Source organism: Mobula hypostoma, chromosome 1 (assembly GCF_963921235.1).
Source record: "Mobula hypostoma chromosome 1, sMobHyp1.1, whole genome shotgun sequence".
NCBI lineage: Eukaryota > Metazoa > Chordata > Chondrichthyes > Myliobatiformes > Myliobatidae > Mobula > Mobula hypostoma.
Genome location: NC_086097.1, coordinates 124,190,877 through 124,335,055, shown reverse-complemented (window position 1 = coordinate 124,335,055; position 144,179 = coordinate 124,190,877). Strand labels below are relative to the sequence as shown.

At 40.9% G+C, this 144,179-nt stretch overlaps 1 protein-coding gene across 3 annotated transcripts; it reads left to right on the top strand.

The window, feature by feature from the left end:
* The first annotated feature begins 58,528 nt into the window (after nucleotides 1-58,528).
* rnf19a (ring finger protein 19A, RBR E3 ubiquitin protein ligase) lies at nucleotides 58,529-143,871 on the top strand. 3 transcript variants are annotated; one of them, XM_063055267.1, is made up of 11 exons: nucleotides 58,563-58,626; nucleotides 87,066-87,239; nucleotides 103,753-104,498; nucleotides 113,241-113,563; nucleotides 116,446-116,590; nucleotides 120,081-120,243; nucleotides 127,925-128,039; nucleotides 132,977-133,135; nucleotides 136,040-136,253; nucleotides 138,377-138,520; nucleotides 142,018-143,871. In XM_063055267.1, the coding sequence occupies exons 3-11, from the start codon at nucleotides 103,912-103,914 to the stop codon at nucleotides 142,670-142,672; spliced, it is 2,505 nt and encodes an 834-aa protein (XP_062911337.1). In that variant the 5' UTR covers nucleotides 58,563-58,626; nucleotides 87,066-87,239; nucleotides 103,753-103,911; the 3' UTR covers nucleotides 142,673-143,871. The 3 variants fall into 3 exon arrangements, with proteins under 3 accessions (XP_062911344.1, XP_062911337.1, XP_062911353.1); XM_063055274.1 differs by lacking the exon at nucleotides 87,066-87,239 and having other exon boundaries at nucleotides 58,529-58,626; nucleotides 142,018-143,870; XM_063055283.1 differs by lacking the exons at nucleotides 58,563-58,626; nucleotides 87,066-87,239 and adding an exon at nucleotides 78,261-78,280.
* Nucleotides 143,872-144,179: the final 308 nt, after the last annotated feature.

Sequence of the window (144,179 nt, the reverse complement as noted above, 5' to 3'; positions counted from 1 at the left end):
GCCAAAAAACACCCCCCCGCATCAGAACTACATCCAAATGAGCCACTCTTCACCACAGCTCCTCGGCACCCTTCACCCTCCCATTACACTGCCACTTTACACTTACACTCCACACCTCATACCCACACGGTCACAGTCCTACTGTGTTTCATAGCTCTGTTGGTACCTGGAAGAGTTCCTCTTGCCAATAATCACTTTGGTACTTTAACATGTCCTGTCAGAGCCACCTTATGTTCAGATACTCCTGGAACATTGACGCCCTGATTAATCAGGAATGCAAAGATTACTACCCTGGAGATCCTACTTTTCAGCTTATTGCCTAATTCCCTATGTTCTCTCTTCAGGGCCAACTCCCTTTTCCTGCCTATGTCATTGGTTCCAATATGTACAACAATATTCAGCTTTTTACCCTCCCCCTTTAGAATGCTGTGGACCCTTGCTGAAAAATTCCTGGCCCTGGGTCCTGGGATACAACATGCCATCCAGGTGTCTCCTTCACATCCACAGAATCTGCTTTCTGTTTGTCTAATTATGGCATCTCCGATCACTGCTGCGGTCCCCTTCTCCCCACTTCCCTTCTGAGCCACAGGGCCAGACTCAATGCCAGATCTGGTTATCCCTCCCTCCCCCTACAGTATCCAAAGTGATACACTTGTTATTGAGGGGAACGGCCACAGGAGTACTCTGCATTGGCTGCCTCTCCTGACACTCACCCAGGTGACTGTATCCATGTAGCTCCTATCTATCACCTCCTCATTTTCCCACATGAGCTGGAGGTCCTCTATCTACAGCTTCATTTCCTTAACACGGTCTCTAAGGAGCTGCACTTCATGCAGATGTAGTTTCCAGGGAGACTCGAGTTCACCCAGAGTTCCCACATCTCACACAAGAAACATGACACAAAATCTGGACCTATTCTCAGCACATTAGCTATGTAATACCAAAAAAAAACTTACTAGAAACTTACTTAATTACTTAGAACCTCCACCTGTGCTCGCCCAAATCTGTTAAGACTGCTAAGCCAAAGCCTGGCCACTCTATCACTGTCCACTCACACAGTGACCACTCCGCTTACACCTCCCTTTTTCTTATTGGCCCCCTGCTAATTGTAGGCTGCCGAAAAGTGCTGAAAGTTCTGGAGCTCCTTTTAAACCTCACACTGCATCACCAACGAACCATCTCTCGCTCTGATTGCAGCCTGCTGAAAAGAGCCAAAAACACCAGAGCATTTAAAGTCACACACAGTATCACCAACAAATGACCTCCCTTCCCGTTTGCAGCCCGCTGAAGAGAGCAGAAAACAGCACGGCTCTTCTTAAACCTTGCGCTATGTCATACTGATTGCAGCCCCCCAACAATCAGTCTACGTATATAAGGCAATCTTATGTATATACACCCACACTCAAACAGTTAATTATACAGGATGTTTTATAAAATTACTCTTACATTTTATGTTTATTGAGAACAATATAAATATAATTATATGCAAAGACAGCTCCAGCAGACTAGGCAGATGAGATCAACAGTGAGGTCCAAGAAGGTTGGTTCTGCAGAGAGCGAAGGGCACAACTAGGCGCAGAAGAAGACATAGACATCCACTACAACCAAGGAAGACCCCAGTTGTGACAACTACTCATTCTACTGCACCCGGACATTCAAGGTCGAGAGAGTGGAAATGCTCCAGTGAAACAGCTTTTCCACTTTAAAAACTCTTCTGCAGAGATTTCCTGTCATTGTTGAATTTGACAAACAACTAATCAATCATCTTGTGACTCATTAGTATAATGTTCTCCTAACCAAACTCCCTTTCTTCCATACTCTGTCCTGCTTGTGTCTATTCAAGACTGAGTTTTGTTCACGTATCATCTTTTTCCTTGCTCATCAATGCTGGCTTATGATTCCTTTTTAAAATTCTCATCTCTTTATTTAATATCTTACATATTTACACTCCAAATCCGTGTAAATTCCTTCACAACCACAATCTATCCCGCTAACTCTCCATTAACCTGACAGCCCTTGACATCACTTTTCACCTAAGCCTCATTATTAGTAACCATGCCTTCTGTTACCTAGGTTTGAACAGTAGCTTCCAAAACTTAATGGGTTTGAGGCAATTTTGAAGGGTAAATTGCTAAAATTGTTGAAATAGGAACTGAATTGAATTCAGGGAGGTTTTAATTAAAATGAGGCAAGGGTTAGGAGAGGATAAAGATGATCTATGCGGAGGAAGCAGGCAGCCTGCTTTTATTTTGATATTCGGTTTATCATAAAAACTCCATGCCGCATTGCACTGTAGCGCTGTAAGCACTCTATCACTGTAGCACTGTTACCCTGTAGCACTCTATCACTGTAGCACTGTTACCCTGTAGCACTCTATCACTGTAGCACTGTTACCCTGTAGCACTGTATGCACTGTAGCACTGCATGAACTGAATACACTATGCACTGTATGACTGTATTACTGGACCCCCTGTAGCACTGTAGTACTGTATCTATGTATGCAGTGCATACTGTAGTGCTGTGTGCAATATAGAACTGTGCACTGTAGTATTGTATGCACTGTAACATTGTAAGCACTGTAGCACTGTATTACTGTCGTGCTGCAGTACTGTGTGAATTGTATTACTGTTGTACTGTATGCACTGTAATACTATAAGCATCATTGCACCGTAACACTGTATACACTTTATGCACTAGAACACTCTATGAACTATCGCACTGTATACATGGCAGCACTGCTTATACATCAGGGTTTGGTGATTGCTTCCTTTAGGCCTGAACAGCATACGAACAGTCACCCCATCTGACCACGCGATATAAACGCTGTTCATTTCAACAGTGAAAACTCCTGTTAATTAATTGGCGTTATCATATCAGAGGATCGTTCCTGGGTCCAGCACATAAGTGCCACACCACAAAGAAGGCACAGCAGTCCATCTACTTCCTTTGAAGTTTATGTCGATTCCACACGTGACCTTCAAGCTGTCGCTCCACCAGCCTGTCACCTGGATTCCTGCAGCGCAAGTTCCACTAGACTTTAATTCTCTATGACATTCAGAAAACACGTTCTGCTAAAACATAAAACATGTCCTACCTCCAAAGAGGCAGAATTCACCTTCTCAATCCTTAAGGGGAAATCTTGCCTGACAGATCTTTTGGAATTCTTTGAGGAATTGACAGGCTGGATAGACAAAGGATCCCAGTGGATTTTGTTTACTTGGACTTTCAGAAGGCCTTTGTCAAGATACCACAGATGAGGCTGAAAACAAGATAGGAGCCCATAACATTACCGGAAGGATACAAGCAGTGGCTGACTGGCAGGAGGCAAAGAGTGGGAATAAAGGATGCCTTTTCTGTTGCCTGCCAGTGACTAGTGCTGTTCTACAAGGGTCTGTGTTGAGACCACTTACATTCATTCCATGTGTCAATGATTTGAATGAAGGAATTGATGGCTTTGTGGTCAAATGCAGATTATACAAAGACAAGTGGGGGGGGAGGGGGGAGATAGTGTTGAGAAAGCAGGGAGTCTGCAGAAGTACTTCGTCACATTAGGAGAATGGGCAAAGAAGTGGCAGATGGATGATAGTGTAGGGACGTGCATGGTCATGGACTTTGGTAGAAGGAATAAAGGCGTAGACTCTTTTCTAAATGAAGAGAAAATTCAGAAATCAGTGGTGTAAAGAGACTTGGGCGTCCTTGTGCAGGATTCCCTGAAGGTTAACCTGCAGGTTGGGTCGGTGGTAAGGAAGGCAAATGCAATGTTAGCAGTCATTTCAAAAGGACTAGAATATAAAAGCAAGAATATAATACTGATGCTTTATAAAGCATTGATCAGGCCAAACTTGAAGTGTTGTGAGAAGTTTTGGACCCCTTATCTAATGAGCTGAATGGCCTAATTCTGATCCTATGCTTTATGGTTTCATGGTCATTTGGACCATCTGAAATTCTTTCTAAGTCCCACTGCCTTTCCAACCCAACCTATTTCTGACCTCAATCTGAGAATGGAGAAGACCACACGAATTAGGATCAGAATTAGGCCACTTTGGCCCATTGGGTTTGCTCCACCATTCCATCAAGGCTGATTTATTATCCCCCATTATCCTTCCACCTCCCTGTAACCTTTGATGTCCTGACTAATCAACAGCCACTTTAAATATACTGAATGACTTTGCCTCCACAGGCATCTGTGTCAATGAATTCCACAATTCCACCTTCTGGCTAAACAAATTCCTCCTCATCTCTGTTCTAAATGGACATCTTCCTATTCTGAGGCTGTGCTCTCTGGTCCTAGACTCCCCATTATAGGAGACTCCTCTACATAGCCACTATGTCTAGTTCTTTCAATGTTTGATAAGTTTCAATGAGATCTCCCCTCATTCTTCTAATCTCCAGTGAGTACAAAATCAGAATCAGGTTTAATATCATCGGCATATGTCATGAACTTGGTTATTTTGAGGCAGCAGTACGTTGCAATACATAATAAAAAAACTATAAATTACAATAAGATATATAAAAATTAAATAAAATAAGAAGTTCAAAAAGAGAGCAAAAAAGAGAAAGAAGTATTGGGTTCATTTTCCATTCAGAAATCTGATCACAGAGGGGAAGAAGTTGTTCCTAAAACACTGAGTGTGTGTGTCTATGAAGGTCCTCGGTCATCCAGGTCATTGTATATCAAGCTGTAGTAAATCAAGGCAACTGGACCTATTGTGTTGTCTGGAAGACATTTCACCACTCATCTGAGAGGCTTCTTCAGTTCTGACCCATGGTGGGTAGTTTTCTGGTTTGTAAACCCTGTGAGTTGTTTAAAGGTAGAGCAATCACATGAAGGTCTTTAAGAGTTGTAGAGGTAATGAGAGGGTCATTAGTCTTATCTTTGCATGAATGGAGCTGTGAACTGTTGTGGAGGCGCCAGGATAGAGAGGTTCAGACTGCATTGTAAGTAACTGATAGGTGTGTCATATATTGGCGAGAGAAAACAACCACTTCACAAACGGATTGCCCAACATAGGAGGGCTAACACCTCTGGTCAAGTCTCGGCTGTATATCTACACCTAGAGGACAAAGGACACGCCTTTGATGATAACAATGTGCACATTTTGGACAGGGAGGACAGGTGGTTTGAAAGAGAGGTTAAAGAAACCATCTTTGTCAAACTGGAAAACCCATCCCTGAACAGAGGGGGTGGGTACGACATCACCTATCAGTTACTTACAATACTGTCCTAACATCTTTACCCCGGTGTCTCTACAACAGTTCACACTTCTGGCAAAGACGAGACTAATAACCCTCTCATTGCCTCTATGACTGTTAACAACCCAATATATTTAAGACAAGGTTAGATATATTTTTGTATAGTAGGGGAATTAAGGGTTCTGGGGAAAAGGCAGGCAGGTGGAGATGAATCAATGGCCAGGTCAGCCATGATCTTATTGAATGGCAGAGCAGGCTCGATGGGCTACTGTTCTTATGTTCTAATGTGATTGCTATACAACTCACAGAGTTTATAAGCCAGAAAACTACACACCATGGATTACAACTGAAGAAGCCTCTTGGATGAGAGGCGAAAGATTTTCCAGACAACACAGAAAATCCAGTTGCCTTGATTTGCTACTGCCTAATATACTGAGTGTGTGTCTTCTCCTGTGCCTCCTTGCTGCTGGTAGCAATAAGAAGAGAGCATGTCTTAGGTGACGAGGATCCTTAATAACGGAGGCCAGCTTTTTGAGGCATCGCCTCTTGAAACTGTCCTTGATGGTAGGGAGGCTAGTGCCCATGTAGCTGGACTTTTGCAACTTTCTGCAGCTTTTTCCGATCCTGTGCAGTGGACCCTCCATACCAGACGTTGATGCAGCCAGTTAGAATACTCCCCGCAGTACGTCTGCACAAATTTGTGAGCGTCTTTGATGACAGATCGAGCCTCCTCAGACTCCTGATGAAATATAGCCACTGTGATGCCTTCTTTGTCATTGCTTCAGTATGTTAGGCCCAGGATAGATCTTCAGAGATGCTGAAGCTCAGGACTTGAAACTGCTCACACTTTCTTCTGCTGATCTCTCGATAAGGAACAGTGTGTTCCCTTTCCTGAAGTCCACAATCAATTCCTTGGTCTTACTGACGTTGACAGCAAGGTTGTTGTTGCGACACCACTCAACCAGCTGATGTACCTCGCTCCTGTGTGACTCCTCATCACTGTCTGAAATTCTGCCAACAATAGTCCTGTCATCAGAAATTTATAGGTGGCGTTTGAGGTGCCTAGCCACACAGTCGGGGGTGTAGAGTGAATAGATTAGTGGGCTAAGCACGTATCCTTGAGGTGCACCAGTGCTGAGTGTCAGTGAGGAGGAGATATTATTCCCGATCTGCACTGACTGTGGTCTCCCGATGAGGAAGTCAAGTATCCATTTGCAGAGTGAGGTACAGAGCCACAGGGTTTGGAGCTTATAGTTTAGAACTGAGGGTATGATGGTGTTAAACACCAAGCTCCTCAGGTAGACCTGAGGAGAGCTAAGGTACTGGTGACCCCTGTTTCCATCCAGGGGGTCAGTGTGGACATGGTGAAGGATTACAAATACCTGGGGATACGAATTGACAATAAACTGGACTGGTCAAAGAACACTGAGGCTGTCTACAAGAAGGGTCAGAGCCGTCTCTATTTCCTGAGGAGACTGAGGTCCTTTAACATCTGTCGGATGATGCTGAGGATGTTCTACGAGTCTGTGGTGGCCAGTGCTATCATGTTTGCTGTTGTGCGCTGGGGCAGCAGGCTGAGGGTAGCAGACACCAACGGAATCAACAAACTCATTCGTAAGGCCAGTGATGTTGTGGGGATGGAACTGGACTCTCTCACAGTGGTGTCTGAAAAGAGGATGCTGTCCAAGTTGATTGCCATCTTGGACAATGTCTCCCATCCACTACATATTGTACTGGTTGGGCACAGGAGTACATTCAGCCAGAGACTCATCCCACCGAGATGCAACACAGAGCGTCATAGGAAGTCATTCCTGCCTGTGACCATCAAACTTTACAACTCCTCCCTTGGAGGGTCAGACACCCTGAGCCAATAGGCTGGTCCTGGACTTATTTCCTGGCATAATTTACATATTGCTATTTAACTATTTATGGTTTTATTGCTATTTCATTAATTATGGCGCAATTGTAACAAAAACCAATTTCCCCAGGATCAATAAAGTATGACTATGACTATGACTACTATAATCAACAAACAGCAGCCTGTGGCGTGTTTTACTACTGTCCAGGTGATTCAAGGCCGAGTGGAGAGCCAATCAGATAGCATCCGTTGTAGACCTATTGTGTAATAGGTAAATTGCAGCAGGTCTACGTTCTTGCTGAGGCAGGAATTGGCCCTGGCCATGACCAACCTTTCAAAGCACTTCACCACAGTAGCTGTGAGTGCCACAGAGTGATCGTCATTGAGGCAGCTCACCTATTCTTTTTGGGAACTGGCATGATTGTCGCCCTTTTGAAGCAGGTGAGAACCTCCACCCACAGCAGTGAGTTATTGAAGATGTTTTTGCTCACTCCCTCCATCTGCCTGGCACAAATTTTCCATGCCCAGCCAGGTACACCATAAGGGCCTGACGCCTTGCGAGGGTTCACCCTCGTGAAAGCTGTTCTGACATCGGCCTCTGAATCGTACCTGGAATCATTCTCGAAAACCTCCTCTGGACCCTCTCTAAAGATGATTAAAATGTAATTAAATGTCCAAGCACGGGAAATCATAGCTGTATTGCTACATCTTTATCCAGGAAGGAGGCTGATTGGACCACTATGATCAAACAAATTTTATTTCTTTGTGAGTAACGGTGTAATACTGAGCTCCACATGTTAACATGATTTGCCAATTTATTCTGCATTTGACATTGAAAGATCAGTCTCCTGACATTTTCTTGATGTACCACTCTTTGTTGAACAGCCACGCAGCCGTTTACCAATTGAGAACATAGAGAACATGTGCTTGAAATTCCTCAATGTGGAGAGGATGTTGCCTAGAGTCAAGGAGTCTACAGCTAGAGGGCACAGCCTCAGAATAAAAGGACGTCCCTTTAGAGCAGAGGCGAGGAGGCATTTCTTTATCCAAGAGGATGGTGAATCTGGTGAATTTATTACCACAGATAGCTGTGGAGACCAAGTCATTGGATATGTTTAAAGCATAGGATGTTGGACTCTTGATTAGTAAGGGTTTCAAAGGTTACATGGAGGATGGGGTTGAGAGGGATAATAAATTGGCTACAATGGAAAGGTGAGGCTAACTTAATGGGCCAAATGACCTAATTCTGTTCCTATGTCTTATGGTCTAAAGACATACTTTTCCACTGAAAGCAGATCTGCAGCGTGCAACTCTCAAAGCTTCAATGGAACATGCTAGAGTTTAGACCATCTCAACTAAATTGCATGCCACATCCGAGCAACACATATGAAATGCTGAAGGAACTCAGCAAGTCAGGCAGTACCATGGGAGAGGAATAAGCAGTTAACATTTTGGGCCAAGACCCTTCATCAGGATCACAATCCTATATGAGGATCACTTGCTTCACCATCTGAGTGAAGATGTTCCCCCTCTGGTTCCCCTTAGATATTTCACTTTTCACCCTTAACCTATGATCTCTAGTTCTCGTTTTACCCGACCTCTGTGGTAAAAGTCTGCTTGCTTTTACCCTATGTATATTCCACTAAAGGGTGAAGGCAGGCAGTTATGATTTCAAATTACAATTGGAACTTAGACATAATTCAACAATTTATGTCTGCAGTGCAGATACACAATTTGAATTGCGGGCCCATGCGCTGCCAGAGCATCAAGGATGGACTTGCAAACCCAAACTGAGACAAGTTCGGTTAACATCGTATTTTTAGTCTTTTTGAAAATTTGCATAGCATCTAGGAGATGGGCAATGGAGTAAAAGCCTCAGCTTCACTGAAGTACCAACAGATTTTTCTTAAACACAAGAGATTATGCAAATACTGGGAATCCAGAGAAACTCACAGAAAACGCTATAGGTTCTCAGTAGGCCAGGTAGTATCTCTGGAGAGGAATAAACAGTCGATGTTTCGGGGCAGAGACCCTTCATCATGACACAGCAGATGCTATCTCTCTGGCCCTACATTCCTCCTTAGAACACCTGGAGAATAAAGATGCATACATAATACAGCTCTGCCTTTAATACCATCATTCCAAATAAACTGATTCCAAAGCTCCAGAACCTGGGCCTTAGCACACAGATCTGCAGCTGGATCTTCAACTTCCTCACAGACAGGACCCAGGCTGTGAAAATAGGGAACAGGCTCTCCTCTACAATCACTCTGAGCACCAGTGCCCCACAAGGCTGTGTACTCAGCCCCCTGCTGTACTCACTGTACACCCATGATTGTGTAGCCAAGTTTCCATCCAACTCAATATATAAGTTTGCTGATGACACAACAATTGTAGGCCGTACCTCGGGTAATGATGAGTTTGAGTACAGAGAGGAAATTAAGAACCTGGTGGCATGGTGCGAGGACAATAACCTATCCCTCAACGTCAGCAAGACGAGGGAATTGGTTGTTGACTTCAGAAGGAGTAGCGGACCGCAGAACCCAATTTACATCGGTGGTGCGCAAGTGGAACAGGTCAGAAGTTTTAAGTTCCTCGGGGTCAATATCACAAATGACCTGACTTGGTCCAACCAAGCAGAGTTCACTGCCAAAAAGGCCCACCAGCACCTTTACTGCCTGAGAAAACTAAAGAAATTTGGCCTGTCCCCTAAAACCCTCACTAATTTTTATAGATGCACCGTAGAAAGCATTCTTCCAGGGTGCATCACAACCTGGTATGGAAGTTGTCCTGTCCAAGACCGAAAGAAGCTGCAGAAGATCATGAACACGGCGCAGCACATCACACAAACCAATCTTCCGTCCTTGGACTCACTTTACACCGCACGCTGTCAGAACAGTGCTGCCAGGATAATCAAGGACACGACCTACCCAACCAACACACTTTTCGTCCCTCTTCCCTCCAGGAGAAGGCTCAGGAGCTTGAAGACTCATACGGCCAGATTTGGGAACAGCTTCTTTCCAACTGTGATAAGACTGCTGAATGGATCCTGACCTGGATCTGGACCATACCCTCCAAATATCCGGACCTGCCTCTCGATTTTTTTGCACTACCTTACTTTCCATTTTTCTATTTTCTATTTATGATTTATAATTTAAATGTTTAATATTTACTAATTGTTACTATTTTAATATTTTTAATTTTTAATGTTTGTAATCCAGGGAGTGGGAAGCACAGAATCAAATATCGCTGTGATGATTGTACATTCTAGTACCAATTGTTTGGTGACAATAAAGTATAAAGTATAAGTATCAGAATTTTTTTAATGTGTTCCAAGCAGGGTTTGGAGATCAAGACAGATGGGTTTCAGGTCTGACAACCAAGTTAAATACAAGAGGTCCAGATATGATCTCTGGAAAGCCACCTCATGCGAGAAGTGGCAATTCCTGACCAAACTTGAATCACTAAAGGATGCTCGACCGCTGTGGCAAGGTTTGAATGCTATCACCTCCTACAAAGTGAAACCAAGTGACAAAGGTGCCAACATGGCTTCGCTCCCAGATGAGCTCAAAAAATGGAGGCACTTTCATGAACTCTCACAGCTGCCAATGAACCTGTGATTACAGTTTCTGAAACTGACGTGAGAGCATCCTTCAGGATGGCGAACCTGGTGTGTATTCTTTGTTGGTTAAATAACTCATTACGAGTTATATGTAAAAGTACGGGAATGGCATATGTCATCACACCACCATGTCATACGTGTGTGCCTCGCTTAAAGTGAAAACAAAGCTAAGACATGCATCTCTCAAACGCCCTTGTTTTTACTTTGGTTAGTTTTATGTTTTGGAGTTACTAGACATAACAGTGGCAACGAGGAAGTTTTAAACAAACCTGAAGCAACTATGTACTTGTTGGGGTGCAGCAAGATGTTCGAATTTTTGAAAAAGCACAGTGAGATGTTCAAGTTAAAAAAAAGCAGCACAGTATGTGCTTTTTCAGGAAGGGCTAGTCAAGTTAAAAAATAAGGCAGAAAACAGACAAATTCGCGGATTCATTAACAGTGAGTACTGGCTGATAATAATTATCAATTTATTTAAAAAGCAGTAATGGCTGGCTACATCAAATAGATGTGTTTGAGTGCACAGGAAATAACTAAAATATGTGTACTGAGCAAATTGAGCTGTATTTTGAAGCAAATGAAATAGCCAATGACAAGTGCGTGCCAGTTTTTCAGTGCATTAGGTGAAAGAGCATATAGATTGCGTAGAAGTTTAATTGCTCTAACCAAACCAGCCAAAAATGAGCTTTGCTGATATCATGAAAATAATGTAGAATCATTTAGAACCAAAACCATTGATAATTACAGGATACTTTAGATTTCATAAGCAGAATCAAAAGGAAGGGGAGTCCATTTCAGCATATATGACTGAATTTAAAAGATTGAGCATTGCCAATTCAATGATGGGCATAATGACAAACTGCAAGATTTTTTAGCTTGTGGAATTTTACAAGAAAGCATTCAGAAATAATTCCTAACTGAAGAATGGCCTATGTGTAAAAGAGCAGTTGAAGTAGCTGTATCAATGGAAACAACAGACTGAGAAGCAATTAAGTTGCAGTCAGAAATGAAAGTGAGCATGAACAAAAGTAAGCATCTAAACAGAAACCGGCCTGACAGGAGTTCACGTACATCATCACAGCACCACATCGTACATAGGTGCTTCGCTTAAAGTAAAACTAAAACTAAGACATGCATCTCTTGGGCTCCCTTGTTTTGGAGCTACAAAACAAATACAGAGTCCACAGAAAGCATCCGCCCAGACTGGGTACCTGGTCGAGTACTAAAGACCTGTGCTGATCAGTTGGCTGGAGTGTTCACCGATATCTTTAACTTCTTGCTTCAGCAATCAGAGGTAGCCCCCCCACCACCACACCTCCACTTCAAGCAGGCTTCAATTATACCGGTGCCCAAGAAGAATGTTGTAACCTACCTTAATGACTACCATGCAGTAGTCCACAATGATAAAGAGCTTTGAGAGGTTGGTGCTGAAACATATCAACTCCTGCCTGAAAGCGACGTGAATCTGCTCCAAATTGCCTATCATCACAAAAGGTCAAAAGCAGATGCTGTTTCATCAGCTTGTCACTCAATCCTGGAGCACCTGGACAGTGAAGCATTGATGCATCCTGACCACAACCCAGTGTTCAATACTATTGTTCAAGCTTCAAATCCTGGGCCTCAATACCTCTATGCAACTGGATCCACAATTTTCTCACTTGCAAACCCCAGTCGGTTTGGATTGGCAACAACATCTCCTCCACAATCTCCATCAGCACAGGTGCATGGCATGGCTGTGTGCCTAGCCCCCTGCTCTAGTCACTTATGACTGTGAGGTTAAGCACAGTTCCAACGTTATATTTAAGTTTGCTGACCATATCACTTTTGTAGGCCGAATCAAGGGTGGTGATGAATTACTATATAGGAGGGAGACTGAAAGTTTGACTGAGTGGTGCCATTAAACAACCTCTTACTCAATGTCAGCAAGACCAAGGAGCTGATTATTGACTTCAGGAGGAAAGAACCAGAGGTCCATGGGCCAGTCCTCATTGGATGATCAGAGGTGGATAGGGTCACCGACTTTAACTTCCTCAGTGTCATCTTTTCCGAGGATCTATCCTGGATCCAGCAAGTAAGTGCCATTAAGAAGAAAGCAAGGCAGCATCTGTACTTGCCAAGAAGTTTGTGAAGATTCTACGTGTCATCTAAAACTTTGGCAATCTTCTACAGAAGTGTGGCGGAGAGTATATTGACTGGTTCCATCACAGCCTGGTAAGGAAATACCAATGCCCTTTTACAGGAAAGCCTACAAAAAGTAGTGGATACAGACAAGTCCATCATGGGTAAAGTCCTGCCCACCACTAAGCACATCTACAGGGAGCACTGTCGCAGGAAAGCAGCATCCATCATCAAGGACCCCACTATCCAGGCCATGCTGTCTTCTCATTGCTGCCATCAGGAAGAAGATAATGAAACCTGAAGACCCACACCATCAGGTTCAAGTACAGTTAATACCTCTCAACGATCAAGCTCTTAAACCAGATGGGATAACTTCACTCAACCTCACTCGCCACATCACTGAACTGTTCCCACAACCTATGGACTCACTCTCAAGGACTCTTCAATTCATGTTCTTGATAATTATTGCTTATTTATTTATTACAATTATTATACTTTTCTCTTTCTTTTTTGTATTTGCACAGTTTGTTGTTTTTTTTCACATTGGTTGTTGCCCGTCTTGTTGGGTGCGGTCTTTCATTGATTCGATTGTACTTATTGTCATTGCCCACAAGAAAATGAATCTCAGGTTTGTATATAGTGACATATATGTACTTTGATAATAAATTTCCTTTGAAGTCTGAACTTTAAACTTTGAAATAGTCTGTGGTTGGAGGGTAATTTGGGTCAGAAGGGAAGGGTCAGGTCAGCTATTGGAGATCTATTCAGGGTTTGGGAATGGGAAGGGAGAGTTGGTGGTGGTGTGATCTGGAACGCTCATTCAGTGCAAAGACAGTTAGAGTCTCTATTGAAGGTACCACAGGGAAGGCCATCCAAGCTCTAGGATTCTGGAGAGTTTGGTCCAGCAGTTTCAGAAAATGGGAGTGTCAAAATTCAAAGATTCAAAGTAAATTTATTATCAAAATACATATGTCACCATATAAAAACCCTGAGATCTATTTTCTTGCAGACATTCTCAGTAGACCAAAGTATATTATCAATGAAAAACCAGACATAAACAAAAACTGACAATCATGTGCAAAAGAAGGCAATCTGTACAAATACAAAAAATACAGTACATAAATAAATAAACAAACATAAATAAATATTGTTTCCATCCAGGGGGTCAGTGTGGACATGGTGAAGGATTACAAATACCTGGGGATACGAATTGACAATAAACTGGACTGGTCAAAGAACACTGAGGCTGTCTACAAGAAGGGTCAGAGCCGTCTCTATTTCTTGAGGAGACTGAGGTCCTTTAACATCTGCCGGACGATGCTGAGGATGTTCTACGAGTCTGTGGTGGCCAGTGCTATCATGTTTGCTGTTGTGTGCTGGGGCAGCAGGCTGAGGGTAGCAGACACCAACAGAATCAACAAACTCATTCATAAGGCCAGTGATGTTGTGGGGATGGAACTGGACTCTCTCACGGTGGTGTCTGAAAAGAGGATGCTGTCCAAGTTGCATGTCATCTTGGACAATGTCTCCCATCCACTACATAATGTACTGGCTGGGCACAGGAGTACATTCAGCCAGAGACTCATTCCACCGAGATGCAACACAGAGCGTCATAGGAAGTCATTCCTGCCTGTGGCCATCAAACTTTACAACTCCTCCCTTGGAGGGTCATACACCCTGAGCCAATAGGCTGGTCCTGGATTTATTTCCTGGCATAATTTATATATTACTATTTAACTATTTATGGTTTTATTACTATTTAATCATTTATGGTGCAACTGTAATGAAAACCAATTTCCCCCAGGATCAATAAAGTATGACTATGACTATGACTAAACAATACTGAGAACATGAGTCATAAAATCCTTGGAAGTATGCCTGTAGGTTGTGGAATCAGTGCAGTGTTGAGGTGAGTGGAGTTATCCACACTAGTTTGGGAGCCTGGTGGTTGTAGAGTAGTAACTGTTGCTGAATCTGTCAGTGTAGGACCTAATCTCCTGCCCAATGATAGCAGGGAGGAGAGTGTATGGTCTAGATAATGGGGATCTTTGACGATGAATGCTGCTTTTTTTGTAGCAGCACACCTTGTAGATCTGCCCAGTGGTGGGGAGGGCTCTGCTGGTGATGGACTGGGCTGCATCCAATACTGTTTGTCAAGGCCATCAAAGTATCAGAGAGTCAATAGAGTCTTGGGGATGGGGTGGTGGTGGATGAGAGTTAAGGCCATCTGGAAGCTGGGAAATGATTGTTGGGGGTCAAATGCAGTCCAGGACAGAGAATGATAAGAATAATCTCTAGGGTTAACGTCTCCCAAAGGTAGAAAGTTACTAGTACTAACCTTAACAGGGTCCCAAATGGCACTTTGTTGTGAAAATATGTGTGTCTCAGGGGTGACTAAAGATGAATGCTCTCAGATAATTGTGAGATAGTTTTCTCTACAATGCTTCAAAGGAAAATTACTTCAGATGTACAACATAATTTATTCCAGGAAGAGCTTAATCAGATCTCCAGACCATTCTTCTTTGATGGGTCAAAATAAAAGCACCTGTTAGCACTTAATTTAATTTGATTGGTGATGGTACTCCAGACCTATGATGAGAAAGAATTCCCTAATGCTGGCAAAAGTCCATCATATTAAAAATAATAGTTATTTAATTTTTAAAGCTTTCCAGAAAATCTTTTTAGATACTGGTCACAGTGACTTCATGATCATGCTGGTACAAGCAGAAAGTAACCCTCTGGAAACTGGATGAATGATATGGTTATAAAGAAGGAATATGAAATTTGTTAAAAATTACTGAGAAGCAATGAAGTAAGTAATTTTTAACAGGTTTCTGGGAATTCAAAGTACTTTCCTCATTCAGCTTCACACATAACAGTGAAATAAATAGATGCCTCTGCACCTTCTGTGGTTTTTTCAGAATATGCAGGTTATTTAATGTTTTTCTTCATGAGAAATATAAAATCTGAGATTATTTCCATCTGACGTACAAAATGCTGGAGGATTTCAGCAGTTCAGGCAGCATCTATGGTGAGAGGAAAATAGTCGACATTTCAGCCCGAGATCCTTCATCAGTCCTGAAACGTCGACTGTTTATTCTTTTCCATAGATGCTGCCTGATCTGCTGAATTCCTCCAGTATTTTATGTGTGGGTTGCTCTGCATTTCCAGCATCGCCAGAATTGTTGTTGTTCCTCTCTGCATCTTGTGGCACATCGTGTGGCAACCTTACTGTTCCTTTAGCATTTTTGTCTGCCTTTTAAGAGGCCGAGTTGCTAGCTCGACGCTCAACCCGGCACGGACAGAAAGCATACAAGGAGCCTGCTGGATTCGAACCCAACACCACGTGCTTTGAAGTTTGGTGCAGATGCCACTACACCACCAGCTGGCTAAAATCTCTTGTGTTTATTCCCATTTCATCTGCTTTGTGAAATTATCAGTACAACAATGATTTGGGTTGTTAGAATGCTTCACTTGCAGTAGCCTATTTGGGGAGAGTTAACTGGTTACAGAATTGGCTTGATGGTAGGAAGGAAAGAGTAATTCAGATTTATTCATCACATGTACGTTGAAATATGCGGTGAAATCTGTCATTTATGTTAACAGCAAACACACTTAAAGATGCGCTGGAGGGCTGGGGGGCAGCCCCATTTGTTGTCACACATTCCGGCGCCAACATGGCACGCCCACAATGCTCAGCAGAAGAACACAGAGCACAACAAGTGACAAACCAACAGCAGCAGATCAAGATCCATTCCTCCCTACTGCCCGTCCACCCATTCACACACATGTTCCTCTAACCCCAGGACTGGCTGTCTTCACGCTCCAGCTCAGAGGTTCTCAATGTAGGCCATATGACCTCACAGGGGCCTTGCCGGATTTCACGGGGGCCACAAGTTAACAACAAGAAACTGGGGGCCACGGGAGTTTCTAATGGCCATGATAAGTTTACTGTTTTAATGAACTATCACTTAAATAAATAAATAAATAAATAAATGTTATATATGTATTTTAATTGGAACCCTGAATGAAATGAGTGGAAAAATATGCTATATGATGCAAATGAGGCAGCAAAATCTCTACCGCTAATTGACGCGGTCTGTGGATTGGTCTCCGTACTTCACGTTATGAAATGCTTCTGGTTCCGGTTGTTCTTTTTTTGTGTTGTGATTTTGGGCAATTTTGAATTGGAGCAGCCTGCAGGTAATGAACACTGAGCTGAACTGAATGTGCCTGGACTCTTTCAATTTTGTGTTTTATATTCTGTTTTCCACTCTTTTTTTTGTTGCCATTTGCTTGATTTGTTTTGTTTTGCCTGTGGAGGGGGAGAGTTGAAGTTTTTCTTTGAATGGGTTCCATAGTTTTTCTCTGTGGCTGTGGGAAAGATGAATCTCAAGATTGTATTCTGCATACATACTTTGAATCTTTCATCTAGTGATATTCAAAATAAAATTGCACAGCTCTGGGAGAAAGCAAAGTTGTTTTGCATTTGATTTCCCACCTCTTATCTAGTTGAAGGTAGTTGTAGTCAAGCTCTTCAACTGCTATTTAAAAACTCCTAACTGTCTTGATGTTGTGAAATGAGGTGATCTTCGATTATCTTTAACCAAGTGGCAGCCAGATATTCAAAAGCTCACTAGTTTGCATCAGTTGCAAGGGTCACACTGAGTAACCAAAGCAAAAATATTAAACACCTTTTCATTGCTGGTTTGCAGAATATTATATATATTATAAATAAAGTATCCCATTCAGAGCTTTGAAATAGTTTAATTGCTCATATACACATGTAACATTATATCTAACATATAATACCGATCTTCTTCTTCTTCATGCGCCTTGTGCATTACACACCTGGGCGATCATCGCTCTCCACATTGAACAATCCCTCGCAGCGTCAATGATATCTCGCACACTTAGATCTATTAGTTCTTTCACAGTGTCCATATATTTTCTTCTTTGCCTTCCTCTTCTGCGTTTCCCAGGCATACGGCCTTGTAATGCAAGGCACTCCATTTCTCCCTTTCTGATTACATGGCCCAGGAATTTAAGTTTCCTCTCATTTAATGTTCTCATTAAGGATCTTTTTGTATGGGCATGTTGGAGTACTGTCTCATTAGTTACCCTATCTCTATATGATATTTTCAGCATTCTTCTAAGAAACCACAAGTTTCTTTGGAGTTCTGGTGTTATAGTCCATGTTTCAGAAGCATACAGCAAGATTGACCAGATATAACATTTTAGTAGCCTAAGCCTTGTTGTCATAGAAATGTGTCTGTTGGTAAAAATGGGTTTCATTTTTTGGAAGTTGGTTTTGGCAATGGCAATTCTTCTTTTCATTTCTACTTTACTTCTAGCATCTTGTGATATAAAGATACCAAGGTAATTAAAGCTGGCCTTTTGTTCAATCTCTTGGTTACTGATGTACAATTGGCAGTTGGGAGTATCCTGCTGTTTTGATATTACCATACATTTGCTTTTTTTACAGTTGACGGTTAGACCAAAATCTGCGCTTGTTTGTACTACTTTGTCTAGGAGGATTTGTAGGTCTTCTGCAGCACTTGCTATTGGGGTGGTATCGTCTGCATATCTTATATTGTTGATGTTAACACCTCCAATTTTTATCCCATCTAGGTCTTCTATTTCTCTGAAAATCATTTCACTATCGATATTAAATAATTCCGGTGAGGCAACACACCCTTGTCTAACTCCTCTTTGAATTTTAGTCCAACTGCTTATATTATCATCAATTTTTACTGCCGCCGTTTGGTTCAAATATAAATTTTGAAGCAGTTGTTCATCCCTTCCATCAATGTTTAGTTTAGCGAGAATTAGAAATAATTTTTCATGTTGCACTTTGTCGAACTTTGTTGTGTTGCACTTTAACCTATAACCTATAACCTGTTAAAAACATAAATATTGACTGTATATTAGAATAATTAGTACAGTTGACCCAAAAAACTTTTGCAACTAACGGAGACTATGGAGGGTGGGGGCCACAGATGTAAATGAAGGTCACACGGGGGCCACAGATGTAAATGAAGGTCACGTGGGGGCCACAGATGTAAATGAAGGTCACATGAGGGGCCACAGATGTAAATGAAGGTCACATGGGGGCCACAGATGTAAATGAAGGTCACATGAGGGGCCACAGATGTAAATGAAGGTCACATGGGGGCCACAGATGTAAATGAAGGTCACGTGGGGGCCACAAACAGAAAGTAGCTGAGAACCACTGCTCCAGCAGATTCAGACTCTCAGACTCACGTACCGTGATGGTGGAAGCTTGTTTTTCAGACAGAGGAATGTGACTAGTGATGGTGCTGTGCCCATTGTTATTTGTCAGCTCTGAACAATTTGGGTGAGGATGTACAAGGCATGGTTAACAAGTTTGCAGAGGACAGTAAACTCGGTGACGTTGTAAACAATGAAGAAGGTTATCAATAATTACAGAGGAATTTTGATCAGCTGGGTAAGTGGGCTGAGGAATGGCAAACAGGGTTCAGATAAATGTGAAGTGCTGCATTTGGGAAGTCAACCCTGGGTAGAGAATACACAGTGAGTGTTAGGGCTCTGGAAGTGTCGTAGAAAGGAGGTAACTAGGAACTGTTACATGCCTCAAGGAGATCTGTGTTTTTTTTTGTGAGAATGATGTAATGGTCTTTTGGAGGTCACCTGATGTAATTTTCCCCGCCAAGGTGAGGTCACATGATGACATGTGCACCACGGGTATATAAGGGTAGACCCCAGATGACGCAGTTAGTTTTTAGTTTTCAGATTTCCAGATAGAACGTACTGTGTCTCCATTTCTGTTGCGTGTTTGTTTTTATGACGCAGTTTCATTTTTTTAAACAGTTGTTACGTTCTGTTGCAAGGAATAACATTGCTGGACCAAAACTTCTGCTAGATGTGTTGATATACCTTATTCTAGCAGTAGTACGGGGGAGTGAAGACTTTATTGAAGTACAGGACCCGAAGGATTGAGAGGAGTCAGTATCGTTCGGCGGTTTAACAAAGGATCGACCTTATTGAGACTTCGTTGAAGGAGTAGCAACCTGCATCGAGGATAACTCTTGCCAAAAGAGAAAAGAGTTCATGCAAAGGTTTGCTCTCTCTAAAAGAAATTAAGGTCAGTTGTTTCACACTGTTTATTTACTGCATTGTGAATCCTTTGGACAGAACCAGCAGGGAAGTTGCGTCTATGAAGAAATCCTTCTCCAGAGAAGTCTCTCCCAAGTAAACATATAAATCTGTTGGACTTTCGAATTTACCATTTTAAGAACTATATCTGACTTTATCGCTTTAAGAATTGTTTTCGCATTTAACGCTTTGAGAACCAGTGCCGAGTGACGATTTGTTGAATGACTGCATAGCGGTTAACTTCCAGTTAAGGTTTTCGTTTTTTTTATCGTTTATCCGTGTTTAATAAATGCTTGGTTGTTTTTATATAACCTGTCTCGATTGATATTCATTGTTGCCAGTTATGTAACAGAACACAATCATACAATTACTGAAAGCGGCAACACAGGTAAACGGGGAGGTGAAGAAGGATTTTGGCATGCTGGCCTTCATCAGTCAGGGCACTGAGCAAAGAATTTGGATGTTATGTTACTGATGTTCAACATGTTGATGAGACATCATGTGAAATATTGTGTTCAGTTCTGGTCACCCTGCTATAGGAAGGTTACCCCCAAGCTGGAAAAAATGCGGAAGAAATTTAGAAGTTTTTACCAATACTTGAGGGACTGGGTTATAGGGAAATGTTGAATAGGCTAGTCCTTTATTCTTTGGAGCATAAAATATTGAGAGGTGATCTTAGGTGCAGAAAATCATGAAGGATAAAATCAAGGTGAGGTGAATACACACAGTCTTTATTCCCAGGACTGGGTCATCAAGAAGTCGAGTGCGGAAGTTTAAGGTGAGGGGTGCTTCATGATGGCCAAAGTCTGGAGACTGGAGGCCTAGGAGCCTGTTCAGAAGTTGAGGGACTGTCCATATGTGTGGGTGAGTGGGAGCAAGGAAAGAGGCTTGTTTTGCTGTTGTTGTTTTCTCACTGGTTGTGTCCTGCGTTATTCTGCCGAGCATTATGGGCATGTTGTGTTGGCGATGGAATGAGTGGCGACACTTGCGAGCTGCCCCCAGCACAACCTGAGGTTTCAAAGTAGATTTAATATGAGAGTATGTATCCAATACACAACCTGAAATTCGACCTCTTAAGTGTGTTGGTTTTTGACATAAACAATGCATTTCACTGTAAGTTTCCATGTACCTGTAGAAAATTGACATGCAGCTTTTAAACCCAGAGGGTGTGGTATGTACAGAACATGGAATGAGATACAGGAAGAAGAGGAAGAGGTAGAGCTAGGTACAGTGACAACATTTAAATGACATTTGGATGAACACATGGAGACAGGGAGGCAAATGGGACAAGCCTAGGTGGGCATTTGTTCAGCATGGACAATTTGGGCTGAAGTGCCTGTTTCTGTGCTGTATGACCTTTTAATCTGTAACTCCATGACTTTATATTCTGAAGCTAATTCTAATTTACTTATACAGAATTTTAATTATTGGTAGCTGATTGCTTTTGAATTCTTTTTGAGATTAACAAGAATAGAAAACTTGGACGATGTTTGATAAAAAACACTCATAACACACAGCAAAATATAAGGCTTTAATAATGACTTTCAAATTAGATGGATATAACAAATCTCAGATTGCTCTTCAAAGAGGACCATAAGAGGCAGAAGCAGAATTAGGCCATTCGGTCCAAGAGTCTGCTCTGTCATTTGATCACAGCTGATTCAAAGTCAAAGTCAAAGTAAATTTATCACCGAAGCACATGTCAGGCCTGCACAGGCAGGCACCTGCCAGTTTCCACCCAGCTAACAGGACTCACCTACCACACACTTGTAGCTCATCACCTGCAGCCTATCTGAACCCAGCTCTCATCCACAGTCCTTTGTTCACCCATCAAACCAGCCAGCCACGACCAGTTGCTCCTAGCCTTCAGTTATCTTGTTTTCTGTTGTGTTTAATATCTATTCTCTCTTGTTCTATGGCCCCTTGTGGTTTGTGTTATTTTTGCAGTCTAATTTTAAAGTTATTGTTCATCGCTGATTCATCTCTGCTGCTCTGCTTTTTGGTTAAGCCTCTTCTACATTTCCTGACAGGATGGGTGACCCAGAAGAGTTTTCTTACCTAAAGGAAGTCATCCACTGATACAAGCACAAGAGCTAGAAGCAGCAGGAAGCCATCTACTCCCACTCTCAACCAACTCTTCCTCTCAATTTGGCAACCCTGTGCCAGTCAACCCCCTCCCTCAGAGCCCCAGATTCTGATACCTCAACGCTTCTGTGGATTCCCAACATGATGCCACAACTTCCTGTCTCAGTGTGCCGTACACTTCGAGCTCAACCTTCTCTGTAGTCTATAGACTGAGCCAGAATTACCTTCATCATCTCTCTTCCGACCGGGGAGGCTCTGACCCCGGCCACTGATATCAATGACAATAAAACCACCACTTGCAAAAAATACGTTGAAATGCATCAGGTTTTTGAGCACCTGGGAAGTGGGTCGGATACTTCAGCTGCCTCAAGGCTCATGCTTGGTGCTGGATTGCATTGTAGAATCCAGGGCCCCTGTGCCGGAGTGTGGCTGGAATGCAGGAGTGCGGCTAGCCCCTTACTATCACGGCCTCTCAAAGCGCTTGATAAACGACCTGCCTACCCGGGAGATGCCCACCGACCTTGAAAGCTTCATCTCTCTGGCCCTCCGAATTGGCAAGTGTCTTATGAACCAACCTTCCAGATCATCAGCCACAGCCCCAATTCAATTCCCAGAACCACTTCAGGCTGCACGACCTTCATCATCAACACCTCCATAACCCATGCTGCCAGGGAGAGCTTCCTTAACATCCCCCCCCCCCCAAGAGCATGAGCATCAGTGGAGAAATAACTTGTGTGCTTACTGCAGAGTAGCTGATCACTCACTCAGTAAATGCCTTCTGTGTCTGGGGAAAAGCTGACACCAAGTAGAGATGAAGAGCTTTCCATTTGGTAGGCTTTCCTTCAGCCTCTCGTTCCAACATCACAGCCCGATTCACTCTCTCTGTCTTCCTCCGGTTACATACCTTGTGGGTATCTTGTGACTGTCTTATGGCCATGATGTAATTGAGTATCTTGTGAGCATGATGTGATTGTCTTGTGATGGTGGGATGATGTAATTTTCCCGCCAGTGTGAGGTCACATGATGTAATTTTCCCACCAGTGTGAGGTCACGTGATGCCATGTTCCAACAGGTATATAAAGGGATACCCCTGTTGTCACACAGTTTTAGTTCGTCAGTTAATTCATTATGCTGTGTATTCGTTTCATGATGCAGTTTCGTTTTAAAGTGGAGTTTTACTTTCTACTTTAAGGTAAAAACGTTGCGCTGGCAGTTTCGCCAATCGCTGCCGGTTCTTGTTTGTTGCACCTTTGTTTTACCTTTACAGTCTAGTATTAGAGAGTGAAGTCCTTACTAAAGTACAGGAACCTGAAGGATTGGGTAAAATTGGTGTCATTCAGCAGTTTTGTAAAGGATCGACCTTATTGAATCAGGAATATTGGCCTGCATCTGAGATAACCCCTGCAAGATCAGGAAGGTTTGTGCAGTGTTCACCCTCCAGGAAAAAGTCAGTTCCTTTAAGCCGTTTATTTCCTTCATCTGAATTCTTTGGACAAGGCACTTCTTGGCTGTGATTAACAGTAATGTCATGTCTTCAAAGAAATCAGATTTCAGGGAAGTCTCTCCTTACTGACTGTATAAATCACTTGGACTTTCGAATTTACCACTTTAAGACTGTGTTCGAATTTACCACTTTAAGAACTATTCCAGAGTTTGGCTGTTTGTTAAATTGCCGTGTAGCAGTTAACTTCCGGTTAAATTAGTCATTTGTTTACTTTTCACTATTATTGAGCGGAGTTTAATAAATGTTTATGTTTGTTTATAAAACCTGACTCAATTCTATGTTTCATTGTTGCCGACCACGTAACACTCCACACCCTGAAGGATCTACGTACACTGGAAGTGCCAATGCATTCTGGCACAGCAGACAACTTTCTAGACTGGACTCTGTGGGTGCAGCTTGGACTCCATACTAAGACTATCTCTCATCCCTTCAACATCACGGCCAGTGACAGCTGTCCTTGGGGTCTGGGATGGTCAGAGCATGCATGTGGCCTGTACAATAAGCATTGGAGATCACCAGGAATCCATCCAATTCCTCTTGATTGACTCATCCAACACTCCTCTCATCTTGAGTTATCCTTCGATCTCCACTCACAGCCTTACTTCACCTGTTCATCTAGTTCACCGCTGAGTTGGGCACCTACCTGCCTACAATCTCAGGTGACCTCATCCTGTAAATCCATGGTGATAGGGGAAACTCTCAACCTCACCAAACTCTTACGACTTAGCCATTGCCTTCAGTAAAAGGTAAGCCAGCGTCCTGCTGCCTCAGAGACCACACAACTATGGAATTGACCTCCTCCCGGGCACCACCCCTCCACGAGGTTGTCTGTTCTCCCTCTGGCCTCCTGAGAACCAAGCTATGAATGAATACATTGCCAAAGTGCAGTAGTGCAGCTTAATTCAACCTTTCCAGTCCTCAGCCGATGCAGGATTCTTCTTTGCCAAAAAGTAAGGTAGAGGCCTTCACATCATTGACTACCATGGACTCAACAAAATCACTGCTACCCTCTTCTTTTGATGGATAGTGCAGTGGAAATTCTCCGTGAGACACTGATCTTCACCAAACTGGATCTATGCAGCACGTACAACCTGAGCAGCATCTGCCAGGGAGATGAGTGGAAGATGGCATTCATAGTACCCACTGGCCATTACTAATACTCGGTGATGCCTTTTGGACTTCCCTACAACACAGCTATCTTCCAAGCCTTCGTTCATGAGATTGTCCATGACAATGCTACACAAGTATGTGTTTGACTACCTCTACGACTTCCTTATCTTTTCCAAGGCCACAAGACCACATCTGTCACATCTGATCAGTCCGGCAGCACCTCCTTGAAAAGCAACTCTGCTGTAGGTTTAAAAGTTGCCAGTTCCACAGCCCTGTCTTTTCCTTTATGGGTATGTCCTTTCACCCCAAGGCATAACCATGGACCCAGACGAAGTATGTGCCATTGTTAGATGGCCCCCACCGCGCTCATTCAACAGCTGCAGTGCTTTTTGGGCTTCTCCAAATTCTACCACTGTTTCATTAGAAACTACAGACAAATTGCTGCTCCTCTCATCTCCCTCACCATCACTTACCTCACAGATATGTTGGGCTGCTGCTGTGAACCATGCTTTTGAAGAACTGAAGAGATGCTTCACCACGGCTCCCATTTTCTGCCATCCAAACCCCTCCAGACCTTTGGTGCTAGAGGTGGATGCATTTGACATGGGCATCGAGGCCATCCTCTCCCAACGAGGACTGGATGGGAAGACACACCCTTGTGTCTTCTTCTCATGCAAGTTCATCTCTACGCAGCACCGTTATGAAGTAGGAGACAGGGAGCTACTTGCCATCAAATGGACTTTAGAGGAATAGAGACAGTAGCTGATGAGAGCCACTAGCCCTTCCAGATCTGGGCTGACCACCAGAACCTTATCTCCATTCAACAGACCTGCCAACTCAATCCATGCCTGGCTTTCTGGGCACTTAAACTTATTAAGCCCATTACCGAACTGACTACACCCAGACAATCTCTTCAGTTCAGCTCATGAAACCTAAAGTGTTCTGCAATCAACAATAGCTTTGGTTTTAAATGTTCCTGCATCACTTTCACAATAGTAGCAATGCTAATTTCTGATGGTTTGGTTGGGACAGGTAAATTTCAAAGCAAACTGTTTCCCTATAAATCTAATGCCCTTAGCAAAGTGTGTTGCTGACTTTTGTCAGTAAGACGAAAGAACTGATTGTGGACTTCAGGAAGGGCAAGACGATGGAACACATACCAGTCCTCATAGAGGAATCCGAAGTGGTGAGAGTGAGTAGTTTCAAGTTCCTGGGTGTCAAAATCTCTGAGGACCTAACCTGGTCCCAACATATCGATGCAGTTATAAAGAAGGCAAGACAGCAACTATACTTCATTAGGTGTTTGAAGAGATTTGGTATGTCAACAAAAACACTCAAAAATTTCTACAGATGTACTGTGGAGAACATTCTGACAGGCTGCATCACTGTCTGGTATGCGATGGGAGGGGGTGCTACTGCACAGGTCCAAAAGAAGCTGCAGAGGGTCGTAAATTTAGTCAGTTCCATCTTGGTTACTAGCCTACAGAGTACCCAGAACTTCTTCAAGGAGCAGCGTCTATTATTACGGACCTCCAGCACCCAGGGCATGCCCTTTTCTCATTGTTACCATCAGGTGGGAGGTATAGAAGCCTGAAGACACACACTTAGCGATTCAGGAACAACTTTTTCCCCTTTGCCATCCGATTCTGAAATGGACATTGATCCCATGAACCCTACCTCACTTTTTTAACATATATTATTTCTGTTTTTGCACAATTTTTAATCTATTCAATATACATATAGTGTAATTGATTTACTTATTTATTTTGTTATTTATCCCTCTATATCATGTATTGCATTGAACTGCTGCTGCTAAGTTAACAAATTTCACAACACATGCCAGTGATAATAACCCTGACTTTAATTCTGAAAATTGGTACACATTTCCATTATCTATTTCATTTGCTTCAAAATATTGTTGAATTTGGTCGGTATACATCTTCCCGCTATCTTCTGTGTAATCAAGTGCATCAATTTTTCCGACACAGCCAGCTATTTCTGCTCTTTTTTTAATGACCATTATCAGCCACTACTCACTCTTTATGAACCTGTGAATTGTTCATTTTCTGGCTGTTTCAAAGCTCATCTGTGTCTTCCCTTCTGAAGAACACGTGCTGCTCTGTTTCGCCGTTCCTCAATGTACCTTTAGTTTTTTACTTGAATGGATTGATAACCATCTCAGGTTTGTTTTAAAAAATGCCTTGTCACCAATGTTAAGTTTTGTAACTTCAGAAATTAAACTAATTCAAAGGAAGGCACGGGAGTCCGGGAATATGGGTCTAACTTCATATTTACTTTAAGCCAAGCACGCACATATCCCATACTGCATGTTGATGTAACAACATGTAATGCATTATTTAAATGAACAGGGATGTTTAATCAAACAATATATATACAAGATTATTCAAATATTACTGAAATATTAAATACATAATAACCCCCATTTTTCTACCATCCATGTGCCTATCTAAGAGTTTCTTAAATGCCCCTAGTGTATCTGCCTCTACCATTACCCCAGGCAGGGCTTTCCATGCCCTCACCGCTCTCTGTATAAAGAACTTACTTCTGACATCCCACCATACTTTCCTCCAATCACCCTAAAATTATGTCCCCTGGTATTAGCCTTAGAGTGCAATTATTAGCCATAGACATACACAAAAATGTGTTGTTTGTTTTAACAACCAACACAACCTAAGGATGTTCGGGGGGGGGCTGCCCACAAGTGTGGTCACACATTCCGGCACCAACATAACATGGCCACCACATTCACAGAACACAGAAACAACGACAATAACAAGAACAGAACAAGCTCCTTACCTCCATCCCACCCAGTTCCCCTTCCTCCCGCACACAGAGATCTCTAACCCCAGGACAGATTGAATCCAGGCCTCCAGCCTCCAGCGGACTCATGGAGTCACAGTCATTGGGCTTTTAACTTCCCCAGTGGACCCTCAGGCTCACAGACTGTAAAGACTAGAACTGGAATTTGAGAAGGATCTTTGATAATATTTATATCCCAGACGATACTACATGTGCTTGTTGCTTTGTTATTATTTATCATGTATGGAAACTTGCTATGCACAACTTGAAGAAGTTTCAAGTTCCTGGATGTCAAATCTCTGCAGATCTCTCCTGAACCCAACATAGTGATGCAATGACAAAGAAGGCTATGTTCCTTTGGGAGGTTGAGGAAATTTTGTGCGTTTGAGGAAATTTTCTACTGAAGTACCATGGAGAGCATTCTGACTGGTTGCATCACCATCTGGTATGGAGGAGCCAATGCACAGGGTCGCTACAGAGGGTCGTAAACTCAGCCAATAACATTATGGGTACTAGCCTCCCCAGCATTGAGGACATTTTCAACCGGCTTCAGAAAGGAAGCATCCATCATTAAGACCCCATCACCCTGGATATGCCCTCTTCATATTACTACCATCAGAAAGGGGGTATAGGAGCTTGGAAACGCGCAGTCGACATTTTAAGAACAGCTTCTTCCCCCCCGCCATTAGATTTCTGAACAGGCAATGAACCAACACATGAAGACAGCTTTTACTCTCTTTTTGCACTACGTATTATATATGTATGCTTTATTGTAATTCATAGTTTTTTTTGTGTATTACGCTGTACTGCTGCAATAAAACTACAAAATTAAACCTGATTCTGACAACATGGCTACCGGACTTCCTACAACTTAACAGTGATCAAACTTGAACTATAAATCAGTGCTTGCAATACAATTTGCATATACCGAGGTCATGAAACACTTTATATAAATTTGAGTAGTCCTCTCCTAAAAAATCCTTTTTTGCATCCACATGAAGAAAAATATTACTGCTACCGTTGAGACAAAGTTCATAGCCATTGCATCTTCCAAAGATGTATCAACATCACTAAAGCAACACACACAAAATGCTCGGGGAGCTCTGTGGGTCAGGCAGCATTCTATGGAGGAAAATGAACAGTCAACGTTTTGTGCCAAGACCCTTCACCAGGAATATCACTAATACTCTGGATATCACTAAATCACAGGATATCACTAATTGTAGTAGAATGAAGCAGCATTTAATAACTTTTCCAATATACAGTAGCAAGCAGACTAAGATTCTTTGCACCATAATATCATAAGACATAGGAGTAGAATTAGGCCATTCGGCCTATTGAGTCTGCTCCTCCATTCGATCATGGCTCAATCATTATCCCTCTCAATCTCATTCTCCTGCCTTCTCCCATAACCTTTGACACCCATACTAATCAAAAACCTATCAATCTCCACTTTAAATAAGCCCAAAGAATTGGCCTCCACAGCCATCTGTGACAATGCATTCCACAGATTCACCACCCTCTGGCTAAAGAAATTCCTCCTCAGCTCTGTTCTAAAAGGTGTCCTTGTATTCTGAGGCTGTGCCCTTTGACCCTAAACTCCCCCACAATAGGAAACATACACTTCCCACCCACTCTATCTCAACCTTTCAATATTCGATAGTTTTCTGCAAGATTCCACCCACATTCTTCTAAACTCCAGTGAGCATAGACCCTGAGCCATCAAACACTCCTCGTATATTAATCCTTTCATTCCTGGCGTCATTCTTGTCAACCTCCTCTAGACCCTTTCCAATGCCAGCGTGTCCTTTCTTAGATAATTGATCCAAAACTGCACACAATACTCCAAATGTGTTCAGGAAAGCTTCCTTAACCAGTACATTGAAGTCCCAACTAGAGAGTGTGTGATACTAGATCTTCTGTGAGAGAATGAGGCAGGGCAGTTTACTGAAGTTTGTGTGAGGTAACACTTTGCATTGAGTCACAAACGAAAGAAAATTTGCAGATGCTGGAAATCCAAGGAACGCACACAAAATGCTGGAGGAACTCAGCAGGCCAGGCGGCATCTAGGAAAAGAGTACAGTTGATGCTTTGGGCCAAAACTCTTCAGCAGGAGTGGAGGAAAAAGCTGAGAAGTAGATTTAAAAGGTTGGGGTGGCGGGGGGAGGGGAGAGAGAGGGAAAAGGGGGTGAGAAATGGTGAAGATGGGGGTAGTGGGCATGCCAGAAGTTTGAGAAATCAATGTTCATGCCATCAGGCTGGAAGCTACCAAAATGGAATATAAGGTGTTGTTCCTCCAACCTAAATGTGGCCTCATCATGATAGTGGAGGAGGCCAAGGATGGACATATCGGAATGGGAATGGGAAGTGAAATTAAAATGGATGGCCACCGTGAGATGTTGTTTTTTCTGGTGGATGGAGCATAGGTGTTTGGCGAAGCGGTCTCCCAATCTACGTCAGGTCTCACCGATATACAGGAGACCACACCGGGAGCACCGGGCACAGTATATGACCCCCAACAGACTCACAGGTGAAGTGTCACCTCACCTGGAAGGACTGTTTAGGGCCTTGAATGGTAGTGAGGGAGGAGGCGTAGTGCCAGGAGGGAGATCAGTGGGGAGGGACAAATGGACAAAAAAATCACATAGGGTGCAATCCTTGGTCTCCTCCACTGTCATGATGGATCTCCTTCACTATTTCCCATCCCCTTTTCCCATTCTCACCTTATCTCCTTGCCCGCCCATCACCTCCCTCTGGTGCTCCTCCCCCCTTTTCTTTCTTCCACGGCCTTATGTCTCTTTCACCAATCACCTTCCCAGCTCTATACTTAATCCTTCCCCCTCCAGGTTTCACCTATTACCTTGTGTTTTTCTCTCTTCCCTCCCCCCACCTTTTAAATCTGCCCCTCAGCTTTCTCTCCTGTCCTGCCGAAGTGTTTCGGCCTGAAATGTCGACTGTACTCTTTTTCTAGATGCTGCCTGGCCTGCTGAGTTTCTCCAGCATTTTGTATAACTTTGTGTCTAGTGATCACATTGCCTTTAGCACCCCTCTCATTCTTCTAAACTCTAGCGAGTACAGGGCTGGAACTATCAAACGTTCCTCATACGTTAACCATTTCATTCACGGGATCATTCTAGATCCTCTCAAATGCCAGTACGTCTTTTCTTATATAAGGGATCCAAAACTGCTCACAATGCTCTAAGAATGGTCTGATCAATGCCTTACAGAGCCTAAGCTTTTATATTCTAGTCCTCTCAAAATGAATGCTAACACTGCATTTGCCTTTCTTACCATCAATTCAACCTGCATGTTAACCTTTAAGGAATCTTGCACAAGGACTCACAAGTTGCTCTGCACATCTGATTTTTTTGAATGTTCTCCCCATTTGGAAAATAGTCCATGCCCTTTCTCCTTCTACCAAAGTGCATGACCATGCACTTCCCTACACTAAATTCCATCTGCCACTTCTTCGCTCATTCCCCCAATCTGTCTAAGTCCTTCTGCAGGCACCCTGTTTCCTTAGCACTAACTGCCCCTCGACCTGTCTTCACAATGTCCACGAACTTGGCCACAATGCCATCAATTCCCTCATCCAAATAATTGACATACTACATGAAAAATACAGTCCCAACACCAACCCTTGTGGCACACAGCTAGTCACTGGCAGCCAACCAGAAAGGGTCCCCATTATATCCACTCTTTGCCTCCTGCCAGCCAGCAACCTTTTATCCTTTCTAGTACCTTTCCTGTGATACTACGGGCTCTTATCTTGTTAAGTAGCTTCATGTGTGGCACATTATCAAAGACCTTCTGAAAATCCACATAAACAACATCCACTGACTCTCCTTTGTCTATCCTGCTTGTTATTTCAAAGAATTCCAACAGATTTGTCAGACTAGATTTCTCTTTAGAAAAACATGCTGACTTTGGCCTATTTTATCATGTGCACCAAAGCTTCATTCTCAAAAGTAGACTCCAACATCTTTCCATCCACTGTCAAGTCAAGCTAACTGGCCTATAATTTCCTTTCTTCTGCCTGCCTCCCTTCTTAAAGGTTGGAGTGACATTTGCAATGTTCCAGTCCTTAGGACCATTCCAGGATCTAGTGATTCTCAAAAGGTCTATAGTAATGCCTCCACACTCATTTCAGCTACATCTTTCAGAACCTTGGAGTGTAATCCATCTGATCCAGGTCTCTTTTCTACCTTCAGGCTTTGCAGCCTCTCAAGTACCTTCTCCTTAGTAATAGCAATGACATTTACTTCTGCCCCCTGACATTCACGCATTTCTGGCATTTTGTTAGTATCTTCCACAGTAAAGACTAACGCAAAATACTTGTTAAATTGTCTGCTATTTCTTTGTCCCCCATTACTAACTCTCCAGCATCATTTTCCAATGGTTCAATATCCACTCTCACCTCTCTTTTACACATTGTATATCTGAGAAAACTTTTTTTGTATTTTTTTATATTACTAGCAAGCTTCCCTTCATATTTCATCTTTTCTCTCTTTTTGGGTTTTTAGTTGCCTTCTGCTAATTTTTAAAAGCTTCCCAATACTCTATCTTCCCACTAATTTTTGCAATATTATATGTCCTTTCTTATGCTTTCATGCTCTCTTTGATTTCCCCTTTCAGCCTCAGTTGCCTCATCTTTCCTTTAGCATAACTCTTCATCTTTGGGATGTATCTTTCCTGCGTCTTCGGAATTTCGCCCAGAAACTCCAGCCATTGCTGTTCTGCTATCATCCCGGCTCATGTCCCCTTCCAAACAACTTTAGCCAGCTCCACCCTCAGGCCTCTGTAATTCCCTTTATTCTACTTTAATACTGTTACATCCAATTTTAGATTCTCTTTCTCAAACTGCAAGGTAAATTCTATAATATTATGATCACTGCCTCCTAAAGGTTCCCTTACTTTAAGCTTCCTAAGCAAATCTAGGTCATTACATAACACCTAGTCCAGAATTTCTGTTCCACTGGTGGACTGAACCACAAGCTACTCTAAAAAGCCACCTTGAAGGCATGCTACGAATTCCCTCTCTTAGGATCCAGCACCAACCTGATTTTCACAATCTACCTGCATATTGAAATCCCCAATGATTATCTCAACATTGCCCTTTTTACATGCCCTTTCTATCTCCCATTGTAATTTGCAGCTCACATCCAGGCTACTGTTCTATTTATAATTTCCATCAGGGTCTTACAGTTTCTTAACTCTACGCACAAGAATACTACATCTTCCGATCCTATGTCACCTCTTTCTAAGGATATGATCTCATTTTTTATCAACAGAACCACCCCACTTCCTCTGCCTACCTGTCTATACAATGTGTATCCTTGGATGTTAAGCTCCCAACTATGATCTTCTCTCAACCACAACTCAGAGATGCCCCTGATGTCATACCTGCCAATCTCTAACAGCGCCACAAGATCATCTACCTTATTCTGTATACTATGTGCATTCAAATATAACAGCTTCAGTCCTGTATTGATCACCCTTTTTGATTTTGACCCCCATTGCACTTTAACTAATCCCACTGACTGCAATTTTGTCCTACCATTTGATTTTGCTTCCTTACAGTTTCACTACACTTTGCATCTGCTTGGGCACTAACTGCCCCATTCTCAGCCCTATCACTCCAGTTCCAATTCCACTATCAAATTAGTTTAAACCCACCCCAACAGCTCTTGCAAACCTGTCCACGAGGATATTAGTTCCCCTCATATTCAGGTGTAACCTATACTTTTTGTACAGGTCATTCCTTACTCAGAAAGGATCCCAATGATCTAGAAATCTGAAACCCTGCCCTCTGCACTGATTCCTCAGCCACACATTCATCTGCTATTCTTACCCTCACTGGCACGTGGCACAGGCAGCGATGCAGAGATTACTACTCTGGAGGTCCTGCTTTTCAGCTCTCTGCCCAACTCCCTCTATTCCTTCTTTGAGACCTCCTCCCTTTTCCTGTTTATGTCATTGGTACCAATATGCACCATGATTTCTGACTGTCCACCCTCCCCCCTTAGAATGCTATGAATCCTTTCCAAGAGAACCCTGACCCTGGCACCTGGGAAGTAACATACCATCTGGGTGTCTCTTTCACATCCACAGATTCTACTTTCTGATCCTCTAATTATGGAATCCCCATCACTACTGACCTCCTTTTCACCCCACTTCCTTTCTGAGCCACAGAGGCAGACTCTGTGCCAGAGTCCTGGTCGCTGTGGCTTCCCCGGTAGGTAATCCCCCCCAACAGTATCCAAAGCACTGTACTTATTATTGAGGGGAATGGCCACAGGTGTACTCTGTACTGGCTGTCTATTCCCTTTCCCTCTCTTGCCTCCTGCAACTTAGGGATGACTACCTCCTTCTAGGTCCTATCCATCAGCTCCTCATTCTCCCGTATGAGCCGAAGGTCATCCAGCTGCAGCTCCATATCCTTCACACGATCTCTCAGGAGCTGCAGCTCAACGTGCTTTGTGCAGACAAAGTTATCAGGGAGGCTGGAGATCTCTGAAATTTCCCACATCGCACCCAAGAAACAAACCATTATCTCCAGACCCATTCTCAGTGCACTGGTTATGAACTAACAAGTAAAAGAAAATTACTAGAAGCTTTCTTACTCAGTTTGAACCACCGTCTGTTCTTGCCCAAGCCTGCTGAGCCAAAGCTGAATCATTCTAACAATGCCCCACTCCAACAATGAGTACTCCTCTTATACTCCTTCTTTTATATTGTCCCCTCATTGAAACCTATGAAATATTGAAAGGTCTGGATGTGGAGAGGATGTTTCCTATAGCGGAGGAGTCCAGGAACAGAAGGTACAGCTTCAGAACTGACAGACATCCATTTGGAACAGTGATGACGAAAACTTTCTTAGGACATAGGTGGTGAACCTGTGGAAGTCTTTGCTACAGATGGCTGTGCAGGCCAAGTCATTGGGTATATTTAAAGTGGAGTTTGATAGGTTCCTGATTAATCAGGGTGTCAAAGGTTCTGGGAGAAGACAGGAGAATGGAGTTGAGAGGGATGGTGGTTCAGTCATGATGGACGAACAGATTAGGTGGGCTAATTCTGCCTTTATGTCATGGTCTTATTAGTTTCAATGTAATTAGGGAAAAGGATTGTTCTGGTGCTCAGGTTGAGATTCTAAATTGGAGAAAGATCAATTTTGATGGTATCAGAAAGGATGTGGGGATAGGTTGTTTTATGGCAAAGGTGTACTTGATAAATGGAAGGCCTTCAAAAGTGAAATTTTGAGAGCAGAGAGTAACAGGTTTATGGAACCTTGGTTTTCGAGAGATATTGAAGCCCTGGTTAAGAAAAAGAAGGAGGTGCATAGCAGGTGAAGGCTGCAGGAACAAAGTAGGTACTTTAGGAGAAAAGAAACTCTGAAGAAGGAAATCAGAAGGGCTACAGGTAGACATGAAGTTGCTCTAGCCGACAGGGAGAAGGAGAATCCTAGGGACTCCTACAGATATATTAAGTGCAAAAGGATAGCAAGGAACAAAATTCGTCCTCTGGAAGATCAGAGTGGTCATCTATGCATGGACCTGAAAGAAAGGGGGGAAATCTTAATTGGATTCTTTGCATCTGTATTTACTTGAGAGACAGACTCAGAGTCTATAGACGTGAGGGAAAGCAGCATTGAGGCCGTGGACTCTATACAGATTACAGAGGAGGAGGCTTTGCTGTCTTGTACCAAATTAGGGTGGATAAATCCCCAGAGCCTGACCGAGTGTTCCCTCTAACCTTGTGGGAAGCTAATGCAGAAATTGCAGAGATATTTAAAACATCCTTGGTCACAGGTGAGGTGCCAGGGAGGATTGGAGGATAGCTAATGTTGTTCCGTTGTTTAAGAAAGTCTCCAAGAGTAAGCCAGGAAATTATGGGCCATTGAGCCTGGCTTCAGTAGTAGGAAAGGGAATGGAAGTAAACGTATTTATTTGGACAGGCGGACTGATTAGAGATAGTCAACATGGCTTTGTACACGGTAAATCGTGTCTGACCAATCTTGTAGAGTTTTTTGAGTAAGTTACCAGGAAAGTTGATGAAGGCAAGCCAGTGGATGTTGTCTACATGGATTTTAGGAAGGCTTTTGACAAGGTCCCGCATGGGAGGGTAGTCAAGAAGGTTCAGTTGTTTGTCATTCAAGATAAGATGGTAAACTGGATTAGACATAAGCTTCGCGGAAAAGCCGAAGAGTAGTTTGACGTGGTTGCGTCTCTGACTGGACGCTTATGACTAGTGGTTTGCCATAGGGGCCAGTGCTGGGTCCATTGTTGTTTGTCATCTATATTAACAAAATGGATGATACTCTGGCAAACTGAATCAGCAAATTTGTGGATGACACCAAGATCGGGGGTGATATGGACAGTAAGAAAAACTATCTAAGCCTGCAACGGGATCTGGACCAGCTGGAAAAATGGTCTGAGAAAAGGCAGATGTAATTTAGTGCAGACAAGTGTGCAAGTGTGCGATGTTGTACTTTGGTAGGGCAAACCAGGGTAGGTCTTACCTAGTGAGTGGTAAGGCACTGAGGAATGTGGTAGAACTGGGGGATCTGGGAATACAGATCCATAATTCCTTAAGAGTAGTGTCACAGGTAGATAGGGTCATAAAGAAAGCTTTTGAATATTAGCCTTCATAAGTCAATGTAATCTGTACAGGAGTTGGGATTGTTGAATTTGTATAAGACGTTGGTAAGGCCTAATTTGGAATTTGGTGTGCAGTTTTGGTCACCTGCCTTCAGGAAGGATGTAAATAAGGCTGAAAGTGTGCAGAGAAAATGTGCACAGAGGTTGCTAGGACTTGAGGGTCTGAGTTATAGGGAAAGGTTGAATAGGTTAGCACTTGATTCCCTAGAACGTAGAAGATTGAGGGGAGATTTGATAGAGGTATACTTAATTATGAAGGGTATACATGGGGTAAATACAAGCAGGCTTTTTCCACTGAGGCAGGGTAGGCCTACGACTAGAGGTCATGGGCGAAGGGTGAAAGGTGAAATGCTTAAGGGATCATGAGAGTGAATTTCTTCACTCAGAGGGTGGTGAGAGTGTGGAACGAGCTGCCAGCACAAGTGGTGAATGCGAGGTTGGTTTCAACATTTAAGAGAAATTTGGATATGTACATGGATGAGAGGGCTATGGTCCTGATGGAGATTGATGGGACTAGGCAGATTAATGTTTCAGCACAGACTAGATGGGCTGAATGGCTTTTTTGTGCTGTAGTGTTCTGTTACTTCTACGACTCTAAGTGTGGTCTGACTGACCAATGCCTTACAAAGCCTCACCATTACATCCTTGCTTTTGTATTTTAGTCCTATCAAAACGAGTGCAAGCATTCTATTTGCTTTCCTTACTACCTTGCGTGAGCATTATCAGACAAAATGAGATACTGTGAGGGAAGGAGATGTTAGGGCAGCTTGGTAAAAGAAGATGGTTTTAAGGAACTTCCGAGAAAGAGAGCATGGTAAAGGCAGAGAATTAATTTTGTTAGATAGCTCCAATAAGTACCTTGGGACATTGAAACCATTTGTTCACTTCTTTTTTTAGGTCTCCAAGAGACGTCCAATTAAAATGTCTGTTCTTTCTCGAAGTGCTTATTGTGAGAAAAGAAACAGAAACACTTTAAGGACAGCCAACTGTGTTTTTGTAGCTAAGGGCACCAATGATTCCAGCCACTTTTCTCTGAGACAGAATATCAGTTCAAAAAGGTTTCTGTTTACGCCTGTAGATCTGGGAAAAAAAAAGCTGAGACCAACTGAGCTCAAGATGTTCTGGGGGCAGCCTCTCACATCTTTTGTTTAAAGCATTCTCTTGTGAAATCTCATGGAAAAAGAAAGCAGCACGTTTTTACTGTTGCCTAGGAAATAATGCTTTGGCAAAGGAAACAGAACAACTGAATGGAGGCTGGTATGGATAATCCAAACAAACATTTCAACTGAAAGTTGGAAAAGCATTTGGCTGCCTCGTTTGATTACATTTTTAAAGTACTGGATTTGTTGTGAAGCACTCTTGGGTATGATGAAGGTATCATGTTGTTCCATGGGATCATAGAATTACAGAACACGACAGCACAGAAAAAGGCCCTTTGCCCGCTGAACTATTAATCTGCCTAGTGCCATCGATCTGCACCTAGATCATAGCCCTCCATACACCTCCTATCCATTAACTCTCCAAATTTCTCTGAAAGGTTGGAATTGAACCCTAATCCACCACTTCTGCTGGCAGCTCGTTCCACACCCTCACTGCCCTCTGAATGCAGAGGTCCCCCCTCATGTTCCTCTCATTCTCCTACCCTCTAGGAAATGAGGTCCTAACCTATTCAACATTTCCCTATAACTCAGGTCCTCAAGTCCTGGCAACCTCCTTATAAATTTTCTCCACATTCTTTCTATCTGATTGATACCTTTCCCTAAGGGAGGTGACCAAAACTGCACTCAGTTCTTTGATTTTTGAAGGCTAATATGCCAAATGCTCTCTTTACGATTTTATCTACTTATGATATCACTTTCAAGGAATTATGCTTCCGTATTAGACCATAAGACAAAGGAGCAGAAGTCGGCCATTCGGCCCATCGAGTCTGCTCCGCCATTTTATCATGAGCTGATCCATTCTCCCATTTAGTCCCACTCCCCTGCTCTCTCACCATAACCTTTGATGCCCTGGCTACTCAGATACCTATCAATCTTTGCCTTAAATACACCCAATGACTTGGCCTCCACTGCTGCCCGTGGCAACAAATTCCATAGATTCACCACCTTCTGGCTAAAAAAATTTCTTTGTATCTCTGTTCTGAATGGGTGCCCTTCAATCCTTAAGTCATGCCCTCTCATACTAGACTCCCCCATCATGGGAAACAACTTTGCCACATCCACTCTGTCCATGCCTTTCAACATTCAAAATGTTTCTATGAGGTCCCCCCTCATTCTTCTAAACTCCAAGGAATACAGTCCAAGAGTGGACAAATGTTCCTCATATGTTAAACCTCTCATTCCCGGAATCATTCTAGTGAATCTTCTCTGTACCCTCTCCAACATCAGCACATCCTTTCTTAAATAAGGAGACCAAAACTACCCACAGTACTCCAAGTGAGGTCTTACCAGCGCCTCATAGAGCCACAACATCACATCCCTGCTCCTATACTCCATTCCTCTAGAAATGAACGCCAACATTGCATTCACCTTCTTCACCACCAACTCAAACTGGAGGTTAACTTTAAGGGTATCCTGTACAAGGACTCCCAAGTCCTGTTGCATCTCAGAACTTTGAATTCTCTCCCCATTTAAATAATAGTCTGCCCATTTATTTCTTCTGCCAAAGTGCATAATCATACACTTTCCAACATTGTATTTCATTTACCACTTCTTTGCCCATTCTTCCAATCTATCCAAGTTTCTCTGCAGACTCTCTGTTTCCTCAGGACTACCGGCCCCTCCACCTATCTTCGTATCATCAACAAACTTAGCCACAAAACCGTCTATTCCATAATCCAAATCGTTGTTGTACAACGTAAAAAGAAGTGGCCCCAACAAGGACCCCTGTGGAACACCACTGGTAACCGGCAGCCAACCAGAATAGGATCCCTTTATTCCCACTCTTTGTTTCCTGCCAATCAGCCAACGCTCTATCCATGTATGTAACTTTCCCGTAATTCCATGGGCTCCTATCTTGTTAAGTAGCCTCATGTGTGGCACCTTGTCAAAGGCCTTCTGAAAATCCAAATATACAACATCCACTGCATCTCCCTTGTCTAGCCTACTTGTAATTTCCTCAAAAAATTGTACTAGTTTTGTCAGGCAGGATTTTCTTTTAAGGAATCCATGCTGAGTTCTGCCTATCTTGTCATATGCCTCCAGGTACTCTGTAACCTCATCCTTGATAATCGACTCCAACAACTTCCCAACCACCGATGTCAAGCTAACAGGTCTATAATTTCCTTTTTGCTTCCTTGCCCCCTTCTTAAATAGCAGAGTGACATTTGCAATCTTCCAGTCCTCCGGAACCATGCCTAAATCTATTGACTTTTGAAAGATCATCGCTAATGCCTCCGCAATCTCCACAGCTACTTCCTTCAGAACACGAGGGTGCATTCTATCTGGTCCAGGAGATTTATCTACCTTTAGACTATTCAGCTTCCTGAGTACTTTCTCTGTCGAAATTGTGACTGCGCACACTTCTCTTCCCTGCCACCCTTGGGTGTCTGGTATATTGCTGATGTCTTCCTCAGTGAAGACTGATGCAAAAATACTCATTCAGTTCCTCTGCCATCTCCTTGTCTCCCATTACAATTTCTCCAGCAACATTTTCTATCAGTCCTATATCTACTCTCACCTGTCTTTTACTCTTTATATACTTAAAAAAGCTTTTAGTATCCTCTTTGATATTATTTGCTAGCTTCCTTTCATAGTTAATCATAGCATTCCCCGATTCCCTCTGTTCTACCACACTCCTGAGTGTCATAGTGCTCATATAAAGATATTTTTTCCTACTCATTTTCAAATGAGTTTTTCTCTTGGTACAGAACAAATATGAATCTAAGAAGCACCCACTCTAACCCCTCATCACTCCTGAGAGAGGAAGATAAAATGATATTCTGCTTATTTAACAAGCTTCAAGCAATAATCTGATATTGAAAGTCAAAACTGTACATCTGCTAGAAATTTTGTCAAAGCAAAAAATGCTAGAAATACTTCATTTCCAGTTGGATAAGTGTGAAAACTGAAATGTTTAAGAGGAACCTGAGGGGGAACTTCTTCACTCAGAGGGTGGTGAGAGTGTGGAACGAACTGCCAGCAGAAGTGATGGATGTGCATTCGATTTCAGCATTTAAGAGAAATTTGGATAGGTTACATGGATGGGAGGAGTATGGAGGGCTATGGTCCGGGTGCAGGTCAATAGGACAAGGCAGAACAATAGTTTGGCATGGACTAGATGGGCTGAAGGGCCTGTTTCTGTGCCATAATTCTCTTTCACTCTGTGACTCTGTGACTACTTTGTAGGTCAGGAGGAACCAGCGGAGGAGAAACAGTGTTAATAGCTCAAGTCATTGACCTTGCACCAGAACTAAGAAAGGGCAAGGAAGAAGATACAGATTGATCAATAGCATTGTCTGTTCGCCTGTGAGGGACAGAAGATCATGACATAAATGACGGTAGTGCCGGTTGAGACCTCCTAGTGAAGGTTTACTAATCCCTTTCATTAGAATCATAGATCCCTGGGGATCCAGCTTGGTAACAGGCTCTTCAGCCCAAATGAGTTTACCTGACAATGCACACAAGGATGTGCTGGGGGCAGCCCGCAAGTGTCAACACATGTAGCACGTCCACCATGCTTGGCAGAGTAAGGCAGAGCACAATAAAACAGAAGTGACAAAGCAACAACAGTAAAACAAGCCTCGTTCCTCCCTATCACCCACCTACCCATCTGCGCCCGTATACAGTCCTCTAACCCCAAGACAGGCCATCCTCAGGCTCAGCCTCCAGTGCACTCGTGGATCTGCAAACATTCAACCTTCAATTTCCCCAGCGGGACTCGCAGAGATTCACAGACTTAGGGCTCGGCCATCAGGCCTCAACTTCTGGAATTTTGATGGACCTTCAAGCTTCAATTTTCAGTATCGACCCAAGACTCGCCAATGATAATGAATGTGAACCCTGGATGAGGACCCGAACACCAGGCCTGGTATTTCGGAATCACTGATGAGAGGATCCCAAAAATTAGGCCTCGAACTCCAGTCTTGCTGACTAGGAGCACCCCCCCCACCATCCTTGTGGGACTGTTGGCCCGATATCCAAACACATCCATATCACTGGCCTTCGAAAGCTGAGCATTCCCTCACCTTCAATGAACGCTGAATCCATCCCACAATGCATTAATTAACCCCCAGATTTTATCACTCATCCGGAGGCAAATTATACAAATGTGTACAATTTTCCGATGTGCCAGGTACCTATGCACCCAAACAAAAGCCATGTTGCCATAGGAAGAACATGCGAACTCCATGTAGAAGTTACCAGAGTCAGGATTGAACCCCGGTCACTGAAGCTGTGAAGCAACAGGCGTACTAGTTGCTCCCATTCTCTCCTTCCCACTGTCCAGTATCCATCTGAGAGGAAGAATTCATCCTCGTGCTGTTTCAGGGCTCAAATTTTGTTTCTTCTAAACTGAATTAGCCAAAGGCAAATTGGGAGTTTGTTTTGCAGAACGTTACTATTCTGTCCTCAGGAATTCTGAAGTTCTTATGTTCGGTGATCGGCGGTTCCTGGGGTGGGTGCTGAGGATCAAGACCCAAGGGTCAAATCAGAAGTCTGGACGTCAAGGTCTGGTGGCTGGTGCCCTGGGAACATGAATCTCCACAATCCACTGGGGTAGTCAAAAGCCCAGTACTTGAGTGCCCAAGTTTGAATCTGAGTTCTGCTGGAGGCCGAAGAACACTTGGGGTTGGAGGACTGTGCATGGGCGGGTTTTGCTGATGTTGTTCTGTTGCTTGTTGTGTTCTGCTTTGTTGTATTCTGCGTTGTTCTGACAAGCATTGTGGGCATGCTATGTTGGAGGCAGAATGTGTGGTGACACTTGTGAACTGCCCCCAGCATATCCTTGGGTTTGTTGGTTGTTACTGCAAATGACTGAATATGTTTTCAATCTACACATGGTAAATAAAACTTGAATCTTGAATTTTGAGTACCCTGGAGTTTTCAGTCACCTATCAATGCAATTCTCCATTCTACTCCCACTCTAACCTCTCTGTCTTTGGAGTTTATGCTGTTTCAATGAAGTCTCATGAAACAGCATCTCATTTTCTGACTACCCACACTATAACCTTTGGCATTTAATGTTTTCAGATAACCATCTTTTCCAGTTCGTATCAGAACCTGACCAATTCTGATAAAAGATCACCTGTCTGTAACGCTGACTTTTCCTTACTGCCTGATCTGCTATTTTGTGTCTTCTTTCTGATTTCAGATTACCATCAGCTGTAGTGTTTTAATTCTCACAGTTCCAGCAATGTTCCTTATTCCTTCCACCATAATTTTCATTTCCCTTCTCCTACCTGCATCTTCTTTCATGCAAGTTAGCTGTGATCAGAATCAGGTTTATTTTCACTAACTGGTGTTTGGAAATTTGGCAGCAGTCCAATAAATAAAATATACTATAAATTATAATAGGAAACATTTTTAAAAATTAAATAAGTAGTGCAAAAGCGAGCAAAAAATAGGTAGAGTTCATGGGTTCAACGTACATCCAGAAATCTGATGCCAGAGAGTCAGAAGGTGCTCCTAAATCATTGTGTGTGTGTCTTCTGGCTCCTGTACCTCCTCCCTGTTGGTCGCAATGAGAAGAGGGCATCTCCTGGGTGGTGGGCATTCTTAACGATGGATGCCACCTTTTTGAGGAATTGCCTTTTGAAGATGTCCTTGATGGTAGGGAGGCTAGTGCCCATGCAACCCTGTAGCTTTTTCTGATCCTGTGCATTGTCCCCTCCATACCAGAGAGTGATGCAACCAGTTAGAATGCCCTCCATGCATATATTATAATAATTATAACAGAATAATTATATTCTTTTCAGCTTATACCAGTCCGGCCATTCTTCTTTGACCTCTATCATTAACAAGGGATTTTTGTCCACAGAACTGTTGCTCACTAGATGTTTTGTGTTTTTCGGACCATTCTCTGTGGACTCTAGAGATTGTTGTGTATGAAAATCCCAGGAAATCAGCAGTTTTTGAGATACTCAAACCACCCCACTGGCACGAATGATCATTCCATGGTCAAAATCATTTACATCACATTTCTTCCCCATTCTGATGTTTGACCTGAACAACAACTGATCATGTCTCCATGATTTATACATTGAGTTTTCTAGTTCTGTTGAGCCAGATTGACTTAAAATATTTTAATTTTCTCTCTCGTTGAATGCCGCCTGAGCTATTGAATATTTCCAGCATTTTCTGTTTTTCCTTTGGTATTCAAGTATCTCCTGATTTACGCAAAGTGAACCTAATGCGGAATTCCATAGAATTGCTCTCGAGCCATTGATAATATTTCCCAGAATAACTCTCTTGGAAGCAGGAAAAAATCAAAAGATACAGTATGGGAGTTTTGTGCTGGGCTTTTGAGGTCTTCATAGAGTACATACTAAACAAAGAGGAGGAAAATCGCAGGAATGTAGGAAATGAAGATTAATGGTTCACTGGTACCAGGCAAAATAACAGTTCAGCATAGACTAGAATGGTTGAAGAACCTGCTTCTGTGCTGTGTTTATTTTCTTTTTATTTAGAGACACAGCATGGAAAGACCGTTTTATCCCAACACGTCCATGTCGCCCTATTACACCAATGCACCCAATTAACCTACTAACCCATACATCTTCGAAATGTGGGAGGAAATCAGAGCACCCAGGGGAAACGAATGCAGTCATAGGGGAGAACATACAAACTCCTTGCAGACAGCAATGGGAATTGAACCCCAGTCACTAGTGCTGTAATGTGTTATACTAACCACTAAGTACACTATGATTCTCTGACTCTGATTGCTTAAAGAGTATAGCACTGAATTTTTAAACTTAGACTTGAAAATCAATTTTTAATTTTCATATTCAAGATCACATTGTGTTCTCCAAGTGCAGGTGCCTTGTGAAACTGTTGGAGGAATTTCTCCTTGAATGACAACAGTCCTCGTAGTGATTGCAATTCTACCGAGAAGGGACTTTCAGATATTTTATTGCGTGATAAAAAGAACAATAAATGTACAATTTAGAATGGACTGTGCTTCCAAAGAGCAAGCTGTGATATAATGAATTCCCCACATTTCTGCAACTCTTCATTCTCATTTGCAGAATGTCACGGCTAGAGAATGGTGTCAAAATAGATTTGGTGAGTAGCTGCAGTACATAGAACGTGGAACATTTCAGCACAGTATAGACTCTTTCAGGTTTCTTAGGAAGAGTGATAAATAATGATTTTTTTCATCTCTTCTGGTATTATTCCAGTCTCATAAATGTCTTTGATTAAATCAGCAAGTTTTTTAATTCCATAATCTTCAAGGGCAATAATTTGTTCTATTACTAATTCATCAGGACCTGCTGCCTTTCCTTTTCACTCTTCCTAAGAAACCTGGAGCAATAGAATGTGAATTACATAGGACCATAAACTTAATGAGTCATGGCACCAAGATACTTCTAAGAATTTTGATGACAAGAGCTAAAAGTAAGATATAAGCTAAAATAGGTAAAGAACAATGTGGTTTTGTGAAAGACAAAGGTACAAGAAATGCAATATTGATGTTAAGGATACTATCAGAATGAACTATTCAAGTGCAAAAAGATTTGTTTGTTGTTTTATCGACTACACAAAAGCATTTGATAAAGTGAAGCACAATAAGTTATCTGAAATATTACAGAAAACTCTAGATCTAGATTCCAAAGACCTCCGCCTAATCAGAAATCTGTACTGGGAACAAACTGCCACTGTGAGAATAGATGGAGAAGTGAGTCAGTTTACAAAAATCAAGAGAAGCATTAGACAAGGGTGTGTTTTCTCCCCTGATTTATTTAATGCATACAGTGAAACAATATTACAAAAAATAAGAGACATCTTGGGAATCAAAGTTGGTGGTGAAAACATCAATAGTTTCAGATACGCAGATGACACTGTGTTAATTGCAAATACGGAGGAAGAACTAAAAAACTTAATTGATATAATTGTTGAAGAAAGTGCAAAAATGGGTCTACCTATCAATTGCAAAAAGACAGAATGTATGGTGATATCCTATCTGCAGGCTGAGAAGAAATGGGGAAGACATAAAACAAGTACAGAACTTTTGCTACTTAGGAAGCTGGGTGACATCAGACGGCAGGTGCGACATGGACATCAAAAGAAGAATAGGGATGGCAAAAGAGACCTTTAGGAGAATGAAGGGTATACTGACCAATACTAAACCAGGCATGACAACCCACCTCAGAGTACTAAAATATTACGTTAATCCAGTTATGGTATATGGCTCAGAATGTTGGACAATATCTAGTAACATGAGGAAACGAATTGTAGTAGCAGAGATGTGGTTTTAGAGAAGGATGCAAAGAATATCATGGACAAGACAAATATCTAATGAGGATGTCATGAACAGAGCAAATACAAAAAGTGAAATAACGTATGAGATCATGAAAAGGCAACGTAACTTCATTGGACATGTGATTAGGAAAGAGGAGTTAGAATGCATGGTAATTATGGGAAAGATTGAAGGGAAGAAAGCAAGAGGAAAACAAAGACAAATGATGATGGAGACAGCAGCTAGAGAACTGGAAATGAATACCAATGAATTGATCCACTTGACCCGAAACAGGAGTGTGTGGGCCATGGCAGTCAAAGCTCAAAATGGGCATGGGACCTGCTGGTGATGATAGACTCTTCAGTGCATGATGTTGTGCCAGTACTTAACCTACTCTAAGATCAACCCAACCCTTCCCTCCTATATATTTCTTGATTTTTCTATCATCTATGTGCTCATCTAAGAGTTTCTTAGTTACCCATTATGTACCTGCCTCTACCACCACCCGAATGTTCCATGCACCTAGGATTCTCTGTGTAAAAATACGTACCTCTGATCTCCCCACTATGTTTCCTTCCAATCATATTAAAATTATGCCCCAGAACGGAATACAATATTCCAAGTGCTCTTGTTATGCTGTGGTAGCAGGAGTAATAGAAGTGTGATCACTCGAGTTGAGCATGAGGTTCCCCTAAGTGGTTATTCCCTTCATAGGGACTAACTATGCATGGCTTTGTTTAACATTGAGAGGCTGATGCACAGACAGCCTACCACATGGAATGCCAGACAACTGGGAGGCCCTTCACCTGCTGTTGTGATGTGTTATTGTCTTTTGCCAGGTCTTGGTTGGATTGCTTTTTGTCTGGAAAACTTCTCCTTGAGCTTATCACCGTGGGTGACCTTACGAGGAGCTAAGCTCCAGATAGCATCGCTCTTGGGATCTCAGGAACTCACAGACCTCAGACCACAGACAAGGTGACGATCCACAGAGCAGACTATGGTGTACAGTCACATTTGGAGGTAATGTATATTTCCTGTAAAGCATAATCAGTGGGCTATGGCGGGGACCGATTTTGTAGCTGATTTCAAATATCTACAAGTTAGATATTTTGCAACTGTTTTGAGTTCCCTCTGAAAACCAGGAAATCAAGAACACTTCTTATTCGACTGTATCAGATAAATACTTTTGAAACCTGCTGGGTCATTTTGAGAGTAATTGAGGGATTTGATTGGTTCACCGCTGGTTGCTTTCTCATTATTTGCTTGACCACTGATTCATGGGTTCTTGTTTCACAAGTTGAGATACTTGACTAGTAGTTTAAGGAATTTACATTTATCCTCCAAGCATGATATTTTGGAAGTGTGATGCTATAGATATGCCTTATACGTCTTCCCCAGGTTATGAACATCTGACTATTTAGAAGAATGAGGGAAATCTCATTGAAACCTATTGAATATTGAAGGGCCACGATAGAGTAGTAGTGGAGAGGATGTTTCCATAGTTGAGAAGTGTAGGCCCAGAGGGCATAAACTTGAAATATAAGGACATCTCCTTAGAACACAAATGAGGAGGAATTTCTTTAGCCAGAGGGTGTTGAATCTATAGAATTCATTGCCACAGACAGCACAAACATACACTCAGTGGTCACTTGATTAGGTATAGGAGGTACCTAATATAGTGACCTCTGAGTGTATATAAAAAGCAAGAAAGTAAGTATGATGATCTTGAGATTTACTGTCATTCTTTGAGATCTTGAGTTTACTGTCATTCTTCAATACCTACAGTACAGTGCAAAAGTCTTAAGTACATGTAAAAATTCTGTAAAGCAAAGATACTTTCAAAAATAATTTGAAGTTTCTAAATACCAAAAATACTATGAACAGCAGTAAACAGTGAAAACCTAGATCAAATCAATATTTAGTGTGACCACCCTTTGCCTTTAAAACCTCATCAGTTCTCTTAGGTACACGGTCATAAATCAGCTGGTAGACTGTTCCAGGCATCTTGAAGAACTTGTCACAGTTCCTCAGCAGACTTTGGCTGTTTCACTTGCTCTGTCTCTCCAGGTAATCCCAGACAGCTTTGATGATGTTGAGATCAGGGCTCTGTGGAGGCCATATCATCTGAAACCGAAAACAAAAACTAGAGTCCCTGAGACTTTTGCACAGTACTGTCAGTTTAAAGAACAAGATGTTTGGTACTCTGGATCCGATACAGCATAAAAATTCACAATAATAGTAATGAACACAATTTAAAAAAGTAAAAATCACAATAAATATAAAAAGCAATACAATATACAGCACTAGGTACAAGTAACTGTTACATACGTAGACTGATGGTATGTACCTAAAGTGACACTTGGTGATGTGTGGTGGGGGAGATGGAGTGGGTTAATGGGTGGAGGGTTGATCAGCCCGTGTTTATTTGTCAGCAGTGTTGAGCATTGGCACCATCATTCATTCTTTGGGGAACTCCTCCGTTTTCATGGATGCTTGGGAAGAAAAAGAATTTCAGGACGTATAGTGTATGTATTTCTCTGACATTAAATGTACCTTTTAAACTATAACAGTTATCCTCCAGTATTCTAATAAGTCCTTGGTGTCCGTTACAATTATTGTCAGGGATTCATGTATTTCTTCCTAATCCCTTCAGCACTCTGGGAAAAATAAATTTATTCCACTGGATTTATTTAGAATAAATCCAATAAGACTGAGTTGAAGCTAAATATTGCATTGTTTGAAATTCAAAATGTAAATATAACACTGCAGAAAACAGACTAGCAACACATCCCCAGAATAAACAGAATTGTGAGTATCAGTTTAATGACCTTTCTTTAAATGACTCTTTTGTACAAGGCCATCGATCTGAAACCTTAATACACATCCTATCTTTACCAATGCGGTCTAACCTACAAAGTGTTTCAAGCTTTTGCTATTTTTATCCTGCCTAAAAAATGCAGATAATTTTTTGACAGTCATCATTTCATTTTATGACATACTGTACTTTTGTTTGGAAAGATCATTTTGATCACGTTTTACAGTGAAGCTCACTTTCTCCTTTTAAGGAAGTTTGGCCTCTTTTCTGGCGCTGTGGTATGGAGCTAAAGTGCTCATTTTAATGCTTAGCCTAAACATTTTTAAAAAAGTTTTTCCAGGTTTTACATTGATTCCAAAATTTCCTTTTTGATGCTATATATTTTATTGTATTCATCTGACTATCTCCTTTCCATTTTACTGTAAAGGACATATTGTTTTTCTTTTCTCTTAGAGCTACTATTTTTATTGCATCTTAGAGTCATTGAGCATTACTGCACAGAAACAGACCTTTTGGCCCATCTAGTCTGTGCCAGATGATTATTCCGCCTCGTCCCCTTGACCCATATCCGGAGCATAGCCCTCCATACCCCTCCTATCCATGTACATCCAAATTTCTCTTAGAAGTTTAAATCAAACCCACATCCACCACTTCTGCTGGCAGCTTGTTCCACACTCTCACCACACTCTGAGTGATGAAGTTCCACCTCACTTTCCCCTTAAACATTTAACCTTCCACTCTTAACCTATGACCTCTAGTTCTAGTCTCACCCAACTTCAGTGGAATCTTGTTGGTCTACAGATCTTGTTGGTCTTTAAATGCTCAGCAATACATCTTTAAAGATGTTCGAATAAGGTTCTATTGAGTAAACCTCATGGATCATAAACACAGAAGATTCTGCAGATACTGGAAGTCCAAAGCACACACACAAAATGCTGGAGGAACTCAGCAGATCAGGCAGCACCCATGGAAAGGAATAAACAGTCAATGTTCCAGACTGAGACCTTCCATCAGGACTGGAAAGGGAGGGGGAAGACGCCAGAATAAAAAGGTGGAGGGAGGGGGAGGAGAACAAGCTATAGGGTGATCGGTGAAGCCAGGTGGATGGACAAGTAAAGGGTCGTGGAAGTAGGAAGTTGATATGACAGTAGAGTAGACCATGGGATAAAGGGGAGGAAAAGGGACACCTGGAGGAGTTGATATGCAAGTGAGGCAAAGAGATAAGAGGCCAGAGTTGAGAATAAAATAAGAGGGAATGGGAAAGAGAAAAAAAGATACTGGAAGGAGAAATTGATGTTCATGCCATCAGATAGGTGGAATATGAGGTATTGCTCCTTCAGCCTGAAAGTGACCTTATAGTGGCAGAAAAGGAAGCCATGAACCAACATGTTGGAACAAGAATGAGGATAGGAATGATGTGTTTTATGTGGAGGCTCATGGTGTCATAAATGAGCCAAGTGAATCATAGATCATAATTGTTTTAGTTGTTTTCTCATTTCACTGAATTGTTTATTTTAATGTTATGATTTCTAGGTGCAATGAATAATGTAAAAGCTATTATTTTCCAATTGTTGCCACAACTTCCAATTTTTTGACATCTCCTGGGTCATTTAAAAGTATTGGGTCAAATGGATATTTCCTTTGGTTCTTTCTTTAATATTTGTACGGACAGTTTGGTGATTGAGGTTTCCCATTAAAATAACTTACTGTTTTCACGTACCCTTCCTATAACTTCATTGACAACTTGTCTTTGTCAGCAACAACACACTCCATTTATATAACATCAATAGCACAGGAAAAACAGATCAGGGAAATGTTCGCAAGCAAAAATTGATTGCTAACTTCAAAACCGTAGATGATCAAAGAGTGAAGTATTGAGGAGCTGTCATGGTCTGGTCCGTGAAGTTCGCATTCCGGTTCACGGTCCGATCCATGGATTCCAGACTCCAGGTCTTCCAGCTGTCCCTTGTTTCAGCTGGGCTTAATCATAAGCACCTGATGCTCATCTTGGGGCTGGGAATATAAGTGGCCCTGGGTTCAAGTATGGGTGCTGATTTGTCTTGTCAGTATCCCATCCTTGCCTCTGTGGGGTAAGTCAGGCTGTCTTTGCTATTGCCCTGTGGTTGGATCTGTCCTTTCCTGTCCTTGTCTCTGCTGGGTAAGCCAGGCCATCTTTGCTGTTACCCTGATGCTGGACTGTTCCCTTTCCTTCCCCTTCCTTCTGGAGCCTTGGCCTGTGACTGGTGTCTGGATCCTTGCCTGCAACCTTGGCAAGCTCTACCTCTGGAGTGAGACTGGAGCCTTGCTGTGTCAAGATAAGGAACTGTCTATCATTGAGTTGGAACTGTCTCTGTGTCCATGCCTGCACTAGGTAGGTCTGGCTGTATGCTGCTACTTGGTGTTGGGAACTGTCTTGTCATGTTCAGCATTGTGTAGAGCCCTGATCCCAAGTCCTGTTCCCAAGGAGGGGTCCTGGCTTTGTGTTCCATGTCCCTGTGTTCCTGTCTCTCAAGTGCAAGGCTCTGTCCGTGTTCCTGTGCTCAAGGCTCTGTGTTCCTGTCCTTCCCAAGACCAAGGCTCTGCGTTCCAAGGTTCCTGTCGTCCCAAGTCCAAGGTTCTGAGGTTCCTGTCGTCCCAAGTCCAAGGCTCGACTGTTCCTGAGTACCAAGTCAAGGCTTTGTGTTCTCATCCTGTCCATGTGCTCCATCCTGTGCTGAAGTTCCCTCGTCCTGTGCTGGAGTTCCCTCGTCTTGCCCAGGTGTCTCTCATTCTGTCCTGTAGCCTCGCCTAGTCCCGTCTCCCAAGACCACGTCATGTCTTCGCCTAGTTCCCAAGTCTGAGCCCCAGTCAAGACCCAGGTTCTGGGTCCTTGTCCAGTCTCCGGCTCGGAGTCCAAGCCCAGGCTCCTAGTTCCCAATGCCTTGTCCTGGTTCTGCTTGCCTAGCCAATGTCCTAGCCCAAGTCTGTGTTCTTGTCCCAGCTCTGTAGTCAAGTCCTGTTCCTAGTACTTCAGTGTCTGTGTCTTGCATTTGGGTCTGCTCCCAGTGCCCCTCCATGTGACAGGAGAATTTAACGAAGGCAATGTAGAGTTAAGAACAACTGTAGGGAGTGAACTTTGGAGCTCATGGATTTTTGTGACAAAAGCCATTGCTGCTACTAGTAAAATCTGGATGAATTAAAGACCAGGAATAGAGGGGAGCAGAAGGATTAGAGGTTTGTAATAATGAAGGGACTGTAGATTTGCAAATTCAGAGTCATTCCAATTAATAGTTTTTTATCATTAGGGATCAATGACATAGAACATAGCAGCACAGCACAGGCTCTTCACCCCATGATGTTGTGCTAACATTTAATCTACTCTAAGATCCATCTAACCCTTCCTACCTACGTCCCACTTCCAAAGGAAATGGGGGAGATCTCAAATAGGTTTTTTGTGTCTGTATTTACTAAGGAAACTGGCATGAAGTCTATGGAATTGAGGGAATCAAGTAGTGAGATCATGGAAACTGTACAGATTGAAAAGAAGGAGGTCCTTGCTATCTTGAGGAAAATTAAAGTGGATAAATTCCCGGGACCTGACAGGGTGTTCCCTCGGACCTTGAAGGAGACTAGTGTTGAAATTGCAGGGGCCCTGGCAGAAATATTTAAAATGTCGCTGTCTACGGGTGAGGTGCTGAAGGATTGGAGAGTGGGTCATGTTGTTCCGTTGTTTAAAAAAGAATCGAAAAGTAATCCGGGAAATTGTAGGCCAGTAAGTTTAACATCGGTAGTAGGTAAGTTATTGGAGGGAGTACTAAGAGACAGAATCTATAAGCATTTGGATAGACAGGGACTTATTAGGGAGAGTCAACATGAATTTGTGCGTGGTAGGTCATGTTTGACCATCTATTGGAGTTTTTCAAGGAGGTTACCAGGAAAGCGGATGAAGGGAAGGCAGTGGATATTGTCTACATGGACTTCAGTAAGGCCTTTGACAGGGTCCCGCATGGGAGATTAGTTAGGAAAATTCGGTCGCTAGGTATACATGGAGAGGTGGTAAATTGGATTAGACATTGGTTCAATGGAAGAAGCCAAAGAGTGGTAGTAGAGAATTGCTTCTCCGAGTGGAGGCCTGTGACTAGTGGTGTGCCACAGGGATCAGTGCTGGGTCCATTGTTATTTGTCATCTATATCAATGATCTGGATGATGTGGTAAATCGGATCAGCAAATTTGCTTTCTTTCTTTCTTTTTAAATCTTTTTATTGAGTAAGTATACAAAAAAGGTAAGCCATATAAACATTAATACAATGTTAAAGTATAATAAAATTCCAAAAGATATCAATACCAAAAAGAAATTACTACAAACAATGTAATTTAAACATAAGAAACCAAGATAACATAATAGTATACTAAATTTTATATATATCAATGGAAAAAAAAGAAAAAAAAAAAACCCCAAAAAAAAACCCACCGTGCAGCTAACTAAAAGCAAAGCAAAGCAATGGGCTAACTTGAAACCAAACAGAGTTAAACTTAAAATCACGTCCTCAATCCCGACCTCCATTAAAAACAGTGAAAAAAAAACAAGAAGGGTAAATATTACATTAAATGAAAATATCGAATAAAAGGTCCCCAAATCTGTTCAAATTTAAATGAAGAATCATAAAGGTTACTTCTAATTTTCTCCAAATTCAAACATAAAATCGTCTGAGAAAACCAAAAAAAGGTAGTTGGAGCATTAAGCTCTTTCCAATGTTGTAAAATACATCTTTTCGCCATTAAAGTAAGAAATGCAATCATTCTACGGGCTGAAGGGGAAAGATTACTAGAAATTTTAGGTAGTCCAAAGATAGCAGTAATAGGGTGAGGAGAGATATCTATATTTAATACCTTAGAAATAATATTGAAAATATCTCTCCAAAAAGTTTCCAAAGCAGGGCAAGACCAAAACATATGAGTTAAAGAGGCTATCTGCCCCGAACATCTATCACAGAAAGGATTAATATGCGAGTAAAAACGCGCTAACTTATCTTTGGACATATGTGCTCTATGAACCACTTTAAATTGAATTAGGGAATGTTTAGCACAAATAGAGGAAGTATTAACTAATTGTAAAATCTGCCCCCAATCATCCACAGAAATGGTAAGCCCCAATTCCTGTTCCCAATCTACCCTAATCTTATCAAATGGAGCTTTCCTAAGTTTCATAATAATATTATAAATCATAGCCGATGCACCTTTCTGACATGGATTAAGGTTAATTATCGAATCTAAAATATATGTAGGAGGAAGCATTGGAAAGGAAGAAAGTATAGTACTTAGGAAATTTCTAACTTGTAAATATCTAAAAAAATGTATTCTTGATAAGTTATATTTATTAGATAATTGTTCAAAAGACATAAGGGAACCATCTAAAAATAAATCCAAAAACCGTAAAATACCCTTAGTCTTCCAAGTTTGAAAAGCGCGATCTGTAAAAGAGGGAGGAAAAAATATGTTACCTAAAATAGGAATCGCTAACCCGAATTGATTAAGATCAAAAAATTTTCTGAATTGAAACCAAATGCGCAAAGCATATTTAACTATCGGGTTAGAGACCTGCTTAAGACGTTTCGAATCAAAAGGGAGAGAGGAGCCTAAAATAGAACCCAGTGTATAACCCTGAACCGATTGTAATTCCAATGCTACCCATTTAGGAATAGATAGTATGTCCTGGTCAAGTAACCAAAATTTCATATGTCGAATATTAATAGCCCAATAATAGAATCTAAAGTTAGGTAATGCTAAACCTCCATCTCTCTTAGCTTTCTGTAAATGTATTTTACCCAGTCTCGGATTCTTATTCTGCCAAATAAATGAAGAAATTTTAGAGTCAACTTTATCAAAAAAAGATTTAGGAACGAAAATTGGTAATGCCTGAAACACATATAAAAATTTTGGCAAAAAAAACATCTTAACCGCATTAATACGACCAATCAAAGTTAAATATAAAGGAAACCATTTAGATGAAAGTTGAGTAATATGGTCTATTAATGGTAAAAAGTTAGTCTTAAATAAATCTTTGTATTTACAAGTAATTTTAATCCCAAGATATGAAAAGTAATTATTAATCAATTTAAATGGAAATTTATAATATAAGGGAAGATGTTTATTAATCGGAAAAAGTTCACTCTTACTAAGATTTAATTTATAACCTGAGAAAAGACCAAATTGTGCTAATAACTCTAAAACAGCAGGAATGGATCTCTCAGGATTAGAGATATATAAAAGTAAATCATCAGCATAGAGTGATAATTTATGGGACTTTAATCCCCGAGTTATCCCAGTAATATTTGAAGATTCTCGAATAGCAATTGCAAGAGGTTCTAATGCAATATCAAATAATAGGGGACTAAGCAAATTTGCTGATGATACAAAGATTGGAGGTGTAGTAGATAGTGAGGAAGGTTTTCAGAGCCTGCAGAGGTACTTGGACCAGCTGGAAAAATGGGCTGAAAAATGGCAGATGGAGTTTAATACTGACAAGTGTGAGGTATTGCACGTTGGAAGGACAAACCAAGGTAGAACATACAGGGTTAATGGTAAGGCACTGAGGAGTGCAGTGGAACAGAGGGATTTGGGATTACAGATACAAAATTCCCTAAAAGTGGCATCACAGGTAGATAGGGTCGTAAAAAGAGCTTTTGATACATTGGCCTTTATTAATCGAAGTATTGAGTATAAGAGCTGGAATGTTATGATGAGGTTGTATAAGGCATTGGTGAGGCCGAATCTGGAGTATTGTGTTCAGTTTTGGTCACCAAATTACAGGAAGGATATAAATAAGGTTGAAAGAGTGCAGAGAAGGTTTACAAGGATGTTGCCGGGACTTGAGAAACTCAGTTACAGAGAAAGGTTGAATAGGTTAGGACTTTATTCCCTGGAGCGTAGAAGAATGAGGGGAGATTTGATAGAGGTATATAAAATTATGATGGGTATAGATAGTGAATGCAAACAGGCTTTTTCCACTGAGGCAAGGGGAGAAAAAAAACCCAGAGGACGTGGGTTAAGGGTGAGGAGGGGCAAGTTTAAAGGAAACATTAGGGGGGCTTCTTCACACAGACTGGTGGGAGTATGGAATGAGCTGCCAGACGAGGTGGTAAATGCGGGTTCTTTTTTAACATTTAAGAATAAATTGGACAGATACATGGATGGGAGGTGTATGGAGGGATATGGCCCATGGCACTAGGCAGAAAATGGTTCGGCACAGCCAAGAAGAGCCAAAAGGCCTGTTTCTGTGCTGTAGTTACTATGGTTTTCTATGGTAACTCTCCTCTTGCCTGTCATTCATCCATGTCCTTATCCAAAGAGTTTCTTAAATGTCCCTAATATATTTCTGTGTAATTTTTCTCCCTTGTACCAATCTATCGTTGTTCTGGAAGCATGGTGAATTATTCATGAAGGTAACCATGTTCCTGTACTGTGGTGTCAGCCACTTATCTTCTCAATGCTTCTAGGGAACATATCTTTTCTGAGATTGGCAATGTATCAAAGAATGTTTCTCTGCACATTCTTCTTTCAACTTTGCAACAACCTTAACAGAAAGTTTTTCAAACACTAAGAATTTGCATGTTTCCTTTGTGGTGATTTCTGCCCATTGCTTTGGTCTCCACCCTTGTCCTAGAGACTTTCTGGTAGGTTAATTGAATCAGAATCAGGTTTAATATCGGGAAAGCATACATAATAGCATACATCAGGAAATCCATTGCTTTGTAGCAGCAATACAGTGCAATAAGAAATATATATTTAAAAAAAAAATTAGAGGTCATGCAAAAGAGAGCAAACACGTTCTCTCTGCCTCGCTGAACACCTACGCTCTGTCCGCCAGAGAAAGCAGGGTCTCCCAGTGGCCACACATTTTAATTCCATGTCTCACTCCCATTCTGATATGTCTATCCACGGCCTCCTCTACTGTCAAGATGAAGCCACACTCAGGTTGGAGGAACAACACCTTGTATTCCGTCTGGGTAGCCTCCAACCTGATGGCATGAACATTGACTTCTCAAACTTCTGCTAATGCCCCACCTCCCCCTCGTACCCCATCTGTTATTTATTTATATACACATTCTTTTTCTCTCTCTCCTTTTTCTCCCTCTGTCCCTCTCACTATACCCCTTGCTCATCCTCTGGTTCCCCCCCCTCCCCCTTTTCTTTCTCCCTGGGCCTCCTGTCCCATGATCCTCTCATATCCCTTTTGCCAATCACCTGTCCAGCTCTTGGCTCCATCCCTCCCCCTCCTGTCTTCTCCTATCATTTTGGATCTCCCCCTCCCCCTCCCACTTTCAAATCTCTTACTAGCTCTTCTTTTGGTTAGTCCTGACGAAGGGTCTCGGCCCGAATCGTCGTCTGTACCTCTTCCTGGAGATGCTGCATTCACCAGCAACTTTTATGTGTGTTGCCAAAAATAGTTGGGTTGGCTCCTTGTTTATTCATAAATCTGATGGCAAAGGAGAAAAAAACTGTTCCTAAAACATTGGATGTGTATATCCAGGCTCCTGCATCTCCTCCCTGATGGTAGCAATGAGGAGAGGTCATATCCTGGGTGATGGGGGCCCTCCATGATGGATGCTGCCTTTTTGAAGCATCTCCTTTTGAAGATGTCCTCGATGGTAGGGAGGCTAGTGCCCATGATGGAACTGGCAGAGCCTGTAGCCCACTGCAGCTTTTCCCTGTGCAGTGACCCCTCCCAACCCAGTTAGAATACTCTCCACCGTACATCTGTAGAAATTTGCCAGATTTTGGTAACACACCAAATCTCCCAAAACTCCTAATGAAATACAGACACTGACATGTCGCCTTCATATCTGCATCAATATGGCAATTGAAAAATACCCCTTATTGTAGGAAATGATAAAAAAAACTAAGTCAAATTGATTTTTGTTTTGACAGTGGATGCAAGACTGTAGAAAAATAAGGAGAGAGAATAGGATTGATTGGATTGCTCTACTGAGAGCTGACTTGAACCTAAGATAAATGACCTCTGCATCATAATAACCAAGAAAGCAAGCAATATTTTTGCCTATAACGTGCACTGCTTTGTGCAACGTTATCAATTGTACGTTCAGAATCACTGCTAACTTTCCTTTACCAGTTATCAATCGAGCCAGATGAACACAACGCAATTCACTTTCTTTGAAAAGGATGCCATTAGAGCATCTCTATGACTTGCAGACTGAATTTTTGTTCGACTTGCGACATCATTATGTGTGTAACGATGTCCGAACATGCTAGCGGGGACGGTACATGGACGTGACCAATCTGATTTCCTGAATAGGCATGATTTCATTGGGAAATGATGGAAACCCGGGCATATTTACATTAACATGCGATCTGTACAGGAACAGCTAATTACTTCCCTTTCAGACACCAGCCGTCTTTAGGAATGAAATATTAAACAAGATTCTACAGATGCTGAAAATCCAGATGAAGGTCCGATGAAGGGTCTCGGCCAGAAACGTCGACTGTGTATTCCTCTCCATTCCTCTGCCTGCCCTGCCGATTTTCTCCAGCATTTTGTGTGTTGCTGTCTATTCTTTTCCCTAATTGTAAGAAAAAAATCCTATTGCCCTCTTAGAATATAGAACATTACAGCTTATTACAGTCCCTTCGGCTCACGATATTGTGCCGATCCTTTAACCTACTCTAAAACCAAACCCTCATATAAAATCTTTATTTTCAGTTATCCCTAATATCCTGGCGAATATTCATGCCTCAATGTGGCATATCGCGATATATACGTACTCGGATATTCAATTTCAAACACAAAATACTCTGCAGATGCTGGGGTCAAATATTCAATTTACTTCGACTCGATCAACTCTAAATTAGATTATCTGCTCCCTTCGCCGTTTGGTGGGAGTTGGGGCGTTCATACTGCTTCCAGTGTTAAAGTGCAAACTGCTTTTAATATACTGTGGCTGGGAGCATTTTGAAAGGGGCGTGAAGAGGGCGATCATCTTCTTTCTGAATGCCCCTTCAAGTAACTATCTGCTGTCTGTATTAGCGCTACTCTTGCTCCTTGGTTGTCGTTCCCGCGCCGCAAGCCTGGCGAACACGTTGGCCAGGAAGCCTGTGTGCGGCCAGCCCTCTCTGGGCAGCCCGACCGAGGAGCGGTACCATCCTCATTCCAGGTCGGGGCGTTCCTCCGCGACGTTGGAGCGGGGCGGGCGCATGCGTCAGCAGAAGGTGTGTGGGCGGGGCCACGGAGTTGCGCGAAGGAGGGGGTGGGGTGCCTGCCGGGCGATCGGTGGAGCTGGCGAATTGGCGGCGGAAGCTGCTAGTGGCGGAGCCGGCGGCCGGTGAGTGTGGGCGCTGGGCTGGCGGCGGGCTGGGGAGGGGGAAGCGCCGGCGGCGGGCCTCGCTGCGGGAGGGGGGTGGGGAACGGCGGCCTGGAGTGGGCTCGGTGGCCTGTCTGGGTGTAACCCAGTCGCTCCCATCCTCCCGGGGTAAACGTGTGAAGCTGGGCTGGCTTCAGGGGGTGGTGGGAACGACCACCTCCCATTGCTCAGTGTGTAAACCCTCTCTTTCCCCGGGCTGCAATCTTTCTCTCCCGCTGCTGCTTATTTTTTGTGTCGCTGTTAACAATGGGTAAAATATAAACAGATGTTGTAACCAATCAGTCATGGAAAATTACTGGAAGCTCTCTCAAGACACTCTTTGGGGGTCACTTTCCAAGCGTTTGCCCTACCTGAGGCATCGGATGTTTGTTTTTTTTAGAAAATACTCAGAACAAAATTAGGTCCTTCCACGGGTCAAAGTTCATAGTTTCTTTTTAAACATGCAATGGTGCAGCTCACTTTATGTGCATTGCTGGGTGGGGAGGGGAGTCTCGTAGTGAATTGGGACACTACGAAAGAAGATTTAGAGTGAAGTCACGGTTGTAGGGAACATGGCAACCTGTCTGTGAACAGCAGTTCTTGCAAACAATTGATAATGATCTGATAACCTATTTTAGTCTTTCCTAAGTGAGGGATGGCTAATGGGTTGGTTGTCAGGGTTGGCTTCTCTGTTCAGAATAACGTGGCATTTGCTTTTAAATGTATGCCAGAATACAGATTGGTCTTCATTTAACATTTTACCCTAAGGATGACACCTCCAAATATGTAGCAGTCCTTCAGCACTGCACTGAGGTGTTAACCTAGTTTTTATGCTGGAGTCTCTGGAGTGGGAATTCTATCTGGAAACTGTGACTCAGATACGAGTGCTACCAACTGAGCCACAGCTGCCAATAATGTTTTCCTCTTTGAATGATAAATGGTTGCTGTTAGAAAATGGTAAATTTCCTCATAAATCGTTTAGTTTCAAAGAACATGCATTTATTATAAATAATATTTAGAAGACAAGAGGACTGTGATTGTAAAGCCAATGGTTTAGAGGTGGGTGTGGGAAAGAGCGACATTCTTCTTGTTAAGATTGAGGTTATTTTTCTAATGTTGCTATTTGGATCAGCAAATTATGTATATTTATTATAAACACAAGAGATTCTGTAGATGCTGGAAATCCAGAGTAACATGCACACAATGCTGGAGGAACTCAGGTCAGGCAGCATCTGTGCAGAGGAATAAAGAGTTGATGTTTCCAGCTGAGACAGGAACTCAGGACTGATGAAAGGTCTTGGCCTGAAACATTGCGTTTTCTCCTGTCCATAGATGTTGCCTGACTTGCAGAATTCCTCCAGCATTTTGTGTGTTACTGTGTATTTATTCTTTGCAATTTATTGATTATGTATTGAGCGTGCTATAGTTAAATTATTGAGGCTGAATAATTTGATTCTAATTAAATGCAGAAATCCAAATTGACTTTGGGTGTGCTTTCTTATGCAGTGCGTTACTGTCTTTTTTTTTAAATACCATGTGCTTGTGATGGTGTTGGGTTGCTTAGATGTGAAGATGTAAAAGGCCGAGGACGACAAGGGTAACAGATTTTAAAACTGTTGATGCAATTTTTCTGATGGTTGAAGGAAGGTAACAAGTTGCGCAAAACCTGTTTTTTGGTTTTAAATTCATATAAAGGATTTTACAATATCTGGCTTATTTTCTTACCACTGCTAAGCATTTGCACTGTAGTGCTCATTTTAGCAATGATGTGTATACAGCTAGTTGTATACTGTCTGGCCTTTTTTGGCAGTAAATGCCAAAAGGCTATAGCAGTGATGTTTGAGGTAAGAAACTACAGACCCGATTGTTTGGCAGTGACCCATGAAGTCCTATTTTTTGCTTTTTGGGGAGGGGGGTTGGATATTGATAGGATCTGTTGTATTCACTGAAGAGTTATGAATAACTAATCCAGATATCTGGAATCATTAAGTCAAACTTCTAAGATACTGCTGCAAACAGTATTTTTTCAGTGCTTGGGTTTTGTGCAAGGTCTAGATTTGTCAAATAGTTTCCTTTTTTAAAAAAAATATGAAATTAGGGTAGTTCTCTTCTCCCCCCCCCCCCACCCCTTTCTCTGTCTATTCCTAGGTTGGGCAGAAAGATGACACATCATTACATCGTTTGGTTAATGGAAAATATTTTTAAAGGAAAGTATTATCTCTATGTAGCCACTGTCTGCTCCTGCAGCCAGGTGTAATGTTAGCAGGTGTTTTCAATACTTCTTGTGCAGGCAGCACTTACCGTACTTGGCCACTTTCAAAACGTGCTTGTGGTGTTAAGGTACTTTAGGGAAAACTTACTGCCATTGTTTGATTTTTAGGAAGAATACCATTTCAATGAGTACTTTTGGCATTGGGCTGGAATTTAAACCTGTCTCCCGGGATGTCAGCTTGGACATCAGATCTTGTTCCATGATGGCAGTGGTGTAGGTAAACCTTAACACAGGATATAATCGAGGGGAAAATTGAGACCACCTTCTCTGAAGCTCTAAGTTGCTAATTCAGGAGTGGAATAAAGTGAGGAAACTAGGGAAGGAAAACAGAAGTGCTATGAGTGGTGTTGCAGTCCAGCGTCAGTAAGACCAAGGAACTGATTGTGGACTTCTGGAAGGGGAAGATGAGGGAACACATGCCAGTTCTCATCAAAGGATCAGAGAGAGTGAGCACTTTCAAATTCATGGGTATCAATGTCTGAAGATTTATCCTGGGCCCAACGTATTGATGTAATTACAGAGAAGGCGCAGCAGTGGCTATATTTCAGTAGGAGTTTGAGGAGATTTGGTATGTCACCACTGGCACTTGCAAATTTCTATAGATATAGTGTGGAGAGCATTCTAATTGGTATGGAGGGGCACTGCACAGGATCAGGGAAAAGCTGCAGGAAGTTGTAAACTCAGCTAACTCCCATCTTGGGCACTAGCTCCTCAGCGTTGAGGGCACCTTAAAAAGACGGCATCTGTCATTGAAGACCCCCATTGCCCAGAGCATGCCCTCTTCTCATTGCTGCCATCGAGGAGGTGGTACAGGAGCCTGAAGACATACTGTCAGTGTTTCAGGAACAACATCATCTCCTCCACCATCAGATTTCTGAATGGACAGTGAACCAATGAACACTACCTCACTATTTTTTCCATCTCTTTTAGCATTTAATTTCTTTCTCGTATGCTTATTGTAATTTATAGTAGTTTTTATGTATTGCAATGTACCGCTGCTGCAAAACAGCCCATTTCATGACATATGCCAATGATATTAACCTTGATTCTGAAGTTAAAAAGGTATTTCGCAACAGGTTAGAGCAAAGTACTGGCCCTGGAAGTATTTGCATGGAAGTACCAAGTGAGGGATACATCAGATGATACAAAGGAAAGTGACATAAATTTGGTATTAATCATCGAGGTATGCAAAATTGTGAGGGATATAGGTAGGTAAGCAAACTTTTTCTACTCTGATTGCGTGAGAGAACTAGAGGTCATGGGTTAAGGGTGAAGGTGAAAGTTTAAGAGGAACATGATGGGGAACTTCAGTCAGGGTGGTGAGATTGTGGAACGAGCTGTCAGCGCAAGTGGTGGATGCAGGTTCGATTTCAACATTTGAGAAATTTGGATAAGTGTATGGGTGGGAGGGGAATGGAAAGCTGTGGTCCCTGTGCAGGTTGATGGTACTAGGCAAATTAACATTTCAGCATCAACTAGATGGGTCGAACGACCTGTTTCTGTGCTGTAGAGTTCTATGATTGTATTTGATTTTAATGTAAATTGGGAATAAAATGTGGTATTTATTTATTAATGTGTATTTTATTGCATATCTGTACTTCTAACTTTATTTTTATATCATTCTTCATTCTCTATAATGTTCTTTATTACCTTTTGCACCAACACACCGTAACAAGTTCCTAATACGTGCAAATAAAGTTGATCCTCAATTTAGTTTGGGTGTGAGAATTAGTTTGATTGGGAAAATACATGAGTGCTGTATCCTGAAATTTCAATAATTTACTAGGATAACAAATTGGCATCTAAGTTTGCAGAGATAATAGTTACGAAGAAGTGGAGATTGGAGTGACTGAAAAGCCTCAAATCTACATTTTTTTTTATGAAAATGCATTTATCATAAATTCAAACCACTACCGTATTATTGCACAATAACAAAAACCAGACACATCATGACTAACAGACTAAACAATCACATTCCCATCCTCATCAAAGATGGTATTTATCCCCCACAGTGCTCAATGGTCTCGAAGCGCCTCCATGTTGCCCAGGGACACCATTTTTCCACAGCAGCCTAGGGATGCGCAGACTCCCTGAACAGTGTCAGGCAGAACCCTCCATTGCCCGTCTCTAGGAGCCGTGGATAGCTATCTTAGTCAGCCCCAGGAGCAGGCTAACTAGGACATCGTCCTTCTTAACCCCTCCATACTGGATGGCCAAAAATGAAAAGGGTGGGGCTGAAATGCAGCCAGGAGACGAGGAGTAGCTCCCTCATATATCGAATAGGCCTTGTGTGCTGCAGTCCATACACTGCAGTGTTGTTCGTTGCCCTGCACATTTGGCAGGTGATAGTTTGCTTTAGTACAGTAGCACCATTGATGGTACAAATACTTCCGCACCTCTGTAATGTCTGTGGAACTTTACACTGGTCTGCCAGAAGTCTTTACTAACACTTGCAGAGACAACCAGCTTTGCAACTATCCCTTGATTCAATTGTTTCTAAAGAAGTTGAAGCCAGGTAACTCGCTATTATAGCATGGATGTGATTTTGTTCGCTTCCTGTTCATCTGACATAGACGCTTCGTCATCTTTACAGATGGATGAGTATCATGACGGTAGTGGGTGCGGGGGTGAAGATAACAAAATAAGCTGTATTCTCATTTGGAAGTGGAAATGAAATACTAAATATTGAAGGTTATGAATCACTTTTTTGGAAAATTGTCAGTATTATGTAACACTGTACAAATGTTCAGCAATAGGGTGAGCAATTGTATACTTCACAAATCTGTCTGGGAGGCAAAGTCACAGCTGGTTGTGAAATTTGAAATGCATGGGTAGCAGAATAGGAAGTGCAATATTCTTTTTATTTAATTAGTTTGTTTTAGCTATTTATCTTTTTATAAATGTGAATATTATTCTAATATTAAGATTTTTGTAATTTACTTGAAAAAACTGTAGTTGGCTAAAAGGCTAAAACCACCAACTTGTATATGTGTGTGTATGATGCTTATGAAGTACTTAAAGGTGTTAGCTCTGTTTTTGAAGAGAGTGCTAGTAACTCTTAGACTAATCTTTGTGTGAAATCATGCTTGTGATTTGTTGCTTGCTTTAATGAATGTTACACTTTCGGAGCTGAGGGGAAGCACAAGTAAAAGGCTGAAAAGAACAAGTTCATAATTTTTTTTCACCCCGAAACAATTTGTTCGAAAAAAAAAAGTACAGCTCTAGCAATATAGGTTTGGTAGTCAGAATCTATTTATGTAGAAACTTAATCTTTCAACTTTTATTCTTGAGGTTACAGAGCCACTGCTTATAGAACATTACAGTACAGCTTAGTCCATTCGGACCAGAATATTGTGCAGACTGTTTAACCTACTCTAAGATCAATTTAACCCTTTCCTCCCACGTAGCCCTGCATTTTTCAATAATCCATGTGCATCTACTGTACATCTAATGCATCTGCATCTACTACCACCCGTGGCAGTGCATTCCATGTGCTCACCATTCTCAGCTTGTATTAAAAAAAACATACCCCTCCATAATTACCTCCAATCCCCTTAAAATTTTACACCCTTGCATTTTCTCAAGAGCCATTGCCTTCCTGAGAAAATGTCTCCTGATTGTCCACCTGATCGGTGCCTTTTTATTCCTTGAATCTTACATTCTTTCAAGTATGTTGAGCATTCTTTGATTTGATAAAATGGTTTGTGTAAAGGTTTGCCTATCGTCTGGTGTTCTAGAAAATTGGGCAGGCTAGAAATCTTTGTTAGTTTTTGAAATTGCTGACAGCACAAGAAGAATTGTGAAGTGCTCATTTAAGTGATGTAGTTTTTGTTGGAAGTGAGTGGCATATTTGTATATAAATTTCCCTCATTTTGCTGTTAGTCTTTCCTGCAGTTTAACAAGGCGCTGTTAGCCACAACTTGTAGTGAAGTTTGAATAATTGTGAAGCCAGTGAGTGTTGCATTGTACATGGATGCTGCAGGGCAGATATTTTTCATGAGCCTTTTGTTCCCTAACACTAACTGAACATATTTTGTCAAATTACCAGAAAAGCTGCCAATAATTATTCACAATTTTAACCATTGTCTGTTGGAGATTAGACTACTTTGTTAGTCAGAAAGATATATGTTGTCTGATGTAAATACTGTTAGTGGCCACTTTATTAGCTACACCTGCACACCTCATTAATGCAAATATCTAATCAGCCAATCATGTGGCAGTGACTCAATGCATAGAAGCATGCAGGCATGGTCAAGAGGTTCAGTCATTGTTCAGACCAAACCAGAATTGGGAAGAAATGTGATCTAAATGACTTTGACTGGAATGATTGTTGGTGCCAGAGAGGGTGACTTGAGTATCTCAGAGCAATATGCACAAAATGCTGGAGGTACTCTGCGAGTCAGGCACCATCTATGGAAATTAATAAACAGTTGATGTTTTGGGCTGAGACCCTTTATCAGGACTGGAAAGGAATGAGAAAGATGCCAGAATAAGAAGATGCTGAGGTGAGGGGGAGGGAAAGGAGGCCAAACTAGAAGGTGATCGGTGGTTTGAGGAGGGGGTCAAGTAAGAAGCTGGGAGGTGATGTGTGGAAATGGCAAAGGGCTGGAGTAGAAGGCATCTGATAGGAGAGGAGCATGGACCATGGGAGAAAGGGAAGGAGGGGCACTGGGGGAGGTGATAGGCAGGTGAGGAGAAGAGGTAATATGCCAGAGTAGGAAATTGAAGGGGAAGGGGGGAGATTACTGGAAGTTTGAGAAATCTATGTTTATGCCAGCAGATTGGAGGCTACCTAGATGGAATCTGAGGTGGTGCTCTTCCAACCTGAGTGGCCTCATCATGGCAGAAGAGACGTTTCTCAGAAACTGCTGATCTCTTGGGATTTTCACGCACAACATTCTGTAGAGTTCACAGTGAATGGTGAAGAACAAAAACAAAATACAGTGAGCAGCAGGTTAATGCCTTGTTAATGAGAGAGGTGAGAGGAGAATGGCCAGACTGGGTCAAGCGGACAGGAAGGTGACCTGAGCTCAGTTAATCACATGTTATAAGAGTGGTGTGCAGAAGAGCATCTCTGAATTCACAACATGTTGAATCTTGAAGTGGATGGGCTACAGCAACAGAAGACCACAAACATGCACTCAATGGCCATTTTATTAGGAACTTGAGGTACCTACTAAAGTGGCTACTGAGTTGTCTAACAGCAGCAGTTTTCTTTGTAACAAAATTACTGTTAATACTCAGCAGCTAACTTTTTTGTATTAAGAATGTTCTTTGTGAGTTAAAGTGAAATCTTATTATTCCTTTGGTCTTGCATCTGTTATTAGTAAATTGAAATTGATAAAGAACAGCTACATAATAACACTTGAAATTTACTGGAAAATTGACCATGATAGTGACCACAAATGTAATTAATCCTAAAACACATGATCAAAGCTGCAGTGTACATGAAATTACCAAGAAGTTGGAATTAGTGAATGAAATTGGGTTGCTACCCCTGAGTAGGAAGGTCTAAAGAATTTTTTTAACTGGCGTCATGAGGAAGTGTCCTATACAAAGCATTATCTTTTTATGTCTCTCCTTTGGATGTTAAGTGATTTGAGATTTTAGTCTGGTGTCTTTGTGTTTACTTAAATGACATAGTAGTGACTGAAGAAATAAAGTACATTTAGCTTGGACAACTAAACTTACAAGTTACTTCAAACTCAGATTGGAATAAAAGTGTGATAACTTCTGTTATCCTATCTAAATCTCTTAAAAGTAATATCAAATCTGTTTCTCTCATCTTTTCAGTCGGGATTCTAAGTCATGATTACATCCTATGAGCAAACACTTTTCCTTGTGTAAACTTGTTCTTTTATCAGTTATCCTTCAGAATCAGATTGAGGTTTATTATCATTGACACAGGTCATGTTTTATTTTGTTTTATGGCAGCAAAGTCTTAACCTTGCCTCTACTTCTCGATTGCTCTACGTATGATAATAGTTTCTCTGTATTCACTCTATCTACACAATTGATTTAAAGGAATTGATCAAAATCATCTTTCAAGTTATTCCTGTTCTGATATGTCATTGATTTTAATTTAGCTAGTATTTTATGCATCTGCTCCAGAGGCTTCACATCTGATTACATGACATTGTCCTCTAGTTGAGAGAACACGAACATTTTGCAGAGATTCAGCACAGTGTCTTTGCTCTAATGCCTTTAAAGCCCAGGATATCATATGCTTTAAAAAAAAAATGTTCTTAATCTGTTGTGGTAACTTCAAAGATTTATAAGCCTGTGTTTCTAGGACCCTGTCACTGCACTTCCTGTTGTGTTTCCTTGTCCTTCCTACCAAAATGTTACTTTGCAGGTCTGAGTTACTAAATCTGTTTTGCAAGGAGCTAATTGATCTGTAAATCATGAAATTGTATGCTGTGAATAACTGGAAAATATTTCTCTAATGGCATTGCTAGCATCTGATAGCAAATACAAGTGCCTTATCTGAAAATTGTTATGGTTTCATCAAAGGTGAGTGTTTCTAAGACAATAATTATATTGAATTAGGTTTATATAAGGAACTATGATAGGTTGCAACTTTTAACCATTTTAAAAATATAAATCAAAGTTTCTTTTAAACTGCCTTATCTTGTATAGAGATGTACTGTATAGATCATCATACATCTATAATGTGACTTTGATCTGTGCTGGACCTTTAAGATAGGTCAATAAATGTTCATTATATTGACATTACTTGATATAACTTAAATTGTGCAACCATCTGGTATGTTTTATTCCCAGAATCTTACTCCCATTAGCAGTCCATGGCCATTTAAGTTTATAAACAGCTGCAGAGCAGTTTGGCTAGTCCTGGCTTTCTGCTCTTGCATGCACTGCCAAAGATTATTATAGCTGAAGCTTGGCTATGTGAAACACATTCATTTTTTTCTTTCTGTCAGGAATGTAGGCAAAGAGCTTCCCCACAAGGATGAGGGGTCACTCTATTTCCCTTTATGTTAGTTGCAGGGAGTGTCAGCATTGTAAGTTCCCAGCAACAAGCAAATTGCACATTAGGAAGAACTGACATGTCTGGTCTTACTCAGCTCTGAATGTTTTTTTTGCTCTGAAAATAATTTTACTTTCTGCTTAGCTTTTACAGTTGCACTAGCCTTTGATCTACACACTTACTAATTTTTATTAAATTTCTAAACTATTTTGTATATAAAAGAGGCAAGAATGGATATCGGAGTGCTGGAAAGTGATACTGGAGAGATGATAGGGACAAAGAAATGGTGGAACCAGTCAATAAGTATATTGCACCAGTTTTCACTGCATGACACCAGCAGAATGCCAGAAATTCAGGAGTGTCAGTGGGTGAAACTGGATGTTGTTGCCATTACCAAGGGGAAGGTACTTTGTAGATAAGTCACCTGGACCAGATGGACTACACTACTTTGAAAAGTAGTAGCTGAAGAGATTATGGAGGCATGAGCAATGATCTTTCAAGAATCACTAGATTCTGGAATGGTTCCCGAGGACTGGAAAATTGGCAATGTTACTCCACTCTTTAAGAAGGGAGGGAGGCAGAAGAAAGGAAATTATAGGCAGGGGTGAGATTTTGGAGTACTTGGCACATGATAAAATAGGTCAAAGTCAGCAAAGGGCCTTGGGAGTCCTCGTGCAGGATTCCCTAAAGGTTAACTCAAGCAAGATAATGGTTGGGTAACCATAACTGATAGTGTCCATGGTAACTTTTGACCTTCTGCACAGACTGCCAGCAAGGAAGGGAACATCCTTGAGATGTTTAAATAGGCAAATATAAAAGAAAGTTGTACCGTGTTGTAAATATTGAGCATTATGTGTATATATTTAGCTGAAAATTCGGATTCTAAACTTACAATTTCGACGTAGAAGAGTGAAGCAAGCGAATTTTCCTACTTTTAATTTAACCGTGAACGATTCTTGTGCCTTTTGAATTCATCTTGGTATGAATGTTATTTTTTAAAATGTCCTGTTGGATTAAATCGTCTGTTAGTGTTGTGTTGCAGCAATACACAGTACACAGAACACCAGTGGCTACTTTGAGGTACAGGAGTGGAGCCCAGTGTGGTTTCCTGCTGCTGTAGCCCATCCACTTCATTGTTCGACATTTTGTGCATTCAGAGATGCTCTTCTGCACACCACTGTTATAATGTGTGGTTATTTGAGATATTGTCTCCTTCCTGTCAAGTTTGAACCAGTTTGGCCATTCTCCTCATTAACAAGGCATTTTCACTCACAGAACTACTGCTCACTGGATGTTTTTTCTATTTTTCACACCATTCTTTATAAAATAGAAACTGTTGGGCATGAAAATACAGATTGCCAGGTATGGTACTGTGGCCAGCACTGAATCGTGGCTGAAGGATGGTTGTAGTTGGGAGCTGAATGTCCAAGGTTACTTATTATAACGGGGATAGGAAGGTAGGCAGAGGGAGTGGTGTAGCTCTGCTGGTAAAGAAAGGCATCAAATCAGTAGAAAGATGTGACATAGGATCAGAAGATATTGAATCCTCGTCATGGGAGATTTTAACATGCAGGTTGATTGGGGAAAATCAGATTGGTAATGGATCTCGAGAGTGAGTTTGTTGATTGCTCAAGGTGGCGCCGTGTTGCGAGCTTCGTTCCAAATCTACTAATTACGATTTTCTCAGCATTTTCTGTTCAAGTAGCTGATAGTCATATCATATACGATAGATTGACCCTTCTGAACAACAGAAAGATGGCATTTACCCATTGTGTGCTGCCTTTCCTACACTGGGAACCCCTGCTTGTGCAATCCATGGGAGACTCCTTTCTTACACTGCCACTTCCTTGGAAGAAACGCCGGATTCGAGGGAGAAGGTCCGGTGTCCTGGTGAGGCTGAGATGGCATGCTATTTGGCGGCCGCTCGCTAGCATACTCCTGGCTAACGTTCAGTCCCTGGACAGCAAGCTTTGTGAACTGAGAGCCAGAATCTCCTACCAGTGGGAAACAAAGGAATGCAACGTTTTGTGCTTCATGGAGACCTGGCTGATGGAGGAGATACCGGATCATGCCATCGAGCCCTCTGGGTTCTCCCTGTTCCAGGCGGACAGGTTGAAAAACCTCACTGGGAAGAGTAAAGGAGGAGGGGTATGCTTCATGGTCAGTGATGCTTGGTGAGACCCTCAGAATATGCATGCACTCAAATCCTTTTGTTCCCTGGATCTGGAATACCTGGTGCTGCTGTGCAGACCCTACTGGCTGCCTAGGGAGTTCATGACTGTTATCGTCACAGTGGTGTACATTCTGCCGCAGGCTGGTACTGAGCTGGCTCTCAAGGAACTGTACGAGACCATTAACACGCTGGTGACTGCACACCCAGAGGCTGCCTTCATCATTGCTGGTGACTTTAATCGAGTGTTGCTGACAAAAATCTCTCTGAAGTTTTGTCAGCACATCCAGGTGAGCACTCGTGGAGATAAGATACTTGACCATTGTTACACTCTCTTCCACAACGCTTACAAAGCTCTCCTTCGCCTGCTTTTGGAAAATTAAATCACTCTTTGATCCTGCTTTTGCCAACGTACAGGCAGAAGTTGAAACAAGAGGTGGCCATAATTAAAACTGTCCACTGTTGGTCGGACCAGTCAGCCTCCATGTTGCAGGACTGCTTCAATGATGTCGACTGGAATGTCTTCCATGATGAGGATGTCTCCGCGTTCACTGATGGAGTCACGTATTTCATCCGGATGTGCATCGATGATGTTGTCCCCCAGAAGTCAGTCAGGATCTTCCCGAACCAGAAACCCTGCACGAGTAGTTCTGTGCGAGCAGCACTTACCATGCGACATAGAGCTTACGTCGCCAGCGATCAGCTGGAGCTCAAGAAAAGCAACTAGGATCTGTGCAAAGCTATCAAGGCTGCGAAACAACAATACAGGGACAAGATTGAGTCAAGATTCACAACGAATAGCATACGTGACTTGTGGCGAGGGCTGCCTACCATTGCAGACTTCAGAGCCAAACGTTGTGGTGCCACCAACATCACGGCCTCTCTCCCAGATGAGCTCAATTACTTTTAGCCTCGGTTTGATGTCCCTGACTCTGAGCCTGTGAGGTAAGCCACCGCTACAACCTGCAACCTGGTCATCTCTGAGACTGAGGTACGCAGATATTTCCAAAGAGTGGACAGTCGCAAGGCTGCGGGATTGAACGGCATCCCAGGGTGAGTACTCAGGATATGCACAGCACAAATGGTGGGTGTATTTACTGACATTTTTAATCCCTCTCTTTACCATTGTAGAGTGCCCTCCTGCTTCAAATTATCCACCATTGTCCCTGTACCGAAAAAGACCAAGGTAACATTCCCGAACGACTGGTGTCCTGTCACACTCAGCTCAATAATAAGCAAATGCTTTGAGAGGCTGGTTAAGGATTACGTCTACAGCTTGCTACCACCCAAACTGGACCCGCTACAGTTCACCTACCGAATGACAGCTGATGCAGTAGTCACTGCTGTACGTACCAGCTTTACACATCTGGAGAAGAAGGATGTTTATGTGAGAATGCTGTTCTTGAGCTACCATTCAGCATTCAACACCATAGTTCCATCCAGGCTCGACAAGAAGCTCAGAGACCTCAGCCTTGACTCTGCCTTGTTCAGCTGCTTCCTCGACTACCTGTCAGATAGCCGGCAGGTGGTAAGAGTGAGCTCCCTCACCTCTACCCCTCAACAAATTTACCCCTCAGGGCTGTGTCCTTGGCCCCCTCCTTTATTCCCTGTATACCCATGACTCTGTCGCCACCCATAGCTCCAATCTGCTAATTAAATTTTCTGACGAAACTACATTAATTGACCTAATCTCAAATAATAATGAGGCAGCCTACAGAGAAGAAGTCATCTCTCTGAAACAGTGGTGTCAACAAAACAACGTCTCCCTCAATGTCGCAAAAACAAAGGAGCTGGTTGACTACAGGAGGAATAGAGACAGGCTGACCCCTACTGATATCAATGGATCTGGGGTTGAGAGTGTGAACAGCTTTAAGTTCCTCAGCATAATCATCACCGAGGATCTCACGTGGTCTATGAATACTGGCTGTGTGGTGAAGAAGGTACAACAGTGCCTCTTTCACCTTAACGGTTGTGGAAGTTTGGTGTGGGTCCCCAAGTCCTCAGAACTTTTTACAGGGGAACAATTGAAAGCATCCTGACTGGCTGCATCACTACCTGGTATGGGAACTGTACCACCCTTAATCGCAGGACTCTGCAGAGAGTGGTGCAGACAGCCCAGCACATCTGTAGTTGTGAACTTTCCATGATTCAGGACGTTTACAAAGACAGGTGTGTAAAAAGGGCCCATAGGATCACTGGGGATGCAAGTCACCCCAACCACAATCTATTCCAGCTGCTACCATCCGGGAAACGGTACCGGAGCATAAAAACCAGGACCAGCAGGCTCTGGGACCGCTTCTTCCACCAGGCCATCAGACTGATTAACTCATGCTGATCTGAGTGTACTCTATATTACATTGACTGTTCTACTTTTTATAAATTATAATTATGATTGCACATTTAGACAGAGACGTAACGTGAAGATTTTTACTCATGTATGTGAAGGATATAAGAAATAAAGTCAATTCAATTCTAAGAGATAGCTTTTTTAGAGCAGTTTGTCATTCAGCCTACTAGGGGATCAGCTATACTGGATTGGGTGTTCTGTAATGAACCGGAGACGATTAGGGAACTTGAGGTAAAAAACCCTTAGGAACCAGTAATCACAACATGACTCTGTTCAACTTAAAATTTAATAGGGAGAAAGTAAAGTCTGATGTAGCAGTATTTCAATGGAGTAAGGGAAATTACAGTGGTATGAGAGAGGAGTTGGCCAAAGTAAATTGGAAGGAGCTGCTGGCAGGGATGTCAGCAGAGCAGCAATGGTGTGTTTCTGGGAAAAATGAGGAAGGTGTAGGACAGGTATATTCTGAAAATGAAGAAATACTCAAATGGTTAAATAGTACAACTGTGGCTGACAAGGGAAGTCAAAGATATTGTAAAAGCAAAAGAAAGGGCATACAACAAAGCAAAAATTAGTGGGACGATAGAGGATTTGGAAATTTTTAAAGACCTACAGAGAACAACTAAAAATATTGTTAGAAGGGAAAAGATGAAATATGAATGCAAGCTAGCAAGTAATATCAAAGTGGCTAGAACAAGTTTTTTTCAAGTATGTTATAAATAAAAGAGAAATGAGAGTGGATATAGGACCACTAGAAAATGAGGCAGGAGAAATAATAACAGGAGACAAGGAAATGGCTGATGAACTAAATGAGTATTTTGCATCAGTTTTCACTGTGGAAAACACTAGCAGTATGCCTGATGTAGTGTGTGAAGAAGAGTCGTGGGTGCAGTTACTGTTACAAGAGAGAAGATGCTCAAAAAACTGAAGCACCTGAAGGTACACAGGTCACCTGGACCAGAGCAACTGCACCCTAGGTTCTGAAAGAGGTAACCTTATAAATTGTGGTGGCATTAGAAATGATCTTTCAAAATCATTGGACAATGGAAAATTGCAAATGTTACCCCACTCTTGAAGAAAGGAGGAAGGCAGCATAAAAGAAATTATAAACCAGTTAGCCTGACCTCAGTGGTTGGGAAGATGTTAGAGTCAATTGATAAGGATAAGGTGATGGAGCACTTGGTGACACAGGTCAAGATAGTACAAAGTCAGCATGGTTTCCTTCAGGGCAAATTCTGCCTGACGAGCCTGTTGGAATTCTTTGAGGAGATTACAAGTAGGATAGATAAAGGGGATGCAGTGGATATTGTATATTTGGACTTTCAGAAGGCCTTTGACAAGGTGCCACACATGAGGGTGCTTACCAAGTTAAGAGCTCATGATATTACAGGAAAGGTACTAACATGTTTAGAGCATTGGCTGATTGGTAGGAGGCAGCGAGTGGGAATAAAAGGATCCTTTTCTGGTTGGCTTCCAGTGACCAGTGGTGTTCCGCAGGGGTCGGTGTTGGGACCACTTCTTTTTATGTTGTATATAAATGATTTAGATGATGGAATAGATGGCTTTGTTGCCAAGTTTGTAGATGATAGGAAGATTGGTGGAGGGGCTGGTAGTGTTGTAGGCAGTGATGTAGCCAGTCAGAATGCTGTCAATTGTGCCCCTGTAGAAAGTTCTTAGGATTTGGGGGTGGGCCCATACCAAACTTCCTCAACCATCTGAGGTGAAAGAGGCGCTGTTGTACCTTTTTCACCACACAGCCAGTATTTACAGACCACGTGAGATCCTCGGTGATGTTTATGCTGAGGAATTTAAAGCTGTTCACCCTCTCAACCCCAGATCCATTGATATCAGTAGGGGCTAGCCCTTCTCCATCAGTCCTGTAGTCCACAACCAACTCCTTTGTTTTTGCAACATTGAGGGAGATGTTGTTTCGTTGACACCACTGTGTCAGGGTGACGACTTCTGTGTATGCTGCCTCATTATTATTTGAGATTAGGCCAATCAATGTAGTATCGTCAGCAAATATAATTAGCAGATTGGAGCTGTGGGTGGCCACGTAGTCATGGGTATACAGAGAATAAAGGAGGGGGCCAAGGACATTGCCCTGAGGGGCACCTTTGTTGGGGGGTAGAGGTGAGGGAGCTCACTCTTACCACCTGCTGGCGATCTGACAGGTAGTCCAGGATCTGAGATACTAGAACCACCCTGTCTGGTACAGAGAATCATTCCACAGTCAAAGTCACTTGGATCACATTTCTTCCCCATTCTGATGTTTGATCTGAACAACAACTGAACCTCTTGACCATGTCTACATGTGTTGAGTTGCTGTCACATGACTGGCTGATTAGATTTTCTCATTAATGAGTAGGTGTACCTAATAAAGCAATCACTAAGTGTATTAGTATGATTAGAGTAATTAGCTAAATGCATAATTTCTTTGATTTATAAGTGGCTCTGTTATAAAAATGCGCTAAATAGATTGGTGACAGGAGTTCTGCAGATCGCCTCATTATCTCTGAGTGTTTTTTAAAAATAGTTTTGGTAGTTTGTGATGAGTTGTCTGTATACACAGAGGTGCTCTTAACTGTAAGCTTTGATTTCTGCTGATGTGATTGGTTTGAATCTGATGCTGACAGCAGTTATGTTCAGTCTGGTTAGCCTCCAGCCTGACTGTATGAACATTGATTTCTCTTTGCTTCCAGTTATTTTTCTCCCTTCCTCATTCCCAATTCTGACTCCCCTCATACCCCTTCTCTTCTCACCTGTGTATCACCTCCCTCTGGTAACTCTCCTGCCTCCATTTCTCCCATGGTCCACTCTCCTCTCCTATCAGAATCCTTTTCCACCTATCACCTCCCAGTCTCTCGCTTCATCTTTCTCCCCTCACCCACCCCCCAACTGGTTTCACTTATCACCTGTCAGCTTGTATCCCCCCCCATACCCATCTACCTTCCCCCCCACCCCCCCCCCAACTGGTTTCACTTATCACCTGTCAGCTTGTACTCCTCCTTTACCTCACCACACCTTCGTATCTGGCTTTTTCCCCATTTCCTTTCCAATCCTGATGAAGGGCCTCTGGCTGAAAGGTTGACTGTTTGTTCCTCTGCGTAGATGCTGCTGAGTTCCTCCAGAATTTTGTGTGTTATTCTCATAATTGTTTACAATAAAAGTTGATTTACTGAGAAATGCTTGCTGCCCATTGAAGCAAACCCAAGTAGCAGGGAATGGCAAAAACCAACAGATTTTGAGAAATTGATCTGTTCTTAACATAATTGATTACTTGAGATGGATATCCTGGTTTGACTTTTTCATGCTATATAGAAAGAATTACCAAATTAAATTATGCCCTAATTTTGAGTCCCACACTTCCTCTGCTCAGTGACATTTTTTTTTATATAGTACAGTGGATTCTAGTTAATTGGACCATCAGTTAATCGGACCATCAGTTAATCAGGATAGCTGCTTATTTGGGACACCTCAAAGTATAAAAATTGAGAAAATAGCAGAAGTTCTTTGTTTATTTGGGACACTATGCCACTTAACTGGAGCAGGAGACTGTTGCTGAAGTTTCTAACTAGCATCAGTCGTATGCACTTGTGTGGCCGTTAAATATTTACACAGCGCTTGCAGCGAACAGTTTTTAAGTAGCATCAGTTACATGTGTTTGTGTTCAAAAAGCAGTGATTTTTGTCTCTGATAGTTGGCGAGGAATAAGCAGTAAGACAATTTGGAACAGTGGTGCTTATTGCAGTTTCAAGCACTTAGCCTTGGAGATGCCAGGAATGGTCGGGAGTGAAAATGAAATCATTTCACTACTTCAAGTTAGGAACTACAAAAAATTTGTAGGTATTGACAATCATCATGAATGTTACAATGAAAATGAAGATTTGGAGGATGCAGTCATTGAAAGCATTGTACGAAAGCAGTCCATTATCTACACTAGGCGTCTGTGCTGATTTTGTTCATTTAAAGTCAATCAAAAGAACAGAGGGCCATAAACTGAATGAATTCCTTCATTGATAACTATTAGGAACTATAGATTTATAGTACTATACTAGTATTGTTATTCCAATTTTATTTTATTTAAATGCATAATTTGTTATCTTAGTTAAAATTATTTTTTTAATACATTTTTAACTATTTCCATGAAACTTTTGCTAATTGTAGCTGCCTAATTGGGCCAAAATTACTGGTCCCAATGTGTCCCAGTTAACCAGAATCCAGTCTATATTTAATGTATGGCCCTGTGCTACTTCTGCAAAAGAACAAATTTTGTGATATATGTTAGAGCTAATAAATCTGATTCTGTTTTGAGGTGGGCAAATGAATCAGCTGTATCTCGAAATGACGACTTTGTTATGAAGAGTAGATGTATCTGAGGCAAAGTTTTCTGCCTTGGTGGTGGTTGGTCGCCCTTTTGTGAAACTCAGAATCAAAGCAAGTCTGCAAGATGAATTACAGCATGGAGCAAAAAAGTGTCTGTTCTGACAGCAATCCAAGTGAAATAAATGCAAGCCTTAAGCAACACACACAAAATGCAGGAGGAACTCAGGAGGTCAGGCAGCCTCTGTGGAAATGCATAAACAGTCAAGGTTTCAAGCCGAGACCCTTCACCCGGACTAGGAAGAAAGAGGGACATAAGCTGACAAGCTGAAAGATGATGGGTGAATCTCGGTGGGTGGTGAGGGGATGAAGTAAGAAGCTGGGAGGTGATGAGTAGAAAAGGCAATCTGATGGGAGAGTGGACCATAGGAGAAAGGGAAGGAGGAGGGGCACTGGGGGATGTGAAGGGCAGGTGATAAGAGGTAGGAGGCCAGAGTGGGGAATTGAAGGAGAAGGGGAAAATTGCTGGAAATTGAAGAAATTGATGGTCATGCCATTAGGTTGGAGGCTATCTAGATGGAACCTGAGAGGGAAGAGTGGACTCGATATGGCAGAAGAAGAGGCCATGGACTGACATTTCAGAATGGGGATAGGAATTGAAATGGTTGGCCACTGGGAAATCCAGCTTTTTGCTGATGGAGCGGATGTGCTCAACAAAGTGGTTCCCCAATCTACATAGTCTCAACACTGTAGGGGAGATCACATCAGGAACACCGAATATAGTAGATGACCCCCACAGATTCGCAGGTGAAGTGTTGCCTCACCTGGAAGGATTGTTTGGGGTCCTGAATGGAGATGAGGAAGGGGGTGAATGGCAGGTGTAGCACTTCTGTTTGTAGGTGTATGTGCCAGTAAGGAGATAGTGAGGAGGGATGAATTGACAAGGGAATCAGAGGGAGTAATCCCTGTGGAAAGTGGAAGACTTGGGGAGGGGATGTAAAATATTTGGCGGTAGATTCAAGGTGAAAATGGTGTAAGTTGTGGAGAATGTGTGTTGGGTGCATTTTCCGCCAGCCTCTGCTTTCAACTCAGGATGTCTTGTGTTTGTAAACACAAACCTTGATGGTTAGCAGCAATAGTTTTATACCAAGAGCCGATCTACTGCTTTGTATCATGATTCAGTAGGTTGAAGCCCAAGGAAGAGAGAGGAATTTAACAATCCTTAAAATTTAAGCTACCAAGATAATGCTTGAGCCAATGTATGGACCAAATTCCTTAATTGCCATTTGACTTCATCGTTGTTTTGTTATACTTGATTAATAATTTGACTTGCTTTGAATGCTCAACAGGATACTACAGGTGGTGCCTCCTCCAAAAATGTCCCTGTTGATTTTTTTTACGGATTAGGGAGAGTGTTATCGAAGTAGACAGTTTGAATATTATCATTCAATAGAATTATGCGTTGTTACATGCCTAGTTATGGCACAGTCTTTCTCAGCAGTGTTCCTCCCCGCCCACACACTCTGTCCAGATTTGTATGTGAGTAATGGTATTGCAATTTTTCTTATACCCCAGCAAACAACTGTTTTTCATCTGGAGAAACAATATGAAAGAATATTATTATTCCTAGCTCTTTGGCTTTCACCCATAGAAGTATTGAGGCCTAATAACTTGTTACTGGCCTGGAAGTCGCTTAAAACCAGTTTTTGGTGGAGAATATTCACAGGCCAGTTGTTAAACTCATTGGAGGGCTTAAATACAAGGCATTATGCATTTGTATTGGAAGTGATCATCTACCCAAATTTAGTTACAATAAAGATAGCTTTGCTGTTTTTAAATTGACTGCAATTGTAAACATCAGAATTGCTTGCCTCAGACTGCTTAATGTGATGGTAAAAAATCTTTGTGTAGTTGCCTCACTTTTTAGATATTTCTGATTATTATAGTTAGTGACTAATATAGGACTTTTATTTCTTGTTATTTTATTTGGAGATACAGCATGGTAACGGGCCCTTCTGGCCTGAATGAACCTATGCTGCTTAGTCACACCATATGACCTTCAACCAGCAGGTCTTTGGAATGATGGAGCAAACGTGAGCACCTGGAGGAAAGCCCACGCAGTTGTGGGGAAAACATCCAAACTCCTGACAGACAGCAGCAGGAATTCAGCCTGTATCGTTGGTGCTGTAATGGCGTTACCATAACTACTAACTACTGCTTCAAGAGTAAATGTCAATTGTTCTGTGCAGTTGTCAGCCAACTTTTTCTGTTCAGTGATTAATTAATTTTTGGTTTTAAAAAGTTAGATGCCATTGTTTTCACATAACTGTGAAAATTAAATTTATGGCATTGACCATAAGTGTAAAAGCTCTTAAAGAAAATTAATTGGTTGATGAGATGGTAAAGGTCAGGACCTTGTGTTTGAAGAGAAAATTTGCCCTTTGGTGTATTCAGTTTATTGATCAAAACTGACCTAATTGATTATCATTCAAAGGTAATTAACTTTAAGGTTTTGCATCTAATGGCATCCTCAGGCAGAAGGATTAGTACTGAATGCAATTTTTTGTATAGATATTAGAATTTTGCTTTTTTGTTAATTTTCCCCATTGCCATTCTTTGCTTGGCTTTGTGTATGTTGATAATAGCTACCAGCCAGTGGTGGTCTTAACCTGAGTTTAGCTTGTGGGTATGTGCTTCTCTCACAGGATATTGATTTTGGAGTGAATACCCTATTTGAAAGCTCTGGATTACAGCTTTGGACTGGCAGTTGTATAGCATCATTGAACAAACTTCCCATGTCACTGCAAGGAGCATTTTCTAATAAAAATTACCTAGAGCAGATAGGAAATACTTGGACATATGAGCAGAAAAAAATGATGAAAATGATGGCTTTGAGAAAAGGAATGGCAAAGTAAACTTTTCATTTTGTTACCAACCATTAACTGATGCATAGGATGTGGTTTGCTTTGGCTCGATATTGTACATTTTTATAGTGAGAAAGGTTAGAAGGGTTGTGTTTTGGGATATTGTTTGGCAGTGATGGGGATGGAAATGTTGGTTAATGTTCACTTTTGTGGTTGGTACTGTTATAGTATGAATTGGCTTGCTAATTGCTGATTGGATTTGAGGATCATCTATTCTGGAAAGGCAGTCTATGATAAATGAGCTGTTAATTCCAGAAAGCAAAATTGTTAGTCTCCCATTTTTGTATTGATAGCTTCTTAAGTCAACTGGATGTCTTGCTTAGACTGCAGCTATGTTTTTGTTACTTCAATATTTTGAAGATTAGCTATTGATGTTTTGTCTAATAGCCAAGTATAAGAGTATTTAATTGCATTCTTGAGAACCAATTACTTTTTAATCTTGATGTCACTGAAGTACAAGGTGTACATTTCTGGCAATTCTAGACCATCTTGAGTCTGATGTTTACAATGCTAATAATGTGCTCCTGAGTGTTTAATGCTACTAAATGCTAATGATGCTAATCCTATTTAATCATTGTCATATGCAATCAGAACCTCACCTGAAGAAAGCAAAAAGCTTTTCAACATTGACTAGAAATAAATTGAAAGCCCCAGAAAGGAATATTTACAAAGTAAATCTTTAATAAGTTATCATAATTAGCTGCAGAGATGTATAGTGTCTTTACAAGCTCGGTTTAATTCATTGAACAAACTTTTGGCAAATTCTTCACTGACAAAGCATCCTTTGCACACCTGTACCCATTCCAGGATGAAGCCTGGAAGGAACCAATCCTACCAAATCTCCAGGGTATATAGTTTCATAATATTTTTTGTGGTCATTACCGATACCATTGTATTGTGTATCTTGGGTTACAGTAGTCCGAGTCAAAAATTCATGTATTTAAATGTCAGTTGCTAGACTTGAACACAAAACCCAATTTTGTTCTCCAATGCAGTGCTAGGGTATGCAGTATCCTAGCATAACTCTTACAGCACCATCTGTAAGATCAGGGTTTGATTCCTGTTGCTGTCTGTACGGGAGTTTGTATATTCTCTCCATGACCGCGTGGGTTTCTTCCGATGCTTTGGTTTCCTTCCAAATTTTAAAAAAGCATGTTGTTAGGGTTATTGAGTTGTGGGCATGCTGTGTTGTTGCCAGAAATGTGGACTTGTGGACTTCCTCCTGCACAATCCTTGCTGATGTGATTTTGATGCAAATGATACATTTCACTGTATGCTCCAATGTAGCTATGATAAATAAAGCTTATCTCTTTAATCTCCTACTGTGAGAAATGTCATTGTTGTCATCATCTTTCATCTGTTCTCTTGAGTATATGCAAATTCTCATGGCTTATTTTGAAACGCATGGGCAAAATTTGCAGTACCCTTAGCAATGTTTGTTTTTCTACATTAGATAAAACTATTTTTAGTTGTCATTATTGCATTGCTGCTTATAGGAGCTTGCCATTTGCAAATTAGCCATCATGTTTTTCACATAACAGTGATGCCACTCCAATTGTGTTTTGAATACAGGTTTCCCCCGCCATCCAAACGTAGAGCGTTCCTATGAAACGGTTCGTAAGCCAGAATGTTGTAAAGCGGAGAAGCAATTACCATTTATTCATATGGGAAAATTTTGTGAGCGTTTGCAGACCCAAAAATAACCTACCAAATCTTGCCAAATAACACATAAAACCTAAAATAACAGTAACATATACCGGAATTGGGAAAGCATGGAGCACACTGATGATGGTGTGTTAGACTTGTCAGAGTTTGGGTGGTGCGGTGGCCCCCACCCTCCAGGCTGCCGAGTGATACATTGCTGCGAAGCATGTAGTGGTAGTGCGGTAGCCGGGACGCATCCAGCACATCTTTAAGAAAAAAGCAGAAATAAACATGCTAATTAATTAGGTGTCGCCCGGCATGTAATTGTCTGCCCGGATCAATGTCGATTGTGTCGCCTCTGATCTGGGCTGACAATTACGTGTCGGGCGGCACCTAATTAATTAGCGTGTTTATTTTGACTTTTTTGTTAAAGATGTGCTGTGTGCCTCCCGGCTACCTTTGCATTCTCCGCGAATCGGTATCTGTCCGCAGCCTGGGTGTTGGGGTGGTGGGACACTGGGGTGTCATCTCATTGTCTATTTCCATTAGGGCAGACAGCTCATCTTCTCCTATGACTGCCCGCCTCGATGTCGAAGGTCGAGGTTCGTCGTCTGCTGTGGCTGATGTGGAAGGCTTGCTTGACTGCTGACCCTCGCGCATTTTTAGATCATACAGTTCTTTGTAAGCACTCAAACCATCCTGCAAATATCCCCTAAACCGACGTACCCTTTCAAAATTAAAGTCATACTTTATCATTACTCATTCGATTTCGATTGTTATCTTTTCCTCTTCCAATTGCATCAGTTCTTCATTTATCAGTTCTTGGTCATGGGATGCCAAAACCTCTTCAACGTCATCTTCGTCAGCTTCCACAAGCCAAACTCACTTAGTCCTTACTTCGTTCACTACGATCAAAATGCTTAATTATGTCTAGTTTTACGCTAAGTGTAACACCCTTACGAGCTCTTTCAGGCTTTTCCGGTACCATAGAAAACATCTTGCAAACAGCTGCTTAAAGACACATGTTTAAGCAACGCTGGCGAGAATGCAGTTCCGAATCCAGGGGAGAGTGGCTGCTAGGGGCGCACGCTTATTTTTTTCGCACGCTGCCTTTCTTCGTAACAGTGAAAACACCTTCTGTTAGCGAAAACATGGTACTAATGTAGGCCTTTCGTAACAGTAAGGTTTTGTAAAGCGAACGTTGGAAAAGCGGGGGATGCCTGTATAGTGTTTTGGAATTGTAAAAGGGATATAAAAGTTGTGATGTCAGTGTAAGTCCTTATATCTAAATACAAATGTTCTGGTATCCTTGTAGACCTTTAAGAATAATTTCAGGCAGTTGGAGGATCAGATTACATTTTATTTTGAAAATCTGGAAATTTGTTTTTTTTTTAAAGTTTGTGTGCATGTATCCTATTTTGATAGAGCAGTTATAGCAGATGACATTCAAATTAATGATAGCGGGTCCACAGTTCTATCACCTCTTGGAACTTTTTGCAATATTATTTCTGTCTGAGATGTCAATAAAAGAGGAAAAAAATCTGTGGTGGTTTAGTTTTGGAGAACTGGTGGTAGCTTGAACCATGTTCTAGCCCAGAGAGGGAAGTTGAGAGGAGTCCTGCAAGTTGTCACTGACTTGTTCCATTTGATCTATTTTAGGAGTATGCTTTTCTTTGTAAGTTTGCAGTCTCTCAATTTTTGATTTTTAAAAAAAATCAAAACTGGTTGTAAAACAGTAGGCATGTTTAACCATGGATAGCAATGATCATCTCCCACCAATTCTCATCCCTCAGTCAGAAGTCATCAACTCCATTTTGGGCTGTAATGCCATAGACTTGAGTTAATTCGCATAACTGGACCTGCTTGTAAGAAAGGACATGCTAATAATGAGACATGACAGTGGATGGTCCTGAGGTTTCTTGTGTTTAACAATAATAGTGGTAGCTGAAATGCAGCAATTTTTTTTTCAGGAATGTTATTGGTCAGTGAATTGCAAGGGATAAGCTCGGGCAGCATGGTAATGTGAAGCTATTACAGCGCTAGTGATCCAGGTTTGATTCCTGTCACTGTCTGTAAGGAGTTCACACATTCTCCCCATGACTTTGTGGGTTTCCTCCCACATTCAAAAAACATATGGGTTAGTAGGTTACAGTGTAATTGGCTGGCTTGGGCTTGTTGGTTCGAAGGGCTTGTTACCGCATAGTACCTCTAAATAAAAAAGATAAATTAACTGGTTCATTTTTGAAACTGCCCCATAGAATAATGTCAACAGTGTGAAAGGACAGATCAGACTTGATTTAATGTCTGATCCAAAAGGCAGTGAAGGCAGCACTTGGTGTAGTGAATGTCACCATTGTGCTAGAATTGGCCAGAACTTTGTTTTCAAGTGTCTGGAGTGTGTATTTGGGGTTTGGCAGTCCAGTGCTTTACTCTGCTAGGTAGATGGATGTTTTTTGGGTGACAAATGAGCTTGCAACCATCTAATCCAGTTTTATCTTTTGTTCTTTATTCAGGGAACAGATTCATTTATTTATTACATGTGCGGTACATGGAAACATTCAGTGAAATGTGTAGTTTGTTTTAACAACCAACGTAACCTGAGGGTTTGCTGGGGCAACCTGCAGGTATTGCCTGTGCTAACATAGCATGCTCACCATGTTTGAAGAACATACACGCAACAGAATATCAGCAAAGCAAGCCCCTTACTCCCTCGCACTTGCAGTCTCAATAATAAGCCTTCAGCTGCTAGCATAATCACTTTTTTGATCTCCTGTATAGCATTAGAGGTTTTCTTGGGCATAAAATTTAAAGCTGACATAATCATATGCAATCCCAATCGAACCCAAGCCCAAAGAATTTAAACATTGTCATAGTATTCTAAATGCAGCAGTGAATTTTTAGAAATGGGGATTGCACAGTGAATTGAAGGAATTATTAACTGGCTCATGTTTGAAACAATCCCAAAGAATGTCATTCATGTACTTAGTGGCATTCTGGTGGGCACAAATGGGGAGGCTAGGCGCTACTTGAAACCACTCAGCTTCTAATTGAGAAACGTGAAGTATCCCCTCCACAATCTAACAAATAGCTTCCTTATTTAATGCTACTTCTCAAATTCTGAGGGTGCAATGGGCTTTTGATTCACTGATGTAACATTCAAGATTGTGCTTTGTATTTGTCAGTACACAAGTGTAAAGGGGACCAAAATGATTTCTACTTCGGATCTGATGCAGCACACAAAATGCACAATAAGCATAAAAGAACACATGAGAAACACGAATTCATAAGATTAACTTGTGTTCTTAGTCTGATTGTACGTATGTAACGTGATTCTAGGTAGAGGGGTATCTGTGCATAACGTGATTCTGACAGGAAATGATAGTCATGGTGGGATAGGTGGGTTGATGAGTGGAGATGTTGATCAGCCTGTTGGCTTGGGGGAAGTAACTGCTTTTGAGTCTGGTGGTCCTGGTGTGGATGCTGCGTAGCTTCCTCCCTGATGGGACTGGGACAAATAGTCCGCAAGAGCAGGGTGGATGGGATTGGTCCTTCATGACCTTGCTGGCTTTTTTCCAGCACCTGCCTGTGTATATATGTCCTTGAAGGCAGGTAGGCTTGTATCAGTGACATGTTGAACAGTTTTAGCTATCCGTCGTAGAGCCCTCCTGGCTGCCGCAGTGCAGTTCCCATACCACTCCGTGATGCAGCATGTTAGGAATCTCCCCAATGCACTCCTGTAGAAGGTACTGAGTATTGATGCGTGTAGTCGTAGCTGTCTCCCTCCTCCCCAGAAAGCACCTTGGTCCTAGTTCTGAAACTGTCAGCTGCAGCTTAGCCATGTATTATGCACGTCAGCTCTGGCAGTTGCTGCAGGCCATTATTTCCTCCAAAGCAAAACTTAATATCATGAATGGCAGTGTTGCTTCTCTCGCAGTTGAACTCAATGCTTTTTATCCATACTTTGAAAGGGAAAATTAAACTACATTTATGCGAATAGAAACATAGAAAATAGGTGCAGGAGTAGGCCATTCGGCCCTTCGAGCCTGCACCGCCATTTATTATGATCATGGCTGATCATCCAACTCAGAACCCAGCCTTCCCTCCATACCCCCTGATCCCTGTAGCCACAAGAGCCATATCTAACTTCCTTTTAAACATAGCTAATGAACTGGCCTCAACAGTTTGCTGTGGCAGAGAATTCCACAGATTCACCACTCTCTGTGTGAAGAAGTTTTTCCTAATCTCGGTCCTAAAAGGCTTCCCCTCTATCCTCAAACTGTGACCCCTCGTTCTGGACCTCCCCAACATCGGGAACAATCTTCCTGCATCTAGCCTGTCCAATCCCTTTAGGATCTTATACGTTTCAATCAGATCCCCCCTCAATCTTCTAAATTCCAACGAGTACAAGCCCAGTTCATCCAGTCTTTCTTCATATGAAAGACCTGCCATCCCAGGAATCAATCTGGTGAACCTTCTTTGTACTCCCTCTATGGAAAAGATGTCTTTCCTCAGATTAGGGGACCAAAACTGCACACAATACTCCAGGTGTGGTCTCACCAAGGCCTTGTACAACTGCAGTAGTACCTCCCTGCTCCTGTACTCAAATCCTCTCGCTATAAATGCCAGCATACCGTTCGCCTTTTTCACCGCCTGCTGTACCTGCATGCCCACTTTCAATGACTGGTGTATAATGACACCCAGGTCTCGTTGCACCTCCCCTTTTCCTAATCGGCCACCATTCAGATAATAATCTGTTTTCCTATTTTTGCCACCAAAGTGGATAACTTCACATTTATCCACATTAAATTGCATCTGCCATGAGTTTGCCCACTCACCCAACCTATCCAAGTCACCCTGCATCCTCTTAGCATCCTCCTCACTGCTAACACTGCCACCCAGCTTCGTGTCATCCGCAAACTTGGAGATGCTGCATTTAATTCCCTCATCCAAGTCATTAATATATATTGTAAACAACTGGGGTCCCAGCACTGAGCCTTGCGGTACCCCACTAGTCACCGCAATGTTTGTGATCTGTCTTTGACACCAATGTCAGAACATCTTTCAAGAGGGTGAACCCTTGCAAAGCGTCAACCCCTGATGGTGTACCTGGTAGAGCTCTGAAAACCTGAGTCAACCAACTGGCGGGAGTGTTCAAGGACATTTTCAATCTCTCACTGCTGTAGTCGGAGGTTCCAACCTGCTTCAAAAGGGCAACAATCATAAACAGTGCCCAAGAAGAGCAGATGAGCTGCTTCAATAATTATTGCCCAGTGGCACTCTCATCCTCTGTGATGAAGTGCTTTCAGAGGCTGGTCCTGGCCAGAATCAACTCTTGCCTAAACAAGAACCTGGATCCACTGCAATTTGCCTATTGCCACGATAGGTATAGAGCAAATGTAATCTCACTGGCTCTACACTCGGCCTTGGATCACCTGTACAATAGGAGTATTTGTGTCAGGCTGCTGTTTACTGACTACAGCTCAGCGTTCAACACAATCATGCTCTCAGATCTAATCAAAAAGCTCTAAAACTTGGGTTCTGTACTTCCCTCTGCAACTGGATCCTTGACTTCCTCATTGGGAGACCATAGTCTTTGCTGACTGGAAATAACATCTCTTCCTCACTAACAGTCAACACTGGCCGTACCTCAAGGATGTGTGCTTAGCGCACTGCGCTGCTCTCTTTTCACCCATGATTGTGTGGCTAAGCGCAGCTCACACCCTCTATAAATTTGCCAATGACACAACTATTGGCAGAATTTCAGATGGAGACGAGGAGGTGAAAAGGAATGACAGATCAGGTTGAGTCGGGTCGGAGCAACACCGTGCACTCATCGTCAGTAAAACCAAGGTACTGAATGTGGACTTCAGGAAGGAGAAGTCAAGGGAACACACACACTAGTCCTCATCGAGGGATCAGAAGTGGAAGAGGTGAGCAATTTCAAGTTTGGTATCAATATCTCTGACTTTCTGTCCTAGTCCCATCATATTGTGCAGTTGAGGGAAAAAGTAGGGCAGTGGCTATATTTGATTTGGAGTACATCACCAAGGATGCTGGCAGATTTCAACAGATGTACCATGGGGAGCATTCTAACTGGTTGCATCACCATCTGGTATGGAGGGGCCACTGCACAGGATTGGAAAGACCTGCAGAAGGTCACAGGCTCAGCAGCTGCATCATGGGTACCAGCCTCCCCCAGCATCGAGGACATCTTCAAAAGGTGATGCCTCAAGAAGGTGGCAACCATCAGGAAGGACCTCTACCACCCAGGACATGCCCTCTTAGAGTAATAGTCATAGCACAGAAACAGGCCCTTCAGCCCATCTGGTATGTGCCAAACCATTTAAACTGCTTCGTTCCGTCCACCTGCACCCGACCCATAACCATCTGTAAACCTACTATCCATGTATCTATCCAAATTTAAACATTGAAATCGAGCTCATGTGCACCACTTGCACTGGCAACTCATTCTACATTCTCACGACCCTCTGGGTGAAGAAGATTCCCCTCTTGTTTCCCTTAAACTTTTCACCTTTCACCCTTAACCAATTACCTTTTGCATTCAACCTCAGGGTAAATGTAAGCAGCATTTTCCACTATCTATACCCTTCATAATTCTGTATACCTCTATCAAATCACTCCTCGATTTTCTCTATTCCAAGGAATAAAGTCCAAACCTATTTAATTTTTCCTTATAACTCGAGTCCTCCAGTTCCGACAACATCCTTGTAAATTTTCTCTGTACTCTTTCAACTTTATTTGCATCTTTCCTGTAGGTAGGTGACCAAAACTACAGACGATACTCCAAATTAGGCCCCACCAATATCTTGTACAACTTCAACATAACATCCCATCTCCTGTACTCAGTACTTTGATTTATGAAGGCCAATGTGCTAAAAGCTTTCTTTATAATCCTATCTACCTGCAATGCCAGGTTCAACAAATTATGGATCTGTATTCCTAGATCCCGCTGTTGTACCACACTCCTCAGTGCTCTACTGTTCACTGTGTAAGACCTACCCTGGTTGATCCTACTGAAGTGCAACATCTCAACTTGTCTGCATCAATCTGCCAATTTTCAGCCCATTTTTCCAGCTGGTCCAGATCCCACTGCAAGCTCTGTTAGTCTTCGCTGTCCACAGCACCCCCAGTCTTTGTGTCATCCGGAAATTTGCTGATCAAGGTAACCACATTATTATCCAGATCATAGGTATAGATGACAAACAACAATGGACGCAGCACCAATTCCTGAGGCACTCTAGCAGTCGCAGGCTTTCAGTCAGAAGCAACCATCTTCTACCACTCTTTGGCTTTTCCAACAAAGCCAATGTCAAATCCACTTTACCACCTCATCGTGAATGCTGAGCGACTGAACCTTCCTGATTAACCTCCCATGCGGGACTTTGTCAAGTGCTTTGCTAATGTCCATTTAAACAAGAACCATTGCCTTGCCTTCAACTTTTCTGGTAACTTCCTCAAAAATCTCTAAGATTAGTTAACAATGACTTGCACGCACATAGCCATGCTGACAATCCCTACTCAGTCCCTGTCTGTCCAAATATTCGTATATCTGGTTCCTTAGAATACGTTAGAAACTTCCCCACTACTGATGCCAGGCTCGCCTGCCGGTAATTTCCTGGTTTATTTTTACAGCCTTTCTTTAACAGTGGAACAACATTAGCTGTCCTCTGGTACCTCATTTGTTGCTAAGGATGATTTAAAAATATTTCTGCTAGGTCCCCTGTGGTTTCTGCACTTGCCTCTCACAGGGCCCGAGGGAGCACCTTGATAGGTCCTGGGGATTTATCCACTAATTTGCCACTTTGCTACCATCAAGGAGGATATACAGGAACCTGAAGACACACACTCAATGTTTCAGGAAGAGCTTCTTGCCCTCTGCCATCAGATATCTGATTGGACAATGAACCCATGAGCACTTCCTCAGTATTTTTCCTCCTCTATTTGCACTACTTTTATTTTATCTGGTGTATATACTTATTGTAATTTATGGTTTTATGACTGTGTTGCAATGTACTGTTGCTGCAAAACATTAATGTGGAGTGATATTAAACCTGATTCAGATTGGGAATGGATGGGATTGCTGTACAGTTGAATTTTATTTTATAAAGACTTGAGAGTCTGCAGATGCTGGAAATCCAGAGCAACGTATACGAAATGCTGGAGGAACTCAACAGGTCAGGCAGCATCTATGGAGAGGAATAAAGAGTGAATGTTTCAGGCTGAAACCCAATCTCAGCCCGAAACATTTACTGTTTATTCCTCTCCGTAGATGCCTGACCTGTAGAGTTCTTCCAGCATTTTGTTCAAAGTCCAAAATTAGATTTATTACCAAAGTACATATATGTCACCATATACAGCCCTGAGATTTGTTTTCTTGCAGGACATGGCCTCAGGATTTGGTGGAATAGATTTAGGACCGATGAAGAGGAACTGCTTTTCACAGAGTGGTGAATCTGTGGAATTTTCTGTCCAATAAAGCAGTGGAGGCTACCTCAGTAAATATATTTAAGACAAGGTTGGATAGATTTTTGCGTAGTAGAGGAATTAAGAGTTATGGGGAAAAGGCAGTTAGGTGGAGATGAGTCCATGGCCAGATCAGTGATGAATCTTATATGGTGGAGCAGGCTCGATGGGCCAGATGGCCTACTCCTGCTCCTATTTTTTATGTTCTTATACTCAGTAACTCCAAGAATCATGGAATCTATGAAAGACTACACCCAAAAGGGCTGACAAACAGTCAATGTGCAAAAGACAACTGTGGGAGTATAGAAGAGAAAAAAAACAAATCAGCAATAAATCTCAAAAGCATAAGACAAAGAGTCTTGGAAAGTGTATCCATAGGTTGTGGAAACAGTTCAGTGAAGTTGAATGAAGTTATCCGCTCTGGTTCAAGAGCTTGGTGGTTAAGAATGTTGCTTTGAATTTTACTTTATTTCCTTTCTCTTTAATTTACAAAGGATCAGCATTTATAAATGAAGTCAGTGTGGCAATTAAATTGTTTGTTTATAAGGTGCTGATCCAAGGACTTGTACATTATTTTCAAAGTTAATCTGATTTAAACCCAACACAATATCCTGTCAGACTGCTTTTGGGCAGTCAGTTTCCAGGAAGCTAAGTTTTTAAAAAAAGTTTGTCATTTTGTAAGCCATGTGTTCAAATTCCAGTAATGGATATTCTGGGAAATCAGCACAGGAAATTGTAAAAATTTGCATTCAGGGATGCTGATTCATAGGTTTAGGTCACCCTTGGCTCACTCAATTTAAGAGCAAGAATATTTTGTCATAGTCTAGTTTTGTCAACTTTTAGTTGTAAGCTGACTCACTCCATATTTTCACCACCCCTTGTGTGGAAAAAGTTGCCGGTCAGATTTTTCCCCTTTCATCCTAAACCCATGCCCATCAATAACAACTCCTACTTTTGTGTCATCTGCAAACTTACTGATGAAGCAAGCATTTTCATCCAGATCACTTACATAACAAATAACGAGGGTGCCAACATCAGACCCTGTGGCACACCATTAGTCACTGGCCTCAATTCCAACAATCAACCTTCAACTTCTTCCTAACACTGAGCCAATTTTGAACTTGCTTATACACATAATTAAATAAAAACAAAAAAAAATGTTGGCCATAATGGAGTTTGGATATTACAAACAACGCTCACAAAATATTGGAGGATATCAGCCAGTCACGCTGTATCTATGGAGGTGAAAAACAGTTGGCGTTTTGGGCTGAGCTCCTTCATCAAGACTGGAAAGTAAGGTGGATGGAGGGGAGGGGGGAAGGAGTACACAAGCTGGCAGATAATGGGTGAGATCAGTGAGGAGGCAGGTGGGAGGGGCTAGGTGGAAGAGGTAAAGGACTGAAAAAGGAACAGTTATCTTAATCACTTCTGTATCTTATTGCCATCTGGCAGTGCAAATTGTTGAGAAAAAAAAAGGTCACCAGTGTCCTCTAACCTCCACTAATCACGTCAGTGTTGTGTGCAATGCAATATGATCGTCAGTGCAGTTTGTGTAAATCTATTTGAGAGACACCTTTCCCTTTTAGAAAAAAAACTGCCAAAGGCAATTTTAACCTAATTGATGGTTTAAAATAGGACTTCCTCACAGCTTCTCATTCTCCTTTGCCTCTTTTTTTAAACATCCTCCTTATAACTAACTGCTTTAAAGCCTTTAATCCACTCTTCAAATCTCCTTTTTCTGGATTAGCATCCAATTTTGTCTGGTCGTATCTTTTCGTTCTGTGATTTTTCTCAAATTACAATTTTTATAGCATCATTAACATTGTTTAAAAAAAACTCATTGCAGGAATGCATTTGAACAAAATTTCATTCTAAGCCTGATAAAGCAGTATTAGGACAGATGTCCAAAAGTTTGATAGGATTTGGGTGGAAAGAAGTAATTAAAGGAAGGGAAGGTTGTTGGAGAGTCTTAGGAGAGGCTGAATCATGGTTGTTAATAGTAAAATATGCTTAATGGATACTTATAGTTGATAATAGGATTCTGTTACTTATGTTTTTCTGGATCTGTCTTTTGGGAAAATTCATATGAAGTGCTATCTTGAGTATATTTGACATATGGCTCCTTAAATAGAAGAGAAAATTTGAAATAGGTTTCTTAATTTAAAAATAACCCAGATTAGCAAAGGTTATTAGCTCACGACTGTCCATCAATGCACAGAATTTCCAGCACATAAATAGGATATTCAGCCCGGTCTGTGTGGGAGTTTATGCTTTACATGAACTGTCTCACACAAAACAGATTTTGGAATGTATGATGAGATAGCTTGGGATCGCCATCATTTCCGACTCAGAATTTATGTGCTAAGGGTAAGCAGTCTTTGTCTCACATTTGTTCATCAGACATGTGTACTTGACAGTAAAAATCATTACATCATTAATATAATGAAAATATAAAGTGCAGGGTAACAAAAACAGCACAACGACATGGAGAGAAAGCCTGAATCAGCTGTTGAACAACCACAAACAAAGGGTCCACCTACGATGCCATGTTTTGGGAAAAAAGTTACAGTACATTGTATTTGTATTTTACTGTTATCTTTTAGGTTTTATGTAAGGTTATAAATACAATCAGCATTGTAGAGTTGTTCTGGTGTTAAATTTTCATGAGTGACGATCTTCACAAACTCATCAATGAATTTCTCTGATCAGCAGATGTTTTATCTTTATAATTAAAAAAAAATTTAATGCTGTGCCATTTCTTAAATTTCTGCAACCACCCTGCTGAATATTCAGTTACCTTCAATTTTCAGTTTGTCATGATAGATCTTTGCTTGTTTCATCATCAGCATACAGTTAAGTGGCATACATTCACTCCACTGATGAATTCACTCTTTCAGTACATGATTGAGATCTTGATTGTTTTCTTTAAGCAGTGTTTTTCTATTTTATATTAACTTCTGTTCATTGCATAAGTGAGGTCACTTATCAAGACTGTCTGTGATGCACAGGGATTCACCCGTGCTTCGACTGGGAACCTTCCCACTGCAGTGTAGAATTGTCCATTTCTGACTTCGAGTCACAAACTTTCAGATTTTGGAGTTTTGGAAACGGGTAATCAACATGTATTAGCAATTTGTTGTATGTTGGCATGACATGCAATGAGAAACAATTTTCAACAATTATAAAGAGTAAAATAATTACATAAAAGTAAAGTTAGTTAAAGTACAGGTTTGGAATAAAATGTGCATGAATACATGCCATCATGTATTTACAATGTAAACAGCATTGTAAAAAGCTGGTTAAAGTGTTTACAGTGCAGTGACTGAGGTAATAGAGAGAGGGGGTGGGGTTGGCTAACTAGAATGGTAGATCAAATTAACTGCTGGAGAGAACAAACTTAAAATGGCATGAAGTTTTTGTTTTAATAGCCCTTTTGCGCTTTCTGGGGGAGCTTTGGAAAAGTCAGTTTGCTAGGTGGATAGTGTCCGCTATGATTTTTCCTGCCTGCTTCTTTGTCCTGGACTCTTGTGTATTGTGAAACTGCATTACGTAAATAAAATGCCTGGTAATCGCAGCATGAGCTAAGTTTCAGTTTTCAATTGCATAGGAGTTCTGCAGGGAAGTGAAAGGAACAGACAAGACATTACAACACTTATATGATTTAGTACTGGATGTGCTGAAGATTGTTAAGCAAAAAGGAATTCAATGTTCCAAAATTGAATGATAAACTAATTTGAGTATTATTCCAAAGTTCGCTTTTAACTGTAAACTTTTAATGGAGGCGATGTGGGAGAGAGCAGAGGCACTGTTAGATTCCGCACTGGGTTGGGTGCTGGCCCCCTCCTGTTAGTGCTGGCCTCCAGTGTTTGCTCAATGGCAAACAATCTAGATTGCATTCATCTGTGGCTGCACTATCGCATGATGAGGAACTGCTGCAGGCTTGTTCTTGCAGAAACGCAGCTCCAGGGCAACAGCCTATACAGCGCCAATGTACAGGCCATGACACTTGGGGACTAGGGCTATATTTTCTAGACTGCATGATTTTTTCTGCGATCGTAACTTTGTGTGGTGTTGGTACTGTGTTGTGCACCTTGGCCTCGGAGGAATATTGTTTCATTTGGCTTTATTCATGTGTAGGCCGAATCACATTTAAACTTGAACTAGAATTGTGGCATGTGCTCGACTGTCATTTGAGAGAAGAAAGAATTTATGTTTTGCACCTGGGCTTAATAGGATTTTATAGTGCTGTCTGGTCTTTGTTGTCTAAAGGGGGAGTTGGAAAGGTGTTTCAATAAACCTGGCTGTTGTTTTATAAATCACGAGAAGTTGATGTATAAGTTTGTTGTCCCTTATTGCAAAAGGAATTGAGTACAAAAATAGAGATGTTCAAGCTGTGTATTGCTCTGGTGCATTCACATCTTACAACTGCATGGATCTGGTCCTCCACCCTAAGAATGCTGCACTTCCTCTATCACTGGGTCAGCTTGTTGGTTCCTGGACTGGAGCAACTATGCAGGCTGGTCTCTACTGTCAAGTTTTGGAGCTGATCTCATTGAATAATACAATAGTCTTTCAGGGTCTGACAAAAGAAATGTGGGGTCCATCTCATCTGATGTCACGTCTCAAACTAAGGCTCTTAGTTTCATTATAAGGAAACAACAGGAATTCTGCAGATGCTGGAAATTCAAGCAACACACATAAAAGTTGCTGGTGAACGCAGCAGGCCAGGCAGCATCTCTAGGAAGAGGTGCAGTCGACGTTTCAGGCCGAGACCCTTCGTCAGGACTAACTGAAGGAGTTACTCACTCTTCCTTCAGTTAGTCCTGACGAAGGGTCTCGGCCTGAAACGTCGACTGCACCTCTTCCTAGAGATGCTGCCTGGCCTGCTGCATTCACCAGCAACTTTTATGTGTGTTGCTTCATTATAAGGAGTTAGGTATTCAGGACAGGCTGATGAATGTTTGGAATTCTTTCCTCAGTGACTGAATGCTTATTCACTGAATACGTTCAAGGCAGAGGTTAGTACATTAGGTAGATGTAAATGGAATCAGAGGTATGGCATTGGCTCAGAAACATTGTGTTGAGGTAGAAGATCGACTGCTTATGGACCATCAAGGACCCCAGGTCATGCTGTCTTCTCCCTACTACCATCAAGCAGCAGGTACTGGAGCCTTGGGTCCCATACCACCAGGTTCAAGAACAGTTGTTACCATATAGTCGTCAGGTTCCTGAACCAGTGTAGATAACTTTACTCATCACAACTCTGAACTGATTCTACAACTTACGGATTCACTTTGAAGGAAACTTTACAGCTCATATTTTAATTTTTAAAAATTTATTTGCACAGTTCCTTTTGCGCATTGGTTAATTGCCATTCTTTATGTGCGTATCTTAAAATTTGATTGTATTTCTTTATTTTTCAATGAATGCCTGCAAGAAATGTATCTCAAAGTAGTACACGGTGACATATGCATACTTTGATAATAAATGTAGACTTTGAAAGCCGGTGAAGTCATAAGGAGCCAAATGGTCTATTCCTATTAAGATAAATATGCTAACTAATTTTATTTATAAAGTTAACAAAAATTGGAAATAACTGAGGGTTCTTTATCTTTTTAAGTGGTTTAGGTCTTTAGTTTACAGATTTTAGCAAATGTAAGAATTTTACTTTGCACTATTTTCATGAAATAGCCTGCAATTTTAAAAAATTATCTCTGTACACCACACACGCCTACCTGTTTATAAAGGCAATGATTAATTTTTCTTTAAGTGATTTAAGTAATCAGAGGTAACTGTAACTTTAAAGTTATGTTCTCTGACCTCAAGGGATCAGAATGCTGTTAAGTATAATTGCAATACTGTTCTATCAGTTTGAGACATTCTTTTGTATTTTGAAACAAATATTATTTTACAGGATAAACTTTATTTTCCATGAAGTTCTGGCAAAACTTTTTCTCAGGGTTCTCTTTCCTGATAGAAGTGACTGCCTGGCTCAGTGGTGTTACTCTGAGATTCAGTTTTGTTTTGCAAGGTACATTTATGCAGCCTTATTGGGGGTGGACAGGGTATTAAACTGAAGAACTGTTCTTTACAGATGGCTCTTTTGTGTTTAGAAGAGCATACAGTTCTTTTATTTTCATCAATCCTACCAAACAAATTAATTGATCATTCTTTGCAGTAAAGTTAACTGTACTGTCTGCTACAGCACACCAATATCTTTATATTAACTTGCCATCCATTTCTGTATGAATATGGTGGAGGATTTTAAGTAATTTTTCTATGTGCAAGGCAAATTTAAATTGGTAGCCCAGACTTTGAGAGCACATGAAAAAACTGCGTATAAATACAAGATCATACTTTCCTTGTTGACATCCATTGTAAAGGAATGGCTGTCAGTTTTCAATCTTTTAAAATCCATAAGAAAAAGGAGAATTACAGTGCAGGCCAAGACGAGCCACCTAAATGCATGTTATAACAAGAAATCAAGCAAGCTAAAAGCACAAATTATCATGTATTAGCCATTAGAAACCTAGCTAGAAGTAAAAGATGGTACTTTAAAGGAGACAATTTCAGCAGGAATTGAATATTGACTGCACAATGGAAACAGAAAATAGCTTTTTTGGAAAAGAAAAAAAATGACAATAATCTGATGTTAGAGATTCAGGAGTTATGGAATTGTATGAATACAGCAGATTAAATCATATAAGACCCACTGATAGTTCTTAATATAGTTACAGGCAGTAATGAGTTTGAAGTTAAAAGGGCAGCTTTGCAAACAGAGCACTGGCTGGTGGCCCACTGCAGGGAGCTGGCTGCTAAGAGATGTTTTGAAAAGTGAAATGACCATGATTCTACTTTCTGATATGCATCAGCCAAACATAAAATAATGGGTTTATGTTAATTAGTCTGTATCAAACCTGGCAGCTGTTGTCTAAGTTATCTACACCATTGTAACAGGAGTTCAAGGAAGCTGATGTTAATTTGGGGTGTCTTGAGATCTCTATCCCCATTGACTATTAGACCTGTATAAATTACTTTGTCCCAACAAAGGTGTTTGAACATTCAGGGATGCCTCTTATTGTGGATACGTATCTCGAAGTATTGTCAGACTCTCCCCAATATTGATAATATCACTGTAACTATTGGAGTTGTATTGTGTCATCTGTTGTTGCACTTGATCTTAAGGGTTTAGAAATGTGATGCATTTTGATTTTGGGAGACTCTTTTTGAGAGGGTCTTTAGGATATGTCTGCTGCTATGATGAATAAAGATTTTTATGTCGCCAACTTCAGTGTCTCGTCTCACAGTCACATCATCTGGTGGATCTACAGATAACCCGAGTGATGTGCAAAGGATGGGATGGGTGAATGCCTGCTCGTTATGATGAATAAAAACTATTAAAACTGACCGATAAAGGACATTTATGTGGAGTTTGAGATGTTCTGAAGTACTTCATATTCAATGAATTGCTATAATATTAGAAATACAATTATTGTTAGGTTGTAGGCAAACACAGCAACCAGTTTGGCACAAGATCAAACAGAGAAATGAAATGATGGCCACATACTTTTTTGGATAATTAGAGGTATTGCTGAAAGATACTTTAAGTTCCCTATAATTCTTCAGAGGCAGCAAGAAGGCCTGTGCTCCAGAGTGGGCTCTGCCTCTAGCCAAGCTGTTCCAGTAGAGTTATAATGCTGCAGTATGCCCAATGATGTGGAAAATTACCCAATTATTTCCCAGGAAGAAAGATAATTCCAGTCTGGATAATCATAATCTAATCAGTCAACTCTCAAAGTTCAACATCTCAGCTGAAAGGCAGCACATCACTATTATTCCCTCTGTGTTGATCTTAATTATGTGTTCACAGTTGGGTCCAAGCAATAGCACTATATGTTGATCAACATTGACAGCCTGATGAAGATTGCACAAAGTTAGGTGTTGCAAGTTTTCCACTTTTGACAAGTAATGACAAAGTTAACATTTATACAATGCCTTGTAAAAGTATTCAGCCCCCAACCCTTTGTTCACATAAATGAGTATTACAACAGGGATCAATTTAACTGAGAATTTTTATTTGTGAAGCATGAAAACTAAAAATTCAAAAACTGAAATATCTGCAGTTCAAAAGTATTCAGCCCCATTTGCTCAGTACTTAGTTGAACCACAGCTTGCAGCTATTACAGCCAGTAGTCCTATTGGATAAGTCTGTTTTTAGCTTTGCACAATATGGAGCAAGGTTTGCCCATTCCTCCTTGCAAAATTGCTCAAGCTGTGCCGGGTTAACTGGGGAGCAGCAGTGGACAGCAATCTTGAGGTCTTGCCAGAGATGTTCAATCAGGTTAAGGTGAGGACTCCAGGCTGCGCAAAGACATCAATTTCCTTCATTTGAAGCCCCTCCATGTTTGCTCTGGCAGTGTGCTTTGGGTTGTTGTCCTGCTGAAAAACAGACTTCCTCCCCAGTTTAAGCTTTTTGGCGGAAGCTAACAGATTTTTATTTGGAGTCTCTCTCTGTTTAGCAGCATTCTCTTCCACCATCCTGTCTGGATTTCCAGCCCCTGCTGCTGAAAAGCATTGCCATAACATGACACTACCTCCACCATACTTCACAGTAGTGATGGTGTTACCTTGCTATGCGCAGTATTACATTTACATCACAGTACCACAGTGTTAATGCCAAAAGGTTCCACGTTACTCTCATCTGACCACAAGACCTTCCACATCTTTGCAGTATCTTCTAAGTGACGTTTTGAAAAGTCTTTATGGGCATGAACATTTTTTTTTAGTGGTATGTATAGAGTAAATTTAATACTATGATCTTTGTATCCTCGCCGACCACAAGAGTAATACCAGAAGATAGGAGGGTGGCACATATTATTCCTGTGATCAAGAAAGGTAATGGGAAATTCTTGGGATTTAAACCTGTGAGTGTTATTTCAGTGGTGGGCAAACTACTTGAGAGGATTGTTGGAGATAGTATTTGAGCATATGGAGAAGCATATTCTATTGAGAGATGGTCAGCATTGCTTTGTGAAGGGCAGGGTTGTGCCTCACTGAACTCTTTGAGGAAGTGACAAAACAAACTGATGAAGGTGGAGCAGTGAATATAGAGTATATGGATTTTAATAAGGCATCTGACAGTGATTCCCATGGTAGGCTCATTCATTAAGTCAGGAGGCATGGGATTCAGGCAGACCTAACTGCATGGATTCAGAATTGGCTTGCCCACACAGATAAAGTGTGACAGTAGGCAGAGTGTATTCTGCCTGGAGGTTGGTGACCAGTGGTGTTCAGCAGGGATCTGTTTGGAGACCCCTGCTCTTTGATGTTTTTATGACCTGGATAAGGAAGTGAAAGGGTAGGTTAGTAAGTCTGCAAATTACACAAATGCTTATGGTGTTGTGGTTTGAATACATGAGTTGTGATTGAAAGGACTGACTGGACTGTTGGACTGGTCCTCACCCTTTCGATTACGTTTCCTCAAGATCGTGATGAATGAGGTAGACAGAACAAGATCAGAACCCATTGAGAGTTCAATGTCGAGTTCATAGCCTTGTATATTTTGGGCAATGTACAAAGGTGATAAATGGATGAGAGGTGCCCATCATCTAATTAAATGCCTGAGGAGACCAACAACCACACAATCCTACTCCTGTTTTCATTGTTGATAATTTAAAAATGTTTGTGTTAATGTTGGTATTTTGAACACTTGGGGTAAAATTAGATAGATAGATAGACATACTTTATTGATCCCGAGGGAAATTGGGTTTCGTTACAGCTGCACCAATCAAGAATAGAGCATAAATATAGCAATACAAAACCACAAACATCAAACAATATGCAAACTATGCCAGCTGGAAATAAGTCCAGGACCAGCCTATTGGCTCAGGGTGTCTGACCCTCCACGGGAGGAGCTGCAAAGTTCGATGACCACAGGCAGGAATGATGCCCAGTGTTGCGTCTTGGTGGAATATGGCCGGAATCCAACAGCAAAAAGTTCAATATCCGGTCTACAAACACGTTCCTTGATCATAATATGACCAGGATTGCACCATCTGTTGTTAACCAGAACAGCAAGCCCCCCTCCTTTACGCTTACTGCTCTCAGTGCACTTCCGGTCAGCCCGAACGGTCTAGAAGCCGTCCATGGAAATGTTTTGGTCGGGTATGTCCTCGTGCAGCCATGTTTCAGTAAAACACATCACACTGCACTCCCGAAATGTTCTCTGACGCCTGGCTAGCGCCGTCAACTCGTCCATTTTATTACCCAGCGATCTCACACTGCCCATAATGAAAGAGGGAAGACACGGCTTATAACTCCTCTTCTCTGTAAGTCTCTGTTGTTTCGACCCGGTCCTCTTTCCTTGCCTTTTTGATTCCCCCTCTGCATCCTCTGTGTTTTCCTCCAGATTTCAGCTGGGGTGTCCGCCACTCTGTTCGCTAAACCGGCCGGCATAAGCGCAATCAGCTGGTCCCTGGAATAAACAGTGCGACCATACTGCTGCCACGCTAATGAGACGTGTCCGAATGTAACTATTTACAGCGCTAAAAACCCAAATAAAACACTCTCTACCAGCATGTTAGAGAGGGTGCAGCTTCAACGTGTTACCGTGAGAAAAAAAATACAACAAATAACGTAAGTTAGAAAAGTAAGAAGTAAAAAGTAAGAAAACCAGTCGGAGCGGCTGTAACAGGCTGCATGCACGATTTGTGAACTTCGATTTGTGATAAAATGTCAGCTAACCTGGGAGCTGTGGACTCAGCAAACAAATGAGTACTGGGTTAGGACTTGGGTCTGTGGTGCCCAGCCTGGGGTCCTCAGACCCCTTGGTTAATAGTAAGGGTCCATGACATAAAAAAAAGGTTGGGAACCCCTGATTTAGATGGATCATAGAACAAATTTCATGTGTTTGTTGAGTTCACTCTGATTCAGCTGGATGCAATGTGAAACTGAATGTATATCAACTGGCTCCTTGAGAGTGGAAAAAAAAACACAGATGATTCAAACACTTCAATTTGCTCGTAGAGCTGAGTCATTAAGCATAACCTAACTCTAGATAAATTATGCTATGCAAATGAGGTACTTTTGGTTCTTGTGAACGCCAATCATTTCACCACATGATCCATGATGAGAAGCATTTTGGAGCATACCTGACTAGCAGGAAGAAGGTTGAATTTAAAGCAGATTTATGGTTTTGCAAATGAAGGTAAAAGTGCAAGGCCAAATTTTGAAATGAGGTTTTAAGATTCTGTTTCTTTTTCCCACTGTCAAGTAGTACTGTAAGTATTTTTATTATTCTGAACACCTTGTTTTATTCTGAATAAAATTTACTAGCTACTATTTTTAAAATCTTAATGATTAATTTATCTCAGTGAAGGGCTTGTGGAAGTTGTGGTAAGGCAAGAGTTAAGACAACGTTCGGGCAAGGGTAGCTTGGGGCAGTTGTAGTCAAGTGAGAGCACCGGAGGTGCCTCTGCTTATGGCAGACAAGATACATAGGGGTGACTGTGGCAGTGTACTCAAGCCAGATAAGTGAGGCCCCTGTAGTGAGACTTTCCAAGAAAGGTCTTCCTAAAATGTAGCGTCCCTTTACACAACAAGGGTGCCAGAATCAGATGGGGTAGAAATAATGGAAGGATGTGAAATACACCCAACAATTAAGGGACAATTGCTTTACTAACTTAAAAATACCATCAGCTGTCCGCCTGAAGTTTCGATTGAGTGTTAGCACCTCAATTGTGAATGGTGATTGATCTTACAAGCAAGGAATTCAAACATACAGTTTACCAAATGGTCGATATCCGTAACTAATAAGCCAATACTGTATAAAAATCAGTTTCCTGTCCTGTCCTGTCCTGGCTTCGGAACAGCGTGGGTGGCATGGGACATTCTGTCCTTTGTGCACAAGTAAAATAAAAAGAATGTTTGAAACATAGGAGTGCATGTGTTCTGGGCATAGTTATTTTAGTCATTTTGTTATTGGCGATGAAATACTCATTTACTGGGACTCATATTGGATAACTGGTGTGATATTAGCTGAATGAAATGGCCAGTGGGTTTCAATCCTTGAATTTTGATCATAAAGTGCAGAAAAGATTTGCATGGATGTTACCAGGACTAAAGGACCTGAGTAATCTTTTAACCTACTCAATCATTCTATCCCTTCCTTTGACATTGCCTCTACCACCATCCACAGAAGTGCATTACCACTCAGTGTTTTCTTTAAAAAAAATTGTACCTCTGACATCTCTCCTATAATTTCCTCTAATCACCTTAAAATTATGACTCCTGGTATTGGCCATTTCTGCCCTGAGAGAAAGTCTCTGGCTGTCCACTAACAGTAATATTTCTAGCTGCAGCAAAACCTAGAAGTATGGTAGGCAGTGAGGAGCATGGGGAGGGTGTTGAAATAGAGTACAGGAGGACATTGATGTGAGAATGGCGAAATTTCACACAGAGACAGCTGATCCAGCTTGTATCCACATCTGATGCATGTTGTCAGAATCAGTATCAATGAAGTGGCGTGGTGTAAGACCGGAGGACAAGGAGCAGAATTAAGACATTTGACCTACGGAGTCTGCTTCGCCATTCCATCATGTTCGGTTTATTATCACTTTCAACTCCATTCTCCTGCCTTCACCCCGTAACCTTTGACACTCTTACTAATCAAGAACATACCACCCTCCACTTTTACCTTGGCCTCCGCAGCCATCTGCAGCATTGAATTCCACTGATTCAGCACCCTCTGGCTAAAGAAGTTCCACCTCATCTCCATTCTAAATGGATGTCCTTGTATTCTGAGACTGTGTCCTCTGGTCCGAGACTTCCCCACTATAGGAAACATCCTCTCTGCATCCACTATATCTAGGCCTTCCAATATTCTGTAGGTTTCAATGAGATCCCTGCCTTATTCTTCTAAACTCCAGCAAGTATGAGCCCAGAGCCATCAAACATGCCACATAGGTTAACCCTTTCATTCCCAGGATTATTTTAAAGCTTTCCAGTCCCAGTACTCCTAAAGCGCGTGGAGAAGCACAGTCTTTGAAAATAGACGGGCATGTTTAGAGAAGCTTATTTAATCATGGGAGTCATGGAAGGTAAAGAAGGAAAATGAGGCTGAGCATGTATGAAACAGGTTACGCTACCCAGATATACACCCAGTTCCCTCTGTGCTACTTCATTATACTGTCCTCACAACTTTAAAGCCGGTGCGTATCACGTCAGAATTTTCTAAATAAAGTTTCAGCTGCCACTTATCTACCTGTTAGGGAAAAATGTATAAAAAGATTAGATTAGCTTTATTTGTTATAGGTCCATGGAAACATACAATGAAATGCATTATTTGCATCAAATCAAATCAGCAAGGATTGTGCTGGTGTCACCAGTGTAACATTCCCACAACTCACTAACTCTAACTGTGTGTCTTTTTGGAATGTTGGAGGAAACCGGAGCACCCAGAGGAAATCCAAGTGGTCACGAGAGAATTTACAGACTGCTTGTGGACGGTGGTGGCAATTGAACCATAATCTTACCGCTGGTATAGTAATAGCATTATGCTACCATTGCACCCTACTAGGCAAAGCTTCTTTAAGCAGATTATATGATCTCAAATTCATTGCTTTTAGGAGCCGATGTAGAATTGATAGACTAAGATAATTGCTGCCTCTGTCAGAACAGTTTTATGATTCTATGAATTAAATTAAAGCCATTCTGAACAGAAAACTATTTGCCATTGTTAAAACATTGATTCTGTCTACTTCCCCTACCATATTTGTTAGTTTTAAACTGGTGTGTATTAGCTTTGTAATGGTGTTGAAGATGCATCACTTTAACAGAAATTCTTTTTAAAAAACAAAAAGTCATCAGTGAACAGCAATGATAAACAGAGCGGAGAATGAGTAATACCATTTGAAGCCAGAGTATGAAAGATTTTATGTTTCCTGTTCTTCTCCTTCACAGAAATTCTTAGAACAATTTTTCTAGAAAACTGCCTTCTATTCTCCTGAGGGGCGGCTATGTCTGAAGAATGAGAATGTTGTAAAAGATTGGAGCTTGGAAGAAAACTGGTTTGTAGCAGGTTTCCAAGACTGGACCCTCTGAGAGAGGTGTGGAGGAAAAATGAGCTTGCATCGCAATCAGCAAGTAGACTCAGACCGTGACTTGCAGTCCTCTGCATCCTCAGTTAGTTTACCCTCAGTTAAAAAGGCACCAAAGAAACGTCGCCTGTCACTTGGATCTCTATTTCGAAGGAAAAGAGAGTCAAAGCAAAAGTCCAGGGACTTAAATGGGGGAGTTGATGGAATTGCAAGCATCGAAAGCATTCATTCCGAAATCTGTAATGACAAGAACTCGATATTGTCAACCAGTGGCTTGTCTGAAAGTGGGACTATGTCCACTGACAAACAAAGTGGAGACTTTCTTGAATGCCCTCTGTGCCTTTTGCGTCAACCTAAGGATAAATTCCCGGACATTATGACATGCCACCACAGGTCATGTGGAGATTGCTTGCGGCAGTACTTGCGAATTGAGATCTCGGAAAGTAGGGTTAATATAAGCTGCCCAGAGTGTACTGAGAAATTCAATCCCCATGATATTCAATTGATTTTAAACGATGATTTGCTGATGGAAAAATATGAGGAGTTTATGCTACGCCGTTGGTTGGTGGCAGATCCAGACTGCAGATGGTGCCCTGCTCCTGATTGTGGGTAAGGAAAAACATTTAATTTTAAGTTTATCTGAGTGGTGGGGGGCGGGGGGGGGGGGGGAGGGAGAGGAGATAATTGATTTACACGAACTTTCATTTCCACGTTTCCAAATATTGTTCTTTTCAAATTTCTGAGTATGTTATCAAACCTCTATGGGGAAATTAAGTACCCATTTAATTAAGTACAGGAATGGAACCTGGTGTGGCCTCTGCTGCTGTAGCCCATCCATTTCAAGGTTTAATATGTTCTGCATTCAGAGATGCTGTGCTGCACATCACTGTTGCTATTTGAGTTACTTTCAGCTTGAACCAGTATAACCATTCTCCTCTAACCCCCCTCACAAGGTATTTTCACCCACAGAACTGCTGATCAGTAGACGTTTTTACTGCACCAACTTGAGAGACGTGTGCATGAAAATACCAGGATATCAGCAGTTTCTGAGATACTCAGACCTCCTGGTCTAGCACCACCAATCATTTTCATGTTCAAAGTGACTTCGATCACATTTCTACCCCATTCTGATGTTTAGTCTGAACAACAACTGAATCCTTTGACTGTGTCTGCATGCTTTTGTATATTGGATTTCTGCCATGTGATAGGCTGATTAGATATTTGCATTAACAAGCAGGAGTACAGGTGTACCTAATAAAGTGGCTACTGAGGGTATGTTCCATTTTCTCCTGGAAGAATTAAAATAGAAATACAATTTGCAATCTTCTACTGCTGCTCTAGTATTAAACATGTTCCTTTAGTTTATTATAATTTAATTATTTGGCCACAAACTAATATACATCACAAGCATCAAGATTTGAAACCTGGAACTCTAGTCAAAAACACATTTCTTGCGTAACAGTTTTATTGACTCGAATGTTTGAATTTGATTGAAATATTATGAAAAATAGTTCTTTCCCACATGACTTCATAATTCCTTTGAGTGAATGTTTTCTCATAAAATTTGTGCCTGGGTTGAATTTTGTGGCATTCAAAAGATATAGTGGGGGATGGTGGTGAGAGTTGAAATGGGCTCTGAATTGCTGTACAATCTATCAGATTAGTTTGTGCTGCTTACTATTAAAGATACTTTGAAATACACTGAAGATGCTGAACATGGGTATGCTTTAATTTTTACATTGCTCTCTCTTTAACATAAAATAGTACCATTCTTATTGCACACCCTGTTAACTCTTGTTGCCAATCTCAAACGGCTCAGAGACATTTCATAATGTGCATTTTTTTTTGCTGGGGAGATGAGTTCAGAAGCTGTTGTCCCAAGAGTGTGGTTCTCATGAGCCTTCTCTGGACCCTCCCCAATGCCAACTCATCTTTTTTCTAGGAATCAGCCCACAAAGTGTGGGATAAACTAGTTTTTGAATACATGAATCACAAATTTTCAATCTGTAGTAGAAGAAATGTGTCTTGTTATTGGACACTGATCCATTATCCATTTCTTGTGCAGGAAACCTTCCATTTCTTCCTTCCAAAATGAATGCAGTGAAGTTTCTTGCATTTTTCCCCCACTTGCCACTGACTTAATCTTGTGCATAGTTTTTTTATGGACTCAATCCTCATCACTTCACACTGTATTGTTTAGTCCTGTATCATAAATCTTGTGAAACCCAACTCAGTAACATGCATTTTTTAAAAAATGAATTGGTACTGGACTGTCAGCATTGTTTCACCCAAGGTAACCTGTAAATTGTCCATTGGTTTTCTGTCCTTTATACAACTCTCTGCTCCTACTGTAGGACTTCATCTGAACGCTTTATGTGACTACATTAAGGGGGCATAGTTGACATTGAGGAATGCTATCAAGGCTTGCAGTGGGATCCAGATCAGCTGGAAAAATAGCAGATGGAATTTAATGCAGATAGATGTGAGGTGTTGCATTTTATAAGGGCATCCAGGTTAGGATTAACAAGTGAGTGGTAGGGCACCAAGGAGTGTGGTAGAACAGAAGGATCTGGGAGTACAGGTGCATAATTCTTTGAAAGTGGCATCACAGGTAGATATGGTCATAAAGAGAGCTTTTGGCACATTGGCCTTCATAAATCAGCGTACTGAGTACAGGAATAGGGATGTTGTGTTGAAGTTATATAAGAATCGGTGAGGCTTAATTTGGAGTATTGTGTGCAGTTCTGGTGACAGCATTTACAGGAAAAATATCATAAGATTGAAAAGGTACAAAGTAAATTTACAAGGATGTTGCCAAGGCTTGAGGATCTGAGTTGTAGAGAAAAGTTGAACAGGTTAGGGCTTCATTCTCTGGAGCAAAGGAGAATGAGGGGACATTTGATAGAGGTATACAAAATTACGAAGGGTAGAGATAGGGTAAATGCAAGCATGCTTTTTCCTCTGAAGTTAGGTGAAATTAGAAGAAGAGGTCATAGGTTAAGGGTGAAACTGCCAGCGGAAGTGGTGGATGTAGGTTCAGTTGCATCATTTGACAGAAGTATGGGTAAGTACATGGATGGGAGGGTATGGAAGACTATGGTCCAGGCGCAGGTCGATGGGGCTCAGCAGACTGACAGTTCAGCGCCGATTGGATTGGACAAAGGACCTGTTTTTGTTCACCGACTCTGACTCTAACATTTATGCAACACATTAACAATCCCTTTGAAAGTCCAGATATATAACACACTTTATTTACCATGTTTTTATGCAGTGATTTAGCAACCTTTATGCTGAAATTAGGAAGTGTTAGTTAAGCCTTTCATCCCTGTCCTTTTAAAGTTCTTGTTTCTAGCATAAAGCTTGATGTATTCTTCACTTTAAACATGCAGTTTAGTAATTCAAATGAGTTAAGAGTAAATGTATTCCTTTTGCCCAAAAAGCAGCTGCAAAGTAATTTTGGCAATATTCATAAAAAAGGTTCATTATTGTTCTTCATTCGATAGATGTGGTTTTAGATCAGAAATCCCTGAAGCTCTTCACTTAACTTAATTCCTTGGTCTCAACACAGTCTCCAAGACTGATACACTTCGCAAATTACTTATCCTCTTATTAAAATACTTGATGTCTTAAACTTTCAAGATTTGTTTGCAGTTAAAGATCATTTTAAAAAATGTTTTTCTTCTCATTTTAATTCATAGGATACAATGAAAAGCATGATGGATTAAATTTGAGCCACATGCAATACAGGAACCATTCCTGCTCAGGAATGAGTATTTGTAGTTGGGTAAAGTTAACTTGTATAAAGATGGTTAAAAAGACATGAATTGCTAATAGATGGTTTGCTGGATGGATTACAGATGTCAACCTCTGAGAAGCATTTCAGTATTGATGAAATTCAGGAGTCTAAAATGAATATTAAAGATATAGTAGTTTGATATATAAAATCCTTTCAGAAATTAATCTGATTTTTACATGGCCGAATCGTTTGACTTTTTGTATGATTATAAATTCTGCAGTTCATAAAACCTAAATAAAATTCAGTTTAATGTTATCAATTTGCTAATCTAAATATACATATTTTTGTAGGGGATTAGATTTAAACATAAATTACATTAAATTTTTATTTTAAGATTAATTTTCTTGCCGGTATTCACAGTAGAACAGAGACATTCAATAGAATCAATGAGAATCTCACACAATGATGGACAAACAACCAATGTGCAAAACATTTCAAATTGTGCAAACACAAAAAGAAAAGCAAAATACAGTGGATTCCAGTTAACTGGGACACGTCAGGACCAGTATATTTTGGCCCAATAAAGTGGTTGTGCAATTAGCCAAAGTTTCATGGAAATAGTTAAAAAGGTATTAAAAACAGGAACAAATTATTTAAACGAAATGCAGAACAAATTAGAACACTATCAATAGTAGTACAGTAGTATAACACTGTTCTAGGTCCTAATTGTTATCAATGGAGGAATTCATCCAGTGTACACTGTCATGTTCTTTTTGATTGACTGTAAATGAACAAAATCAGTGCAGACACCTAGTGTAGATAATGGGCTGCCTTCATACAATGCTATCAATGATTGCATCCTAAAAATCTTCATTTCCATTGTAACATTCAAGATGATTGTTGATTTCCAACTTGAATTAGTGAAATCATTTCATTTTCACTCCCAGCCCTTTCTGTCATCTCCAGGCCTGAATGCTTGAAACTGCAATGAGCAAAACAGTTCTGAATTGTCTTGGTGCTTATTTCTCACCAACTATGAGTGACAAAAACCACTGCTTTTTGAACAAGTGCACGCAACTGACACTATTTAAAAATTGTACAAGTGAAGCACATTGTAGTGTCTAATAGCCACTCAAGTGCACACATCTGATGCTGGTTGGAAACTGTTCAGCTATAGTCTCCTGTCCCAATTAAGCAGCATAGTGTCCCAAATAAACAAAGGAAATTTTGGTAATTTTAAGATTTGTTCTTTAAGGGTTGTCCCAAATAGGTGGCTAGCTCAATTAACTGATGGCCCAATTAATCAAGTCCATTGTAATACTAATAAGTAATATTGAGAACATCAGTTCTCCACATGCTCACTATGGCTTGTTTGCTTTAAGTGGTCACAAGCTAGGTTTCAAGAAGATGTGAGCATCAAATGTTGTGCCCCAATTTAAGTTCATTAATAGATCCAGACGTTAAATGCAGATGAAGACTTAATTTGACAATTATTTTCTCTACCCTCATGAATATTTCCTGTGTATGTTGATGAAAACCTGAGTTTGTATTTTATGGCTGAAGGTGATCTCCTATTCACATGACAGTATTTCATTTAAACCATCATCAATGTACACTCAATACTAAAGAATAATATAGTTCTCAATATTGATAGTATAAAGATTCTCAATATTAATGAAATAACACTCATTAACAATAAATGATGTTATGTCATTAGTATTGAGAGTGCCTTGTTGCTAAGTTCAATTGTGATTTCACCTGGCAAAAAAGTAGGAGTTAGTTTAATTGTGTAAAGAGGACAACTGTTTATCTACTTTGTAAGTGGGAAATCTGATTTTTTTTTACGTAGAAGGAACGCTAAACATTGCCATCAGAGGATGTGATTTACATTGTTTTGGAATTCATTGAGGTTGGGAGGCAAGAATACCTTGTATTGGGAGTTGTTTCCTTTAATTACAGAAGGGCTTAATCACCTGATTTCCAGTTTGTGCTTTTAGCTCAAATCCTTAGTGCGATTAAAATATTTTTAAAAATTTTTATATCCACTGCCATATGTAAGCATAAATAAATTTGTACTCAATGGCCACTTTATTAACTACAGGAGTGTAGCCCGATGTGGTCTTTGCTGCTGTAGCCATTCACTTTAATGTTCAACATGTGTGTTCACAGATGTTACGACACTGGTGCAGAAGAACATGTGATTGCTTAAGTCACCTTCCTGTCAGCTTGAATCAGTCTGGTCATTCTCCTCTGACCTCTGTCATTAACAAGGCATTTTCGCCCACAGAACTGCCACTCACTGAATATTTTCTGTATTGTGCACCATTCTTTGTAGAGACTGTTGTGCGTGAAAACCCCAGGTGATTATTAGTTTCTGAGATATTCAAACCAGGCCGCCTGGCACCAACAGTTCCATGGTCAAAGTCACTTAGATCACATTTCTTCCCCATTCTGATGTTTGAACAACCGAACCTCTTGACCATGTCTACATGCTTTTATGCATTGAGTTGTTCCCTTATGTTTAGCTGATTAGATAGCTGCATTAATGACCAGGTGTACCTAATAAAGTGGCCACAACATTTTATGATTATTCAGCCATTGAGATATTGGCAACAACGTAGCATTCACTTTGTCAACTATACAGTCCTAGTGAGTATGTGGACACCTATGTTTATGCCTCCAAATGTATCAACCTTTTTGTGCTAATTGAAATTCCGTGGTACATCACGCTGCACGTAATTGCTCAATCTATTTCCCAAGTGAAGCCCAAATTGTCCTACATAAATGTTAACATTTTTTGGTTTTGTTAGCTATATATTCCTGATTCCATGCATATGTTCATCTTAAGGTGTTTCTAATGATTTTAGCAGTGTGACTAATCTGAAGCTTTGCAATGGAAAACAGTTTTCAGTTCCAAGGCTTCATCTTTTTTTTTTAAAAAAGACATAGAAGCAGAATTAGGCCATTTGGCCCATTGAGTCGGCTCAGACATTCAGTCATGGCTGATCCTTTTCTCCCCCTTAGTCCAACCTTCCAGCCTTCTTCCCGTAACCTTTGCCATGCCCAATCAAGAACCTATCAATCTCTGCCTTAAATACACCCAATGGCCTAGTAATAAATTCCACAAACTCACCACCCATTGACTAAAGAAATTTCTCCGCATCTCTGTTTTAAATGGATGCCCCACTATCCTGAGACTGTACTCCCTTGTCCTGGAATCCCCCATCATGGGAAACATTCTTTCCATATCTACTCTGTCTAGGCCTTTCAACATTCGAAAGGTTTCAATGAGATCTGCCCCTCCTTGTCCTTCTAAATTCCAACATGTACAGACCTAGAGCTGTCAAACGTTCCTTTTATGATAACCCTTTCATTCCTGGAAACTCCTCTGAACCCCCTCCAATGCCAGCACGTCTTTTCTTAGATAAGTAGCCCAAAACTGTTCACAATACTCAAGGTAAGGCTTCCCCTGTGCATTATAAAGCCTCAGCATCATGTCCCTGCTCTTGTATTCTAGACCTTTCGAAATTAATGCTAACATTGCATTTGCCTTCCTGAACACCAATTCTACCTACAAGTTAACCTCCCAAGTCCCTTTGCATCTCAGATTTTTGGATTTTTTCCCCACTTAGAAAATAGTCCGCACATTTATTTCTTCTACCAAAGTGCATGACCATGCATTTTCCAACATAGTATTTTATTTGCCACGTTCTTGCCCATTCTCCTAATCTGTCCTAGTCCTCCTGCAGCCTACCTGTTTCCTCAACACTCCCTGCCTTTCCAGCCATCTTCGTATCATCTGCAAAGTTGGCAACCAAACCACCTGTTCCGTCATCTAAAGCATTGATATCTAGCATAAAAAGAAGCGGTCCCAACATCGACCCCTATAGAACACCACTAGTCACTGGCAGCCAATCAGAAAAGGGTCCTTTTATTCCCATTTGCTGCCTGTTACCAATCAGCCAATGCTATAACCATGCCTGTTGCTTGTGATCCGAATAAACCTTTCAAGGGAGTTATCTTTTCTTTCCGAAATCCAGCTGGCAGCTCCACAAATTTATAATGCTGTTCGTTTTTCAGTATAGTTATAGATTTTGACATTTCAACATCACATTACATTTACAGATAGCATTTTAAGCAGCATAGGATGGTATTTTTTGCATGAAGATACTGTGTGGATTCATTGTTTTCACACTTGCTCTATCACATTTGCTTTTGCATAAGGATATTGCCGTCCCCTAAGCTGATTTTGTTCATTTGTTGAACTCTGATTTCCAGACAACAGTCACACTTGAAATAAGTCGTAAAACCTAACATAGTACTGAAGTCTGAGATGGTGAGCCATCAAGCTGTCTCTTAAATATTTTCAGTTAAATCAACATTAACACTGTTTCAGACCATAAAACATAGGAGCAGAGTTGGGCCATTTGGCTCATGGAGTCTACTCTGTCATTCCATCATGGCTGATTTATTTTACCACTTGACCCTATTCTCCTGCCTTCTCCTTGTAACCTTTGATACCCTTATTGTGTAAATTTCAGGTACAGTTTTTGACAATGATGGAGATATCTATGATAATGTGCAGCACTTCAGCTTTTAAACAATTAATACTTGAATTCCATGAGCTGCTAAGTGAATTGTCTTGTCAACTACTGCATTGCATGTATTTCATCTGGTCACCTTCGGACATCTCTGAGAATCCTTTTGTGACTGTCTTTTAAACCTGAGGATATAAAGATTTCAAAATGAAACATTTAAATTCAATTAAGTGAATCTAATCATAACTTTTATTTTGAATTCATTACCATTCATCCATCACATCAGCTATTCACATCTTACCAAATATTGAAAGGGTTGGAGTGGACACCGTGAGGATATTTCCTACAGTGGGGAAGTCTTAAGACCAGAGGGCATAGCCTCTGGATACAAGCACGTTCCTTTAGAACAGATATGATGATGAATTTATGCTGGGAGGTTGAATCTGTGGAATTCATTGCCACAGATGGCCGTGGAGGCCAAGTAATTGGGTATATTTAAAGTGGAGATTGATAGGTTCTTGATTAGTAAGGGTGTTTAAGGGAGAAGGCAGGAGAAAGGGGTTAAGAAGGATAGTAAATCGATGATGCCTGGACAGTGGAGCAGACTGGATGAGCTGAGTGGCCTAATTCTGTTCCTTTATCTTATGGTCTTCTTTGTCCTATCTGCCTTTAGGAAGCTTGGAGAAGCATGCAAAAAGATGCAGCTATCTGATTTAATTTGCATAAGGCATACAAACACTTTGGATTTGGTGTAGTACATGGATTTTGGATTATACAAGTTGAGACTGAAAAGTAAGATGCTGAGCTTACTTATGAGGTGACAAAGCATCCATGTGAGAGAAGAAAACTATTACTGACACATTGTGTACTACTAGAGCCTATTTGCTATCATTTTGATAATTTGCAAAAATGAACCTGGAGGTTTTTATGATGTTGCTGAATGAGTTAAGCATTTGAAGTCTGGAAACTTTTTAGTACATATAATTTATTGATAGGATTTTGATGTCCACTACACTCTAGAAGGGGTCAAAAGTGAATTTATTATGCAGACAATCAGTATATTTTTATCTTTTGCAGTTATGCAGTGATAGCATTTGGCTGTGCCAGCTGTCCAAAACTGACTTGTGCCCGAGAAGGATGTGGTACTGAGTTCTGTTACCACTGTAAGCAAATATGGCACCCGAATCAGACTTGCGATGCTGCTCGTCAACAGAGAGCGCAGAGCTTACGACTAAGAACAATGCGTTCGTCATCAATCAGCTACAGTCAAGAATCTGGAGCAACGGCTACAGAAAACTGGACACTTCGTAGATACGTTCAGGATGAGATTACAGGAAGAAAGGGGTTACCTGAAATAAATAGTCTGCTGGTCAATCAAATTCTACCATCTCGTTCGACAGGTAATAACAATGTATTTTAATTGTGGTTTCTACAATTGTTGACTAGTTTGGGGTGATAAAAATTTACGTTCTCTTCGCAAACAGCCCATGACCCAGCTATAGGTTTTATCCTGATTGATTCTAACAATCTTCCTTTGGGTGGGGGTGGGGACTTTATTTTGGCACCAGTGCTTCAGATGGGACCTTTTCCTTGCTTTGATGTTATCCCAATTTACAGTGTCCATGTTGTGTTTGTATGAACATCACTATTTCAGGAATTATTGTAAATGGCTTATTTTGAGAATGTCCTTGCTTGCAGCTGGATTCCTACATCTATTCATAAATAGGTTAGTCTATTGTCATCTGAAATCAAGATCATAGCTACGTGCAAAATAACTGCAGATGCTGGAAATCCAGAGTAACATACACAAGATGCTGGAGGAACACAGTAGGTTAGGCAAGAGTCAATTTTTTGGGCCGGGACCCTTCATTAGGAACTGAAACGTCGACTCTTCCTTCCTTTCCTTCGATTCTGCCCGACCTGCTGAGTTCTTCCAGCATTTTGTGTGTGTTACTTATTAAACATCGCTGCAGATCTGAGTTCAAAAGAACAAGGTTAGTTTTGAATTGGGAAAAGTGTATATGTTATTTTTTCAGAGTTTAGCTCTTTCTATAGATGGTTCCATCAAAATACCACACTTTAAAAGCTACAGGTATTCGCAATTTCTGCTAGTTTTTCCAAGCCAAATTGCTTCCATGTCATTGCAAGTTAGAAATGTACTTGTTGAATCGTGACATATCCAGCGATGAGAGCACATTTTATCATGTGGACATCAGGTGGTTGATGCCATTGCACCAGCCACCCAGTAGCTCTTATTGGGAGGTCTGGACAATTCTATTTGATTGACAAGGTCAAGCCAGTTGTTGGGATGAGTGTTCAATCTGGTTGGGCAATAGAGTTGAGCTGGTAATATTGAATTGAAGGTGTTGGATGGGGAGGAGTGGTAGGGTTAGGTGGATCAGAAGATCCTTGTGTGGTCATAAGTACCATGAAAAATCTTTCTTGAATTTTTTTTTGCGATAGCTCAATCATCATGAGGCAGTAGATGTAAAAAGCACAACACAGTACATGCTCATTAGAACATTACAGTACAGGCTCTTTCCCACAATGTTGTGTCAACCTTTTAATCTACTCTTAGATCAATCTAACCCTTCCATCCTACATACCCCTCCATTTTTCTATTATCCATGTGCCTATTTTAAATGCCTTCAATATATCTGCATCTACCACCACACCCACTCAATTTGTTTAAAAAAAAACTTGCCTCTTATGTCCTCCCTATATACTTTCCTGCAATCTCCTTAAAACAAGGCCTTTGCGTGAAAGGTCTCTGGCTATCTACTCGATCTATGCCCCTCATTATCTTGTTAACACCTCTATCAAGTTATCCTAGTTTACACCCATGACTGAAAATTCAGAAATGCAGAGTTCAAGAATCAGTGCAACTTTAACTGCTACAATACACTTGCAATTAAAATGTACATTTTCTAAATTAACATCTACCAGAGCACTTTTAAACAGCAACTTTATCTCAAATTTTAACATACCTTAGAAACAGCCCTTACAGCCTAATTGTTCATGTCCGCACAAGCTGTCTGCCATTCTTAGTTCATCTAGCATTGCTTTTGAAGTAATTTGCACTGCTGTATCAACAGTTCCACATTCTACCAATATTAAATTTAAATTTATCATTATCATTGAATATCAATGTCTCCCCTGCATTGGATAGTTTTCTAGGCCACCCAGTGGAAGGCTCAAGAGAAGTAATGGCAGGTGAAATTTGAATGGATATTAAATGCAGCTAGATAGTTCAGAGCTGAGATCCCCAAGCTGGGTTCCACAGACCACTTCCTTAATAGTACTGGTTCATGGCATAAAAAAAGGATGGAGACTCCTGGTTTAGAACATAGCTATCCACACCAACCTGGGAGAGGTTTGTGTGAAATTGTTGCCTGCACTTGCTGAAGTGCACTGCAGAACCTTGGTCATTGTAGAGAAAATGCTGGGTCATGGAAGATCACTTTTTGGCATTGTTTACTATGTACTATTTATGCCATAGTAATTTGTTCTGTAATTAATTTGCAGCATATTTAGACCTAACATAGTCTGCAGTCATTTTCAATGTTGAAATTGGTTGTGATTTAATCCTGAAAATTTTCACTAAGATTGACCTTGTAAACAGTGCTAAACTAAGGAATATTGGAAGAGAGGGAAGGGTAATGTGGGAGAGAAGGATTAGATTGATCTTGGAGTGGGTTAAAGGGTTGGCACAACAATGTGGGCCAGAAGTACTATGCTATACCTTTTTATGTTCTGTGGTCCTTTTATTTAACAAAAATTGTATGTATAGAATGCTTCTAAGAATCAACTGTTTCTTTGCAAAATCTTGTTCGTAATTAATGAAGATTGTAGCTGCACTGAAAACATAGAAAATAAAAATAAGTGTATAATTATGAACCTGCAGATCTGTTTTTCCAACCATTTGATTCTGCCTATGATGCATTCAATTTTTAGTGGACATGGCATGGCCTTAGAATAGAAGAACATCCCTTTAGAATAGAGATGAGGAATTTCTTTAGCCAGAGGATGGTGAATCTGGGGAATTCATTGCACAGACAGCTGTGAAAGCCAAGGCATTGGGTATATTTATGGCATTAGTTGGTAGGTTCTTGATTAATAAAGGCGTCAAAGGTTATGGGGAGAAGCTGAAGAATAGGGGTGTGAAAAAGAGACCAAATCAGATTCGATGTGCCCAATTGCCTAATTCTGATCTTGTGTCTTATTACCATTTTTACTCATCATTTTGTATTTGTGAATAATGTAATTTATTAATTCTTTACAGCGGATGATATTAAGCCTTGTCCACGATGTGCAGCATACATAATAAAAATGAATGATGGAAGCTGTAATCATATGACTTGTGCTGTATGTGGTTGTGAATTCTGCTGGCTATGTATGAAAGAAATCTCTGACCTGCACTATTTAAGGTAAGCAGAGAACAGTTGTATATTGAAAATCTGATGAATAGAGGATTGTAAATATATTAGGATAGAATGACTTTACCAAAATTTCTCAAGGGAAACTTAAATTTGATCCACGCTGTACTAGGAGACATTAGAAAAGGCTAGCAAAAACTTGAGTAAATATTTTAAGGACCCTTAAAGAAAGGAAGAGCTTTGGGATGCATTTTCAGTCTTGAGTACAAATGGCTGCTAGTAATGGAATGAAGAAAACCGGACACAAGGATCACTACCTCGTTGTTTTTGTTATCTTTTTCCATCATTTATATGATTTTACGTTATTGTCAGAAGGTGGCCTTCAATATTAAGGACATGCCCTCTTCTCATTGCTATCCATCCTCCGGGTCCACATTTAACCTTTTAGGAACAGCTTCTTCTCTGTCATCCAATTTCTGAACAGACAATGAACCCATGAACACTACCTCACTATTTGGTCTAATTTCTCTTTTATATTGTAACTAGATTTTATTATGTATTTCAAAACCTTAAATTTCACTACATACACCAGTGATAGTAAACCTGATTCTGGACTTCTGTCTGTGCAGAAGATCTGAAGGTTTGTTTGCTGCAAGAAATTTAGTGAAGGGCGATTCTTCAAAAATGTTTGCTTGCAGGTTGTCAGTTGGCTTGGCAAATATTGGAAGGGTGTACTGGACTTGATGCAACTTAGGGCACTGGTGGTATGCAATTTAACTTGCTGTTTAATAGTCCAAATCTTAATATTTAGGTTTTATAGCCTTAAACTACACGAAACATTCTCTGAAAATTCTTAGAATGAACTGTAGAACATTTTCGGTTCATTGGCAGAAATAGAATCCATGACAGTGACCATGAAGAAAATGTAATGGACCATGTTGCTTGACATAATCTTGTGTCTTTAACAGTGGCGATGAAGTATTCAGTTAGATTGAAACATCAGGAGTTTAGCAGCTTGGATTTTTACAGAAAACAAAAGTAAGCACTAGGTAGCAGCTGAAATCTTGGCAATATAGAATAATACTTCCATCTCAATGGAATTTTCTTGTACTTAATCTGAGGAATGAAAGCCAGATATCGATATCCAGCAGCCTTTTCTAGATGTACTGATTTGAAATTTAACTTTGAGTCTTCTAGCCTATACTTTGATTAATTTCACCTTTGCTACCAAAGGCATTCGGACAGCATTGGCCATCAGACATAGGAACAGAATTGGGACGTTCATCCCACCGAGTCTGAACTGCTATTTAATCATTGCTGATTAGTTATCCCTCTAAACCCCATTCTCTTAGCTTCCCCCTATAACCTGTGTCCTTACTAATCAAGAACTTCCACTTTAAATATAACCACAGCCATCTATGACAATGCATTACATTGATTCACCACAGTCTGGCTAAAGAAATTCCACCTCATCTTTGTTGTAAAGGGATGTTCTTGTATTCTGAGGCTGTGCCTTCTGGTCCTAGAGTCTTCACTATTTGAAACATTCTCCCTACATGTTATGTAGTATACTCATAATTTTTTTTAGAAACCTTTTTGACTTCCTACCTTGCCATACAAATGTGGTAATGTCATTGAAGTTGCTTAAAAATATTGCCTAGAATATTTAATATTGAAATTTTGTGTCCTGAAATTTGTTTTAATGGCAGGTGCTGGGTATTTGGTGTGTTGGGCAAGGAAGTGGGCTAGGATGTGCCTCTTGTGGTTGTATAGTTAGCCACCTTTGCTGTCTGCATTAAAGTATGTCAGATGCCACTTGTGCAATGTAGCTTGTAGAACTATGCCAAAAAAAAACTGGAAGAGAATTTTTTGGAGAGGAAGTAGTGTACGGGAACTTCAGAGTCTAGAAATAAATATTGACCAGGCAAGTGGCACCATATTCTGTGAACATGTTGGGCATGCTGTATGTGATGATGTTTGTGGGCTGCCCCAGCACATTGTTAGGTTGTGCTGGTTGTAAGCATAAATGATACATCTCACAGAATGTTTCAATGTCAGTGTGAGAAATAAATGAATCTGAAGAGCCACCGCCCTGTCAGGGCAGCCGCATCTGAAATACCCTGGCTGAAGTAAGGAAACAGATTTCACTTGGATATATCTCCTCTGTTCCAGCTTCCAATCCCAATAACTGGTTTGGAGCTGAACCAGTATTCCAGTTCTGAAGTAATTTGAATTCAGATGTTTTTAATAAGGGAACAGAATTTTTGGGTCACTTCAAAGTTAGGCATTCCTTTGACTGTTTTGTTTTAAATCACTGGTTAAGGGGCTGTGGAGAATAACAGGAATGAAAGCTAATGAAATGGAACCCTTAAAAAAAATTACAATTAAGATTCCAGTCAGCCAGAAAAGCAACCCAGGTTTTCAAGCATTTCATAATTGCCCACAATTTAGCCTGTACAGAATTGAGAGCATCAAGAGCATCAAGCTGTTAACTCAGTTGATGATTGTGTAAATGCCATTAAAATGACAGTTCTGTTACTTGACAGGAAATGATTAGAATGCTTTACTAGTTAGCTTTGATTGCTATACTTAAGGTCCCATGATCGGATGAATGCGGTTTGTATCGTAAATGTTTAATGATTTTGACTTCAAGTTGAAGAAACTCAAATTCTGCTTGTGGAATAGATATATTGGTTTGTTCAGATTGTCTGAAATATGGACTTACTTCAAGATTATTTCGCTGTGCAATCTATAATTAACTTGTTTAAAAAATCAAATGTTATTTCTCCCCTCAAGCAAATTGCATTGACCATGGATTTATACATCCATTGGCCACTTCAATAGGTACAAGAATGGAACTTGGTGTAAGTCTTGTGCTGCTGTAGCCCATCCACTTCAATGTTTGAAGTGCTGTGCATTCAGAGGTGCTCTTCTGCACACCACTGTTGTAATGTGTGGTTATCTGAGTTTCTGTCGGCTTCCTGTCAGCTTAGACCAGTCTGGCTATTCTCCTCTGACCTCTCTCATTAAAAAGGCATTCTCGTCCACAGAACTGCCAATATCTGGATGTTTTTCTTGTTCATTGCACCATTCTGTATTAAATTGAGAGACAATTATGCATGAAAATCCCAGAAGATCAGCAGTTTCTGAGATACTCAAACCACCCTGTCTAGCACCAATGGTCAAAGTCACAGATATCGCATTTCCTTCTCATTCTGATGTTTGGTCTGAACAACAACTGAACCTCTTAACCATGTCTGCGTGTTTTTATGCATTGAGTTGCTGCTACATGATTGGCTGATTAAACATTTGCATTGATGAGCAGGAGTATGTACCTAATAAAGTGGTCACTGAGAGTATTTAAAAGGACGTTGCATTTGCGGCATATGATTATTTTTGATTACCTGGGTTCCATTCTGCTACTGAGTGGTAAGCTTTCATTAAACTTTTTATTTTTGAAATTGTATTAAAATAAGTGCCACGTACTCAATTGCTTTGTCTTATACTTTTGTGTTTAACTCTGTGCTTTGCCCTTCTCCAGTCCTTCAGGCTGTACGTTTTGGGGAAAGAAGCCCTGGAGTCGTAAAAAGAAGATCCTGTGGCAGCTTGGCACGTTAGTTGGTGCTCCAGTTGGAATCGCACTCATTGCAGGGATTGCCATTCCAGCCATGATCATTGGGATTCCCGTATATGTTGGCAGGAAGGTACAGTTGATGTTTAAAAGTGCTCTGATATATGCTAATTTGGAATAAGGTACATTTTAGTTGCAATTATATTTTCCTGTTCTCAGTTAAAGTTACACTGATTCTTGGAATCCTCTAAATTCCTGAATTTTAAGTCATGGATGTGCAATTAACTTGGATAACTTGATAGAGGTCTTGAGAGGCATAGCTCAAGTGGATAGCCAAAGTGCTTTCTCCTAGGCCAGAAATTGTTACATGATGGACGTAAGCTAGTATAATTTGATAGAGATGTACAAAATGATAAGAGGCATAAATTGAGTGGATAGCCAGAGACATTTTGCAGGGTTGAAATGGCTAATACCAGGGGGTATAATTGGCACAACATAGTGGGCAGAAGGACCTGTACTGTGCTGTTATGTGCTATAATTTTAAGGTAATTGGAGAAAAGTTTAGAAGGGGATATCAGAGGCAAGTTTTCTACACAATATTGGATGTGTGGAATGTCCTGCCAAGGGTGGTGGTAGAAGAAGTTAGATAGGCATTTGGATGATAATAAAATGGCGGGAAGGGTTAGATCGATCTTAGAGTAGTTTAAAAGGTCAACACAACATTGTGTGCTGAAGGGCCTGTACTGTTGATGTAATGCTCTATATTCTACAACTATTAAATAACTAGAGACAACAATAAGGATTCTGAATGTTCTTAGAAACATAGAAAACCTACAGCACAATACAGGCCCTTTGGCCCACAAAGCTGTGCCGAACATGTCCTTACCTTAGAACTACCTTGGCTTTACCCATAGCCCTCTATTTTTCTAAGCTCCATGTAGCCATCCAGGAGTCTCTTAAAAGACCCTATCGTCTGTGTGTGATTAGATATTCTGTCCCATAGGTATGGCTGCTTCTTCAATGTTTAATGTAATTATTGGTAGATTTGATATTATTATTATTATTATGGGGGAAGATTTGAATCCAAGGATAGGAAGGATTTGGCTAGGGAGAAGAAAACCCAGTCATGTTCTTGAGGAGCAGAGGAAGTGGTTACAAAAATTATAAGATTCTTGTAGCTTTTTAAAAAGCATTCCAAACTCATTTTTGCAGTGAGTGAGATTTTCCATTGTTCCATATTCAGCTGATCTTACACTTTCAATTGCAGGAAATGTAGCACTGTCAGCAACTCAGAATTATTGCAACACTGACGAATGTTAAAATATGGCATAAAATTAACTATTTATATAGCTGTTAAAATATTCAAGGCTCATTCTAAATTTGAATAAAAATTAATAAATTAACTTTCTCCTTATTATTTCTCCTAGTTGACACTGCAGTGAAGCCTACCAAAATCTATATTTAAAAGTCTTGCCTTTAGTTTGCCTTAAGGAAGTGCCAGCGAAACATAGTAGCGATTAATTTTTACAGCTAGTATCCACAAAAAGAAAACTGTTGTGCATGTCTTTATTTGGCCTAGTCTGTTGGAAGTGCATTTCCAATAGAGTTTAGCAAATCATCAAAATGACCCTAATGTCTTCTATCAGCATGGATCCCTATTTATGAACCTTCAAGAACTCCCCCCCCCACCCCCCCCAATGGTTTTAATGCTCCTTGCGATGAACTGGGAAGTTCTATAAGAATACAAAGTTTGAAGTTTTATGGTGTAAGCTTTGGGGTTCTAAACAACAAGCAGGGCTGCATTGTCCTCAACAAACCATACACATCCATTGTATTCTCAGTGGCCACTTTATTAGGTGCACATATGCAGGCTCGTTCATGCAAGTATCTAATCAGCCAGTTGTGTGGCAGCAAATCAAACATGCTGACATGGTCAAGAGGTTCAGTTGTTGTTCAGACCAAACATCAGAATGGGGAGCAAATGTGATCTAAGTGATATTGACTGTGGAATGATTGCTGGTGCCAAACGGAGTGGTTTGAGTATCTCAGAAACTGCTGATCTCATGGGATTTTCATGCACTCCAGCCTCTAGAGTTCACGGGGTGGTGCGAGCAGCAGAAGAAAATCCAGTGAACAACAGTTCTGTGGACGAAAGTACTTTGTTAATGAGAAAGGGCAGGGGAGAATGGCAAGATTGGTTCAGGAGGACAGGAAGTTGACTGTAACTCAAATAACCATGCATTACGACAGTGGTGTGCAGAAGAGCATAACACACGTCGAACCTTGAAGTGGATAGGTTACAGCAGCAGACCACGAGCATGCCCTCAGTGACCACTGTATTTGGTATCTCCTGTACACATGTAGGCTGACATGTTACTTTTCTGCTTGAGATTCAGTTTAATGAGAACTTCATCTTCTGACTGTGAGCCACCTGGATACGTAATAGTTGTCATCACGTTCAAATTGGTGCATTGATGAGCTCTAAATGACTACCTCTGTGGATCAAGAATCTGAGTTCCAAATCTCCAGTGTCTCTCAGAAGCAATGACAATGTATTGTGAAACTGTTTCATACAATACTTCAAAATACAATTTAACTTTTGAATTCCCTGGGTGTAAAGGAAATTAGAATTAACAAGTATTACCAACAGGTATTTAAAAAATGTAATTCTATACATCTCAGGAATCTTCCACAGACAACATGTGAAGTAATTTGTTAGTGTAGTATTCCTAATTTCTTCCTTTGTCAAAGATGGAGACTGAAGCATTTCCAAAAAGTGCATAGTTAACTGTAATTTAATGTAGCATCTGGCTGTAAGCAATTTTCCACTAGGAAAATCTGATATTGAATCCAGTAAATCTTTGGTTTAACTGGAATGTGCTGCTGGTAACATTATCAGATAAGGATGTCGTACCAATTGAGCTTAAGTTTTCCTTGTAGGTTGAGCTGTTCGAACAAATATTTGGAATGATGGAAAAGACAGGCATCTTGAATGGCGCTGAGGTTGAATTTTATGCCTTTTATTCTTAAGTGTGAGTGAGCAACACAGATAATAGGATATTTGGCAGTTTAAGAAACCGTTTACAATGCTTTTTTTCAGTTTGGGGCGATTGTGGAAGTGAGAGAGGATGTGGCAGAGTTTTCTTTTGACAGACCAGTGAATTTTAAACAGGATTGTTACTGTTACTCACCTTGTGAGATTGCTATCAAGACTAGCAGTAACTGCTAAAGAGCAGCTGGGTCAGCTGTTTTAGAGGACATTTGAAAGGGTGCCATGTTAGTGGGTCTGGAGTGGCAAGTAAGCCCAGACCAGGGTAGCGATATGATCTTTCCTTCCTGAACGATGCTCGTAGGTCAGGCAAACTGGTAGTTGGGGTTTATGGTCATTTCTAATGACTTTTTTAAAATTCCAGATAAATACCACAACCATGTTGGGATTTGAGTTCTGTTCTCTTGAATGCTATGCCAGGATTATTTGCTGCTGCATCACTGCTGTGCATCATTTTGCCCTTAGCTGGTAATAATTTGCTTAAGAATCAGAAGAAATAATTATGCTTGTATAACTAAAGTTGTGCGGCAAAACTTGGGAAATCATAAAATTAGGCCATTGGCCTATTGCATCTGCTCTGAAGTACAATCATGGCTGATTTATTATCTGTCTTAAACCCATTCTCCTGCCCTCTTTCCATAACCTTTGATGGCCTGACTAATCAAGAACCTATCAACATCTGCTTTAAATGTACTAAATGACCTGGCCTCCACAGGCATCGGTGGCAATGAATTCCACAGATTCCCCACCCAGCTAAACAAATTCCTCCTCCTCTCTGTTCTAAACAGGCGTCCTCTTATTCTGAGGCTGTACTGTTTGGTCCTAAGATTCCTCCATTGTAGGAAACAACTTCTCCACATCCACTCACCCTAGGCCTTTCAATATTCGATGGGTTTCATTGAAATCTCCCTTCATTCTTCTGAACCCCAGTGATTACAGGTCTGGAGCCATCAAATGCTTTTTGTCCATTAACCCTTATAAAGAGTATGCACATCTCTGAGGTATTTATTGAGGGTGTGTTACGAATGTCATCAAGCTGGAGAAGGTGTACAAGACTATAGGAATACATACAAAATGCTGGAGGAACTCAGCAGGCCAGGCAGCATCTATGGGGGGAGAAAAGTACAGTGGTCACTTCAGACTGAAACCCTTCAGGACTTTTTGTGATTTTAAGGTCTTTGAAATTTCATATTGTATTTTTTCCATAGATGCTGCCTGACCTGCTGAGTTCTTCCAGCATTTTGTGTGTATTGCTTCGATTTCCAGCAGCTGCAGATTTTCTCTTGTTTGTGACAAGACTAGAAGGCTTGAGTTATAGGGAGAGGCAGACCAGGCTGGATCTTTGTTCCTGTGGTCATAGGTGACCCCACTGAAGTTTATAAGTTCAAGAAGTGTGGATGAGGAGAAATGTTATGTTTTTTTCCCCCCGGGTTTGGGGAGTCCAAAACTGCTGGCAAGGATACAAGAGGGTAGAGATTTAAAAGATCTGTGAGGTAGTTTATTCTCATGAAGCATAGTAAGTGGAATGAGCTGCATGGACCAGTTGGGCAGAAGGGCCAGTTTCTGTGCTATATTACTTTATAACTCTGTGCTTACTTATTATGTATGAGAAATGTCCCTGTTGGTAATGTATTTTCTTTGAAGGGGTTGTGTATAGGGCAGAAAAATTGAAAACAAATCCCCATTTCCATTCTTAGTGTTTTTTATGATTTAAAATCTTTGAAATTTCATATTGTGTAACCCTTGCTGTCAATCAGTTGTTGCCTACATTCCCAGTCAGAATAACCTTTGAAGAAGAACTACAGCACTAAAAAACTATGCATAGTCGCGTCAGGCAGCAGTAGTGGAGAGCAGAAAATTGTTTTTTTGGCAATTATTTTCTGGTTTAGAAGTCTCCATCTCACTTTGGTTTATCTCACTTGGGCTTTCCCCCTCACACAAGCCACCTTAATGGATATAAAAGCACTTTAGCAGGACCAGTATTACTGAAGATAAAACATTATCTTCATTCTGAGTTTACAGCCATCTGCAGAAAAAGTGGCAGACGGTTGTAAACTCAGCCAGCTCCATCATGGGCTCACAACACGACTGAGAAGGGTTCCGGCCCGAAACGTTGACCGATTGTTTCCACGGATGCTGCCCGACCTGCTGAGTTCCTCCAGCGTGTTGTGAGTGTTGCTTTGACCCCAGCATCTGCAGAGTATTTTGTGTTTCCATCATGGGCTGCCCACCACCATCATAGCCTCCCCACAACTGAGGACATCTTCAACAGGCAACGCCTATGATTAAGGACTTCCATCAGACAGGACATGCTCTCTTATTACTAATGTCAGAGAGGAGATACAGGAACTTGAAGATGCAAACTCAATATTTTACAAACAGCTTCCTACCCTTCACCATCAGATTTCTGAATAGACAATGTTCGCTACCTCACTTTTTTGCTCTCTTTTTGCACTACTTTAATTTTTAATATATACTGTATTTCTTGTAACATAGTATTTTTATGTACTACACTACTATCTCAAAACAAATTTCATGCCCTACTGTATGTCAGTGATAATAAATCTGATTCTAACATTAGTATAGTAATGTATTACTGAAGGTAAAATATTAGCCATCACCCGCCTGTCTGCCTTTTTAAGGAAATGACCTTTTAAAAAAAATTTGCTTGCATGTGACCTTAAAAAGGTGCACTTAGGATAGTGAAGGCCATGTTCACTTGCACGTGGCCTTCAGTGTTGCTTAGTGCATTATTGGTACTTACCATTTTTAAGAGGATTAACTTGGCTTCAAGCTCATGATCAGTTTATTTCATCAGTTATACCCGCAAGTAGAAAATTTAGATGTGGAGAACGTGACAGCAGTATTCACACTGCAGATGAAGTTTACAAATTGGATAGAAAGTGTAACGTTGACGATATTTGAATGTGTATGTTAATCCAGGGAATAAAAATCAACCAGACCTCCTGTTTTTCCTTCCCCAAAATAAACTGTTGCAGTAGGAGAAAAAAATACAGGGAGAATAAAATGGGTCCTGCTAGTCATGGAAATGTTATGCAATTTTATGTGGCTCTCAGCCTAGTTCAATATTTTGTGTGCCGCTGTGCTGTCTGACATTTCTTTTGCAACATTTAGTTTGCCCTTTAGTTTCTGCTTAAAATCAGTTGTATGATGTTTAGTTGTTGTATGTTGTGATTGAGATTTGTTGTATGTTGTTATGAACACTTAGATTCATTTGTTAGTGGGAGGGGACGATAAATGACGAAATAGAGAATAGTGGAGTGTAAGTTGCCACAAAAAGTAATGCAATTTTTTTTAGAAAGTATGTGTGGTAATTTGATTGCCTAATCAGTTTGAATTATATTAATATCAATGGCATCAAAAGAAAGAACCTTTTATGCCTACGTGGTAATTGAACTTACAATTTCTCTTTTTTTAAAAAAAACTTGTCTACCAGTTGAGAATTTCCTGTTTTGGGAATTAAGTTTTTACGGAGCAGGCACGGGGTCTCGAGTTGAATAAAGATTCCTGTAAATTGCAACATTTACTGATTGTGTCAGAGCAAGATAAAGCCTCCAGCATTTAAAAAAGAACTCTGCTCTTCGTTTGGATAATTTAAAAGAGAAATGTACTAGTGTTGTTACAGCTGCTGAAAAGGCATTTTTTTCCCACTTTGTTAGAACCAAGACTGTATAATTCCTTTGGAATCAATTTTAAATGGGACCATGCAAAGATTTTTTGTTTAATCAAATATCAAAAGTACTTGAATCCTCTAGATGTAAAAGTGCATGCATGTACTGAAATTTATAATAAATCAGAATTTCCATTGGGCAGTAAGACATAGCAGAAATGGACCATTTGGCCCATCCAGTCTATTCTGCCATTCCATCATGGTTGATTTATTATCTTTCTCAAACCCATTCTCAGCCTTCTCCCAGTAACCTTTGACACCCTGACTATTCAAGAACCTATGTACCACTGCTTTAAATATAACCCATGAATTGGCCTTCACAGCATCTGTGGCATTGAGTTCCGTGGATTCACCACTGCCTGGCTAAAAATCCTCCTCATCTCTGTTCTAAAGGGATGTCTTTCTATTCTGAGGATAGGCCCTCTGGTCGTAGATTTCCTCACTATAGGAAATGTCCTCTCCATGTCCACTCTATCTGGGCCTTTCAATATTTGATAGACTTCAATGAGATGCCCCCTCATTCTTTTAAACACCAGCGAGTACAGGCCCAGAGCCATCTAGCTGTTAATCTTTTCATTCCGGGATCTTTTCTCCTGAAACTCCCAAGTGTTTTAAGTGTATTTTTAAAGTGTTCAAAACTACAGTTGTGAAAATTGCACGTTATACTGGTTCCTGTGAATGCTTATTGCTAAGTGCCCACATGGGCTTCTAATTCTTTACTTCTAGTCTCTGTTTAAGACTCTCCTTAAAATCTGTGCTTGAGCAAGTGCTTAGTTTCTTCTAATTTTGCCAGCTGACATGACATCTATTTGATTATGTGCCTGTGCAGAGTTGTGTGATCTTGCATATGAACTATAAAGGAATTATCTTTAGTCATCAGCCTCATTCTTTGATTTCCCCCCAAACCAGCTGCATTTCTAAAGTATTTGGTGTTGTAATATAGCCCAAGGTATTCCATAGCAGTATAACTGAAGAAAAAAATTCCCCTATACACAGTTCTTCCTTTAGTTTGGAACATGGTGATAACAAAAGAAAGCTGTCAAACACCTGTTTAAAGATTTTGTTGTTTTCTAGATACATAATCGCTACGAGGGAAAGGACATTTCAAAGCACAAACGGAACTTGGCAATCACTGGAGGTGTAACATTGTCAGTCATTGTTTCGCCTGTTGTTGCTGCAGTAACTGTTGGTAAGAAAAGTTTAACATTGGAGATTTTTATCTAACAATATTGGATAAAAGCTGGGTATGTTAGTAGCTGTGTTTGCTACTTGTAAATAAGACGAGCAAAATTAGGCCATTTAGCCCACCGTGTCTGTTCCACCATTCCATTTTATTATTTTGGACTAAATTAGAGCAGAATGGAAAATGTCACAATGCAGCATCTTTGAATGACCAGGATTGCCCTAGTGTGCAGTTCTAATCTGTGCATTTTGTACTCCACTGTTTATCAGTGTAATTTTGAAACTTCATTGGTGTACAAAATTTTAATTTGTTAAAAGATGTTCATTATTCTGGTCATGGCTTTGCTTCCCTCAGATTGACTGCCATTTATTGGAAAGCTAGGCTGGCTGTGTTTGTTAGAATAGTAAATTACTTGGGTATTTTTTTTAACAAATCTTTAGTTGTCTCTGCCATGGCGAGGGTGCGGAGGGTAAAAGGAGCAATTGATATACCTCTGTGCCTGTGCTCGCTGGAGTTGAGAAGAATGAAGGCCTGGATAGAGTGGACGTGCTGAGGATGTTTCCAGTGGTGGGGCGGGGGGGTGGAGTCTGGGAGCAGGGCGCACCACCTCGGCCTAGAAGGGTGTCCCTTCAGAACAGAGATGAGGGAGAATTTTAGTCAGGGGGTGAATCTGGTGTTCATTGCCACAGATGGGCGTGGAGGTCAAATCGTTAAGTTTATTTAAAACGGAGGTTGATAGTTTCTTGATTAGTAAGGACGTCAAAGGTTATGGGGAGAAGGCAGGACAATGAGGTTAAGAGGGATAATAAATCAGCCATAATGGAATGGTAGAGCTACTTGATGGGTTGAATAACCTAATTCTGCTCCTATATCCTATGGTTTCATGATTTTACTTACAGAGAACATTTTTTCCTTTGATTAAAGTATATTTTTAAATCTTAAAATGTTAGATTCTAAGATATGGAGCTGGAAGAAAGCATTTGCACAGAAATGAACACTTGTGTTTTTTTTTCCTTCTCTGCTGCTGGCTTTGAGTGCCCATGTCTTTGTCAGTAAAACATCAATAGTGAATAACTTAGTGAAATGCAGTGGTATGACTTAGCTCATCCTCATTTGCCATGTTCATAGTAATAAAAAAGAAAAGACCTAATGTGTTCATACAAAAAAAGGAGTGTTTTGGCTTTAAAAGAATGTGTTGCACCCAGTTGTCTGATTTTTGAAGTACATTTCTATGCCTCAGTTGCTCTGCAAAACTGCTGCCATATCAAGGCAGCCATGAATGCTTGTATCAGTGCTAATGTTCTGGATTTCTACTTTGCAAAATGTATGCATGCACTGAGCACCGTTTGCTCGGTTTGTCTCAAAAGGTGGGCTTCCCTGGTGGCCACCCATTTTAACTCCACTTCTCATTCCCATTCTGACATGTCGGTCCTTGGGCTCCTGTACTGTCATGATGGGGCGATGCTCAGGTGGAGAAGCAACACCTCGTAATCTGTCTGGGCAGCCTCCAGCCTGACAGCATGCACATCAAGCAACACACATCAAAATTGCTGGTGAACGCAGCAGGCACATCAATTTCTCTAACTTGTAATTTCTCCCTTCTGCCCCCTTCCTTTTTTTTTTAAACCTTATTTCCACCTGCACCTTTGTTCTTTTGGCATTTTTGTTTTAACCACCATTGTGAAAGGGATGACCATGTTCCACCAAGGGTTGGTATTGGTTAACAGTCTAGATGGGCATTTTGAACACCAAGTGGATAATTATTAAAGCGTTTGTGTATAATTAGCATTTATTGCTGACATGGAGTTACTTACTGAACAACATCTTGTGTTCCATCTGGGGAGCCTCGGACCTGATGGCATGAACATCAATTTTTGGTAATATCTTCCCCCTCTCCCTTCTCTCTTTTTCTATTCCCCATTCTGACACCCTTCTTACTCCTCCTCCTCCACAACTGCCTATCACCTTTCTCTGGTGCCCCTCTTCCTTCTCTTTCTCCCATGGACCACTCTCCTCTCTTAACTGATACCATTTTCAGCCCTTTACCTCTTCCATCTGTCATCTCCCAGCTTCTCACTTCATTCCCACCTTTCCCCTCACCTGGTGTCACCTATCATTTGCCAATTTGTACTCCTTCTCCTCCCCGCCCCCCACTTATTCCGCTTCTTCCTTCCTTTCCAGTCCTGATGAAGGGTCTCGATCTGAAATGTTGACTGTTTGTGCCTCTCCATAGATGCTGCCTGACTTGCTGAGTTCCTCCAGCATCTTGTGCCTGTTGCTGTGTATTTCCAGCATCTGTAGAATCTCAAACAACAGGAATTCTGCAGATGCTGGAAATTCAAGCAACACACATAGAAGTTGCTGGTGAACGCAGCAGGCCGGGCAGCATCTCTAGGAAGAGGTGCAGTCGACGTTTCAGGCCCAGACCCTTCGTCAGGACTAACTGAAGGAGTTACTCATTCTTCCTTCAGTTAGTCCAGACGAAGGGTCTCGGCCTGAAACGTCGACTGCACCTCTTCCTAGAGATGCTGCCTGGCCTGCTGCGTTCACCAGCAACTTTTATGTGTGTTGTTATCTGTAGAATCTCTTGTGGTTATGTCTGCACAAAAGTCCACCTCTTGCTGAATGTTAATTGGAATATCTAGCAATAGATGTTCGCCAGATCACCAGGGGTGCAGCTCTGAGATCCGCAAATTGCCATTTAGTCCACCCCATTATCTGAGAAGTTGGAAACAAGCTGTTAATATTAATTCCAAAATGGGTTGATTTGGGTGAAGGGAATAGGGTGATCGATAGCCTTTGAGCGAATTGCCATAGTGGAATCTCTTGGCTGCTTAGCTCTCCCCACTGTGTGAGAGAGGGAGGGATGATATCATATTCACCAGATAGTGATGAGGGACTGAAGGATCTGAGTGATTTGCCAACATATGAAAAAGGTTCTGCTATTTTCCAGCAGTGGTCCACATCCTTCCACCACAGGAGATCTGCAAATCAGTGCTCAGTGTCGTGCTTCCCTCCCTGGTTTGTCCAAGAGCAGTCATCTAGGAGCTGCTTCCACAATAGCCTAAGGTGCAATACACACAGAGTGTTGAAGTGACTCAGAAGGTCAGGCAGTATCTAAGGAGGGGAATAAGGGTCAACTTTTTGGGCGTAGTCTCTTCGTCAGGGCTCAACCTGAAATGTCAGCTGTTTATTCCTCTCCGTTGAATACCTACGTCATTTTGTGTGTGTGTTTTTCTCTGGAGTTCCAGCGTCTGCAGAATCTCTTGTTTATAATCTGAGGAGCAATTTATCATTGGGTAGCTTTAGTGAAGGGTGTTGTACTATGTTCCAGCAATACACAGTATAAGGAAGAACATCATTTCTCTGTTTTGACTTGGTACCAATTTCCATTAGCTCTCGTTTCTCAGCATCTATTGTTTCAAGTCTTTAGTCTTCTCATGAACCAAGCATCCATAGATTTCAGTGGTGGGGAATTCCTAGTCCTCAGATAAATTCCTTATAAATCGACATTAGCAATATATGTTGGAATTTTCAGCCAAGACCAGTTAACAGGTCACTCTTCCTTTCTGCTGATGTTGGACGTTTTGCTCATTGGATCCTTTGTACTGATCAGAATTCAACATCTCTAAAGGTCTATACTGGGCTCAACATATTGATACAATTATGAAGCATGCCAGAGATTAGATTTCATTAGAAGTTTGTGCAGATTTGGAATGTCTCCAAAGACTTGAACAAATTTCTACAGATGTACTGTGGAGAGCATTCGACATAGGTCTGGTAGGTGCCACTGCACTGGATCGGAAAAAGCTACAGAGGGTTGTAAACTCAGCCGCTCCATTATAGGTAGTAGCCTCCCCAGCGTCGGGAGTATCTTAATATGCGATGCCTCAAGATGGTGACATCCATCATAAAGGGCCTCAACATCTAGGACATGTCCACTTCTCCTTACTACCATCAGGGAGAAGGTACAGTTGACGAATCTGCAATATGAGTTGTCTGAAAGCATTCTAAACTATCACAGAGTGGTATACTGTACTGAGTTTTGACCCTGTTACATATGGTCAAAGTGGCCAAGGTGGTGGTCAAAATGAAGACTATTGGCTAATTTTTTTTCTGTATTTTTTTTGCTGTTAAAATCCTAAATGTTCTGTAAATTTGCATTGGTGTTAGGTTGTCAACCAACAGTTTCAGAGTGTGGTGTGTCTGTGGCTGCTTTGTGTCTGAACGTACTTCATATTGTGCAGCTGTTGATGCTTTTGCCTAGTTGACATTGATTAGAAACGAAAGTGGAACTCAAAAGAATGACTGTTGAGAGGTGTTAGAAATGTTAGTGCATTTTGGGTCTCTAATAGAAAGTCAGATTTTAATATAATCTGTTTGTAAGTGGGGTATTTGCAAATAACAAAAGCCTGGTCATTAACAAAACTAGCACTCAGGGCATAGGCCAGTTATAGCACAAAATAATGAAGAATTAGAAACATGAGAATCTGTAGATGCCGGAAGTCCAGGGCAACACACACAGAATGGTGAAGGGGCACAGCAGGTCAGGCAGCATCAATGGAAAGGAATAAAGGGCCGAAACCATTCATGACGAATTGTTGACTCTTTTCATATCCCTTCCATAGATGCTGCCTGACCTGTTGCATTTTGTGTGTTATTAATGAAGTATCAGTCGTCTTCAATCATCTGGTTTAGCAGTAGGAAATGGTGGCTTACCCACATGGACTGGCCTGTCTTGACTTAAGGCTTATTTGCTGTTACCAAAGTGATGGGCCAGATTATTTTTATTTTTATTAACTCTGGTATCTCTATTAAATTAATGTGAAAGAGCAGTGTGAATCCATGTAGTGCAGCACATAAAAATCCTACCGCTAACAGTTACAGACATTGTGTGTTTTGTAGTTGTTAAGTAACTTTCTTTTTGTATTCTGTCTTCACAGGCATTGGAGTACCCATTATGTTAGCATATGTTTATGGAGTGGTTCCTATTTCCCTCTGCCGTAGTGGTGGCTGTGGTGTTTCTGCTGGCACTGGAAAGGGTGTGCGGATAGAGTTTGATGATGAGAATGATAATGCAGGCAGAGGAAATACAGCATTAGGTAAGCAAATTGATTTTACCCCTTCTCATGTATCCAGCTGCCTTCAGTAGGCCCGAAATGTCTACTGTTAATCCCCAATATAGATGCTGTTGGGTTCCTCCAGCATTTTGGGTGTGTTACTCTGGACTGCTAGCATCTACTGAATCTCTTGTGTTCAGTATGCTTAATTGCTCTGTTTAAAACACATTTTCATTGCTTTAAGAAATGATTGGGCAACATCTTAAATTTCATTTTGAGAACAATATCTGCTTTCGTAACTGAACATGGTTAGTTGGTTATGGGGCGAGGGCAGGTGAATGGGTTTGAGAGTGATAACAAATCAACCCTGATGGGATGGCAGATCAGACTTGATGAGCTTAATGGCCAAATTCTGCTCCTATGTTTATGGTCATTCACCTTGGAATTGTTTCTTTCTACTGGCCATCTTGCCTCTCCACTCTCAATCCTGGTCCAAGTTTCAAACCAACATGATGACAGTTTGTTTCTTCCCATAGATGCATGACCATCTGAGTTTCTCCAGCACATTGTTTATTAGACCATATTAGAATTAGGCTATTTGCCCCATCGACACTGCTCCATCATTCCATTATGGCTGATTTATTATCCTTCTTTACCCCTTTCTCCTGACTTCTCATAACCTTCGATGCCCTAACTGATCAAAATACTATCAAACTCTGCTTTAAAATATACCTAATGACTTGTCCTCCACAGCTACCTGTGGCAATGAATTCCACAGATTCACCATGCTGTAGCCAAAGAAATTCTCCTCACCTTTATTCCAAAGGGATGTTCTTCTATTCTAAGGCTCTGTCCTCTGGTCACTTTTCTTTTCTTTCTTTTTAAATCTTTTTATTGAATAAGTATACAAAAGGGTAAGCCATATAGGCACTAATACACTGTTAGAATATAATAAAATTACAGGAGATATTAATACAGATAAAGAAAGATACAAACAATGTAATTTAAACATAACATAATAAGGTAACATAATAGTATACTAATTTATATATATATATATATATAGAAAAGGAAAAAAAAAACCAAAAAAAACCCACCATGCAACAAAACTAAAAGCAAAGCAATGGGCTAACTTGGAACCAAGTAGAGTTAAAGAACTTAAAATCACGTCCTCAAACCCGACCTCCATTAAAAACAGTAAAAAAAAACAAGAAGGGAATATAAATATGGAGCCAAAAAGAGAAGAAAAAAAAATTACATTAAATGAAAATATTGAATAAAAGATCTCCAGGTCTGTTCAAATTTAAGTGAGGAATCATAGAGATTGCTTCTAATTTTCTCCAAATTCAAGCATAATATCATCTGAGAAAACCAAAAAAAGGTGGTTGGAGCATTAAGCTCTTTCCAATGTTGTAAGATACATCTTTTCGCCATTAAAGTAAGAAATGCAATCATTCTACGGGCTGAAGGAGAAAGATTATTGGAAATTTTAGGTAATCCAAAGATAGCAGTAATAGGGTGAGGAGAGATATCTATATTCAATACCTTTGAGATAATATTAAAAATGTCTCTCCAAAAAGTTTCCAGAGTAGGACAAGACCAAAACATATGAGTTAAAGAGGCTATCTGCCCCGGACATCTATCACAAAAAGGATTAATATGAGAATAAAAACGAGCTAATTTATCTTTGGACATATGTGCTCTATGAACAACTTTAAATTGAATTAGGGAATGTTTAGCACAGATAGAGGAAGTATTGACTAATTGACTAAAATCTACCCCCAGTCATCCACAGAAATGATAGAACCCGATTCCTGTTCCCAATCTACCCTAATCTTATCAAATGGAGTTTTCCTAAATTTCGTAATAATATTATAAATCATAGCCGATGCACCTTTCTGACATGGATTAAGGTTAATTATAGTATCTAAAATATATGTAGGAGGAAGCATTGGAAAGGAAGAAAGTATAGTACTTAGGAAATTTCTAACTTGTAGATATCTAAAAAAATGTATTCTTGATAAGTTATATTTATTAGATAATTGTTCAAAAGACATAAGGGAACCATCTAAAAATAAATCCAAAAACCGTGAAATACCCTTAGTCTTCCAAATTTGAAAAGCACGATCTGTGAAAGAGGGAGGAAAAAATATGTTACCTAAAATGGGAATCGCTAACCCAAATTGGTTAAGATCAAAAAATTTTCTGAATTGAAACCAAATACGTAAGGTATATTTAACTATCGGGTTAGAGACCTGTTTGAGGCGTTTCAAATCAAAAGGAAGAGAGGAACCTAAAATAGAGCCAAGTGTATAGCCCTGAACAGATTGTAATTCCTATGCTACCCATTTAGGAATGGATAGTATATCCTGGTCAAGTAACCAAAATTTCATATGTCTAATATTAATTGCCCAATAATAGAATCTAAAGTTAGGTAATGCTAAACCTCCATCTGTCTTAGCTTTCTGTAAATGTATTTTACCCAGTCTTGGGTTTTTATTTTGCCAAATAAATGAAGAAATTTTTGAGTCAACTTTATCAAAAAAAGATTTTGGAACAGAAATCGGTAATGCCTGAAATATATATAAAAATTTTGGCAGAAAAAACATCTTAACTGCATTAATACGACCAATCAAAGTTAAATATAATGGAAACCATTTAGATGAAAGTTGAATAATATGGTCAATTAAGGGTAAGGTCACTTTTGAAAACATCCCCTCCATGTCCACTCTAGGCCTTTCTGAATTTTGACTACATTATATTTAGATTTGCAATTCTTGTTTTGCATAGGTTGTTCTTCTAATTTTCCAGTGCAGGGTACAAGTGCACTCACCAAGTTGTAGGCATGTTTTCATCATCTGAAATGTATGTTAGAAATAAAGCTCCATCGGTTCAGAGTTATAATTGCTAACAAGTGAAGTGTCGTGCTGCTGCTTGTCCACCTAGATACGACGTTTGTGGTGGAAGCTCGCAACAACCCCAGTATTGGAGAAGGAAGTGTCGGGGGTTTAACAGGCAGTTTGAGTGCAAGTGGCAGTCACATGGACAGAATCGGGGTAATACGAGACAACTTGAGTGAAACAGCGAGCACCATGGCATTAGCTGGAGCGAGTATCACTGGGAGCCTTTCTGGGAGCGCGATGGTTAACTGTTTCAATAGGTAAGCCTTCCAGGTTTCTTTTCCATATGCTCTTTTAAGCAAGTCTTTTAATAATGGAAACTTTTGCCATTTAAAGGTGGCTCGGGAGGGTGGCGGATAGCACATGACTTTATAGCAGGGGTTTGATTCCCACCACTGTCTGTAAGATGCTTGTATGCGTTGACTTTGGGTGCTCCAGTTTCCTCCCACAAGATGTATACATTAGGGTTAGTGAGTTGTGGGCATGCTATGATGGCGTGGGAAACGTAGCCTAGTACAATCCCAGCTGATGTGATGGAAACAATGTGTTTCACTGTATATTTCAATGTACGTGTGACCAATAAAGCAAATCTTTCTTTACATGGGGTTAACAACATGGAAGGGAAGAGAACACGACTACATGCAAATAAATCAGTCCACCTGTTGTCTAGAACAGTGGTCCCCAACCACCAGGCCACAAGGAAACGATAGGAGTTGGCAATAGGAAACGATATGAGTCAGCTGCACCTTTCCTCATTCCCTGTCACGCCCACTGTTGAACTTGAACATAGGGTTGCCAACTGTCCCCTATTAGCCAGGACATCCCATATTGGCTAAATTGGTTTGCCCCATACGGGACCGCCCTTGCCCCGTATTTCCCCCGCTAAGGTAGTGTTCCTATGAAACCGTTCATAAGCTGACTGATATGGGAGAAATTTTTGAGTGTTCCCAGACTCAAAAAAATAACCTACCAAATCATACCAAATAACACATAAAACCTCAAATAACACTAACATATAGTAAAAGCAGGAATAATATGATAAATATACAGCCTATATAAAGTAGAAATAATGTATGTACAGTGTAGTTTCACTTAACAAAATCGAAGATTAAGCAAAACCGATTTGTAGAAAAAAATCGTCATGTATGCGCACATCACGCATGCGCACACAGGTGCCCGCACAAGGCTTCATGGTCATGGTAGTCTTTCTCGGGATAAACACAAATGTCCTGTATTTGACTGCTACTTTTGTCCCTTATTTGGGAGTGAGAAAGTTGGCAACCCTACTTGAACAACCACCCCCAGTCGGCTGGTCCGCAAGAATATTGTCAATATTCAACCGGTCCGCGGTGCAAAAAAGGGTTGGGGACACCTGGTCTAGAACCACTGAATGCTATGGTGCAGGGGCAGGTCACTTAGTTACCAACTTGTGTGAATCCCATGGTAGTCTGATCCAATGCTTCCTGTCAAATCACATGCCGTTAAATAACTTGAAAAGTAAAAATACTAACTTCTGAGCTATCTTAGCAATGTATTGTGATAGTTTCATATTCTGACCATTTTGTGGGAGCAGACTAAAAATAAATTGATGACAACACTATCTTTAATAAGTGTAATTTTGATTAATTCTGTCATGCATAACCTTCACAGCTGCAGTTTACAAAGTTACTGCTGCTCTATTCCCCTATTTGTCCAACTTGAGGGATCTATGCTGCGCAAGTGGATAGGGTGATTAAGATGGAATATGGTGTGTAGTCCTTCAGTAGTCGAGGTATTGAGGAGAAGAGCACCAGCGTAATGTTGCAACTCTATGAAACCCCAGTTAGACCACACTTGGAATATTGTGTTCGGTTCTGGGAACCTAATTACAGGAAGATCATGGAAGCCTTAGAGAAGGTGCAGGAGAGACTTACCAGGATGTTTCTGCCTGGATTAAAGAGCATGTCTTATGAGGATAGGTTGAGCAAGCCAGGGTTTTTCTCTTGGAGTGAGGGAGGGTGAGAGGTGACTTAATAGAGGTGTACAAAATGATAAGAGGCAGAAATAGAGCTGATAGCCAGAGCAGAAATGGCTAAAAATGCAGGGTTATGTAGAAGGGAAGGGTTAGATTGATCTTACAGTAGGTTAAAAGGTCAGTGTAACATCATGGGCCGCAGGGTCTGTATTATGCTGTAATGTTTTATGTTCTATTAATATCTAATTGAAGTTACTATTCCATTTTAGGAAATGTATAAAGGTAAAAAAAAATGTAAAGTTCAAGACCACTGAAATACGGTTTTCATTCATACTAAATGATTTTGAAGCTGTCATCTTGTAACAGATGTGTTCTAAGCAAACTGTTCTTCCCTCCTCTAACTTGTGTTGTTATTCCAATTTATTGTAGGTTAGAAGTGCAGGCAGATATCCAGAAGGAGCAATATAGTCTCAGTGGTGAGTCAGGCACGGTCAGTATTGGGACAATCAGTGACAATGCCAGCACGAGGGCCATGGCCGGATCGATTATCAATTCCTACAACCCACAGGACAGGTCTGTTACTTCACTGACATCCTTAACAAGCCATGGTGTGATATTTAAAATGTTTAAATTATTGACTGGAAAATACAATAAATTTTTTAAAGAATCTCTTTAAAGAAAGAAATTAGCCATTTCCCATTTGCTTTCAGAAGTTCTTTGACAGTGTCTCACTGTTCACAATACTAATGCTGAAATGAAATGAATGTGAATTTGTAGGAGTCCCTCTTAATCTCAGATCTAATTAATGTATTGTGCACCTAATTATTTACCTTTTACAAAACACTTTCAAGGACTCTTCAACTCATGTTCTCAATATTATTTATTTATTATGTATTATGCAAAAGGTTTTGTCTTTTGCACATTGGTTGTTTGTCCATTTTTGTTTATAGAAACATAGAAAACCTACAGCACAATACAGGGCCTTCGGCCCACAAAGCTGTGCTGAACATGTCCTTACTTAGAACTGCCTAGGCTTACCCACAGCCCTCTATTTTTCTAAGTTCCATGTACCTATCCAGGAGTCCCTTAAAAGACCCGATTGTTTCAGCCTCCACCGCCGCTGACGGCAGCCCATTCCACACTCACCACTCTCTGTTTTTTAAAAAAAAACTTACCCCTGACATCTCCTCTGTACCTGCTTCCAAGCACCTTAAAACTGTGCCCTCTCGTGGTAGCCATTTCAGCCCTGGGAAAAAGCCTCTGACTATCCACACAATCAATGCCTCTCATCATCTTATACACCTCTATCAGGTCACCTCTCATCCTCTGCTGCACCAAGGAAAAAAGGCCGAATTCACTCAACCTATTATCATAAGGCATGCTCCCCAATCCAGGCAACATCCTTGTAAATCTCCTCTGCACCCTTTCTATGGTTTCCACATCCTTCCTGTTGTGAGGCGCCCAGAACTGAGCACAGTACTCCAAGTGGGGTCTGTGTAGTTTTTCATTCTATTATTTCTTTGTGAATGTCCACAAGAAAATGAAACTCAGGATAGTATACAGTGACATATATGTCATTGTCATTTGATAATGAATTTACTCTGACTTTGAAAGCAGTCACTTCAGTACAGGATTTTGGCAGCTGAATTCTACTCTGTGGGCTTGGTGAGCCTTGTGGCTAGTTCAAAAGTGCTGATATTGAGTTGAGAAATGTAGGTGAAATGTGCGTTTCAACCTTCCACAGTGTGAAAACAGTGGAAGTTGCATCACAGACTAGTTGCAAATGATACAGCCAGCTGTGGTCTTGCACGTACTGACATTTATAAAATACTTCTGAGTATAATCCTTAAATTGCTGGCCTTGCCGCTTTCCATTATGTTAGTCATTTTTTTTTTAAAAAAGTTAAGGCTCATCAAAATGAAGTTCTATACTTTGAAACTGAAATCATAAACACAAGAGATTCTGCGGATGTTGCAATTCAAAGCAAACATACAAACTGCTGGAGGAACTCAGCAGGTCAGGCAGGATCTGCTGATAGATGCTAACTGACTTGCTGAGTTCCACCAGCATTTTGTGTGTGATGCTCTGAAAAAAGCAGCTTTTGTAACTTTGGGGTGATAGGATTGACACACAAAGGGACCTGACCAGGGCAGCTCCAGACTCAAAATTCTCTCGTATGGAATCTCCTTTTCTTTTAATTTTTGGATATATTTTTGTCCCACTGCTAATGTTGGCTTCAGTTTCATAGTTGAACCACTACTCTTTTTTGAAACTTTATACTTTTCCAGAGAGGAAATATCTGCATTTCTAACACTTTTGGTAAATACAGAACCAGTCTAATAGCAATAAGTTGTAGTCTGACTATCCATGTGGAACTACAATATCTTTCCATTCTGAATAAGGCTTATGAGAAATAACCTGGGGTACATTTTAAATGCAATAGATTTAGAGGCAATATTTCCTCTAGTGGGGGAGTCTAGGACCAGAGGGCACGACCTCAGAATACAAGGACATCCCTTTAGAGCAAAGATAAGGAATTTCTTTTGCCAGAGAGTGGTCAATCTGTGGAATTCATTGCCACAGACAGCTGTGTAGATTAAGTCATTGGGTATATTTAAACTGGAGTTTGATAGGTTCTTGACTAATAAGGGCACCAAAGTTTATGGTGAGAAGGTAGGAGAATGAGGTTGAGGGGGATAACAAATCAGCCATGATGGAATGGCTCTATCTAATGGTCTTATGATATTCAATTTGTAACTGTAAAGGAAAGCATATTTCTGTGGGCTTGCTGGTATTAAATTGAGCCCTGCAGTTATGTCAAGTATAGAAAGTTTTTGAACATCTATAATAGTGAAGTCCTTCTTGTAAATATCCAAAGGGGAGGAACATTTCTGGTTTGCCTAAAAACATTAACAGAGTAAGTCCTGATGAAGTATCTCGGCCTGAAACGTCAACTATTTGTTCCCCTCCATAGACGCTGCCTGACCAGTTGAGTTCCTTCAGTATTTTGTGTATTGTTGCTCTGGATTTCCAGCATCTGCAGAATCTCTTCTGTTTTATTGAAAGAACCAAATTCAGTGGGGATATCCATGTTATTTCTGATTGTCCTAATTATCTGAAGCGTTTTTAAGTGGCCTGTTAGAGGACTGGTTTTTAAGCTTGTAAAATATCATGCTTTGCAGTATTCATTATTGTAAATCAGTCAATTCAGTTGATCTGTTTTTCAAAGTGCATGTGAACTACTTATTTTGAAGGCTGCATGTTAATATACTGTTACATTCCTGTTACCAGCTGTTTTTAGTTCATGGAATATGGATTGTACTTGGCAAGATAAGCTTTAATTGGTCATACCAAATTATCCTTTAATATCTTTGTCACAAAGCAAAAGAATTCAAAGATCTTCCATCAGTGACATTAAATTGAAGACGCCAGTACACGTCAGGGAGTTCAGAATGTTGCTGATTGCAGGGCCATCATGTAATTATTTTGCTTTTCATATGAACTTTCAAATGGATACTTGCAGTTCTCTTGCTTCCTATTTAACCATGAGTGTAGAGTTCTCCATAAGACCAAAGGAGCAGAATCAGGCCATTCCCCCATTGAATCTGTACTGCCATTCCATCATTCCCTCTCATCCTCATTCTCCTGCCTTCACCCTGTAACCTTTGACACCCTTACTAATCAAGAACCTATTAAACTCTGCTTTAAATATACCCAATGACTTGGCCTCCACAGCTGTCTGTGGCAATGAATACCACCTAGTCACCACCCTCTGGCTAAAGAAATACTTCCTCGTCTCTGTTCTAAAAGGACATCTTTCTGTTCTGAGACTGTGCCCTTTGGTTGTAGACTTCCCCACCATAGGTGACGACCTCTCCACGTCCACTCTATATCTCGACCTTTCGATATTCAGTGAGAATTCCCCCCTCATTCATGTAAACTCCAGCGAGTACAGGGCCAGAACCATCAAATGCTCTTCATACATTAACCCTTTCTCTAATTAATGTGCTCTGTTGGAATATTTTTAGATATCACTAACATTAAATCTGTATTTCTTGATTTCCATATAGGGAAGGAAACAGTCTGGAAGTGCAAGTTGACATTGAGTCAAAGCCTGCAAAGTTGAGGCACAACAGTGGAAGCAGTGGTGTGGATGACAGTAGTCGCAATGTAGTCATTTTAACTTCAGCCCCTCCCCTGGATAATCGAAGCAATGCCTCCAAATGGTCTAAAGAAACAACAACTAAAAAGTGCAAAGGAAAATTACAGAAAAGAGGCAGTATGAAGATAAATGAAACTCGTGAAGAGATGGATGCACAGTTATTAGAACAAAGAAGCACTAATTCGAGCGAATTTGATTCTCCATCACTTAGCGACAGTATTCCATCTGTAGCAGACTCTCACTCCAGCCATTTCTCAGAATTTAGCGGATCTGATATGGAGAGCATGAAAACATCTTGTAGCCACGGTTCAAGTGATTATCATAGTCGTTTCTCAGCAGTCAGTCCCCTTCCTGAGGTGGAGAATGATCGTTTGGAGACATGCCCATTACAGGGTGGTCTGGCATCTGTTGCAAATGGACCAAGTGCTGAAATCTTGCAGCTGAACCTTATTGCAGAGGAGAATGGTGCTGTAACTTCCGAGTCCAATAATGCCAATGAGGAAACAGAAAATGTAACCAATAATAATCAGCAACAGACTAGTGCAATTCATTCAGAAATTTAATCTTTCACTGCTGCAGTTTGTATCATAAATGGCACTAATCAGTTCTGCTAACAGTTATATGCTGATTAATATAAAAGAAAACTAATAACTGATTGAAACTGGTGCTTATTAATCAACAAGATCATGGATTTTGAAGGTCAAAAGGTGTAGGTGTTAGGGTTAAGTGTTGTTACTGATCTGCTCCCAGCTAACCAGTTCAATTTCTAAAGGTTGGGAGAAGAGTTGCATCTATCAGACAGTAACATTGGCCGAGAAGGTGACGTGTGAAGCATATGTAGCTGAACTTGGAGACATCTCAAAATGCAAGCAGAAATCAGTTGACAGTTGTTCAAAAAACTGTGTTCTTGACTGTGGCTATTCTATGATTGAAGATTGACTGACCCATTCTCCTTCACTGTTTCCTGGTGCCTTTTGGAAAATACATTTAATACCTGCTTTATTTGAGGATATGTTTATACTTCTCAAAAAAAAAATGCTTTGACCACAGTATACCACAGAAGAATGCTAACAAAATGGATGAAAATTGTGAATAATGAATAAATGATCTTAAGATATAACCCTTTATTAGCCTACCAAAGACAATACTCAGGCTTTAGAAACTATTTTGCGTAACTATTTTAACTGGTTCCTTGTTCTGAAAAAGGAAGTATTCATAGTGGATGATTGCTGCTAATGCAGTTTGTTACAGATTGAAAGCACAGTGCAGAATTTTGCACATTGCTTTGAAGCATTAAAGAGAGGTAAAGACCATAGCCTTTTCCTCCTGGATGGACCGAGACACTAATAAAACTCAAAGGCAATCTCGGCTAAAAGATGCACTGTTGAATTTCACTTAAATGCAAAATCAATTTCTTATATGAAAGTATGTTTTGTGCATTATACAGTGTGTATTTGGTTTATGTTGCCATGTTGATAATTGAAATTTTATCCTTAAGAATAAAAAACAAGTTGCAATCTTTTAAAATTTTCTTTAAGCTTTAGAACACTAGTGCCAGTTACAATATGTTGCATATGCTTGGTTTGGTATTTATACATTTGTTTGCAAGCTGGTTTGCCTAACAGGGTGACTGTAAGAAGCATATCTAAAAATAAATTCAATTAAAATCAAACGTTGAGTATTCTTATAATGTGCAAAAGTTTGGTTTAATTAAAATAGTAAATGCACAGGTTAGATTATGGGTTAAGGGTGAAAGGTGAAGTGTTTAAGGGGAACATGAGGGGTAACTTCACTCAAGGCGGTGAGAAAATGGAACGAGCTGCCAGCAGAAGTGGTAGATGCAGGTTTGCTTGTAGTAATTAAGAGAAATTTGGATAGGCACGTGGATGGGAGAGAGATGGAGGGCCATTGTCTAGGTGCAGGACGATGGGACTAAGCAGATCAATATTTCAGCATGGACTAGATGGGCCAAAGGGCCTGTTTCTGTGCTGTAGTGTTCTATGACTACACCTAATTTAAAAGTAGTTATGACTGCCTATTCCTTCCTGCTAACTTGGTTATGCACCTCAG

Coding starts and splice junctions, on each gene's coding strand:
- rnf19a (XM_063055267.1), top strand. CDS start 103,912: ATGAGCTTGCATCGCAATCAGCAAGTAGACTCAGACCGTGACTTGCAG. Junction 104,499..113,240: donor TGCCCTGCTCCTGATTGTGG/GTAAGGAAAAAC, acceptor TATCTTTTGCAG/TTATGCAGTGATAGCATTTG. Junction 138,521..142,017: donor TCCTACAACCCACAGGACAG/GTCTGTTACTTC, acceptor ATTTCCATATAG/GGAAGGAAACAGTCTGGAAG.